The 144,179-nt window shown below is 40.5% G+C and overlaps 1 protein-coding gene across 1 annotated transcript; it reads left to right on the top strand.

The window, feature by feature from the left end:
* The first annotated feature begins 30,132 nt into the window (after positions 1 to 30,132).
* LOC126285178 (odorant receptor Or2-like) lies at positions 30,133 to 141,812 on the top strand. Its single transcript, XM_049984486.1, has 5 exons — positions 30,133 to 30,950; positions 121,589 to 121,688; positions 130,109 to 130,210; positions 135,378 to 135,533; positions 141,533 to 141,812. The coding sequence occupies exons 1-5, from the start codon at positions 30,133 to 30,135 to the stop codon at positions 141,587 to 141,589; spliced, it is 1,233 nt and encodes a 410-aa protein (XP_049840443.1). The 3' UTR covers positions 141,590 to 141,812.
* The last annotated feature ends 2,367 nt before the right edge of the window (positions 141,813 to 144,179 follow it).

Here is a 144,179-nt window from a genome sequence, read left to right as displayed (position 1 = left end):
CAGCACTCACTACCTCCCTGTTGCTATCATTGTCAGCTATTTCGCCACGATGGCTACCTCGAGTTGGTATTGAGGTTTTCCCGAAAATGCGTCTAACTTCATTCTCTAGGTTTCGTTTCAATTTGGAGACTTCATCTCTTAGTGCGTCGCTAAGCTCCACGTCCGGTTGTTGCTGTTGCTTATCCTCAATTCGATTAATGCGACTCTGCAATTCGGATAAGACATCCTTTCCTACTTTCGCGGTATTCTGTGTCGAGTCGCGAGTTTCCTTCGCAATATTCCTTGCCCCTTTGCTATCAGCTTCACTTCATTCGCTGTACTTTTAATTATAGATACCTACTTTTGTAGCTTTGCACCTAGGTTATTTACCTCCACTTTCATTTCACTCATCATTTTCGCGACCGCCTTCTCGGAGTTCGATAATTTTGTATGAAGATCGGCGTGAAGCGAGGTGTTGTCTTTTTTTATTTCTCCGGGCATTCCTTTCAAAATTTCTATAATTTTCTCTAGACATGACCCATTTTGAATTTCTGTCCCCTGTGTCCTACAATGAGCACCGTTTCCCGTGTTAACCATTCCGTGTCTAGAAACGTAATGTTTCCGGGCACCAGTCGGGTCGCTCCGGACTGAACCACTCGACTGGGGTCGGAAATAATTCGTTTCAGTGGCACTATGGCTCAGTGGGCTGTGTCCTCCATAATTATGGATTACGACATCAGCCTCCACATACCTCGGTTCCTCAGCGTCGCTGTCGGACTCGTAGACTCTACTACCCACTGGACTGAACCTATTCTTTTCATCACCTTCCGGCATCTGCATTTCACACTCGTCACTTTCGCTTGCAGTACCCTCGTGACTCTCACCCATTTTATCACTATTAGAGACGAGATTCTGCTCTGCTGTGGCCCTGGCTTTCGCTCTCGTCAACATGTGTACTTTGATGTGTATCGTACACTCGACAACTACATATATTTTAGTCTTAACAATAAAAAGGAACAAAATACCAAACACAAAACAAAATGCTAAACTGGGTATGAGCAGTGAACATAAATGCCACCAACTTATACTTGCTAATAGGATTGTCCCACAAATGGTTGTGCACTTACTGTTCAGCATTTGCTGAGTACAAGTAAAATTAGCACACACAACAAGAAGAACAACGCACTTGGAGCATAGAAGCAAAAAACGAAACAACAAAAAAAAAAACACAACTTATGCTACTTGTTTTACCCGTGATTATACTATCAAAATGATCAGACAAGTTGGAGCACAATGAAAAACAAAACTAAGATTTCTATTAACTGCATGTCAGGCAGTCCCCAAAATTACTAATCCTAGGCATGGGTCGGCCATATGTAACACCCCACCCGTTGCTTGTCCGGTTTTTGCATGTGTTCGCCCCTGAGAAACAACTTACAGAGAAATTGGGAGTGGAATTGTACGCAAAAAAGGATAACGCTAGATTTAAAAGTGGCCCTGTCACCCCTAATTAATCTGCGGTGGTAGTGTTGACGATAAATCAAACCTGTTTTTAATTCCTACCATGAACGATCACGAACACTTAGGGTGTTCAATGACATCGAACACAAACACAAAAATAAAATAAAGCGAAATGGTGAATTCAGGATCAACTACTGAAAGTAAAGGCTCTATTGAATCACAATTATTATAACCTTCAGTTCAATGATGAATAAAACACAATGAACAATTTACAAATCATCCTCCTGACTGGCGTTGGAAGTGAACTATGTTAAAATTGGTCCAAAACGCGATGCCTTATAACTTGGCCGACTGACTGACATCGACACAAAACGTAAAATACGAAGAACCACTACACTCCAAAGTACCGTGCAACCTCTGTGAAAACAGCAATTGCACGTGATCCAACTATTTAACGTTACTCTTAACACAGCCCGAAGCGGGAGCGATCTCTCCGTAATGTTCCTGTCGCAACAGCAGTCTCCGACGACGACGGCGCGGTTGTACGTTTGGCGTGTGGCGTCTCGGAAAGTACACTCCTACACTACTCGGACAACAGACCACTGTCCATAAACTTCTCTATTTCCAACGATCTTTCCGGCAGCAAAGAGCTGGCGCGGCTAACGTCCACTCAGAACGAAAGACCAAGACGGAAGACGACTTGGCAAACGTCCTCTCACTACGAGGGGCCAGAACGAAAGACCTTTACCGAGAGCGCAACAAGATTGCTCTTCACCTTTGTTTTCACCCATCAACTTTTACCGAGCAAATCACATCACTAGAAACTCTCAAAATACGCAGTTTGCCAGTGCCGACCAATGTACAGCCTGGGAACAGAACTCTTTTCCACCATTCTATTATTTCTACAAAATTTCACAAGAAAACTCCGCTCTCGCCGTCTGGGAAGAACCATAGCTGTGGGCAATAACACGTTTACTGGAAGTTTTCTCCCAAGAGACCACTCGAGATTTTCCCGGCAAGATTCCCCGTCGTAGAGAACACAGATTGTTACATTGAAAGTTTGTTATTCGGAACTCCTGGCCTGCTCCACTTAAGTTACTCGAAGGCGTAAAATTAGTGGGACATAGGCGAGAGCACGCACAGGAACGCCCGTCCACCCAGCCACTGCTCTGTTTTGGTAAACACTTGAACACTTGCAGCTGCGCGTCCTTCAGAGGTTGTTGACCGCTATGGCCTCTCTAAACGGATTACAGGAGTCCCCCAGTTCACCATTCATACCGTCAGGCTGTGACATTCGGCTGATAGGCGGGGAGGTAGCCGAACTTTGTCTCCCGTACTGACTTTCTGCAAAATCTTATAATAACAATATCGTGTAATTCTCGCATTCCAATGCGTTTCTACATAGATTTCCTATACCGTAGTTTAGAGTATTACTCCAACAAAACCTACAGTGTCACGTTAAATGGGCTCATGTAAGGTGCAACGCCGTCGCCACTTTACAATATCCATATGAGTGGTGTCTGTTCTTTCGGTCATATCCGAAAGAGCAAAAGAGCAGACACCATTTCTGAGTTTGATCCCGTTGCCACACATAAAATATGTTCAGAAAGGAGAAATTCCTATCTCTTCCACATTCAGGCAAGGAAATAATTCGTTGGCGACAAATGAATATGTGTAGTAAGGGCGGTATTCGAACAGCACTCTTCTGCTGAGCAACCACAAGCATTAAGCGTTTACGTCACGTCCGAATAGTGTATAAGCACAACTGCTCGCCTCTCTCCTCAGTCCAAAATCTTATTTGCCACACAGTACCAAAGTAGCGTTTCCTAGCCCTTTTTATTATTTTTTCTCGTCACATCATGTGAAGTCCTGCATGAAGTGAAACGAAGATTGCTCTACACTGAATGATCATACTAGAAATGGAGTCTCTTCTTTCAGTCATGTGTGAAAGAGCAGTCCCCACTAATACAGATGTGCATGCGCTGTGAAAGCTAGTATGTACATTGAGCGCGGAGCACTATTCACCCAATCTTGTGCAGGACTTTGCGTGATGCGACTAGCAAAAAGAGGGAAAAGGACTAGGGGACGCTACTTTGGTAGTATGCGGCAAATGGAAAGTTGGAATGAGGATGGAGGCACGCTTAGGTAGTCTTTGAAACTATATCAATCCACTGTGTCAAAGACGCGTAGATCGTTAACACATCTGCTTAGCAGGAATCATGGGTTCGAATCTCGGCCTTGGTACAGATTTCCATTTTTTGCGAATGCATTCCTTCTTTGCCTCTACATCGGAATTATTCCTTTTTGAAAATAAGTAACAAAGTGCATGGAAGACGCGAATTTTCTTACTTTACTGTTATATACAACAAAGAGTAAAAAATCTGTTGTCTTGCTGATTTTGTTTTCTCTTGCTTTGTTTTCTGCTTTTAAGGGCTAACAGAACACGAAGTACCTGAATTAGAAGAAACATTTAGTAATAATATGAAGTTTTCTTTTATGGTTAACGATTTTGCATTTAAATATACACTCCTGGAAATTGAAATAAGAACACCGTGAATTCATTGTCCCAGGAAGGGGAAACTTTATTGACACATTCCTGGGGTCAGATACATCACATGATCACATGGACAGAACCACAGGCACATAGACACAGGCAACAGAGCATGCACAATGTCGGCACTAGTACAGTGTATATCCACCTTTCGCAGCAATGCAGGCTGCTATTCTCCCATGGAGACGATCGTAGAGATGCTGGATGTAGTCCTGTGGAACGGCTTGCCATGCCATTTCCACCTGGCGCCTCAGTTGGACCAGCGTTCGTGCTGGACGTGCAGACCGCGTGAGACGACGCTTCATCCAGTCCAAAACATACTCAATGGGGGACAGATCCGGAGATCTTGCTGGCCAGGGTAGTTGACTTACACCTTCTAGAGCACGTTGGGTGGCACGGGATACATGCGGACGTGCATTGTCCTGTTGGAACAGCAAGTTCCCTTGACGGTCTAGGAATGGTAGAACGATGGGTTCGATGACGGTTTGGATGTATCGTGCACTATTCAGTGTCGCCTCGACGATCACCAGAGGTGTACGGCCAGTGTAGGAGATCGCTCCCCACACCATGATGCCGGGTGTTGGCCGTGTGTGCCTCGGTCGTATGCAGTCCTGATTGTGGCGCTCACCTGAACACCTTTACAAATTTTTCAGGCTGATTATAAACACCCTGTATTTGTTGCTATTTGGCAATATCTGTCTGTATGACCCAGTGAGTGGGTAATGTGACAAAGCAGGTGGATTATTTCCAGTTTTTATATTTTTCTTCTGCTAAAATTATAATTAATGTTTTACTGGAAATTTAGCGATATTTTCTACATTGTCATTTATGAAATATGTGCACAATGGCTAGAAATCCGAAATACAGTCCCAGGGCTAGTTCAGCTTTTATAGAATATGTGCACAGTGGCTAGAAATCTCAAATACAGTCCCAGGGATAGTTCAGCTTAACTTTATGTGATCTATTACCGTTACCCAATTATTGTGAACCCATTACTATAATCAGTCTGGCAAAAGTGTACTAGTTTCGAACTATCTATTATTTGTGTTATTTAAACTTGCATATCTGGTGACTTCTTGAAAATTAGATAAAAACACTGCAGAAATAAGGTGAGTATTCACACAGGCAGAGCTGTACACTTGACAGCAACATCTACAGTCACTTATTTTCGACGTAATTAACATCCTTAGATAAAATATTGTTACTGAAACGCAAGCTCATAATTATGGAAAGTAACGAGTAAAATTGCACTCAAATCGTTACTGTATCTGAAAGTTCACGTGCATTTATTCAGGAATGTAAATATTTATTCATAATTCGTGAAAATTTGGCAAAAAGCAGTGGTCAACCTCAGTTTTAAACTATTGTAATCTTCTAAAAGAGCCATGTTGGCAGCCATAAAAAGTTCGTCTGCAGTGAGTATTGTAATTAGGAAGATATCTACGTCCACAAATACGGGATAATGTACCGCAGACGATTTAGAATAGCTTATAACTCTGGAATTGTAGCGCGTGCTATCTAAATTTCGCGTCTGGGAGTTCACTCAGTGATTCAGTAGCTGTTTTTAATGATTGGCTGAAAACTTACTTTTCATCCATACTGTTCAGCTTCTATAATGGCTAGTGCACACTGTGACAACAGCATCAGTCTCTGTACTGTGTTACTCCCAATAGTTACATACAGTGCACCTCGTTTTCGTACCGATATAGCTGTTAATGTTAACTACAGTGACGTATTTGTTACGTTCAGTGACTGTGTTAACGATTTACTTGTTTCATGTGAACAACTTTGACTAATTACATTTTAGTTAAGTTAATACATCTGCACAATTTTATTGGATATTAGGAGCCTGCAGTATGTAATTGCTGATATATGTATGCATAAATAAATGAGACTTGGCTTGGCCGTAAGCAACGATTCTTTTCACATCCAAGTTCAGTTAAGGTGTGTGGACTGTAAATTTTGGTGTGGGCTACAATATTGGTAGTAGAGCGTTCACATCACCACCTTTTCAGGCTTTTCGATGGAGGCGCTGCTGTGAGGCTAGCCGTGGAGATAAAAACATAAAAGTTGCATCTAACATAATTTCTGTTTACCTCCGAAAATGCGTTCAGTATTAGGTACAATCAAAGACGACTGGGCTCCGTTTCCCAATACATAACACAGTAAAACTTTTTCATCATATGTCACGTTCGCTAATTTCTATAGACGATACATTCCAAAATTTTCAGGAGAAGCAAGATCCATTATGCAATTGTTAAAAGAACAGTAAAATGTCATTGGACTTAATATTTTGAGGAAGCAGTTAAACTGTAAAAGAAACTATGTACCACTGGCTCTGCTCTCATTTTTCCTATCTAAAGCAGGTAATTTTGTAGTTTATTAAGTCTTTAACATAGTGCAGCGCTTCAGCAACAGTGAATTGTTCAGAAATTAAGAAATTCAGCTTTCAGTTGAAAGGTAAAATTTTATTAGTTTACCTAGGTTTCGATGCCAATAATGGTAACTTCTTCAGAACCTATAAATTCACCCATACGGACATAAGTTACACATTTAAATACATCATCAATGTAAAGATTTCCCAATAAAGAAAATCGTGATACTTACAAAAATCTAATTATTTTGAGGGGCAAATGTTGGCCATGTCACAGAATAAAATTAAAACAGCATATAGAATCATAGTCGTAAGATTATTTCTGTCAAAACAAAAAAACATTAAGACTAATGTAGACGGAGCTACGTAAGCGGCAGGGAATCCAGGCGACGCGAGCAGTTCCGCGGCGAGGCTTAGCCAGCGGCCAAGCGCAGGCGCGAGCGACATACTGTCTCAAAATTACTTAGAGCAAACGTAAATTGTAACCCAATTGACACGGGAAGCAGTTCTACAAATGGACAAACCTACCTATTGGTACAGTACATTAAACAATTTACCTACAAAGTCAGGGCATGAAAATTCACATTCAAATGTTATACAGGGTGTTTATAATCAGCCTGAAAAATTTGTAAAGGTGTTCAGGGTACGTGGCGCTTAGAAGTAATTCTTAACAAAAAAATCGGTACGTTGCTTCTTTTCTGAGTTTATTAGCACTAAAGATAGGTAATTAGAATGTTTTGCCCGCCAGATACTATTAGTGTCAGTTGTTCTCATTGAGTGGATTACAGTGCACGAGACAGCTCGGCCTTAGCCTCTGGTTCGATCCTCCCTACCGTCCTATGTCCGACTTTTGTATCGGTCTCTTCTTTGGTTTAAAGAAACGAAACGAAGTACACGTTTGGCCACAACTTTTCTGGCCGGTCGCTTGAATCTGTGCACACAACCAGCTGATTGCACAATTAATTCGGAAACAATGTGACCTACCGAATTTATTTCTGAGCAGTTGTCTCTCAGTACAACCTACCCTGCACCACCCTTTTCAGAGTAATTATGACCACCATGTATAATCCACTGTCGAAACAAATATCTACAGAGTTTTCACATCGCACATTCAGATTCAAAATTATTTTGGTTACCGAAGCTAGCCATAAACCTAGAATACAAAGAAATACAATCTGATTTCGAAGTGTGATGCTACAGAAGAATGCTCAAGATTAGATGGGTAGGTCACACAACTAATGAGGAGGTATTGAATACAATTGGGGAGAAGAAGAGTTTGTGGCACAACTTCACTAAAAGAAGGGACATGTTCTGAGGCATCAAGGGATCACCAATTTAATACTGGAGGGCAGCGTGGAGGGTAAAAATCGTAGAGGGAGACCAAGAGATGGATACACTAAGCCGATTCAGAAGGGTGTAGGTTGCAGTAGGTACTGGGAGATGAAGAAGCTCGTACAGGATACAGTAACATGGAGAGGTGCATCAAAGCAGTCTCAGGAATGAAGACAACAACAACAACAAAAACAACAACAACCATTAAACAATTGTACTGCTATACCAAACCGTTAATACTGTCATAAATTTTTACATTTTGTGTTCTGTTTTACACCTTATTTTATCTTCATGAGTTTTACTGTCTCCCCAGTCAAACAACCATTGACGACACACGAAGTATCTCAACGGCTAATATATACGCATACAAAGCAACACCTTTTACCGTTACACAACTAGAGAATACTTTTAAAAAATATATTTCCTTGGCCTACAGCACCGGAATCGTCTATTTTCAGACTTATAACGATTTTTACATTACCGTGATTCTTTAGTTTCAATATTAGTTTATCTTCAATATTCATTCACACATGAACATACTGGACACGAAGTACACCATTTAAAATCTACATATACAGTGGTATTCACGTAGGACATAATACTCCTTTTAGTGCGTGAACGGGTGCAGATATTGAACCAGGTTTTCGGCAAATGACAGTATGCTAAGGTACACATACTTTGGTGCGTATTTTCTTTTCTTTTTTTTGTTTGAGTATTCTGTCTTCCGACTGGTTTGATGGGGCCCGGTATGAATTGCTCTCCTGCACGATTAATTCTTGTATCGATCGAGATACTAAAGTAAGTATGATTTTACTTTTTTAATACAATGATATACATTTTTAACGGCGTCCGAAAGCATTTGAATAAAAGAGTACAGTAATATAAGTATTTTTAGTTTTTTAGTTTAACCTCTTCGTAAAAGAATCTGACAAATACTCTAAAATTTAAAGGCAAGACGACCGGAGCCGGCTGTTGTGTTGTAAAGACGCTGTTGCCAGGCTACGTCACCTTATCAAGCATTTCGATTAATAACTTGTCTGCATTGCAAAACTGTAAGAAACTCTGTTGTCTATTGGCAGATCATTTCCACTTCAACATTTCTCGCATGCAGACATGTACACCAACGAAGAGAAGTCAAACCTGCTGCTTTTACACAGGGAATGTGAAATTCTGTCGAAACGTCTATGCTCATCGTCGCTGTCCGTCGCCCAAGGCACTAGGACGGATTTTGGGTCACTAGTGCGAAAGAGCAGCTTCGGCACCAAATGGAAGACAAACACGAATACTGCAACTGACAGACCACATGAAGAAGCTGTTCGGTCTACGAAGCTCATCAATCCGCGTGGTGAAAGAAGTCGCATTTTCAAGAAATGTGAGAACAGCCAGACTAATTCTTAACACATTGCATCGACATAGTTTCCACCCTTATAATCAAACACTAATTCAGGCACTCAGAGCACGTGATGTCAAGTAGAATTTTGGCAGTTTGTTCTGTAGCTCCTGGAACACTATGGTGTTCCAACGTGTTCCCTGTAACGACAAAGCAACCTTTTCAAACCACGGTAATGTAAATGAACGTAACATACACCACTGGTCAGCTGAAATACTCACATTCATCGTCATGTCCAACACCATTGGCTGTAGAGAATAAACTTATGATGCAGTATCAGAGGAAATTCCATTCTGGGACCATATGTCGTTATAGGGTTGTTAAACGGAAATTCGTATGGACACTTTCTTACGAAATAAAACTTGTTCTTCCAGAAAGGGACCACTGTATAAACGACAGTGTAAGTGGTTCCAACACGGAGGCCGATCGGTTAGCGCAACGCAGATACTGAATAAAAAGTTTCGTTAAATAACACAGAATGATGCGGTCAGGTCCCCTGATTTGACTTGTCTGGATTCCTTTCTATGGGGAGCACTGCAAGATACACTCCATCATGAAACCCCAACTACGCCAGAAGAAATGAGCCGTCGAATCGCCACAGCATACAATATGTAATATCCACGACTATATTTTATTCAGAATCATATTCGTGACAGCGACGTGAGTGGAAAGCGAATGAACATTCTCGTGATATTAATAAAAAGGACTTCATCGATAATAAAATAGTAAATAATTATTGCCAATGACATAATTTAGTATTCTGTAAGAAATTATATCTCAGACAATAGCCAAGGAAGAAGGTAATGAAAAACCTCCATTTTTTTGTTATCTATGATTCTTCTAGAATAATGCTTCTTCTTGATCGAACTGTTGTACTGACTGGATGTGACTGATCTCTCGTAACACAGATGTCTGTACAAAACTGTGTTATCTTCTTAGTTAACGTGTAAAAAATATTTACTATGTCTCTGAAATGAATTTTCTTTGTTTGGAATTTTATTTCATTATCATTCTCATCCTATATAAATATTAAGTTTTCTGATCGGCTACAAAGAAGCGCAGCCGTTAGTGCTATTGATCTACAATGCGGTTTATTGGTAAATGTTGAATAATAAGCGATTAACATTGAGAAATATTTTTAAATGTTAACGCGTGTAGTAAAGGAACAAATAAGATTGAATAATATATATTTTTTGTTAGTACTAAAACGGCGCCTGAAAGAGAATCGATAAATAATTGACTTATGTTGCCGCTTTCTTAGTGAAAATACTGTAGAGGTAGTTTTAAATATAATTTTTATACGGACATAAATGATGTTGGTCATAATTGCGGTAATAATTGTGTATTGGTGGCACAGAACCTACTCAGAGGTAACAAATTCCAGTTAGACTGTGAATAATCTTTAAATATAGTGGACTTCTAAGAATGCAAACAGCATCTTTTTCTTCCCTTTTTTTCTTTTCTTTTTTTTTTTTTTGAGTCATCGGTCTTCAGACTCGTTTGATGCAGCCTGCCGCGAATTCCTTTCCTGTGCTAACCTCTTCATCTCAGAGTAGCACATGCAAACTACGTCCGCAGTTATTTGCTGGATGTATTCCAAACTCTGTTGTCCTTTACACTTTTTGCCTTATTCAGCTCCCTCTAGAACCATGAAGTCAGTCCCTCATGCCTTAACAGATGTCCTATCATCCTATCCCTTCTCCTCATCAGTGTTTTCCACATATTCCTTTCGTCTCTGTTTCTGCACAGAACCTCCCCATTCCTTACCTTATCAGTCAACCTAATTTTCAACATTCGTCTGTAGTCTGTAGCACCATATCTCAAATGCTTCGATTCTCTTCTGTTCCGGTTTTCCGACAGCCCATGTTTCACTACCGTACAATGTTGTACTCCACACGTATATTTTCAGAAATTTCTTCCTGAAATTAAGGGCGATATTTGATAGTTGTAGACTTCTCTTGGCCAGGAATGTCCTTTTTGCCATTTCTAGTCTGCTTTTGATGTCCTCCTTGCTCCGTCCGTCACTCGTAATTTTACTGCCTAGGTAGCAGAATTCCTTAATTTCAACTACTTCGTGACCATCGATCCTGATATTAAGTTTCTCGCAGTTCTCATTTCTACTGCTTGTCATTACCTTCGTCCATCTTCGATTTACTCTCAATCTATACTCTGTACTCATTAGACTGTTCATTCCATTCAGCAGTTCATGTAATTCTTCTTCACTTTCACTCAAGATAGCAATGTCATCAGCGAATCATATCACTGATATCCTTTCACCTTGAATTTTAATTCCATTCTTGAACCTTTCCTTTATTTCCATCATTGCTTCCTTGATGTGCAGACTGAGCAGTGGGAAGCGGAAGGCCTCTTGGCTGTTGTTCATGTTGTATAGGGCGCATCTCTCCTTATAGCTTACTCGTACTTTTTTCAGAACCTCGAACATCTTGCACCATTTTACATTGTCGAACGTCTTTGCCAGGTCGACAAATCTATAGTCTTGCTTCCATTATTAGCCGTAACGTCAGAATTGCCTCTCTTGTGCCTTTACTCCTCCTAAAGCCAAACTGATCGTCATCTAGCGCATCCTCAATTGTCTTTTCCATTCTTCTGTGTATTATGCTTTTAAGCAACGTGGATGCATGAGCTGTTAAGCTGATTGTGTGATAACTCTCGCATTTGTCAGCTCTTGCTGTTTTCAGCATTGTGTGGATGATGTTTTCCGGAAGTCAGATGATATGTCGCCAGAGTCATACACTCTACACATAAACGTGAGTAGTCGTTTTGTTGCCACTTCCCCCAACGACTTTAGAAATTCTGAAGGAATGTTATCTATGCCTTTTGCCTTATTTGAGCTTTAATCCTCCAAAGCTCTTTTAAATTATGATTCGAATTCCGGGTTCCCTATCACTTCTAAACAGACTCCTGTTTCTCCTTCTATCACATCAGACAAATCTTTCCCCTCATAGAGGCTTTCAATGTATTATTTCCACCTGTCCGCTCTGTCTTCTGCATTTAACAGTGGACTTCCCGTTGCACTCTTAATGTTATCACCCTTGCTTTTATTGTCGCTGAAGGTCCTTTTGACTTTCCTGTGTCAGTCCTATCGACAATCATTTCTTTTTCGATTTCTTCACATTTTTCTTGCAGTGATTTCGTCTTAGTTTCCCTGTATTTCCTATTTATTTCCTATTTGTTTCTTCCACCTTCAGGGAATGTTTCACACCCCTAGAACCATAGAACCAGAGAGTACCCTGAACCTCTGTCCGCTCCTCCGCCCTCTTTGACGTGGCCGTTGACAGAATGAAGGTGACTTCTTATGGCGAAGCCTTCAGCCGCCAATTCTGATTATTAATCAAAATATAATCAGCGACGGGATTTGAAATCGGGACCGAAGACGTTTCGATTTGAAATCAAGGATGCTAACCCAAGACCACTGGTGCAAATTCACTACGGATTAGGTGATTTAAATTATCTGCCCATGTATGAAGCCTGGTTATTCCGTAACAATTTTTATGAAATATTCTGACAGTAAATAATAAATTAGGGTTGTGTGCCTGAGGTATTGGGTGACAAAACTGTTAATTTTTCTTAATGAAAAGTGTTGCCCCCTCGAATAACAGTAGTGGTAAATTCGATAGACGATGTGCAACTAGTACAGAAACTATAATGCAACAGCACCGAAAACTGCTAAAAAAATACTTTTGTTTAGTTCAGAGTATTTATCATGTATTTAGCTGCATTGGTAGTTATATATGATCACTTTTGTGCATGAACTTAGTGCCATTTACAATGCTTGACAGACAACATTGCTGCACGTTTCCAGGTTGAGATTTATTTAGCAAAATAACGATCTTTAGCCGGCAGAAGCAGTAATAAAATAAAACCTCATGTTACATCAATAGTACCGGTAAGTAACTGGCTTTGTTGTAGTTTTGCTGAAATAGCAACAATACTCTACGTCAAGCCACAAATACCACTTTATCCTATGTACTACTATCTGTTCGTCTATTTCTAGACTGGCAACAGCATGTGTGCCTCCCAGTCGATGGTAAACAATTTGAACACATGCTTATGTAAAGCGTAAAACAACATTTTGCATAGAACGTTATATTCATTTATTGCTTGTTTTCCTTTAGTTATGGATTTTCTTAGCTGAATGTTTTCTTCATTTACTCGTTTTTGTGAGGCACTGTTGCTGCTTTCCAGAATTTTCAGTTCAGTGTTGATGTTTGTTTTGCTGCAATTCATATTGTGGAGCGGCGTATGGGAAATAAATGTTTCGTGGAATGTCTTTCCCAACGATGCACCTATATGTGGGGCGGCGTATGGAATTTATTGTTATTGAAATGTTCCTATGATTTAATTAATGCTGTTGTTCGCCGTTCTCAACACTGGCTCTCTAACTACAATATTGGCAACCAGAAAGTGATTAGCAAAACATGAAGCCTGTAATTCGAATTCTTGGTGCCCACTTCAACTGAGAAATACACTTATAGCTACAGCTTGTAGCTCTGAGGAATTAGGAGATTGTCTGGGATTCATAATCAAAAAACGATTCTTTCAAAATGTTCACTATATCCTGAAAGTCACAGACCAAAAAGAATCCACACAATCCAACTACCAGAGCAGTTCAGAGACTAATGCGCTGATGCAACTATAACTGTACAAATTAAATGTTTAAGTGAATGCTCGTCATAATTTGATGATAATGTTCATCAAACGCCACGCTAAATAATGGTAGAATGTCTGTCCCGCGGCGGCACGTGAAAATACGACATACACGAACTGAAGATACATCATTAAAGTCATCCCAGAATTAACACTTCACTCGAAAACGATTTCATGGTTACGCGTATCCCGAGTAACTTATTACGGCATCCGAGGCTGTTTATAGCAATGATACCGACGTGACGCCACTCCCGGCACAGATGGTGCGCTGATCAGCATCTGGAGAGAACTGGGGCCTTACTTTCTTGCTCAGCGTTCTTATATATAATGCCGCGGTGCGGACGGCTAAGGGAACGCTTGATTAAATTCGCTGTCCCGACTAGCCGCTGGGCTAATAATGCACCACTTTAAGTTATTAAATAAATCATTGCTTCCTTTGCTGCTGGCCAATGAAGCTCTCAATTTAAATGTGCAAATCAGCACACAGGTAAGTAATCATAATAAAAGTCTGACGTAGCTAAGTCCAATATTTTGGGTGAGAGAATTAATTTAATTACACTATACGCAGTAGACGAGCTCTGAACTTGCCCTTTGGAGATACGCTATCGCTATAGTTTTATAGTTATTTAGTTGAAACTTCTCACATCATTATGATTATAGCGAATCTCCCTTCTACTTAAATTTAAACATCCTAGCTTTATTTATTCACCTACTTAATCGGTCTTGCTTCCTTAATTTTTAAGACAAAAACCAGAAAATTATAAATTAACAACAAAAATTTTAATTTGTGGGATCCAGAACATCGTTTCTTCTAAATTATTATGCAAACGGAATCTAAATATGAATTTTTAAGTTTCTAGCTGTTTTCTGTTGAGCCAATGATATTTACAGAAAAACGTCTAAATTTCGAAAATGGTTGAAGTTATTGAACTGATATTCAACACTTATTGGTTTACTATTGCTCCTGACATGCTAGAAACGTTTCAGGTTATTTACTTGATTTTTAAAGTATTGCGCAACATTTATGACGTCAGAGCTAGTTACAGCGGCACACAATGGAAAGACTGGTGTGAATTTTATACGGTGTGAGTGGGCTGCTTCCCTACAATATCCATATGGTGTTCAACGAATATAGAATGAGAGCTGTCACTTTTTAATACTCTTCTGTGTTCTCAGTATCTGGTATTTCTGCTTGTATGCCCTGTATCAACTGATTTGCAGACCTGACACGTCAGCTTGTAAATACGAGATGTGTTGTGTTTGACTTGCGCTTGTACTGTTTTCCCTTAGTTTTCTCTGTGTTGTGTGTCCTGTAGGATATTTTTAGCCTGTGTTTTTTGAGTGTGTTGCCTATACTGAGGGCTAATTTATTGTTATAAATCAGGGTGTACCATTTGCTTATTATTTTTGTTGGTTCATGCTTATGTGTGGTTGTGTGTGTATTATGCGTGTTTGCATGGTGTATATTTGTATTTTGTGTTTTTGTGTGCTGTGTGTCTGTGATTGTAATCTGGTAACAAGTTGTTTATGCTTGTGTGATAGGTGTCCCCTTTAACTTGTTTTTTAATTTTGTGATTCAATTTGTCCATAACTTTTATATCACATCTATTCTCTATAGATATATGTTTGAGTGTCAGTAATTCATTTTTGTAGTTATCTTCACTGAGTGGAGTTTTGTTCTGCATATACCGGAAACTGGCTACTTTGTGTGCAATGAAATAATTAGAGTTCCTAAGAACAGCTGTGCTGATGGTGCTCGTCTCTCCTGAATGTGGAGAACTGGTGTTGGTTGTTGCGTCGTTGTAGTTTCAGTTGAAGGAAATGGTTTCCATAAGTCCCACCTAATGCACCAGAATCTAGCATATGCAGTAGTTCCTTAAAGAAAAATTATAGCAGACCCTATACCTGTGTCGTAGAGGAAACAGGTCACCTTGCTACTTGTAACGACTGAGTCTAGGCTGGAGGCTCTACTTGGCAGTGTTTACACACCAGTAGCGGACAGTTTTAGTACATTCCTCGGACTGTTATGCGGAAGGTTTCAACGTCGATCTTAAGAAGCGCTTGTCATACCAAGAGCTACTGAATCCTGTTATGAAAGACTGCGGTTTCATTTAAAAAAAAAAAGGTTTTAATTTCTCGGTTGATTCCAGATTTCTGAGGATTATCCTTGCAAAACATTACGTGCTCCTCAGCATACTATCAACTGTACAATACCATGTTTCCATATCTTGAACCATTTATGGAATAAAAGAGGATTACGCCTTACGTGACTCACCTTGTATAGTTTCCTGTTTTTGGCTTCATCTAATCACACAGAAAAAATTACTTGGGCGTTTCAAGCAATATGATTCATAATTTTATGTAGTATTCAATTTTATCTAGTATTTCCGATAGAAAAATTAGTACATCGTAGTAAAACTATTCAAATACGAAATGGCTTAAAGCAGATTTTAAAGTAAGTTAGAAATAACAGATTTATACCCTTCCATTTTCTCAACTCAAAGAAACACAATCATCAGTACTACTCGTGGAGATACCTTTCCAAATCTTGCTGAATCTAAGGTCTTTTAATTTTGCCTGTTTTCAGATAAGCGAAAACGTAGCTCTTTGGATGTAAGATCTAAGTGATCTTGTACGGCCCTATGTACAGTAGCTGCCACAAGTTATTTATTTTCAGTAGAGATGAAGATTTTGAATCGATTTTAACAATTTAATGTTCTTGTACACTCCCTAACTTTTTGTGATAGGCGTTCTATCGACCTCTTGTCTGTTCAGTGAGTGCAATCCGAGTATTCTTTACCTAAGATTCCAGCAGTAATACTTCTTTTGGCAATTTTGGCTGTGGGTTTATATACTGGTTAACTTCTTTATTGTTCCTTAAGCGATCTCAGAGTGTATACATGGTTGTGTAATTTGGTAACTTGTTTACTATGTACTTACATGCTTCAGTGAATTCCACGCAACGAACATGTTGTGTACTTGCATAAGTTGATAAAAAAATGATTAAATTCTCTGAAGATACATTCTATTGGGTTTGTTTGAGGATAAAGTCTCGATAAAAATGTGTTAATGTCACCGTCCTGTTGCAAAAAATTTCAATTTTTTTCAAATAAAGTTTACAGTGTTACCAGTTAGGAATGTAACATGCTTGCCAACTGTCGGCATGTATTTCCTAAGAATTCATCTGATGATATCAAGTGCTGCTGTCGTCTTTATTGTAGATAGGTTAATGTATTTCAGGAAACTATCATAGAAACCTACCAAGTGCTTAACTCTTCCTCGCGCAGAAGGTACTGGTAGCAGCATTTCGTTGTAAGCTTTGTTCTCTGATATACCTGACAAGTTTTCAACAGCGTTCTCCATATCTCCACATGTTAAGAAAATAATAACAAAAGTTTAGTTTCCTTAGACATTTTGATTCATCATAATGCCCCAACCGTAATGTGTATGCCAATCTAAAGTGTTACTACTGTCAATGTTATGTCAGTAAATCAATACATTGTTTCAGATTTAGTAGTCTTGTATATCTTGTTTAGATGGATGTTCATGAGTAGTGTCTTGACTTCGTGTCATCTAGAACCGGCGTCCTGTAGCATGGCCCTGTTACCCAAACAGTATTGCGTATAATGTATGTCTTACATTAAGGGGATTTGGTAATAGGTAACATGTTGTGATAAGTAGATATGATTAGTGAGTCACGCTACATGCGACAAGGTATCCACTACGATATCATCCTTACATTTATGTGCATTAACTCAAAACTATGTTATTGAAGGAAAGCTGTCCATCTCGCAATTCGAGCATGAGGTAACCAGCTTGTTAATAAAAAGCTCCGCACCTGGCGATAGGCAAATATCTTAACGTGTCTGTCATCAATATAGTAGTTAATCTTCTTGAACGCTTATATTACAGCTAAATCTAGCAATTCAGTAGCCAAATATGCACACTAACATTCTGAAAGTCTTCTGCTTGCAAAACTAATCATGTTTACTTCAACCTTGTCGTTCATGACATGCATTTGAAACGGACGGGTTCCGAGTCCAGGGAAAGATGTATTTGTAGGAATACAGAAGTCTTAATTCAAGTCAAATGACTAAGATTTCGGAATTAACTAAGACATTCTTTATGCTGTCAAAGTCTGACTGATATTCGTCATGTTAACAATCTGACTCTGGCACAGAAAGGGGTGTGTTTTGCTGCCACTGAAGTCTTTGCTCATTTACCAAATAGCACTAAAAATCTGAGCGATAGCCAACCAGCACTTAAAAACAAATTAAAGGAATTTCTGATTCAGAACGCCTTATGCTAATTAGACGAATTTTTATATGTAAAGTAATAGCTCTAAAAAGATTGATTATATCATGTAAAGAAATTTTGTGGTAAACTGACACGATCCACATCATTATGAAATGTCGTATTCATGAACTATGGAAGAAGTATCAATGCAGTACAATGTAATGAAGAAACATGCCCATAGCAATGTGACAAGATTTCACTGTCACATTAGATATGTTACCAGGGTGGCCGTCTTGGGACCAAAAAAATTATTGCATAATGGAATTTAACTTTCATATAGATAATACTTTTACTTGTAATGGGCGAATATCTCAATTCTAAAAGGTATACTCTCTTTAAAATAAAAAAATAATGCTGCTTCTATACCTTAAGTGGTGGTGTGGTGTATTGCTTGCTCACAGATCCTATGATTTTTTTCATAAAGATCTTCTGATTTTCCTTTCATGGAATAGTCCTCCTTATTTCCATCGAACTATATTTCATTCATCGATACACCCAATGGATATGAAACATAAAGGAACAATGTGAAACGCTTACAAGTCATTTCACAACCTCAGCATGATATGTCCGACTCCCTCCGAAGTCAAAGATTAAATATTATTTCTTCCATATGATTACAAGAAAGGGGGGAGAATTAATTAATGAGGGGAAGGAATTTTCTTGACATGTGCCCAATCACTAATTCTAGGTCCGCTACTAATAAAGTGATGTGTCAGTGTGGAAATAAATGTAAGTATTTCATACCGCCCCCCCCCCACCCCCCCATGAACCATGGACCTTGCCGTTGGTGGGGATGCTTGCGTGCCTCAGCGATACAGATGGCCGTACTGTAGGTGCAACCACAACGGAGGGGTATCTGTTGAGAGGCCAGACAAACGTGTGGTTCCTGAAGAGGGGCAGCAGTCTTTTCAGTAGTTGTAGGGGCAACAGTCTGGATGACTGACTGATCTGGCCTTGTAACATTAATCAAAACGGCCTTGCTGTGCTGGTACTGCGAACGGCTGAAAGCAAGGGGAAACTACAGCAGTAATTTTTCCCGAGGGCATACAGCTTTACTATATGATTAAATGATGATGGCGTCCTCCTGGATAAAATATTCCGGAGGTAAAATAGTCCCCCATTCGGATCTCCGGGAGGGGACTACTCAAGAGGACGTCGTTATAAGGAGAAAGAAAACTGGCTTTCTACGGATCGGAGCGAGGAATGACAGATGCCTTAATCGGGCAGGTAGGTTAGAAAATTTAAAAAAGGGAAGTGGATAGGTTAAAGTTAGATATAGTGGGAATTAGTGAAGTTCGTTGGCAGGAGGAACAAGACTTCTGCTCAGGTGACTACAGGGTTATAAATACAAAATCAAATGGGGGTAATGCAGGAGTAGGTTTAATAATAAATAAAAAAATAGGAGTGCGGGCACGCTACTACAAACAGCATAGTGAAGGCATTATTGTGGCCAAGATAGACACAAAGTCCACGCCTACAACAGTAGTACCAGTTTATATGCCAACTAGCTTTGCAGAAGATGAAGAAATTGATGAAATGTATGATAAGGTAAAAGAAATTATTCAGGTAGTGAAGAGAGACGAAAAGTTATTAGTCATGGATGCCTGGAATTCGAGAGTAGGAAAAGGGAGAGAAGGAACATAGTAAGTGAATATGGATTGGGGGGAAGGAATGAAAGAGGAAGCTGTCAGGTAGAATTTTGCACACAGCATAACTTAATCATAGCTAACACTTGGTTCAAGACCGATAAAAGAAGGTTGTTTACATGGAAGAATCCTGTAGATACTAAAGGGTATCAGATAGTTTATATAATGATAAGACAGAGATATAGGAAAATTGTTTTAAATTGTAGGACATTTCCAGGGGTAGATGTGGACTCTGGCCACAATCTGTTGGTTATGAGCTGTAGATTAAAACTGAAGAAACTACAAAAAGGTACTAATTTAACGAGATGGGACCTGGATAAACTGAGTAAACCAGAGGTTGTAGAGAGCTTCTGGGAGAGCTTAAGGGAACAATTGACAGGAATGGGGGAAAGAAATACAGTAGAAAGAGAATGGGTAGCTCTGAGGGATGAAGGAGTGAAGGCAGCAGAGGATCAAGTGGGTAAAAAGGCGAGGGCTAATAGAAATCCTTGAGTAGCAGAAGAAATATTGAATTTAACAGATGAAAGGAGAAAATATAAAAATGCAGTAAATGAAGCAGGCAAAAAGGAATACAAACGTCTCAAAAATGAGATCGACAGGAAGTGCAAACTGGCTAAGCAGGGATGGCTAGAGGACAAATGTAAGGATGTAGAGGTTTATCTCACTAGGGGTAAGATAGGTACAGCCTACAGGAAAATTAAAGAGACCTCTGGAGAGAAGAGAATCACTTGCATGGATACCAAGAGCTCTGATGGAAACCAAGTTCTAAGCAAAGAAGGGAAAGCAGAAACGTGGAAGGAGTATGTAGAGGGTCTATATAAGGAAGATGTACTTGAGGAAATTATTATGGAAATGGAAGAGGATGCAGATGAAGACGAAATGGGAGGTAAGATACTGCGTGAAGAGTTTGACAGAGCACTGAAAGGCCTGAGTCGAAACAGGGCCTGGGAGTAGACAACATTCCATTAGAACTACCGCAGCCTTGGGAGAGCCAGTCATGACAAAACTCTACCATCTGGTGAGCAAGATGTATGACACAGGTGAAATACGCTCAGACTTCAAGAACAAAATAATAATTCCAATCCCAAAGAAAGCAGGTGTTGATAGATGTGAAAATTACCGAACTATCATTTTAATAAGTCACAGCTGCAAAATACTATCGCAAATCCTTTACAGACGAATGGAAAAACTGGTAGAAGCGGACCTCGGGGAAGATCAGTTTGGATTCCGTAGACATGTTGGAACACGTGAGGCAATACTAACCTTACGACTTATCTTAGAAGAAAGGTTGAGAAAAGGCAAACCTACGTTTCTAGCATTTGTAGGCTTAGAGAAAGCTTTTGACAATGTTGACTGGAATACTCTCTTTCAAATTCTAAAGATGGCAGGGGTAAAATACAGGGAGCGAAAGGCTATTTACAATTTGTACAGAAACCAGATGGCAGTTATAAGAGTCGAGATGCTTGAAAGGGAAGCAGTGGTTGGGAAGGGAGTGGGACAGGGTTGTAACCTCTCCCCAATGTTATTCAATCTGCATATTGAGCAAGCAGTAAAGGAAACAAAAGAAAAATTTGGAGTAGGTATTAAAATTCATGGAGAAGAAATGAGGTTCGCCGAAGACATTGTAATTCTGTCAGAGACAGCAAAGGACTTGGACGAGCAGTTGAACGAAATGGACTGTGTCTTGGAAGGAGGATATAAGATGAACATAAACAAAAGTAAAACGAGGATAATGGAATGTAGTCAAACTAAATCGGGTAATGCTGAGGAAATTAGATTAGGAAATGAGACACTTAAAGTAGTAAAGGAGTTTTGCTATTTGGGGAGCAAAATAACTGATGATGGTCGAAGTAGAGAGGATATAAAATGTAGACTGGCAATGGCAAGTTTAGATTTAAGTGCCAGGAAGTCGTTTTTGAAATTATTTGTGTGGAGTGTAGCCATGTATGGAAGTGAAACATGGACGATAAATAGTTTGGACAAGAAGAGAATAGAAGCTTTCGAAGTGTGGTGCTACAAAAGAATGCTCAAGATTAGATGGGTAAATCACATAACTAATGAGGAGGTACTGAACAGAATTAGGGAGAAGAGGAGTTTGTGGCACAACTTGACAGAGAGAAGGGACCGGATGCTAGGACATATTTTGAGGCATCAAGGGATCACAAATTTAGCATTGGAGGGCAGCGTGGAGGGTAAAAATCGTAGAGGGAGACCAAGAGATGAATACACTAAGCAGATTTAGAAGGATGTAGGTTCCAGTAAGTACTGGGAGATGAAGAAACTTGCACCGGATAGAATAACATGGAGAGCTCCATAAAACCAGTCTCAGGACTGAAGACCACAACAACAACATTTCATACCAGTACTAGTGTGGCCAAAAAATTGAAGAATAGTATCAGTAAATTCCTCTAAATTGGTCGGACTTCGAAAATTAACTTCTGGGAAAAAAGATAGAGTGTTTTCTTGTTCATGGAATATGCATTTATGGCCGCAGCAATGACTGACGTTGCGTTTCCGGTCCCTATTACAGCTCTGAAAAATTAATGCAAAAATAAATTTAGGACTGGAAACATTAATAGCACTACACCATGTTAATCATATTTCAGTCAAATGTAATTAATTTAAATAGTACAATGGCATAATTTTGAGCTATCCACGCAGACAGGTAAGGGGCCAAGAGCTAATTGCCACAGGAAGCAGTAAGCCGCGAGCATAAAATGTTTTCTGAGAGAAATATAAAGAAGAAATGCAGAGCTTATAATGCTTAATGTCCATACTATCTGATACTTTGGAAGGATGTGAATTTGTTTGTCTCAGATGTTTTAATGTCGTATTATAATTGTTCAGTTCTTAAATATGGCTATTTCTTTATCATGGTGTAATGACGCCGGCCGCTGTGAATATCTTTTCACCTCAGGGCACTACTTTTTGCTGCGTTCTCAATTATTTTTGTGAATAAACCAGCTCCCAACATTGCCGTGGAAGTTATTTCTGAGCTCTTAACACAAGACTTGTCATCCCGCCTTTTCTTCCAGTTACTTTTTGTCATATATTTATTCCCTTGCCTTGTATCTAATTACTCTATTTGATTTTCAGCATTCTTTTGTGTCGTCACATCTCAAACGCTTAGATTCTTTATACAAATTTTGCGCAGTACAGGGCTTACTTTGCACATTTTGAACTGAAAGTAAAGCACATACATGATACTAATACTTTCAGTGCCAGTATTGGTTCAAATGGCTCTGAGCACTATGGGACTTAACAGCAGTGGTCATCAGTCCCATAGAACTTAGAACTACTTAAACCTAACTAACCTAAGGACATCACACACATCCATGCCCGAGGCAGGATTCGAACCTGCGACCGTAGCAGTCACGCGGTTCCGGACTGAGCGCCTAATGCCAGTATTATTCACCTCTTAAATCGTGATTGCTTCATCCATCATTTCATTCCAAGTGTTAGAATATATTACTACGTCGGTCCCGTGATGTCAATTTATTGTTAAGTTTGTCACCAAGATGTATTCTTTGCTGCTCAGTACATTCCTTGTTTTACTATCAATCGATATTCTTTGCAAAATAGCCTGTTCATTACAATTCAAAGCTCCTGTAATTCTTCTCCGCATCAACAGATATATACGGGACAATCAAATACGAACCGAACAGCCAGCACAATGGGAACACGGAACGGTTCCATTCATAAGTAATAATCACACGCGTTAAGATATATATCTCACAGGGAGACGAGACAATCAGTTCCTGTTTCGTACAATACGGTCAGCCGATAACTGATCCACAACCATACCCACTTTTGCACTTCCTCGTCCGACCATCATGCCGCCAGAGATGTGAAAAACATGGCGAAAGACCCTGACTGTGAGTAAGGCGTTGCAGAGTTTCCCAACCAAATTGCTGCAACGTACTCTACGTCCGACCGGCAGTGTAGCGCCTGGCATTATTAGGCAGCAGACCGGAACTTTTACGAACAAATTTGGATTTCTTACACAGGGAGACGAGAGATTCTTCCACTGTTGGTTTCGCCGTCTCCTTCACGTTAGAAATAGTGGCGCCCTGCAGGACATAATGATGACCTCCTTCTATAGGGGCCTCTGCTCGTCGAAACTACCAAGTGACACGTGCCATAGACTGAAGACGTCCAGGTATGTTGCTGGACGGAATCATCATTCTGCACGATAACGCCTGCCCCAAAGCACAATCTGGATGATGCCTATGCTTGAGCGATTTGATTGGGAAACAGTGCAACATCATCCGTACAGCCCGGACCTTTCACCACATGATTTTGACATCTTTGTAGACCTGGAGGAAGACATACGTGGACGTGTTTCAATCGTACGAGGAAGTGTAAGAGTGGGTGTGGGTGTGAATGAGTCATTAGCCGACCGCGTTCTGTAAAGAGCGAGTATATCATCTCGTCTCCGTGTGCAATTAATATCGCAACGCATGAGTTGTCTACTAGCGTTCGGTTTTCAGTTAACTGCCCCTCGTAGTAATCTCTTCCCTCAAACACTTTGTTACTCTGAATTTTTCACAAAAATAAATCTTTTCCAAATATAAAAGAATCTCCGGCCGGTGTGGGCGTGCGTTTCTAGGCGTTTCAGTCCGGAACCGTGTGACCGCTACGGTCGCAGGTTCGAATCCTGCCTCGGGCATGGATGTGTGCGATGCCCTTAGGTTAGTTAGGTTTAAGTAGTTCTAGGTTCTAGGGGACCGATGACCACCGATGTTAAGTCCCATAGTGCTTAGAGCCATTTGAACCATTTTTTATAAAAGAATCGTAATTGACAGAAAAAATCTGTGGACCCGCTTCGATATCTTTGACCCAGAAGTCAGATTTTTACCCAATTAGCCAGAGAGCCGCTGCACCAAACACGGTAAAATATTAAATTTGTACACACAGTTTACCTAACAGTGTTTATAAGTGTATAATGATTTGGTTCTGTGACACAATGAATCTAAGGCTATTGCAGTGCCATTCACGAGGTGCTGATGAGTACAGCAGTAAGTGTTTTGCTGTCACCAAACCCATCAGGCTGTGAGGTAATGCAGATAATATTTCTGTATTGAGCACAAAAATAGGGATGCTTTTCATCCGATGTCATATGGCGTGCTCTTCATATTGTAGCATCCTGGGGTTAGGACGCTATGGCAGATGGTGTATCGAGCTCAGGTCGAGGTCAGGAAGAGGACGATGGTTGACAAGCCAAGAGATGTGTGTACACCAACTCGCAAGGTACATGCTTGTCTCAGGCCTGTTTATCGAAACAGAATTACAATTTTAAATATTTATTGTTCGTAAAAGTCAACACTTGACGCTTCAGCGTTCTGGCAGCCAGCGTGGACAGAGCTGGTCACAGCAAACATCAGTGGCCTATCGTATCGGCAGCAGCAACGTTATGTGGCAGGTCACTTCATCTGCATTAGCGATCAGACACGTCTGCACCAAATGAGACTTCACCTGGCTTCCAGAAGGTGACTGCCAGTTCACTCATGGTCCAGTCCTGGAATGCACACAGGCAAGGTGTCAGTCAGCTCTTCTCGGAATACAGGAAGTTATGCAGAGAGTTATGGTTACCTAATGTGGGGGGACAGAGAATGGCGCTCTCGAAGCAACAGTGGCGAGCGGCCGCAGTTTCACAACAACATGATAACAAATGACAATCAGCTCCAAGGTGCTGCTAGACACCACTTCAGAATTCGTTTTGGATGGTGATGGTGACGACCACAGGTCCCCACCAGTCTTCACTCAGTAGCTGGAATACAGAGAGGATATGTTGATTCGTAGAGAAGATCAAAGGCGATCAGAAAAGCAGAGAGTGGATTATAATAGGCCTCTGCTCTCGACACCTGCAAAATTAATAGAAGTGCACCCTAATTAGTACTCAAACAGGGCGAGTTTGTGTGGTCTGAGATGAGGTGGCAATGCATTTGATACTGGTTTTCCCATTTGGTCAGCTCTCTTCATAGATTTAGAATTTCAAAACTTCACCTTTTTGAAAGTCTATTCTGGTATCAGTAAACCGAATAATTAGTCTTTCATTCAACTTAAGTTTTCTCGCGATAATTTCTGGAGCCATCGTTGTCACGTTATCTCTGTCCCCATGAGTTTTCTATGCTACATTGCTGGATCAGATGCTTAGCTGATGCACAGTGTTGCAACAGATTCCTTGTTTACTGTTCATCCATCAGCAGTCCTTCCTCGCTAGCATTCTACCTGACTAATGACCAATGCTGTTCAGCCTGTGGTGTTACCAGGGAAGAGACCTGAAAATTTTCTTAATTCACCGAAGTATACTAATTGGCTGTTCCTCATTATGAGGGATTGTACACCAATACCAACACCAAAGTTCCACAGCCAAAATACCTGTCCGTAGTTTTAGCAAATCAGTTAGGCCTAACCAATTTATGAGGCTACAGTTCTTAAATTATAGAAAAGGACTATCGAATGACAACCATAATTCTTAATTAGACTTACTGGGAAAATGTGTGAAAGAAGGTGGAGCTCTAAAAGCAACATATGGGTGCAGACCAGTCTCTTAACCAGAATAAGAAGCAGACCAGGAGTTACTATACGAACAGAAGAACTTATTATCATGCAACAATTGCTAGAGATAACTTCTACTGCAGGGAAGGTAACAGAAAACATTAGAAACATTCTGTATCTGTTAATAAAATTGTACAAGTAGTTTCCCAGATAAATTAAAGAGACTCTTACAGCAAAGATTTGTAATAGTGATAACATCCTGGCAACAGTTATTTAGAGAACACAGAATGGGGATTGGAAAAATTATCATAACTGAATTACGCAAGCTCTGGAATTATGGCACATATAGACAAAATACAGTGCATCTAACCCTTATGGTGATGATCTGTCATGGATAGTATACTAACGAAATTCCGCTGTGTCGAACTGAAGATCTTGTTGTTTTGTGGAGGAATGGGATTAATTGGTGCATTGGACAGACAAATAGGAAAACAGGAAAAGCATGCTATAAATACTGAACAATCTTCATGGTCCTGATGTGGGTCAAACATGTGTGTCTATATGAGTGCACGGTGCGTGTAATGTCTTCACGTCGTTTGTTGCGTGTGTGTGTGTACGTATAACGTGCAGTAAGAGGAGTGAATTGTGAAGCAGGTGTATAAATTAATACCACGGCGTAATTTTTTTCTAATATTATTAACTATTCGTTTACTGGCTCCGCCGCTTCTCAGTCACGTACTTCCTCAAATGGAATCACGAAGCTAAGTGCACACGTTCCAGCTCTCCCACAAAGAAAAATTTCCTGATATAAGCGAGAACTGAACTTTCGTACCTCGCAGGGCATTCAGAGACGTTTGCCACTCAGATGAGAACGGGGCTTGTCTTTACAAGTAAATCCTAAGTCACCAAATATTGTGGGTAATAATATGTTTGTACCTACGGAAAATGAAATTTTGTAAATGTTTATCTGTTTGTATATAGATGACATGTGAAACATCACGATTTGTAGACGAATAAAGTATTCGACTATTATGATCGGTAAGATCTCTTCAAACTGAATAGTGAACAGAGGATCTTTCTCCCTCTTTGAGTGTTCATACAATCCGAAGCACATAATACACACATCAAAAAAAGGTTTGCTTCAGCTCGGTTCCTAGAGTTCCGGAACATAAACAGAAAACTGGAACAGAGACCAACATAGACATCATTTCCGCCCTTTTTACTGCTCATGAAAATAACTCATTACATGTTGCAGCACCATACAGTGAGACCTACAGAGGGTACAGATTGCTGTACACATTGGTACCTCTAACACACAATTGCACGTCCTCTTGCATTAATGCATGCCTGTATTCGACGTGGCGTACTATCTACAAGTTCGTCAAGGCATTGTTGGTCCAGGTTGTTCCCCCCCCCCCCCCCCCCCCCCTCAACGGTGATTTTGCGTAGATTCCTCAGAATGGTTGGTGGGTCACGTCGTCTATAGACAGTCCTTTTCAATCTACCCCGCCTGCCGGGGTGGCCGAGCGGTACTAGGCGCTACAGTCTGGAACCGTGGGACAGCTACAGTCGCAGATTCGAACACTGCCTCGGGCATGGATGTGTGTGATGGCTTTAGGTTTAAGTATTTCTGAGTTCTAGGGGACTGATGACCTCAGAAGTTAAGTCCCATAGTGCTCACAGCCACTGTACCCCAGGCATGTTTCGTAGGATTCTTGTCTGCAGAACATTGTGACCACTCTAGTCGAGAGATATCGTTATCCTGAAGGAAGTCATTCACAATATGTACACTATGGTGACGCGAATCGTTATTCATGAAGACGGATCCCTTGCCAATATGCTGCCGATATGGTTGCACTATCGGTCAGAGGATGGAATTCACGTATAGTACAGCCGTTACGGCGCCTTGGTGGTCATACGTCGGCCCCACATAATGCCACCCCCAAAACAGCAAGAGACCTCCATCTTGCTGCACTCGCTGAACAGTGTGTGTAAGACGTTCATCCTGACCAGATTGCCTCCAAACACGTCTCCGACGATTGTATCTTGAAGGCATTTGCGACACTCATCGGTGAAGGTAACTTGGTGCCAGTTCTGAGCAGTCCATTCGGCATGTTGTTAGGCCCATCTGTACCGCTCTGCATAGCGTCGTGGTTGCTAAGATGGACCTCGCCATGGACGTCAGGGTGAATCTGCGCATCATACAGCCTACTGTGCACAGTTTGAGTCGTAAGACGACGTCCTGTGGCTGCACCAGAAGCATTGTTGACGTTGCTGTCAGGGTTCCTCCGAGCCATAATCCGTAGGTAGCGGTCATCCACTGCAGCAGTAGCCCTTGGGTGGCCTGAGCGAGGCATGTCACAGTTCGTGTCTCTCTGCATCTCCTCCGTGTCCGAACAACTTCGCTTTGGTTCACTGTGAGACTCCTGACAGAACAATGCTGACGCGGTATTGACCGTCTAGGAATGGTTGAACTACAGACAACACGAACAGTGTACCTCCTTCCTGGTGGAATCGCTGGAACTGATTGGCTGTCGGACCTCCTCCGTCTAATTGAAATGGAAATGTCGTGTGGCTAGGGCCTCCCGTCTAGTGCAAGTCTTTCAAGTTGACGCCACTATGGTGACTTGCATGTCGATGGGGATGAAAGGATGATCATAAGTACAACACAACACGCAGTCCTTAAGCGGAGAAAATTTCCGACCCAGTGGAGAATCGAACCTGGGCCGTTAGGTATGACATTCCGTTGGGCTGTCCACTCATCTACCAGGGGCGGACCTCCGCCTAATAGGCACTGCTCACGTATGGTTGATTACATCTTTGGGCGGGTTTAGCGATATCTGTGAACAGTCCAAGGGACTGTATCTGTGATACAACATCCACAGTCAACGTCTGTCTTCAGGAGTTCTGGGAACCGGGGTAATGCAAAACGTTTTTTGATGTGTGTAGATTCTGAGTTCGCACAGACTTTGATACACTTCTTTTTCTGGCGCTTAAATCGTCTTCAGCATCACTTTTATATTTCTTACTGAGCACGAAATTTAGTAGGGTGTTAATGCAGAATACATCGCTTATGACAATGTGAATTTACATAATACATGCATGAGACATTAGTGAAAGTGTCGAATATGCTGTCACCAGTTTTGTAATAGTGATACCTGAGTCGTAAAAATGGAACTCAGCCGGATAAAACACATGAAGCGCGAAAAAATTCCGACACTGCACAGGGAGTTGCGTCAATAAATTGCCGGAAAGGACTCAATGATAATAAGTAAATGTACGCACCTAAAGAGCGTTTATTTGGAATTTGTTTGAGACCATTTATATCATTTCGGTTCAGTTTAACAAACGATCTTTTCGTGGAACACTTGTTGTTATCTCCGCAACACCTAGGCTTTAATCGCACATAAATAATTTTATCGCGAAATCGGAAAGCTGAATGATTAGATTTAGATTATTCATGCAGTAGTAGTGTAATTTACTGCGTAACAGCAAACGGATTTCACAAGAAAGCTCGCTATTCTTGTGAGCTACATTGCGAGAACTACATGCTCCTTTAGACAGAAGACGCTCATCGATCACTTTCGGTGACTCGAGCTGTTCCAACGGTCCGCTATCATATTTTATTTCTGTTGCAGTGCTACCTTTGTTTAAGTTATATAATCCAGTCTTGAGTATATGCAGTAGAATATCAATGAAACATCTACAAAATGCCGCAGCACTGAACGATTATTTAAAATCCATTATCAAGCACGCTCATTTATATAATACGAAGCTCCCGCAGTGCCAGTGGCTGCCAGATGCTCAACGCGCCACTGTACCTATCACTTGTTCATATGTCCTGACGCATTAGTATTACATTAGTCTTATTAGGAGGGCAAAGTCACCGGTCACAGAGTTTTAGTCCGCAGCTCAGCACTGATATTGAAACTAAATGGTGAGCGAAGAACAAGAGGATATGGGGCAGCCTCTGTCCTGGGTGGATAGCGGGAAGTCGGTCCTCAAACTGAACATCCGTCATCTATGGTTGTGTGGCGTGTGGCCATTGCCTGGCTCCTGGATATACGATGCGTACGGCGTTTTGGGCCTAGTATTAGGCTTCTGGAACGCGATAGAGAGTTCGCTGGCGCTCTACTCCTGCTGGGGAGACATGGAGGAGACGACGCTGTTGCTTACCAGTACCTTCACCATAGGCTGTGGCACCGTCAAGATGGTCTTCTTCCTGAGCAACCAAAGGCAGTACTACGTGCTCGCTAGACGCGTTGATGTGCTGGCATCCCTGCAGAACGAATTCTGCTCCGCGGACCCCGCATTGGCCGAAATCCAGCAGAGCGCTCAGAAGCGCGGCTACCGTCTAACCCTGGGAATGCTGCTCTTAATGTTCTCGCAGTACCCTGTGTGGTTCCCTATGCCGCTCATAGCGCATCCAGAGAAACGGCGCCTTCCGTTCGGCCAGCACTACTGGGACAACAACACCCACCACTACGCGCTCTCGTACGTGGTGCAGTGCGCAGCATCAGCGCGGAACACCCAGCTGAGTTTCAGTGTTGACCTGCTGTTCGTGTCCATCATGCTGCTCGTGAGCGCGCAGCTGCAGATTCTCACACTGCGTATCTGCCGTCTGAAAACGGAGAACTGCGAAGTAAAGTCAGAAGTTGGAGCGAAATATGTGAAAGGCACGCCGGGATATATCTGTGATAAAATGTACGAAAATTTGTGCCTTTGCATTGAAACTCATCAGAAAATTCTCAGGTACGTCAAATAAAGTGGATAACTTCTTTCGCACATATCAGGGTAAGCACTGTTAAGCTTGTCTATAGTACACACTATGATTAGTGCAATGTGAAACTCTATACCTCCAACGTTTCTTTGCGACACCAAGAATGACGACATATGAAGAACTGCTATTGCAATTTCCAGTCAAATTCTGAAAGAAATTGCGTTTCTTCAACAAATCTTAACTAACAATGAATTAAGAGAAGTAGGTAGTTGTGTTCTTCACTAAACGTAAGATTAAATTCAAGAATATTCTTGAAATATTGGTCCAGAGCTATTGTTCAGTTATGCAATGCGGATGTGCACAAGTATTCTGATTCTGTTATCTTCACTGGTACTTCCAATTATTTCTTGGTGTTTGAAAGGTGTAGCGTGACATTCAAAGGTAAACAGAATGCAAACGTCAACATGTACATTGCGTTTTGACTGCAATAAACACTTTGGAATTCTGAAAATGTCAGGGACAAAATACAAAGGTCGAAAATTTATGTACCTCTTGTACAGGAATCAGGCTGAAGTAACAAATTTTTAAGGACATAATAAAGAAAGCAATGGCTGAGAGACGAATCATTTCATTTGTATACATGACAAGCAAGATGACATCTAGTCAGGAAATCGGAAGTCAAAAAGAACAAACAATAAATTCTGGTCCATGCCATAACGCTATCGGAGAATGGAAAGGATTTGGAAGTCCAGCTGAAGGAAAAGGAATGGACAGTATCTTAAAAAAGGTTATAAAGTGAACATCATTGAAAGTTAAGTGAGCACTATGGAATGTGTTTAAGTCAGGAGATATTGGGGCACTTAGATGTGGAAATGAAGTACTTGTAAAGCAATTAACATGTTTTGCTATTATGATCGAAACAGATAAAACAACATCAGAAGTAAGGATGCAGATAAGCAACAAGAATAAAAGACATTCTCTAAATGTGATATATGCTAACATACAATATAAATTTCTTATTAGGAAGTCATTTCTGAAAATGTTTCTCTTAAGTGTAACGTTAATTGAAACTGAAATGTGGGCAAGCAAACAGTACAGACAATAAGAAGATAGAAGCGACGAATTGCGGCGCTACAGAAGAATGCTGAGAATTAGGTGTGCAGAAGGAGTAAATAACGACGAATAACAGAGTGGAATTGGGGAGAAAATAATTTATGATACAAAACTGGACTATTGACGCAGCTAAATAGTATTATTTCATGAACCTATGTCTTATTATCAATAAACTCGTGTCCTAGGATATTAGGAAACAGTTCTAACAGACTGAACACTTACGAGTCAGTGAAAGTTAAACTTTCGAGGAACAGAAAGGGCTATTTCATGAACAAATTTCATCATCTTCTCCTTCTTGAACGAAAGAGATTGTAATGTGTTCTGCAGAGAGCCAATAGAGGAAATTACATACTGGTTTCAAGAACATCATACCCTTTTTTTTAAAACTTCAATTTAAAATGATTACCTAAGAATGAAATCAGTCAATGGTAAAACCATCTTGTCATTTACAGGATTAATATTACACATTTAATATTAAACATCACTAAAACGTAATTACATCCTTTAGCATTCAGCAATAGTGACTTGACACATGCAGTAGCCAAAATGTCTTAATAATTATTAATATAACTTTGGTTAAGGAAATGCAAGTAAGTAATAACTCCACTTTGAATTATAAAAATTGGACTTACTTAGTGATTTTGAATAAGAAATTACTAACAACTGAAAACATAGTTATAACTATAATGACATGAATAAACCTCTTCACAGTTCATGCTGAATGTTCAATATATGTCAATATAAGTCAAAGGATACAGAAATCTTAGATGACGATTAATATGAGGCTTTGTTACAGTAATAAAGAAAGAGTTTCATACATCTCTATACATACATATACAGCTCTATAGAACACAAATAAAACAATTAACATACAAATAAATACGAAAGAGTAAATCATCACAGACTGCCTATCTCAACTGGGTTTTTAAGCTTAAGTAAGCGCACTCAACAATATAACCCTGGAATCAGCTTAATTTTTCATGGAACTCCTTGACATAATAGAAGGAGATCACACAGTTCATCAAATGAATACCAGATGTGATACAATATCCTTCTAAAATACTAACAAGATACTAACATCGTTATTAATGATGAATTAACCAATCCTTTAATGTCACAATACATGAAAATTATAAGCAAAGTTCATCAGGTACGAAGTTTGCACCAAGACTGAGACACATTTCTTACTTTCTCTGATAAGTTGCTAAACTTAATTTAAAAAAGGTAGCAATGAAGACAATTTTTTGTAGATTAAACCTTGTGATAACCTTTCACATAATACGTTTAGCATGAAATTCCGGCTGTTTTTTCCTAGGAACATTCCTACGTTTTCTTCTTCTGAGGATGGAGAGGCTGCCTTATAAGACATTAACATGACTCAGTTTTGTATCTTTAAGCAGTGACAAACACACAGTGGTGTGCTAACTTGTTTTCTTTTTTTACGTTATGATGCAAGAGGAGGTACACTATGTTATGGAAATATCATTAAATTTTCACGATGTCATTAGTTTTCTGTATCAGAGCTAAGTTTCAAATCTCACTAACATGTCCCTAACAATATAGGTGTATGGGTTCACCCAATGACACCATATTGCTTACCTATACACCAAAATTCAGCAAACACTTGTGCTGCGCTGATAAGTGGTCCAAGCACTAATAATGGACGAGTGTCATAGTGATCGTAGATTCATTGATGTCTTTGTGCTTCTTACCAGGGAAGTTCATTCTCTCATGGTGTCTAGTGCTGTTCTGATTGGTTAGCCTGTGCCCCCTGCATCAGTATTTCAAACCCCACGCACAGATGTTGGGAGCAAATAATCGATTTGACTTATAACTTCTTTATTTGATAATAAATTTCAATGTATTTATAATTCGAATAACACAATGAATGACTGACAATTTCAAATTATTAGGAATAAAACAAATAAAATAATAAACATTTATAATTAAACTAAAAAATGCAGGAAATATGTCTTATTACCATAATGAATAAATTCTTTGCGTGTATTATGGAATATCGTGTGGATGCACTTTGATTATGAGCATAAAACTATACAATACATGGAATAACATTTCATCCATATAACTTTGAATAAGACAATCTTCTCCAACAGAAATTTTATATTGTAATAAACACCATATACTGACAGTTGCTACTACAATCAACACTACTTTTCATCCAATCAACACTACTTTTCTGTGATACCTCTTGTTCTCGCTGAACCAGTATCCATAAAATATTGCCCCTAGAACGTCCACTTGTGAGTAAGGAAAAAAAAAAAGAATTTTAGCTAACAAGAACACAGCAAGTTGATTGCCCCTTTCTTCAGTTTACCTCAGTGTTCAAATGTGTACAAATTAGATACCTAATCATTTCTTCTTCTCCTCTTGCATGGCCTTCACAAAGACTATGGAGCATAATATTTGACCTGTAAGTGTAAAATATTTAAAATAAAATATTATTCAGAACAGATTAGATTAGATTAGATTAGAACATCACAAACAAACAAATAAATGAAATTAGCTTAAAATTAGACTTTCTCTCTTTCTCTTCTTGTGTCATTTCCCTTAGTTATTATTACAGCACCACTAAAATAGGTTCATCCTTGCCTTCCTCATCATTTCCAACTTCTCACAAGGCATCATTAACTACTTCTGAAAGCATCAAATATTGAAACCTACACATTTCCATATTGCGTTCCACAATCCACTCATCGTTCATACAAGATACAGTCTGGCACGATATTCACAACAAATAGATCCACCTCGAAGCATAAATCACATTTTAAAACTGCTCACCAACAAAATCAATATAATGACAAATGTCTCTTACATAAATGTAAAATGGTTCAAATGACTCTGAGCACTATGGGACTTAACATCTGAGGTCGTCTGCCCCTACTTAAACCTAACTAACCTAAGGACATCGCACACATCCATTCCCGAAGCAGGATTCGAACCTCCGACGTAGCGGTCGCGCGGTTCCAGACTAAAGCGCCTAGAACTGCCCGACCACAGTGACCGACACTTAAATGGAATCCACTTTACGTTTGTTAGGCATGGAACATTTTCATGTTACTCATGGGATGAAGTCAATGATATCTCTTACTTTTGAGTGTTAGCTTCAGTTGCGTTTTGAAGAACAATTGGCCTAACGATATACGGCCCACACATATGGGAAAGAATTTAGGTATCAACGAATGCCATTAACTCGATAGCCTGTCCTACTATATTAGCACTTTCTGTCCAGCCGTGAATTAGTTAACTGATCTCTTACGTTTGTGACTTTGAAGGAGCGAAAAATGTGTAAAGGGTAGTAAAGAGGAGATGACCATGAGAAAAAAATAGAATAATCAATGGCTAGATAACTAAAGAAGAGGTGAACTTGAGGCGAAAATAGAATAATCAAGGCCTGGAAACCGCTCTGTACGTCTGACCTTAGACTGTTAGAAGTTTGAGGCGAAAATAAAATAATCAAGGACTGGAAACCGCTCTACATGTCTGACCTTGGACTGTCAGATGTTTGAATGTAGTAATAAAGCTGTAAAAACTAAATGGCAAAGGCTCAGTCTAAATGTTGTGGAGCTCAGTGAGCTAGAATGGACAAAAGATAAGCAAATCTGGTCAGAGGAATATATGATAATGTCAACAGTAGGAGAAAATGGAGTAATGGGAGTAGGATTCCTTATGCAGAGGACAGTATGACGGAGAGTGGGTATTATGAACCGTTCAGTGATGGGATTCTTCTCATCAGATTCGACAGCGAAGTAACGACCACGATAGTTCAGTTACACAAGCCAAAGGCTCAAGGAGAAGATGAAGAGATACTGAAGGTTCATGAGAAAACTGAAGGGTTCAATATGTAAATAGAGATGAAAATTTAACAGTCATGGGGACTGGAATGTGGTCATAGGGGAAGAAATAGGAAAACGTGTTATGAGAGGGATATTATGGATAATAAATAATAAAAATAATAAATAAAAAGTGATACATTTCGAATAGAAATAGAGAATATTGTTGAAATACAAGAGGGTTTGTACTTGGGGAGTCCTAGAGACACAGGAAGATTCCAGCTGGATTACATCATGGTAATACAGAGATTCCGAGAACAGGCAGTGGACTGAATGGCCTACTGAGGTACATAAGTAGACCACAGTTTAGTAATGATGAAGAGTAGACTGCATAAGAGAAATGTCCAGAAGAATCAATGCTGAAGAAAGTGGGATACTGGAGTACTGGGAAATGATGAGACACATTTAAAGTTCCCTACACATAGGGAACTGCGATAAGAAATACCGGAGTAGGGAATTAAATTGAAATGGAGTGTATATCCCCAAAAGGACAGTTACATATTGGAGAGACAATTATTATTATTTATCTTAAGGCAACAAATATACAAATATTACAAAAATACCATACATCAACATTTAAAACAGCTATCCTGGATAAAAAAAACACAGATGACAACAGCTGTATATGGATGTCAATATCGTTAATGTATTATGCCACAACACGTGTTGTTGTCAGGAAATCTAAGAAATGGCCCTTTTCGGCATGTGCAGGACATGTAGATATAACATGAACTAACTGGATAAACAGACATAGGTACCAGGAAAGTAATCAACGATAACAGAAGAAATTCTTAAGATGATTGGCGAAATAAGGAAGTACAAAAATGTTAGTGAAAGGCAGGAAAACAGCAACACAGATATCTTAGAATGAAATAAATAGTGTGTATAGGGCAGGTAACGCGAAACAGGTGCAGGAATGATGTGAAGAAATCAAAGAAGGAATGACAGTCGGAAGGAGCGACTCAGCATACAAGAAAGTCAACATAGCCTTCTGTGGATATAAAAGCATGGGTGACAATATTATATGAAGTAGTAATTCCACTAATAAACACAGAGGAGAGAGTGGAATGGTAGAAAGAGCACATTCAATCCCATTATAGAGAGATGTCTTGTCTGATAACGTCATAGCAGAAGTAGTTTTGGTAGACATAGAGGACCGAGTATTATTGTCTGAAATCAAAAGAGTTATGGACGACTTAAGATCAAATAAGGTAGCAGATTAACAACATTCCATGGTAAGTACTGATATCAATGGTAGAAATGTCAACCAGACTGCTTTTCAAGTTCGTGTGTGGAATCTATGAGACTGGGTACGTACTATAAGACATTTGGAAAAATATCGTCCCCACAATTCAAAAGACAGCAGGGGAAACGCAGTGCTAAAAAAATCTTACAATTAGCTTATCATCTCATCGATCCAAAGATGCTGACAAGAATATTAAACCAGTGCTCTGGTAAATGACAATCAGTTTGGCTTCGTTGTGTTTTGAAGGAAGACTGAAGAAAAAAGGCGCACTCATAGGCTTTGTCGACCTACGAACGGTGTTCGATGGTGTAGGATGTTAAAGAAAAGAGTAAGTCTCAGGGAAAGATGGACCGTGCTTGGAACAAGAACAAATATTGAACAATAAGAACGGACAACCAAGAACGAGATGCTCGCATTAAAATGGATCTAAAATAAGAACAACCTTCAGTGTGTGCACCGAAGATGCAATGACGGAAACAAAAGAAAGTTCAAGAATTAAAGATTAAAAATGAAGCGGAAGGCTGTCGATTATAAGATTTGCTATTTATGTTGTTATTCTTAGTGAAATCGACGAAGGATTACAGGATCTGCAGACTGCAAGAAACACTCTGGTAAGTACATAATGTGGATAAGAGCAAGTCCCAGAAAGACAAAATTAATGTATTGTAGCAGTAATGAGAATTGCGAGAAACATAACGACAAATTGATAATCACAAATTAGAAACAAATAATGTAATAACCGACGACGGATACAGAAAAGTGGACATCAAAGTAAACGAGAACAGGCAAGATGGAATTTCTGTTCAAGAGAAGTCTCTTGATATCAATCATAGGACTTTATTTCAGGGCAAAATTGCTGTGAGTGTACGACTGGAACATAACATTGTATGGTAGTGAACCACGGACAGTGGTAACAGTGGAACAAAAGAGAATCGAAGTGTTTGCGACTGGGTGCTACAGAATATTGTTGAAAATTGGGCAGACTGACAAGATAAAGATTGATGAGGTTCTCCACAGAATCGGCGAAGAAACAGTCATTTGGAAAACGCTGACACGTGTATGGGACAGGATATGAAGACATTTGTTAAGACAGTAAGGAGTAGCCTCCATGGTATAGGGGGAGCTGTAGAGTATAAGAACTGAATACAGAGATTATAATACAAATAACTGAGGAGGTAGGATGCAACCGCTACCCTGAGATGACGAGAGAGAGATTCGAGGCGAGTAGTATCAAATCAGTTTTCTAACTAGAGGCTAGCACTGGGTGACGAGCAGTTTTACTAGCCAGGAGGTTTCAAGTGATCAGGGACGGAGAAGACTGTCGAAAGTAGAAGAAGCTACACTGAGGTCCGGGAGTGTGCAGTCGGGAGTCGAATGGAGTGGAGAGCGTAATGGAAATGAAAATCAGCAACGGTATGAATAATGTGACTTACGTTACATGACTACGCATAAAGTTTGGTATTTTTATTTACGTTTTTTCAAGTCTGTCGATCGGAAATCAATTTAACTTTTGAGATACCTGTGCTATAACTTGACAAAGAGATATAAGATTGTTTATTTGAAAGAACAAGAGGTTGTTGGCAATAGGAGAGCAAGCATTAGGCAACTGTTGATTGCAAAAAGGAAATGGACTATAGCAAAAGACGAATGGATAGGTTTGAGAGAAGAAATCGTGAACGTAGCATATGAAGAAGAAGGTGAAAAGAAAATACCTTGCAGAAATCTTTGGAAAACGCAAGAGATATTGAATTTGATTGATTAAAGCGGAAAATATAGGACTACAGAAAATGAAGCAGGCAAAAGAGGTTACAAAGGTCTAAAAACTGAAATTCGCAGAAAATGCGGAATGACTTAGGAGGAAAGGCTAGAGGAATAAGAGAAGGATGTAGATGTTTATGCTTTTTGAGAATAGAGTGGCAGCTGTATGAATATCAAGAGCTCAGACGAAAACTAGTAGTAATAAATAAGGCAAAGCTGAAAGGTGGTAGGAGTAATAAATGGATTATTGAAATGAAATGGAAGAGGGTATAGATGTTTGTGAGATTAGGAGAAATGATACTGCTAGAAGAATTTGTCAGAGTAGTGAAAGACACATAGTTAAATGAAGCCCATGGACTAGATGACATTCCGTCAGAACTATTAATACATCTGGAAGAGCCAGCCATGACAATACTATTCCAACTGCTGGGCAAATGTATAAGACTGGCGAAATACTCTCAAGAAGAAGGTAATTATTCGGATTCCTGAGAAAGCAGGTGCCTACCGGTGTAAATACTATCGAACTAAATGTTTACTAAGTCATGGTTGAAAAATACTAACATGAATACTTTATAAAATGTTGGTAAATTTGTAGAAGCCAACCTCAGTTAAGATCAGTTTGGATTGCAGTGAAGTACAGGAGGGCGCGGGGCAATACTAACCCTACGACTTCTCTTGGAAGATAGATTAAGGAAAGCCAAACTTACGAGTATGGCATTTGTAAACTTAAAGAAATCTGTAGACGTTGTTGTGTTGAATACACTCTTTTAAATTCAGAAGGCAACAGGGGTAATTACAGGGAGTGAAAGATTATTTACTATTTGTACAGATATCAGGCTGCAGTTAAAAGTGTCTTGGAGTGTGAAAAGGAAGTAGCGGTTGGGCATAGAGTGAGAGAGGGTTATCTGACCTCCACAGTTATCAACTGGTAAATAAAACCAAAGAAAAATTTGGAGAAGGAATTAAAGTTTAGGGGGATGAAATAAAAATTATGAGGTTTGATGGTGACATTTTAATTGGATCAGAGACAGCTAAGGATTTGTAAGAGCTGCTTAATGAAATGGAGAGTATATTGAAACGATATAAGACGAATATAAAAAAAGTGCAACAACGGTAATGGAATGAAGTCGAATGAAATCAAATGATGCTAAGAGAAGTGGATAAGGAACCTAAACACTAAAAGTGGTAGACGAGTTTTGCGATCTGCACGGTAAAATAAACAATGATGGCCAAAGAGTTTATGACGAACAGACACGTGTTAACATCGGATATATATTTAAGTATTAGGAAAAGCTCCTGAAGGTATGGCCTGGAGTGTAACCTTGTACTAAAATGGAACGTGAACTATAAACAATTTAGAAAAGAACAGAACAGAAGCTTTTGGAAGTTGGCACCATAGAACAGTACTGGAGATTAGAGGATATCTCACATACGCAATGACGTCGTTATGAACAGGATAGGCGAGAAAAGAAACGTGGGGCACAAGTTGATTAAAGGAAGGTTTCGTTTGGTACGACACGTCTCGAGCTATCAAGGGATCACCAGTTTAGTATTAGAGTGGAGTTTGAGAGGGGAGGGGGCAAAATTGTAGTGTCAGAGCAAGAGAATAATACTGTTAGCAGCTCGAAAAAGATGCAGGTTGCAGTAGTTTTTCAGAGACGAAGTGGTTGCAACAGGAGTGCTTAGCACGGAGAGCTGCACGAAACCTGGCTTCAGACCACAGCAATAACGAACTGTCTGGACATAAACGTAATAAGAGGGTATTCCGTTAATAAACAGCTATACTAAGTTTGAGTGTTGTAAATATTCTGAATGTAGTGTGATTACATAAGCCATAAAAAGTGTCCTGTATGAATTTGGATTTTGCAGATATTTTTTTTTAATATAGTGATAATTTTTTTGTTTTGTCGATGTGAAATAATCAATATCGTCTTGATGAATGATCGTGTCTAACACGGCCTGTAGGTAGCGGAAACAATAAATTTTCAGTATAACAGACATTATATTCCACTGCCTTTTTAAAAGTGAAATTTAAATTTATGTATAATCATATTAATAACGGTGAAAATTATATTTTTGATAATGATGTCACTGTTAGGGTTCTTGGTTCACATTTCTTGTCACTGATATTCATTTATGTCGTGGTATGTATTTACTGATATTCATTTATGTCATGTGGTATATATTTACAGCAAGGAGTGAAATATATTTGTGTTTTTTTTAGACAGTGGGTCTGATCATTAAAGCAAATATATGACAGTTCCAAATAATAATTACGTAAAGTAAAACGTATTGCTAAGACAGTGAAAATTAACACAAATGTTTAACTATAAAGGATAGCCACTAAAAGATTAGATTTCCTGACTATAAAAAATCTTGAATTTTTGAGTGTACCGTACATTATTTAATAAGAGAAAAAGTGTCAAAAGTACTTTATAAATTTATTTCAGATTTTTTGTGCTGTCAGCTATTATTTTAATATTCTGTAATTTTTTTCTGCATTACATTATGTATGACAACAATTCGATGAATGTTAAAATATGTTCAATATGCTCTTGTAGGCTTTAAGTGCTGAACATTTAATCTGTCTTTGCTAGAGGTTGTAAGCCATGAACTAAGGATTTTGAAGATTATTGAAGTGTGTTTGGTTAGGGTACATCTTCGTGAGAGAAAGTAACTATGGGTACAACTGTCTGAATGTGTGTATTACTGTTACTACTACTTTGTGCAAATTATAGAATTTACTTTTCATGTCAATCGTCGGTAAGTTAATTTCTTCACACAGTTAATGTTTGCATTTACCGTAATGAGTTTAGAAAGTTAAAAATTAAAACATTCTTCAAGCAAAGATAAATGTAATTTTCATCATGTCTACTTTTTGTCAGTATTTACTTTGCATAGAACTGGAAAGATAACATTTTGTTTCATGAAGTTGTAAAACTAATTTATGAAATTTATCTTTTCAAGTGACTTAATTGATGCGTAAAATTTGCTTGGAGGTGATGTCTTGCTGACTGTACAGAGAGGAGCCAGTTCAGTATGGTATTTACACAATTAGTCAAGACCAAGAGACCATGTGAAAATAAATTGGAATGTGGAATTCAGTAATAAGTTCGTAAGACGCTCCAAGGTGAGTCGTTTTCCCCGTGTGTGGCATGAGGTGACACGTGAGAGAGTTACTTAGGAGATACTGAATAATCCATGAAGGACCAGTCTATCGAAACAAAATGAAGCAACATTGGATTCGAGAAACGGAGAGTCGGAAGGCGAGTAGAATGGTTAGTTGAAGTGAAATTCGATAAAAGTGGAAGATAGCGTGAGTAATGAGTTTTACATGCTACTTTGCATAACTGTACATCAAGTATGATAATTTTGTTTACATTTGTTATGGCGGAACTACAGAACTAATGGCAAAATTTCTGTACTCTTTCCAGTAGTCCTCGAGTGTTTTAAAGGGTGGGTTTGTCCTTTAAATTTTATTGGATGACATGCCGCTTTTGGTGACTGCACGACTTTCTGCACACTTACCAGGGATCCTTGAGTTTTTTTACCCAACGTCTGATGATGCTCCTCTGAGAGGGAAACACATCACAAATTAAATATGTAAAAATCCACTTTACAACAGTGACCCCAAAGTCTTTATTGATAATTATATCTGAATAGCTTGATAAATCTCCAGTGTTATCGATATGGAATCATTAGTAAGAACATATTGAACGACCATATTCACTACTGTCTGCCAGTAGTGGAATAATTTTTTAGAATCTGTAGACATGGCAGTGAAATGCACAGTCTGAAGAATACATTCTGCAAAGTACTTGTGGAGCAGGAAATTCATAAAATTTTGTGTAACTTTAGTATTTTATTGCCTTTAAACTTGGGGAATTTGAATTTAGTGTTACTAGTTGTGTCAGTTGCAACAAATATGTTGGATTCTCTTTCGAAATGTGGAGGATAATACTTCCACAAAGTGTCATTTTCCTAAATGTTTGCTTATTGTCAATGGTGAGGGAAGTACATTGAATTTGGAGTGCCAGATGTTGGTATTTGGATGAGTGTTCTGTTTCCACTAAATGCTAAGTATTCCGTCACAACTTCTTGGGTGGTTCTTGATAGCCTTCTTTTCATTATTCAGAGCTAAACCATGTCACCTATGTCACCATGTCTCAACATAGATGAAGCTGGAACAGGGATACTTTCTCGAATCTTATCTGCTCAGAGATGATTTTTATAGAACCAGATATAGTGGTAAAGAGACTGAAACGCTTAGAACGTTGTTAACAATTTTGTCAAACCCATGAAAATAGGAGTCTGATATAATACAACAGAAGTATCAATAAAGTCTGCATTATTTTACAAACGCCTTAATACCATTTGCTGATGGGTCTGTTGCCTTATGGTACGACGAAACATTAATTATATTAATTACCCTTCGTTCATTACACTTTTCCAAACTACTGATCTGAGTTATTCACCAATGCCCAACATGACCTTTTCAGTAAGAACTATTGTAGACAGGGAACTTAAGTAATGCATCCACAACATACGTACTAGTAGTTCTTCTCAAATGCATGAGCAAGATAAATTGTACATAAATTCTACAGCGACAAAAATGTAAAATAAACTTCGAGTAGTTCTCATTACAGTACTGAACAAATCTACAGCAGCAAGTTCTTTCAATCTTGAAGGAGTAATAGTGTACAAGGATGCAGATGAGAAGCCATCAGCTATTTGACGTTCTGACAAGGTTTTCATCAAGTCAAGGCTTTTTGGATTGACTTCACGTTGTTTAACAAGTAACATGACTCATGAGATTTGAGAAAACTTTGGATTAAATCGTGCAAATCTCAAGAAACTATGCATTACCATCTTATTAATTGACTCCCCAGAAACGAATATAACTCTGTTCGAATTGGACATTCAAAACTGTGACTACGACAGTAAGATCCTGTTCGAAATTACAAAGTGTAAAAGCGGTCCATCAGAAGTTGAACACCAGCGCGCGCACATACACACACGCATACGCCCACATACACACACACACACACACACACACACACACACACACACACACACACACACACACACAAGCACAGACAAACTGTAGAATGTCTGCAATAGTAATTCTGCAATTATCTCCTGGCGAGAAGAGGCTTATCTTTACAACTAGAGATCGCACTGCTTTACAGCACGCTATCAATGACAGGAAACTGCAAGATACTAAATTTACAGTTCCTATTACTTGTCTCACTGACACTATCGCTGAAAACATCATATTTTAAATGTATACACTTCTTAGCCACTGTTTTGTAGCATCCCGACTATGTATGGGTATATTAGTTTGAGCTTGAACGATACGCTGCAGCAGCCCTGAGAGCAGGCTAGAGCAGGATATTGTTACTGTAATGATTCATAATATTGTGAGGCAGTTTCGCTTGTTGAAACAGTGACCCCAACACAAATGAAAAGACTCGTGCAGCAAAGGGCAAGGAAGATTTCCACACTGACAGTGGCAGTGACGTTTTAGGATACATGACTGGTAGTCCCACATATGCACAAGACTATTACTGCTGGACATTCTTTAACGAAATTACCCTTATTCTCACAGCCCTACCAGAGTGATGGGGCCACGGTCAGATGGGGATGCCACGTGGACCTGTTAATAGAAGTTATCAGTTGAAGGCCTCACTCTATGTCCCTCCCTGGGCTTAGAGCCATGTGCAACTGGCCATCTCAGGTCATCTCCAGCAACTTGGTCGACTACTTCCCAAGGCGCACAGGGTTGCACCTTTCACACACCATCCATCGTTCACTAGCGCCTGGTGGGCCTCACAGCACAGTGTGCATCCACTGCTGTGAAGCAGCCGCTCATTGCCCAGGGCGGTAGATGTCGTAGATGGTACGTCATCGTCGAATACACGACGCTGGTGTGGGTACTGTGGAGCCACATTACATACCGGGTACAGCAACACTGGAGTAAGCATGCCAGCATTGTGGGGTGTGCTGACAGTCATCCAATCAGAATTCAGCAGACAACTGATCACTGACCTTGTCTATCAAGCAGCCCAGACGCTTAACTAAAGAATTTGTTACATTTTCAGTTGCCTTTCTCTGCTATTCTATTGGGCTCCCATCTCGCCTCCCTCTCGCAACATCCGTAGTTTATAGGAACGTATTTTACACAAAAGCTCACTTAACAAGCGAATAGGCGAAATCTTACCTAGCAAGGGGATTGTGTGGAAGATGATATTTTTTTTTTTTTTTCCCACACAATCCCCTTTCTAGGTAAGATTTCCTATCAGATAGCCAATGTCTTCAAACGAAAAGGCATAAGCATATCCTTCACAACAGACAACAGGATCGGACAGAAATTACCCCACATCATCAGCACACAAAACCCTCTGTATCACACAGGCGTATACAAAATTAAATGTTTAGACTGTGACTGCTTCTACATAGGCCAGACAGGGAGATCATTTGAGATTAGGTTCAAAGAACACATGGCAGCACTAAAAAACAAAAAATACCACACATCAGCTATTGCCACCCACCTGCATGAAACAAAACACCATGTTAACAACACAAGTATCAGCATCCTACACATCCAACCAAAAGGCAGAAAACTAGACATCCTTGAAACACTCCAAATATACAAACATCAAACTAAACAACCTGAATGCATCTTAAATGACAAAAATGACAATATTTACAGTAGTATCATCTCCGTTTTCAACAACTGCCTACGTCATTAAAAATTGCTAAGCACACACACACACACACACACACACACACACACACACACACACACACACACACACACACACACACACACACACACACTAAGATTTACCACTAATATTTATTTATGTTACCATAACAGCCCTGAGTGTACAGGAGATTGACTTCATTTACAGATATACAATCACACCAACAGTTTGTACCCCTTGTCAGCTTGAAACTATGTATACAACTGCTGATACAAATGCACATCCATGTGCACTTTTTAAGCATTTACCAATGTATTACCATAACCTTTAGACAGTTAATACATGCAACAGACATAATCTTAAGATCCTTTGCCTTGTAAAGTTTGCTGGCATACAATCTCTCTCTCCACCCTCTCCCTCCCTCTCATGTTCTCTTTATATTCTTTCCCCTCTGCCTCCAGCCTTTCATATCTACCTATGAACCCCTATAAGAATGGTCAATTGTGTATTAATTTATTTTATTTTATCACTGTAGCCAATATGAGTATTGTACTTAAAGTTTCTAACACCTCACCTGATTGTATAAATGAGTATGAACTTTATGCTGTTTTAAGCTGTCAAAATCGTATTTACTTACTGCCTGAAGTATTTACTCCAACAAATGTATTCAACACCTCCAAATCATTCAAAAAAGTTTTCTGTAATAATGTTGTTAGGACGTATATTCTCTGGACTTTGTGAGAACATTTTCTCTTTTGCTGTACGATCCATGCACCTAATAGATTACGACGCCATATTTGTTTATACAATATAATAGTGTTCATGTGATGTGTTACGACTGTGAAAGGATCCTGTGACCACTGGAGGTACTTTATCTTACTTAATTTATGTTTACTGCTAGATACAAGTTCAATTTTTGTCAAAACAGACCAAGTTCTGAAATACTGTTTTGTTTTCTCCACTAGACAGTGTCACAACTTCCTCCAAATAAATCGTAACACAACACAAACACACAAATGCCATATTAACTGATGTATATCCACCTGATGATGGAGGTTTAAACCTTTGAAACGCGTCGTGGAAACAAATAAACAGTGACTGGTAACAGTAAACTTATTGTTTCATTTAATAGTATCCATATGCAATTCTTGCCTTCGTTTCGTTAGTAACCATTATGTGTAGTCTATGTAATGTTAACGCAGTTTGTTGAAAATGGAGACCGCTTTGTCCAGTCGTGCTCAAAAGTATGCGAGCGACCTGAATTTCATTTCGCCTGATTCGAATGCAACCCACATAGCGCAGCTGCCTAGCAGGTCCTCTTATCGCCCCGTGGTACAGTCGTTTGACTACTGAAAATGGTGCAACAAGTCGCCACTAGAAAACACTGCTCTGTATCGCAATAACTCAAGATATAAAGTCATACCAAGGTAATACAAATATCAGGAAACATCTTATCACAGATAAGACGGTCCTTAAGGCTTGTAAGCTCACATTTATTACAAAAAATGACATACCTTAAATATTACCAATCTCACTATTAAACCAGATAGATAATTCACGTAGTAAGTTCGTCGTATTCATAATTTCCTCTTCAAAGTAACATACCGTTCTTATTAATTATCACAAAATGACATTAAAAATCTAAGTAATTCACGAGCAACTAGTTGAGAAAATGTATGAACTTCAAATGATACGACGAACCGTCTCGTTCTGCATATGGATTCAACCCCAGGTCATGCAGACTAAGCAAAAACTACGTGACTGACGGAAATAAAATTGATCCCTGACTAGACATACAGAGAGTGTTATACCTCGATTTTAGACAGCATCAGTTAGCAAATATCAACTTTAAATTACGTAACGTAAACATTTTTAACGGACGCGAATTCTTACCCAGCATCTATTGTCCTTGTTAACGAACCACGAATGATGTTAAATATTGCTTCTTCACAAGTAACTTACTTGAAATACCTTGAGGTAAAGATTTTTGTTGGACAGGGATTAGAACTCCAGAATCTAATTGGATTGTCATCGGAGCACAATCAACTGTGACATATCGGATTTTCTCGGAAGTAGCTAGATATTTTAGCTGAAATGACGAGACGAAACATTATTTTTTTCTTCCCAGGACTAGAAGCCTGGCACCTATCGCTGTTATATTCTAGAGAAAACGAACGTTAAAAATGGGTTTCTAACACCAGCAACGGCATGTGAGCATGTTTGAACTAGAAATAATATGGCGAAGAGTTCTGTGCCGTCTAGGAATCGAACCCCACACATATCGTTGTTGATTGCGCACAAAGATACGTCAGCTACCAAATTTTTCTCCACCAGCAGCTCGGAATAACATCCTTGAACTTACAGTGAACTGACAAACAGTTCTGTGTCTCACTGGGACTCAAAAACGTCAGATATCATTAGACTTGACAACGAATGAAAATACATTAAAAATCAAAATCATTATCCACCAGCAGATAGGTGTTCTCATGCTACAGCTTGATGACACACAATGAAAGCTTTAGTGCAGGGCCAGGATTCGAACCCATTCACGATCAATACGTGGAGATGTTGAGGAATTGCAGTTTTGAACAAACAACAAACTGCAGTGGAGCTGTATTGCCACGAAGGGATCAAATTACGCTTTAAAGGCGGTATAAGTTGCATTCCCAGTTCAGAACCATTTTTATCGACGTACAGAAGCTCAAATAAAAGATGGAATAAGTGCCCTGTGACCCTATTTAGCGTTTGTTTCGTCACTAGAAATAAATAACTAGTATAAGAGAGGTTACTGTTGATAGAGTTTCTATGTGTCGCGACTCCTGACTTTATTGTGGTTAAACCTAACGTCTACTTGGTAGAGAAGGAATATCATGTTTAAGATAAATGTCAGACCATAATGCCATTATACCTTATTCACTTGGCGTAGCCAGTAGAGAACAGAATATATCTCTCCTTATCAAAAAGCAACAGCAGAAATTGGAATCGAGCTCAGACCATAAGTATATGAACCTAGAATCAATCCAAGCGACCACCAAATTCTTCTCTCTATCACTCATTTGTCTATCATAATAATGTTGCACCACACTGGATGAAAATTCTGATACACAGTCTCCCTGTAGTGGTTTGCAGCATGTTCAGTACATTCATTTACTTGGTTGACCGAATCGCCATGAACTATCTGCCTCGGCTACCCTTTGAATACAGTCGACTCTATTTTGTAATCACCAAAATAATATCACGTAGCTGACACCTACGCAGAACTGCCAACAGTGTAGGATGCAGTTATTAAAATAAGAAGTGTTCCTTTCGACTTGAGCTACTCTATTGCGCTATCTGTTTGTTGAAAACGTCGTGCAGTGCAAAATAAAAGCTGTAACTGTCTGTCTCTCAGATGTCTAGACCGGTCATATGCGTTACCTCACAGCACTGTGCAATGTGATTGTTGTAGCCGGTGATGCAGGCAATAATACCCAACTATTTCTACCGACTTAACACCATGACAACAGTCAAACGGGCGTCTAAGTGACTTTGATTATAATTCGTTAGCCTTCCTGCGACTTCGTTCTAATACCTCGTGGGAGCAGGCATAATATATTGCTTTTGGAACACCGAGCAATAATACAAAGATAGTAGATGGAAGGATACAAACAAATAATCAGAATCATGTGTGTGGATATAGTTCATCATTAGAAGACTGAACAAGAGGGAAACATTACGAATTATTCATAGTATTGAATAAGTGTGTGTAAATTTGAACTAATAATGCAAAAATTATGAACTTGAATAGCTTAGAATGAAAATCCTTTTGTTTACAGCAAAGGAAAACAATTGATTTTCTAAAACATTCTCTGCCATATACATCTCGAAACAGGTCACGTCGGCCAAGTCATGTGGATGAACTGACAGAGACGTTTAACGGAAGGCAGTAAGATCCCTGGGCTTTTGGTTTGGCAGTATTCGACATCCATTTCTAGGCGCAAGTAAATTAAGAAAGGTATTATTGCCTGCATCACCGGCTACAACAATCACATTGCACAGTGCTGTGAGGTAATGCATATGACCGGTCTAGACATCTGAGAGACAGACAGTTACAGCTTTTATTTTGCACTGCACGACGTTTTCAACAAACAGATAGCGCAATAGAGTAGCTCAAGTCGAAAGGAACACTTCTTATTTTAATAACTGCATCCTACACTGTTGGCAGTTCTGCGTAGGTGTCAGCTACGTGATTTTATTTTGGTGATTACAAAATAGAGTCGACTGTATTCAAAGGGTAGCCGAGGCAGATAGTTCATGGCGATTCGGTCAACCAAGTAAATGAATGTACTGAACATGCTGCAAACCACTACAGGGAGACTGTGTATCAGAATTTTCATCCAGTGTGGTGCAACATTATTATGATAGACAAATGAGTGATAGAGAGAAGAATTTGGTGGTCGCTTGGATTGATTCTAGGTTCATATACTTATGGTCTGAGCTCGATTCCAATTTCTGCTGTTGCTTTTTGATAAGGAGAGATATATTCTGTTCTCTACTGGCTACGCCAAGTGAATAAGGTATAATGGCATTATGGTCTGACATTTATCTTAAACATGATATTCCTTCTGTACCAAGTAGACGTTAGGTTTAACCACAATAAAGTCAGGAGTCGCGACACATAGAAACTCTATCAACAGTAACCTCTCTTATACTAGTTATTTATTTCTAGTGACGAAACAAACGCTAAATAGGGTCACAGGGCACTTATTCCATCTTTTATTTGAGCTTCTGTACGTCGATAAAAATGGTTCTGAACTGGGAATGCAACTTATACCGCCTTTAAAGCGTAATTTGATCCCTTCGTGGCAATACAGCTCCACTGCAGTTTGTTGTTTGTTCAAAACTGCAATTCCTCAACATCTCCACGTATTGATCGTGAATGGGTTCGAATCCTGGCCCTGCACTAAAGCTTTCATTGTGTGTCATCAAGCTGTAGCATGAGAACACCTATCTGCTGGTGGATAATGATTTTGATTTTTAATGTATTTTCATTCGTTGTCAAGTCTAATGATATCTGACGTTTTTGAGTCCCAGTGAGACACAGAACTGTTTGTCAGTTCACTGTAAGTTCAAGGATGTTATTCCGAGCTGCTGGTGGAGAAAAATTTGGTAGCTGACGTATCTTTGTGCGCAATCAACAACGATATGTGTGGGGTTCGATTCCTAGACGGCACAGAACTCTTCGCCATATTATTTCTAGTTCAAACATGCTCACATGCCGTTGCTGGTGTTAGAAACCCATTTTTAACGTTCGTTTTCTCTAGAATATAACAGCGATAGGTGCCAGGCTTCTAGTCCTGGGAAGAAAAAAATAATGTTTCGTCTCGTCATTTCAGCTAAAATATCTAGCTACTTCCGAGAAAATCCGATATGTCACAGTTGATTGTGCTCCGATGACAATCCAATTAGATTCTGGGGTTCTAATCCCTGTCCAACAAAAATCTTTACCTCAAGGTATTTCAAGTAAGTTACTTGTGAAGAAGCAATATTTAACATCATTCGTGGTTCGTTAACAAGGACAATAGATGCTGGGTAAGAATTCGCGTCCGTTAAAAATGTTTACGTTACGTAATTTAAAGTTGATATTTGCTAACTAATGCTGTCTAAAATCGAGGTATAACACTCTCTGTATGCCTAGTCAGGGATCACTTTTAGTTTCCGTCAGTCACGAAGTTTTTGCTTAGTCTGCATGACCTGGGGTTGAATCCATATGCAGTACGAGACGGTTCGTCGTATCATTTGAAGTTCATACATTTTCTAGCTGCTCGTGAATAACTTAGATTTTTAATGTCATTTTGTGTTAATTAATAAGTACGGTATGTTACTTTGAAGAGGAAATTATCAATACGGCGAACTTACTACGTGAATTATCTATCTGGTTTAATAGTGAGAGTGTTAATATTTCAGGTATGTCATTTATTGTAACAAATGTGAGCTTACAAGCCTCAAGGACCGTCTTACCTGTTATAAGATGTTCCCTGATATTTGCAGTATCTTGGTATTACTTTACATCTTGAGTTATTGCGATACAGAGCAGTCTTTTCTAGAGGTGACTTGTTGGAACCACTTTCAATAGTCAAACGACTGTGCCATGGGGCGATAAGAGGGCCTGCTAGACAGCTGCGCTATGTGGGTTGCATTCGAATCAGGCGAATTGCAATTCAGGTCGTTCGGATACCTTTGAGCACGACTGTACATCTACATACTGAGGCACCTGTAATTCACAAAAATCGCTGCAGAGGATTGGTGTAACTTTGTGAAACGCCCTGTAGTAGCTTACTGTAGTGGGATAGAGAGGGTGGGACTCAGCTGATCGCTCTGCGAGTTGTTGACCCACGAATGAGGGAATTGAAATACCAGAATCATCTGATATCTTCCGTCGTGCTTCTACCCTTCAGTCCCATTCCTTCCACACTGTTAACCCCCCCCCCCCCCCAGAACATAATTAAGCTGTCAGTAGTGCATTGCCGCACTTATACCGTAATCAGATTAGCATGGATGTAATTTTCAGTAGTTTATCCAGAAATGAAAAGACTTGATTAGGATGCATTAACACGGGGCGCTGTATCATATCAGGCTGGAGGCTAAGAAAACAACATACATTGCATTAGGACGTCGCAATTGTTTAAAAATGACTGTAATGTCGACCACATTTTAACCACACACTTTATGCGTAATTTTAGGGGTTATTCACATCGTATACATATCTGGAATAAATAGTGTCTCGCGCTGGAATACGTAACGATAACTTATGTTCCCGTTTTAGATACGAGAATCGTGTTTAACAAACTAATTGTTAATAAAAATGTTCCGAGTAATTAGAATACTACTAGTGTTTGAGGTGTCCGTTAAGTGAGAAAGGAGAATTAGCATTGACTGCAAGATCATCATACATGAAAAATAAACGATGAAGGAACGGAACTAGAAGACGATATTGGCCGTGAGCATTGCTAAAGGAACGTCGCCTATAATTATGGTGAGTTTAATCAGTGTAAGTTTGAAGTCCCGGGCAGCATGGTTTACGTACAACAAGCGACGGGCAGTGCAAACCGACACATACTTGTTTGATTGGTGGGAGAGAGCAACAGCAATGCTCCAGTAACTAAAGTACTAGACACACCTAATATGTCGTAAAATTGCAAACTTCAGTTTTCAGGAAAGAAGCAATGGACATTCTTGAAACTTAATCATACCTGCATTAATCCTAAAAATTTGAATTAGCGTTGTTCGAAGGGACAGAAATGATTCTCTTAAAACATTCGCGCTGTAAACGTGACATATTCTTATTATGTATTGCTATAAAAAGGCTGTAGATCAGACTTAGATACGACAGAAGTGAGATGTACCATAAACCGAATGTTGTGAGGCTTTAATTAAGGTAATTATATTCAGTTATAGTGAAAGAGGCTCAGATTCCATCTACCTTTTACACTGTCGTGACAAAAGCCATGGGATGGCGGTAGGACCACATACGCAAAGCGTAAATGGGCGGTGCATTAGCAGTACTGTCATTTGTACGTATGTGATTGATATGAAAAGGTATCCGATGCGATTATACCCGTACGACGAAAATTAACAGACTTTGAACGCGGGGTGGTGATTGGACCTGCACGCACGGGACATTCCATACCGGAGATTGTTAGGAAATTCAATATTCCGAGATCCGTACTGTCGAAAATGTGCCTGAAATACCATATTTCAGGAATTACCTCTCACCACGGACAACGCATAAGCATACGACCTTCACTTAACCACCGACTGCAGCAGCGTTTGCATAGAATTGTCAGTGCTAACTGACAAGCAACAATACGTAAAATAACTGCAGAAATCAGTGTGGGGCGTACGATGAACGTATCTGTTAGAGCAGTGTGGTGACATATGGCCTCCGGCAACTGACGAGCAACGCGAGTGCCTTTGCTAACAGCACGACATCGCCTGCAACGCCTCTTTTGGGCTCGTGTCCATTTCGGAAGCAACCTACACGACTGAGAACCTTGGCCAAGTCAGATGAGCTCCATTTTGGGTTACTGAGACCTAACGGTAGGGTTCGAGTGTGGCGCAGACCCCACCAACTTCTGGAGCCAAGTTGTTAACAGTTCACCATGCAAGTTGTTGGTGGCTCCACAATGGTGTGGGCTGCGTTTTTTTTTGCAATAGACTGGATCCTCTGGTCCAACTGAACGACTTAGAGACCATTTGCAGCCATTCATGGACTTCATATTCCCAAAAACGTTTGGAATTTTTATGGATGGCAGTGCGCCATGTCACTGGACTATAGTTTGGAGGAGATTCTGGGCAGTTAGAGCTAACGATTTGACCATCCAGATCGCCTGAGATGAATCCACCGAACATTTACGGGACGTAAACGAGAGGTCAGTTCGTGCACAAAACCCTACACCAGGAACTCTTTCGCAATTATGGACGGCTATAGAGGGAGCATGGCTCAATATTTCTGCAGGGACATCCAATGAGTTGTTGACTACATACAATGTCGAGTTGTTGCGCTACGCCGGGGAAAATGTGGTACAACACGATATTAGGAGGTATTCCACGACTTTTGTCACTTAAATGTATGCAGAGTCCGACAAGAACTTCATACAAATGTTGAAATATCCTGCGATAAGATGAAACTGAAGTTTGTTCACGTTATTCAATTGACCACAGAACTGTTATGATTGTCTGTTATTTCACAATCAATTCACTTTAAATAATAATTACTGGACGAATCTTTAACAATTATCGCAGGTTTCAGTAGTTACATTATGTTCAGACAGGCTGTCCATATATCCACCTCCAGTAGCTGATGATTCGTCTTCCAGGGCTCTCTAGTGCAATCTTCCGGAAGCTAAAATTACAGCTACATCAGTTAGATGTACCTGAAAATTATATAAATACCGATGTCGGTCATCCAAATGGCTTTTGGGTCTCTTTCGATCGGTATCTATAAGCATCATTCAGCAAACATTAAGCTCGAGTATTATAAGGTTCGTGAAGGAAACAAAACTTCGGCCAAAGAGTTACGGTGAGCTCATAATATATCATATTTATGAAATACATTGCCGTTATTGTTTAAACACTGACGGGGAAAGAAATTTCAACGCCAAGAAGGAGTTGTGACACATAAACAAAAGTTGGCAGGCGCATTTCTAAATCTGAGAGATGATGTCTATTTAGATATCATGCCAGTTGCATGAGACTGAGACTAGTAGCGTCACTATAAGGATGCAAATTAGGGTTGGTTTTCATACTCATTGTAACGGTTGTAACCGTTGGTCCAATTTGAGACTGGAGCTTGTGTGTTGATGTTGGTTAACAGTGCCTTAAAGCGACAAAGACTCCATTATCAGCACCTTACTGAGTTTCAGTGAGGTCGTGTAATCAGGGCTACTAGAAGCTGGATGTTCCGTCTGCAATACTGCAGCAAGATTTGGCACGAATTAAGCCACTGTACATGCCTGCTGGTAGCGGTAGTCTCCACAATGTACGGTCGCAAGAAGACCGGACTACGGACGGCCACGTGGCACAACCGAGAGAGATGACAATTGTATTATGAGTATGGTTCTGGCATCTCGTACTACATCTCCAACAGCAATTTGAAGCGCAGTTGACACCACAGCGACACAACGAACTGTGGCAAATTGGTTGCTTCAAGGACATAAACCGGTAACGTGCATTCCCCTGATCCCAAGCCACCGATATTTGCCACTTCAGTGGTGTCAAGCGAGAGCTCACTTGAGGCCAGGGTGTAGACCCGTTGTGTTTTATGATGAAAGCTTGTTCGGCGTTGTGGGCAGTAAAGGCCGTGTGTTGGTTAAGAGGAGTCCAGTTGAGGGTCTTCAGGAATATCCTGCGTGCTGTACACAAAGGACTTACATCTGTAGTTATCGTCCCGGATGGGATAACGTATGACTGCAGGAGCGCTCTCCTTGTTAACCTACGCACCCTGACTACAAATCTGTACGCCTAATCGGTGATTTGACCCGAATGATTAGTATTTCAGGGGGTGTTTTCCAACAGGATAACGCTTGTCCACATACCACTGTTGTAATGGAACGTGCTTTACAGAATGTCGACTTACTGCCTTGGCCTGCTCGATTGCCAGATCCGTCTCCAATCGAGCCCATATGGCGCATCATCGGACAATTTCAGGGTCATTCAGAAACTGCTTTAACCGTCCCTGTATTGACCGAACATGTGCGACAAGCATGGAAGTCCATCCCATAAACTGACATCCAGCAACTGTACAACACAATACATGCACGATTGCATGTTTGCATGCAACATTCTGGTGGTTACACCAGGTATTAATATACCGGCATTTCACATTTACAACGGTTTAACTCGCGCTTACATTAACCTGTTAACTTGCAACGTTAATTACTTAAATTTGTTACAGAGACCAAGTATTCTCGAAATTTCATTACTGTACGTAAATAAATTTTTGTCTTGTGACTTTTTCCGTATGTACAATATCTCGCAAACGGGGGAAAGCACGACGAAGTTCCCATTATTACATTCCTGTTGAGGAGCAGTTTATTGAGTAATTCTACCTAATTCCGAGCGCTTGCTGATTCTCAGGTGGTAAGTGGACGTCGAACCACCGTTCCGAAAATTATTGTACCACAAAAAAGTCACATGTCATGCTCATTCAAGCAAGGCGTCGGTCTCACCTCGCAGTAACTATCCGTAAGCCACGAATACACCATTATTTGCAGTGCACATACATGAGGATACAACTTGAAAGCTGCGTGTTAATGAACAATGTTCAATTTTCAATTAGATTTTAAATTATTTTGCGATCTAGTGTTTGCAAAACGCTTGCAAAGGTGACACGTGTGACAGCGTTGACTGTAAACAATTGCAAACTTTGTAGTGTTCTCTCTGAGTGTTTTTGGGTGGAAGCACGATCACGCGTCTTCGGACACTCCAACTGACTGGCGTTGAGTCAGTACGCAAGTACACGCTGTAGAAGCATTACATTTACTCTGGTTGCTGGCTCTGGCCGGCATAGACGTGTCTGTTCTCGGCGGAGAGTAAATGTGGCGTTGGAGGCTCGCAGTACTGGTAAGACAATTTTTATTGTTATTGCTCTTCTCCGTAGGCCCTAAGCATTCGCGAAGTGAATTCGTAAGGTGTTCATGAAGCATTTGTGCTACATGGTCTCTGAATTACACTGATTTAAGTAGCGAAGTTTGTCGCGAGCCGAAGTACGCTCGATATGTTACTAGGTCAGTGTCTTAAGAGGTATGTAGATACGACTCTTGGTACAGAATCCGAATACAACCCAAAGAGCAGATCAGTCACTCTTTCATTTGATTTAATTTACTATGTATTTTGTGTCTCGCATGGGCCTTGGTTCAAATATTGGGTGTAACAAGTTCACTTGTCACTTTTGTGTGTCTAAGATGGTATGTATAATTCTCCACTTACTTTTAGTTAATTACAAACCGTGTAAATAACATACTTTATTTCGTTTATACTTAGTTGTTCATTGATCTGATAAGAGCAGTATGATCGTAACTGTTATTCAACAGCCATTGCATGACTATGTGTTGAGAGATACTGTCTTATCCGCGATAAGTGAAATATTTGCTGGCTTAAGTGTAACAGTTCACCTTTCAGATAGCAACCCCCTTTGTAAATTACATCTTCCCTTTCTTTGCATGGGTCTTACAACTAATAATGAGAAATTCGACGTAGATGTTGCTCCGAGATATGCTGTACATGTGTCTGCCAGAAGTGTATCTATGTTGTAATTTACAACATATCACGAACAGTCATATTAGCATTAATTTCTAGCACATCTTAATGCACCATGGATATTAAGTCTCGCTAGGACCACAAAAAAGATTTTTCATGTTCACTGACGTTCAGTTATTCACAATAATCCTACTATTTCTTACACTGCACGACAATTCTGTATGCTGCTCACTTAACTTTCAGTTACTTCGTTAGTCAGAATGCGTTATTACTGAATGACACGGGCATTACCGGCACCTACAGAAGTTATTTCTTTCTTTTTACGTCAAGGTAAATTAGATTGACTTGGCTCTGGTAAAATGATGTTCATAAAGAGCTGACAACTTAGAAATTAGCTGACCCTGCAAAGATTTTAAACTGTGGCACTTCTGGCTGGTTTACTATTTACAATTACAGCTGCTCTGCTAATATTCCATTCTTCTAGCTAATATCTACAATGATCACTAATGTGGAACACAATTTCAGGCTTTCATTTCAGTGCTGCTCATTCTTCATGTATTTGCCTATTAGTGAAACAATAACTGTCAATCGGTCATTCAGTTACCACTGTTAACATTGTTAGTATATTATTCAAAGGATTTTGTTTTCACATTCATTATTAGTGCATTGTGCATTTTTACGCAATTTGGTCACATAAATGTGGCCACCGCCTGTTAGACGTTAACGCGCAATAATCACTCACAGACAGCAGTTGGCAGTACTGGCAATGGAGAGGGTGTCACACGAGTCGGGGTTACGCAGTAAACAGTGCAGTCATTGTCGTACTGCGCAAACGGAGCGATTTATGTGACGTCTTAAAGGTCACGATCACTGGCTTTCGGGCCACCGGTGGAAGCATGACTAAGTCTGAAAACAGCTGAAGTGCTGCCATTGTTAAACTACTCCATGCATGGAAAATGGCGCTATCCAAAATCGGCCCTGAGTCATCCGCGGTGCACCACGATCCATGGACGACTGCGGTTAACGACAGCTGTATATATTAGTAGGGGCGCATAGATGTGCCACTGTCGATCAACTGACGACACATATAAACCAAGGAACTACCACAACGTCTCCTCAACGACCGTTCAGCGAAGGCTGGTCCATCCACCAATGGAGACCGCTGTTAATCGGCACGAAGACGGGAATTTGTGTGTGTGAAATCTTATGGGACTTACATGCTAAGGTCATCAGCTCCTAAGCTTACACACTACTTAACCTAAATTGTCCTAAGGACAAACACACACCCATGCCCGAGGGGGGACTCGAACCTCCGCCGGGAACAGCCGCACAGGACGGGAATTTGCACGCCAGTATCGCAACTGTACCTTCAGTGAGTGGCGACTGGTGGCCTTCTCATATGAATCAAGTCTTGTGCTCCATCGGATACATGGCCGTTGGCATGAAGGAGGTGAAGGAAGCAAAGACCCTGCTACAATCGTCTGAAGGACCCTGGCCGAAGGCGGGAATGTTATGGCCTGGGAATGATTTCGAGGCATTCCTTGGGTGATATCGTCATTCTAGAAGACACAATGGATCAATACAATTACGCATCTATCATTGGGGACTAATCATATATTCGCGTTTCCGACAGCTGTTCACATTAATGAAATGGACAGAGAATGTGGAAGACAGCACTTTATTTCGATTACAAGTTGCATAACACCTTACTTATATGAGCGTGGACAGTTCTTATTATAAGAAATGCAGAGATTACACGTTACGTTAACTGCTTATTTTAAGGTTTATCTGCCTAGCGGATTTCCTAAATTATTCCTGTTTGTTATCAGTGTAATAGAGTTCTGTAAAGTATGATACTTGTGTTATTAATTAGGTAAATCCAAATTAAATAGCTTTCACTTGGGAATATTGAGAACTATTTAACGTGAGTGGGGACCCGGTAGTCTACTGCTTTTAAATTATTTGAATTTTTCTCAAGTGAATAATTAATAATAATTTTTATAGTAACTAAAGTAATGCATTGTTAATAATTTTGTGCATGTGTGAACGGTTAGCAGGTTTTGTAGTTACCCTGACGTGATTTTACATGATGCTAAATTAATGTGGCAACTAAATTTTCTGTGGTAAGTGTTGCACTATTTGAAAATAAATTTACTCTTCGAAAATAAACGTTGGTGTTTTGTTTTGTGTCATCAATCTTCTGACTGGATTGATGCAGCTCGCCACGAGTGTCTCTCCTGTTCTAAGCCCTTCATATCAGGATAGCACTTTCAATCTGTCCTCAATTGTCTGCTGAATGTGTTTAAATCTCTGATTTCTTTTACAGTTTTTAGCCTCTGTACCTCACCCTAGTATCATGGAAGTATTTCCGTGATTTCTTAACACATGTCCCAACATCTTGTCCGTTCTTCTTGTCAGTGTTTTCCATGTATTACTTTTCTCACCTATTCTCCGATAAACCTCCTCATTCCTTACCTCACCGGTCCAACAAATTTTCTACATTCTTTTGTAGCATAACTTCTCAAATGCTTCAAATGTATTCTTTTCCAGTTTCACCATACAGCGCTGTGCGCCAGATGTATCTTCTCAAAAAGTTCTTCCTCAAATTAAAGCCAGTGTTTCATACTAGTAAAGTTTTCATCGGCAGGAATGCCCTTTTTGCCAGTGCTAGTCTGCATTGTATGTCATCCTTCTTCCGTCTAGTGCGTGCTATTTTGCGGGCTAGGTAGCAGAACTCCTTAACATCGTAATTCGTGATCACCAAACCTGACGTTAAGTTTCCCGTTGTTCTTATTTTCGTTGCTTTTCATTACTTTTGTCTTTTTTCGATTTACTATCAGTCCATAAATTCCACTCATTAGATTGTTGATTCCATTCAGCATACCATGTAAACGTTCTTCACAATCATTCAGGATAGTAATGTCATCGGCAAATCTTATCATTGATGTTGTTTCACCTCGAATTTTTATTCTACTCGAACTTTTCTTTTATTTCCATCTTTGCTCCTTCGATATACAGATTGAAAACTAGGGGCGAAAGACTTCAGCCCTGTCTTACACCATTTTTAATCCCAACATCTCGTGCTTGGTCATCTCCTCTCATTATGTCTTTGCACATATCGGATTTTACTCGTCTTCTCCCTATACCTCATTTTTTCTCATAATTACTAACATCATGCACAATTTTACGTTTTCGAAAGCTTCTTCCAGGTCAGAAAAACCTATGAACATGTCTTGCTTCCATTATGAACTGCAACGTCAGAAATGCCTCTCTGGCGAAATATCTTTCTGGTGCCTTACCTTGTCAAAAGCTAAATTGATCGTCATGTAACACATCCTCAATTTTCGTTTCCATTCTTCTTTTTAGTATTATTGTTGTCAACAACTTGCTTGAATTATCTGCAAAGCTGATTGTGTGATATTTATCGCACTTGTCAGCTCTCGCAATCTACGGCATTAAATGGATATTTTTCCGGACGTCGAATGGTATAACGCCACTCTCATACATTCTATACACCAAAGTGAATATTCGTTTTTTTGCCGTTTCCATCGATGATTTTGAAAGATATGATGTAATCTTATCTATACCTTCTTCCGTATTCGATCTGAAGTCTTCAAAACCTCTTTTAAATTCTGATTCTAAAACGGGATTCCCGATCTCTTCTGTATCGACTACTGTTTCTTCTTTATCACGTCATCAGAAAGTGTTCGCCCTCACAGAGGCCTTTAACGTACTCTTTCCGCCTATCCGCTCTCTCCTCCGCATTTAACAGTGGAATTTCTATTCCACGCTTAATGTTATTATGCTTGTTTTTAATTTCACCGAAGGCTGTTCTGTTTTTTCTATACACTGAGTCCGTCCTTGCGGCGGTCATTTCTTTTCTATTTATGCACTTCCTATTTATTTTATTCCTAAGTGACTTGTGTATCTCTATTCCTGAATTTCGCCGATTTCTTTTCTAGATCCTTCTTTCATCGATCAACTGAAATATTTCTTCTCTTACCCATGGTTTCTTCGCAGTTACCTTCTTTCTATCTACGTCTTTCTTTCCAACTTTTGTGACTGCCCTTATTAGAGATGTCAATTCCTCTTCAGTTGATATGACTACTGCGCTATTCCTTGAAGCTGTATCTATAGCCTCAGAGAACTTCACGCGGCCGGCCGGAGTGCCTGATCGGTTCTAGTGGCTACAGTCTGGAACCGCGAGACCGCTGCGGTCACAGGTTCGAATCCTGCCTCGGGCATAGATGTGTGTGATGTCCTTAGGTTAGTTAGGTTTAAGTAGTTCTAGGGGACTGATGAGCACAGAAGTTAAGTCCCATAGTGCTCAGAGCCAACTTCACGCGTGTCTCTTCATGCCTTAGGACTTCCGTATCCCACTTCGTTCCGACTGATTTTTCCTGTCTGGTCTCCTAAAATTCAGCCTACTCTTCATCACTGCTAAACTGCGATCTCGGTTTGTACCTGCTCATGGGGCACGCCTTAAAATCTAGTAACTGATTTCGGAGACTTCCTGTATCTCCTGGCGTTTGCAATTATACCCCATTCTCTTGTGTTTCATGAACAAAGAGTATTCGCTGTTACTGTCTGAAATTTATTGGAAAACTCAATTAATCTCCCTCTTATTCATAGCACCAAGCCCATATTGTGCCGTAAGGGTGGAGGAATGGAAGAGGATGAGGAATGATCATCGGCATGAGAATGCAGAGGAAATGTAAACCAATGCATTAAAAACACAAGGTGTGTATCCACAGGGGTTGTGACCTGCAATAGAAAAGGTGTGTGATGATCTATTCACTGGTAAGAGATACTGGAATAGTCCATTATTAGGATCACCAGGAGGGGACTGTCAAAGGGGAAGTGACGATCAGAAAAACAGGAGTCGGGATTGGAATGTCAGAAGTTTCAAGGTAGTGAAGCTAGAAAATCTGAAAAGGAAAACAGAGAGGCTCAATATGATACAGTGTGGTCAGTGAAGTGAAACAGAAAAATGAAATAACGACAGTTAAATCTAGGGCAATATCACCAGAAGCAAAAATGGTATAACTGGCCTAGGATTCGTTATGTGTGGTAAGGTGGGGCATCACTGTGAACAACAGCTCAGTGATAGGATTGTTCTCGTCGGAATCGAGAGCAAACCAACACCGACAACGCTAGTTCAGGTATACATGCCGACGTCGCAGATTCACGATGAAGAGATAGAGAAAGAGTATTAGGATATTGAACAGGTAATTCAGTTCGTAAAGCAAGAGGAAACTCTGATACTCACGGGGGACAGGAGTGCAATTTTAGAGGAAGGAGTAGAAGAAAGGGTGGGAGAACATGGGCTCTGGACAAAGACTAGATGGGTTCCATAATAAGTTTCAGCCAGTAATAGCGAATGCTCTGTTCAAAATCAGAAGAGACTTAGGTATACTTGGAAAAGGCTGGGAGGTACAGAAAAATTCCAGTTACATTACATCATGGTCAGGCAGATATTCTGAAATTAGGTCCTGGATGATGAGGTGTACTCAGTGGCAGATAGAAACGCAGAACACAATTTAGTAATGACGAAGCGTAGGCTGTCTAAGAGTTAGCAAGAATCGATGCACAATAAGTACTACAGCTTGGAGAGAGAAGGATGGAGATATCTAAGGCCTTAGATACTGCGATAAGGAACAGCTCAGTAGTCAGTTGTTGAAGAAGAATGGACACCTCTGGAAAGGACGATCATAGAAGTTGGAAAGTAAAACAGAGGTGCAAAGAGGGTAACTGCGAAGACACCATGAATAACAGAAGAAATCCTTCAGTCGATCGATGAAAGAAGGAAGTGGAAAAATTTTCAAGGAAATTCAGGAACACAAAGAAACAAAGACGAAATGTAGTGTAGCTGAGGCTAAATGGCTGCAGGAAAATTAAAATAATAATAATCAAGTCCTATGCTTCTTTACAGAGCGTAGGCGAGCGATGCCGGAGACTTGCACCGATGTACTACGCAAGTTCCTAATGGAGGTGGTTTGCCGTTGCCTTCCTCCGACCGTAATAGGAATGAATGATGACACAGCAACACCCAATCTTTGGGGCAGGTGAAAATCCGTGACCCCGCCGGGAGTCGAATCCGGGGCCCCGTACTCGGGAAGTGAGAAAGCTCCCGCGAGACCACGAACGGCGGACAGGAAAATTATGCAGAAATCAAAAAAGGAATCGACGTCGGAATGGCTAATCATATAGAAAAGGGAAAACTGCCTTCGATGAAATGAAAAGCAAGGGTGTTAACATTATGGTTTCAATGGGCATTCCATCATTAAATGCAGAGGGGAGAGCGGATAGGTTGAAAGAGTACATTGAAATTTTGGAAATTTATGGTGGGGTCTTATGGGACCAAACTGCTGAGGTCATCGGGCACTAAACTTACTCACTACTTAATCTAACTTAAGGCTAAGAACAACACACACTCATGCCCTGTGACAGGGGAGGGGGGGGGGGGGAGGGGGAGCCGCGTTGACCGCGACAAGGCGCCTAAGACCGCGCAGCTACCCGGCGCGACAGAGTACATTTTAAAACGCTGTGTGAGGAAGAAGACATGTCTGATGTTATAGAAGAAGAAACAAGAGTCAATATAGAAGATACTGGCGATCCAATACTAGAATCAGAATTTAAAAGACCTTTGGAAGACTTCAGGTCATTTAAGGCAAGGGACAGATCACAGTCTACCAGAATTTCTAAAATTATTGTAGTAAGCGGCAACGAAACGACAGCTGACGTTGCTGTGTAGAATGTAAGCGTCTGGCGATATACCACCTGACTCTCGGAATAATATCATCCATCTAATTCCGAAGACTGCTGGAGCTGACAAATGCGAGAACTATCGCACAATAAGCCTAACAGCTGATGCATCAAAATTTGCTGAGAAGGATGATATATAGAAGAAAGAAATGAAAAAAGAGGATGTGTTACATGACGATCAGTTTTTCATTAATAAAAGTAAAGGTGTCAGAGAGATAATTCTGTTGTTGAGGTAGATAATGGAAGCGAAACTAAAGAAAAATCAAGACGCATTCATAGGTTTTTTCGGCCTGGAAAAAGTGTTCGACTATGTCAGTTGATACAAGACGTTAAAAATTCTGAGGAGAAGAGACGAGGGACGGGTAATATACAACATGTAAAAGAGCGAAGACCAGGTAATAAGAGTGGAAGACCAAGAATGAACTCCTATGATTCAATAGGCTGTAAGATATGGATGAAGTCTTTCGTCGTTATTGTTCAATCTATACATCGAAGAGGCAATTTTGGAAGGCAAGGAAGTTTCAGGAAAGGCTGTGAAATCGTATGTAAAAAGATATCAGTGATAAGATTAGATGATGACATTGCAACCCTCAATGAAACTGAAGAAAAATTACAGGATTTATTGAGTCGAATGAACAGTCTAATGAGTACGTAATATGGATTCAGAACAAGTTGAACGAAGAGAAAGGTATTGAGATGTAGCAGAAATGAGAACAGCATGAAACGTAAGGAGGAAGTAGACTAAGGTAAAGAATTCTTCTACCTAGGCAGCATAATAAGCAATGACGGAGGGAACAAGGAGTAAATCGAAAGCAGAATAGCGCTGGCAGAAAGGGAATACATGCCCAAGAGAACTCTACTTGTAGCAAACATAAGCCTTAATTTAACGAAGACATTTCTTAGAATGTACGTTTGGAGTACAGCATTGTGTGGGAGTGAAATATGGACTTTGGAAAAACCGCAAAAGCAAAGAAAATGAAGGATTTGGGATGCGATCCTACAGAAGTATGTTGAAAATAAGGTGGACTGATAAGGAATATGGAGGTTCCTCGAAAAATCGGTGAGGAAAGGAATATATAGATAACACTGAAAAGGGGGGGAGGGGATGGGGTGATAGGACATCTGTTAAGCCATCAAGGAATGACTTCCATGGTACTAGAGAGAGCTATAGAAGGTAAAACTGAAGAGAGAGATCGAAGTACAGCCAGCAAATGATTGAGGATATAGGTCGATTCAAAAATAAATAAATAAATAAGCTTTTTTCTACGCCTTTCCCTATAACCGCATTTCACCCTCCTCATGACTATTAAAATTTCATATTGCTTGAAGTACTGAATTACATGTTCAGTATCCTCATATACTTTTTCTATATTTTCGTCTTCGGCTTGCGACATTGGCGTGTATACCTGAACTAGGGTTGTCGGTGACGGCTTGCCGTCGCTTCTGATGAGAACGACCCTGTGAACTGTTCACAGTAATGCGATTGAATGTCCAAAAACAGGCTGCAGTAAGGTAATATATTTTTTAAATATTTTACGCTACAGGCAAGTTTCGGCTTGTTGTCATTACCTAGCGACCAGCGAAAGTACCATTTGTAAGATTATCTATTGGTAAATCGTGGATGTTTTATGTTTTACAGCTGCATTGGTACTTACATGTAGTTTCATGTGACGACCACACTGCATCTGTAGTAATTTTTTTCTGTAATGTCTTGGTAAGAGAATTACCTTTCCTTGTAGTTATGAAACGTAAACTATGGTTTTGTCCAATATTTTGACAGTTCGATTTCGATACTTCTTTACTATGATGCCATATGTTTACAAAGTTTATAGAGCTTACCAGAGATGTTGTTATATTTTGTTGTTCTTATTCTGCTTTACATTTTTCTATGTTCCGTGTAAACTAACCGGTGATTTAAGACTACACTGGACAAGGATCCTTGCTTGCACAGACAACTTAACTAGTGGAGTGAGTCAAGTACTCTGGCCCTAAAATGTGGATAACGCAATATGAATTGATCTGACGCTGAGCAGACTTTGATTGACCAAGTCTACTGAAGTTTGTCCTCATAAGTGCAGCTGAGAGCAAGTTTCGATTGAGATCTGTACACCATGACAATGCCTGAGGGGCAGTATGTTACCCGGTGTACTTTGTGCGGCGATGGAACTTGTAGTTGGAAAGATGTGTGCGGCGGAGGTGAGGCCTTGAGGGGACACCTGTGAATCGATCGCGGCGCTGAAAGAAAGGCAAGATCTCACGGTCTCGCGAGCAGGCAGACAAATCGCATTTTTCTCTCTGCCAGCGTCCTGAAATCACGGTAGATTTCACTATGTGACACACCCGTTCGCTGGTTGTACTACGGACCAGTCTGGCTCACTCATACGACAGAGCGCACAAGGGTACCAAACGTCAAGACTGGTAAACAAAAAACGAATAAATGTGCCCTCGGCAAACGAGTAGTATGAGACGTTTGATGTCACACTGTCGGTACAGTAAGAACTTCACCACAGGCGCCCCAGTCTAATCTACCCCCTACTGAAGTCACTCTCGGGACGGGTCCCAAGTACGAACCACATATGCCAGAGCTTCGACCAGAAGTGCCTCCAGAAAGAAAAAAAAAAAAAAAGAAAAAAAAAACGCTTTCCCTCAAAGTGCACGAACGACACCATCTTCACACAGTCTTGAGATATCACAGATTTCTAGATGCGCTAAATCTCCCCTTCCGCACGGTAGTACAAACGCATGTCAAACCAGTGCAAGAGTTAGGAAACCTGCGTCTCTGGAAAAAAAAGAACCCGCCAATTAGTGGCTTTTTTAAGTTTTCGCAGACGGGGAAGATACTTTTTCCTGAAGTCGTGTCTCTTCCCACGGCAATAAGCGAACAGATACAATCTCAAAGGTCTTTATCTAAATTGTCTGTGCCTCAGAGCTTGTTGGTCCTAGTTATGAGGTCTACTAAAGATTCTATCTCTACTCGTTTCTGAGATGCCAGAGTGTTCATATACAACATAGGCAGTCGGTGTAGTGGTTCACTGGCCTACTTGCACTATCAGTGGCATTGCCAACCGTGTAGGTGATGGGGAGAAAGACATGGGTGAAACCAGAGTTAAAATATAGTCCAGTATCACTAGTGAAACTGAATTTAAAAGACAAATGCAACAGATAAAATGTGATTTAAATTCGTTAGCCTCCCAACAGGTCACGGCGGTTATAAATATGCCGTGACCATATACCGGATCTGTGAAATGTTACACAGATGATGGAAGATATCACCCATTAAATTTTTTGGCTGTGTGTATGGTTGCTTTTGTTCACGGAATGTCGGATGAAGTGAAAATAAAATACGTTAAACGGCATTTGGAGAGAGACGCACAGTCTTGGGCAAATGTTAAATGTAGTTCGTGCGAATCGTACGAAGAGTTCGAAAAGTGTTTTTTGATCAAATTTTGGAGCGATGGAAAACAGACGCGGATCCAAAATGAATTCTTAAACGGGCCGAGCTACAGGTACGGTAATGGGACGATGAGAGGTTTTTGCAAGCACGAACTTGGCAAACTTATGAAAAATCTGTTTGGGGTTTTAACGGAAACCACCACGTTAAATAGGCGATTAGCCGAACATTTGCAGTGGGATCTTGTCCATATTCCACGTGATTCCGAGGACGAATTTCTAGAATGTGTAGAAAAATTAGAGAGGGCTTTGAAGTTCAAACCTCAGAGCAAACCAGGTGGTAGTTATCAAAATGGGAATCCAAATAATCACCACCAAAATAATAATCGTGAGACAAAGCAAAGGAATTCTCGGGAAGATAGTAGCTGGAATGATCAGAGAGAGAACCAACAGTAGTGATAACTTCCGTGAACGGGACCCAAGTAAAGAACGCAGATTTGACGGGAGAGATTCGCGCGAAGTGCAATCGCGTATGAACCGGTCGGAAAACTGATGTTCGCTACATCTCAGGTCTGGAGATGGCGGTCTGAACAGGCGATGAAAAGGACCGGAGATAATGTTAATGGTAGAAATGTTGATAGGTTTGGAGAAAGGCAACAAATATGTAATATGGAGTATGTTAAAGAAGAAGGCTATTTAAGTAGCTCTTTCAATAAAAACGGGTGCGAACCGTAGAAGCATAGATTTCTGGGAGATTTAAGTAAAAGTAATGGGAATAAATTTGCGGGAAACGATGTTAGTTACGAATGGGTAATAAATGAGTGGGTGAATGGAGATGAATGGAAAGGTCAGTGGTTCAAAAATAAGTTAAAGAGGAGATGAATTTTGTGAGAGCAAATTGTGTGGAGAGTTCTGAAGAGGTATTAGCAAATAGTAGCAATTGCAGTGACGAAGGCGTCTTAGTAGCAGGTACGAGTATTAGTGAGTTGGCAAAAAGCGTTGATGTTAGTAAAGGCGGCGTTGCTTTGGCCTCGCCAGCTGCAAGTTAGGGTGATTGTGTTTCGGCGGAAAGCGTCAATGTTATTAAGGGAGGCTCAGCAATGGTCTCGCCTGCAGTTGAAGTTAAAAATATATCTGCAGAGGAAGATGGTTTCTGTGTAAAGAAAGAGAGTAATGGTTATTTCTGTAATGATGTACTGATACTTCGGATGAGGTAATCTACGCGTTCCTACTCACATATGAAGGCAAAATGAAACTTATTGATGAATGTGAGACTGTATATAAAGTAGGATCGGCGGTTAATCTGGATGAAAAGTGTGTAGAAATGGTAGTGTGTGCTGCTTTTTGTCCGATCACAGCGTAATGTAGCGTCTGGAAGTTCCAAAAATGTAAAACAAGGTAGCACCTATTTGTGTAATGTAGCGGGAGAAGATAAAGTTGTGTACGACTCACGTAAAGTTAATTTGACGACGGACGAAAGTAAGGTTTCTGATGTGAATTTTTGTAGTGATTTAAATGGTGTATTAGCAGGTAGGGTTGCTGAGATGAATATTTGTGGTGATGATGCTTTAGGCATCTATGTATTATTTAATGAAGGTAAAGTGTTTAACAGTGAATTGGTGTGTAATTTTGTTGAAGCTGGAAGTGTCGATATTTTGGAGGGGAAAAACAGTAAAGTGGTGCATCCTGTGGGTAGTGAATCGGCGAAATGTGTGGAAGAACCAACAGAAAATTCAGAGAGGGCTGAAGCAAATAGTGTGGGTGAGGATAGTTCGTGTAATGAAGTTCGTAAGGATTTGTTTATGAAGGAGGAGTGTGATTCTATTGACATTGATAGGCGTTGGTATGGTAGAACGCTACAGTCGTTGCTCCCGCATACGTGGAAATGAGAGAAGTTTAAAATTGCTGATGGTATATAGAGGAGGGCAGAAGTGAAAAGCTGTTCTAATTTGTAATTAGTGGTAGTAATTTTGGAGGGATAATTTTGTATTTTTATTTGGGCATTCATTAGTAATTTGTTAGTTTATAGTGGCACTGTACTTGTTCAAAAGGGGAAGGTTTAGGAACTGAGAGTGCGTGGAGGTCAGTGACCTCGTGGATTTAAGTAAAATATGTATTGATTTATGCTTGGTATAGGAGTGTGGGAAAGAAGTTAGTGGTCAATTTGAAGGGTATTACAATTGTAATTGTATGTGCATGCATTTTGTGGTGCGTGGAGGTAGGAAGGATTTATTAAAGTCAACTAAATAGAACTTGTGGGAATTTGAGCTTCCTGTGATTCAGTCGTGCGCCTTGTAACTTAGTTTCTAAAGTATCGTTTACTGCTGGAGGTAATCTTTAGCGAGGATACTGGTTGGTTTTGGGAAATGGTTTGTTGAGGGGTTTCTAATTTTGGTTTTCGTTGTATACGGACTGGTCACGATAAACGGTGGAACTCGGAAGTCAGAGGCAGACACGATTTCTGCGAGGCACTTTGTCAAAAGACTGATGTGAGTTGATTAATACTTCGCGAGAAAATCCGTGTGAGCGTGTGTAGTGTGACGAAAAAAAAAATTATGCAAGAAGGCGCCTTAGCGCTGTGTGAGTGGCACAAGCAGTGCTTACAAAATCGCACATAAGGAAAAGTGCATCTAAAAATTATATTTCTTGATGTTTGAAAATTTCTCGGCGTACTGATTGTTCCACAAAAACACGGGAGAACTGCCGTATGTCAGTGACATCGTGCCACAAGTCTTATATTTCTTGTCCACAAAATTATTTATGTGTAAGTGAAATGCAGGCATTTCTTTAATATGCCATTTCGTTCATAATTGGTGTTAGTTTAAGTTTATTTCGAAATTCATGCTTGCTTATGCATAACTTAAATGCAGGCATTTAATTAATATGCCATTTTATTGATAATTTGTAGTAGTTTAAGTTCATTTCAAAATTCATGCTGCTCCCACACCACTGCAGAAATTGTGTAAACACTATTGGCCTGGCGTTTTAATCACTTAATGCTACGGAACTTCCGGCCTGTTGATTATTTGTTGATAATTGTAATTTCGGATCTTGTGCCTCTAAACTGAAGGGATCTGAAAATCAAAGTGCTCGCCCTTTGATAGTGTCAGTGCAAACTTAGAATTGTGAGTTTGTTGAAAACGGAAAGATTTTTTACAAGTCTTCAAAGATGGCTCAGTGTAACCTTACTGTTTTTCAGAGAATGAACATTTATTTAAACGTCTATTTTACTGTTGAAAAGTTGCTTAAATCTTGGAGAAATATTTTAATTTCATTTTCAGAAGTTGCCTCAGGATTGTTATCTGTTTTAAACAACCCATTAAAGATGGTTAAGATCAATTAAAATTAGGAAAAATGTTCTTATCTATCCTTCAAGAATGGCTATTTGAATTTTACTTTTTTGTGGGTATTGATTTAAATTAAACTTCAACGTTGTGTGTTTGCTCTGATCTGGGGTAGCTGTAACCCTAAATCTGGAAAACCTGTTAGTTAGCAGAGAATAATGTATTAATTGCCGTTTGCCCTCTGGTGTGTTTAGATCACCTCAAGCTATTGGTGTACCATTACTGTAGTTATTCCGAACGTTTCGCAGCACCATCTCGACTAAGAGGACCAACACGCGGTCGCTGTCATACATTGTGGAAAAATTTTCTTCTACCTAAATCCTAAGAAAACTTACGAAATTTGCGTGCATCTTTATTTTCAGGTATCTCAAACTGCTTAGTCTTATTGCGGTGGAAAATGTTGAGTGTCTTTAGATATCTAGTCAAATTTCACTTTACTTAAAATTTCTATGAACATCCGTTTAGAGTTCGTTTTGCTAGACAGATTGCCGAGGCTGCCTGTAAAGTCGTATTTTGCTTAGTTGCTTCAATTTAAATCTTTGCTTTAATTAAATCCTGTATACATTTTGTTCTGAATCTTGGTTGTATTACTCAGTTCGCCGAGATTGTCTCTGAAACGATAAGTTGCTTAATTGTTGTATGCTTGCTGCCAGTCTATTCTGTCTCGCCAAGTAAAAGGAAAAAATATGTTATTGTTGTGTCCTCGTCCTTGGTTTGCTCCTTCCACTCCAGCAGCTTGTGTCTTGCTGTCCTCCCATAATAGTCGTCACATAGATACAGGAACAAATTGCAAACAATTCTAGAGTTCTAGAAGGCTTTAAACAGGCATCTGAAGATTCACAGGTCAGTTCGGAAACTAAATCCCAGAAAATAGTGAGGAAGTACAAAAATTGTCAAGATCGTGGATAAATTAATCATTGTTGTTGCTCAGTTAGCTATTAAAAAAAGTTCAAATGCCACAGCATGTTTGGGTGATTTTGTTAAAATTCAAAGAGGCTCACATTGAGCTCAAGAGAAGGAGATGAGAGTCAGGTCAAGAGCTGCACGTAAGAGTATCTTGACTTTAAGTAAGAGTAGGTGAAGATGTTGCTGAAGGCTATTGGTATGTTAGAGGTCATGTGGCTGCCGAAGACGTCGATTCATGTAATTGAGGTGAGTTGAATCCTTAAACTCATTAAGAAAGCAGACAGACTCGTTGCACTACATGTCATGTCAATCGTGAGACTATGCATCATGAAGGGATGCCTGGATCTGATAATAATAATATCTTAGCATTTCTCAAATTTAACTTTAGGTAGTATGCTTGGTTAGAACAGCTTGACTTTCTATTTCCTTCCATTACGTCTGTTGGTGACAGAATTGACTTCGTGTGTTGTTATTTACAATGCAAACTTGCCATGTATATGTTTATATTTGTTCGAAACTGCTAGTCGTTTGATGAATTGCGCCACTTGCATATTGGTCTGATGTATCTCAAGGAAGTGTCAAACATGGTATCTTTGTGATGCAAAATTTATTCACCCTTGTTTTACAAATCCTGCTTATTTCGTTGAAAGTATGTTACCAACACAGACCTGCTAAATTAATTCGCGGTTTTCTTATGAAATCTCGTTCTCGTTTAGGTCAAATCATTCTTGCTGGCCGGCCGCGGTGGTCTCGCGGTTCTAGGCGAGCAGTCCGGAACCGTGCGAGTGCTACGGTCGCAGGTTCGAATCCTGCCTCGGGCATGGATGTGTGTGATGTCCTTAAGTTAGTTAGGTTTAAGTAGTTCTAAGTTCTAGTTGACTGATGACCACAGCAGTTGAGTCCCATAGTGCTCAGAGCCATTTGAACCATTTTTTAGCCATTCTTGCTGGTCATTGCAAAGGTGACATATAAGGTTTTTAAAGCTCATTCCAAGAACTGGGATATGATCGTTGCATCAGTGACAATCAGTTTGCGTATCCAGATCCCCTCGCTTCTAAACTGATACTGTTATGCTCAGCTTAGTCGTGAGTCCGTAGAGGGTGGTATATGTGACGTACCGTATAACTGTGAGTGGAAGTCGGACCTTCCTTGATCGGCCTTGGTGGGTCGTGTTGTCGGATTTCCTCCTATCTGTGGGCGGTACTGCTCTCGTAAATGTCGTCCCGTGCATATTCTTCATTGGCGCATTGGATGTCTCTGTCGGTGGAAGCTAATTATTTGAAATTGCTGTCGATCAACTTTGGGGTATCTATTTACTCGAAATTAACATTCAGAATGCCGTAATATCACTTTCATTCCTATTAGATTAATAATGAAACACTCACGTCACAAACTACTCGTAGGCGAGAGCATGGCTACAATCGAACGAGACAGGAGTGCCGACTTTGGCGCGCAGTCCGTATCGCTTTTTAGTTTCTTTACAGATCGTGGATTTCCGATCAAGTTCGTACTTACTAAAATAAGCATTTGTTAATGAACGGGTGTGAATTTTAACGAGGCAAAATTATATTAAATAGTTTTAAACATCCAGAGGCTCCTCCTAGTATTCATGTTGTCATAAATGACTTTAATTATTAAATATAAATAAACAAAATAGGTGACTTTGGCGCCAAGATGGCGGTACTTCCCGTCATGTATATTTCCCAGGCTGACGCTTGTTGCTACGGTCCAGCGCCGAGCCCCACACCAGTACGCGCGACATATGGTCGCTTCGTCACGTAGCCAGCCAGCGTGGGAAATACTCTCCGACTCAACGGCCGGCTACGGACTACAGCACATCCTATCGTGAATACATCAGAGAGAAGCAATAATTTATTAAAACTGGTAAAAATGTCTTCCTCACGTAAGAGGCACCTTACATAGTGAAACGGAAATTGTAATTGTGGGTGACATGTTTTCCACTAAGATACATAACGTAAGGAAAGGTGGAGTTACTGGGAGACATGCCCTGATTGTAACGAGAGTAATAATTTCAGAAGAGATAGAAAGGTTTGGAAGAATGGAATGTCTGGTCAAGTGCCTGGCAATAGAGGCAATGGCAGTAAATGATGATAGGAAGATAGAAATTGAAGTCCACAGATTGTGGAAGTGCGATCAGGTGATGTACATCATGTGGCGCGCAAGGAGTCTGAGCTCCCCTGTATTCTCTCCAGTCTACACACAGAGAGCAAAACCGGATCAAGTACAAAAAAGGCGAAATTTTAACAGTAAATTGTCGAAGTATTCATAACTATATCCCTGAACTTCTTGTCCTCCAGGAATGTTGTCATACTCAGATTGTTCTGGGAATCGAGAACTGGCTGCACAAGAAGCAGAAAACTCTGAAGTATTTAACTAGTCTTGGAAAGTATATCTGAAAGACTTGTTAGGCCTCAAAGGAGGGCGAGTGTTGATTGCAGTCGACAAAACTATTGCCGTATTGAGGCCGAATTTGACTGCGACTGTAAAATTTTATGGACACGCAAAAGAGATCTATGTGAAATCAAGTTCATTTGGGCGCTTTTAAGTGCCACTTGATTCCGGTGTCACGGTTTTAGAGTCATTCAAACGAATTCTTCGCTCAATAACACAAATAATAAACCAAAGATCTAAACAACGGAAATACTCAGATCATTCAGTATTATTTTATGTCGACTTTAACATGACGAATATAGACCGGAAAGTCGTTGCGTGGGGTTCGGAAAGGCAGTCTTGTAAAGTACTGTTGAATACGTTTCCCATCAACTCTCTTCAGAAGTCGTTTCGAGAGACCACACGCGATAGATGTATTTAGGCCTTTTAACTACATACTGCCCCGACCTTATCGACGCTGTCAGTATAAAGACATGGATTAGTGATCACGGTGTCGCCATAGCAACGACGATTACTTAAAAGTTAATAAATCAATCAAGATGGCTGAGAGAGCATTTTTGTTCTAGAAAGAGCAGATAAGGAAGTCAGTAGTCCACTTAAACGATGAATGGACACCTTTTACTTTCAGTATGACAGACGTGCGTGCAGTCTAACACACTGCTTTGCGGCGAGAAAGCATGCCGGTCCCCGGCACGAATCCACCTGGCGGATTAGTGTCGAGGTCCGGTGTGCCGGCCAGTCTGTTGATGGTTTTTTATGTGGTTTTCCATTTGCCTCGGCGAATGCGGGTTGGTTCCCTTACTCCGCCTCAGTTACACACTATGTCGACGACTGCTGTTCAAACACGTTCTCCACGTACGCGTACATAATAATTACTCTATAAGGCAAACACTGAGACTACACTCATCTGGTGTGAGACGTTCCCGAAAGGGGGAGGGGGGGGGGGGGGCAGAGGGGTGAGTGGACTGCCGTTGCCTGTTGAGGGGTTGTGAACCACTGAGGGCTGCGGCGGCGACGAAGCCTCTCCGTCGTTTCTAGGTCCCCAGTTCCATGCAGTACAATACAATGACAGAGGTAGAGGAATTACGGGCAAAATTTGAAATGATTTTAAGTCGCGCTCTGAAGACGTCTTAGTCGTATAGTTACATTACCGATAGAAAAGACCCACCCTGGTTTAATAATAAAATCCGTAAATATCAAAGGATGCAGAGATTGTTGCACTGTCAATTCAAAAATGAACGCACCATTGTCGATGCAACAATATCGATGCAACAACGTTTACCATTATATCTTAGCCAGTGGCCTTGCTGAGAACCTGAGAGAATATTGAACATACGTAAAATGAAGGCTTCCATTCAATCACTCGTGAACCAGTGTTTGATGGCAACAGAAGACAGCAAAGAACGGATTAACTCGTCTACGTATGTGTAACGTTACATCAGGTATGAACTGTGAAATTACTGACTAGCGGCGATATGTTCTATCAGTAGCAAATTTTCACCTGCAGGCACCGGCGAGCTGATACCCAACTGGTTCTGCAGAGATGCGATATTTTCCCGATCAGTCCTGTATCACGTCTTGAAAGATGGGTTTTGGTTCGTTTGCGAGTGATCCAGCAACAACGTGTCGCTGGTGGTTACGTTTTGGTTTTTCCATTCCCTGTACCTGTGATCACGGAATAGCGCGTCATGCGGGAGGAACTGGTCAGGGAGTATCGCTTATGTTCCGTCGGTTTGTGGTTTTCACAATCAACCGCAAAGGAATAAGCATCATTGGCGTAGAGAAGCAACCGAATTCGTTCAAAGCGCGGAAGTCGCTAAGCGAGATGGAATTTCATTTCGGTTTTACAGAGAATACTCTTGGCCATTGGCCTGCTTGTACGAGGATTGGAACTGAAATAGTGGCAACTATTTATACACAACCGATACCAAAAGAGTTAAATGTTAGCACCTGTTACTATCCTTCAAAGTAGTCACCAGCGTTGTGTAGAACCGGGTGCCAGCGATGTGGAAGGCGTAGTATACCGTTAGCAGAGCCTGTCCTTTTGATGGTGCGAATGGAGCGGTCTACTGCCTGTCGAATCTCTGGAACAGTTCTGAAGCGAATGCCACTAAGTGGTTCCTTCATATTTGGAATTAAATTAAAGTCAGAAGGACTTAAGTCCGAGGGGTATGGTGGATGGTACAGTACTTCCCAGTCCCATCGACTGTACAGAGCAGCCACAGCTTGCACTGTACGCGACCTCGCATTGCCGTGCAAAATGAGGGGTGGGCTGCGCAGAAAGTGTCGCCGCTTGTTTGGCAAAGCTGGTCGCAGGTGATGCTCCAAAAACGAACAGTTATACTGTGCATTGACGGTCTGCCGTGGAGGAACGTAATGCGTTAGGATAACACCATCACACTCATACACGAGAATGACCATAACTTTAGGCCGCTCCATTCGCACCATCAACGGAACAGGCTCTGCTAATGGTATACAACGCCTTCCACGCCGCTGGCAACGGGTTCTATGCAACGATGGTGGCTACTTTGAAGGACATTAACAGGTGAAAACATGCAACTCTCTGGTATCGGTTGTGAATAAATAGTTGTCACTATTTAAGTTCCAACCCTCGTATTTTTCTCTAATCTCTCGCGCAGAGCAGAGTCCCAAGCGATTACGCATACGCGCGGGTGACTGCAGTATATAGGAAACGTATAAAAATTGACCCACGCAATTATGGACCAATATCCATAAAATCAGTTTGCAGCAGAGTATTTGAACAAATTTTGAGTTCGAATGTAATGTCTCGGAGACAGAAAAGATTCTGTCTGCACTGTAAGAACGGACTTCGAAAGCATCGCTCGTGTGAAAATCAATGTGTTTTTTTCATGTGACATCCTTCGCAACATGGATGAAGTACAACATTCAAATTTCATTTTTCGAGAATTCCGAAAAGTGTTTGACACAATGCCCCACTGCAGGCTGTTCACGCAGGTCTGAACATACTGATTAGGTTCCCAGACAAGTGAGTGCCTCGAAGACTTCTTAAGTAATAGAACCCACGATGTTATCATCGATGGCGAGTATTCAGGAGTCCCCAGGAAAACATGTCCGGCCTGCTCTTGTTCTCTATACACATGAATGATCTCACTGAAACGGTGAGCAAAATTATGGGTGTTTCCTTATGACACTGTAATTTAAGGAATGGTGTTGTCATTGAGGCACTGAAGGAAGATGAACGGCAGCTTGCAGAAAAATGTAAGTAAATGCAGATGAGTAAGTAATACAATCATCAAATATGCGAATACTGGTAGTGGGCTCCTTGACACAGTCATAGAGATAAAATATCTAGGAACAATGTTGCAGTGCTATGTGAAGTGAACCGAGCGGATCAGGTTGGTAATAGGGAAGGAAAATGGTCGACTTTGTATTATTCGGGGAATTTTGGTAAAGTGTAGCGCTTCTATAAAGGCGATAGCGTAAGATGGTTCAAATGGCTCTGAGCACTATAGGACTTAGCACCATAGGTTATCAGTCCCTTAGAACTACTTAAACCTAACTAACCTAAGGACATCACACACATCTAAGCCAAACGCAGGATTCGAACCTGCGACCGTAGCAGTCGCGCGGTTCCAATGTGAAGCGCCTAGAACCGCTCGGCCACCGCGGCCGGCGCGATAGCGTAAATAACACTAGCGCAACCAAATTGTGAGTATTGCTTGAGTTTTTGGGATCGCCACCAGGTCAGAGTGAAGCAAACCATAGAAGCAGTTTAGAGGCTGAATGCTAGATTTCTTACCAGTAGCTTCGATTAACACGCAAGTATTACACAATTGCAGAGATGCGTTGTACACCCAAATGAGAATCCCTAGAGGGAAGGTGACGTTCTCTTCGATTAGCGATATTGAGAAAAGGTAGAGAGCTGTCATTTTAAGCTTACTGCGAAACGTTTCCACTGCCACCAACTGATATTTCACGTAAGGACAACGAAAATAAAATAAGATGTATTAGGGCTCATGCGGACGCATATAGCAAATCGTCTTTCCGTCAATCTATTTGTGGGTGGAAAAGGAAAGGAAATGACAAGTACTAGTATGTGGTACTCTCCGCCAAGCACCGTACGGTGGCTTACGAAATTAAGCGTGAAGATATGTAAGCAGAGTCTACAGCCAAGGGAATGACATCTGCTATCAGTAGATGTTCTGGATGTAACAGAGAGGAAGAACGAAAACTGTGAACAATTGAGTTCGTAGGGCTTAATGGCATGACGGAATTTTTGCTTAACGCGACATGGAAGTGTTAAGTCGTTGGTGGATTCAGCGGTGAAAACAGCTACGTCTGGAGTTACATTCTTTGGTGTTTTCGATAAGATAGTCCAGGGCTCTGTGTTTAATCAGTTGCCATTTCAGAGATTTGATGGGTTAGGTTAATGGCCTATTCTTCCATTACACTGCTTCAAGGTACAGGGGCAACTGTCAGAAAAAGTGTGTTTAGCGGCAATCACGTACTGAGTCTATGTGTAAAGTTTAAATGTTGTCTATAGAACCTGTGATTGTGCCAAGGATGGTCACTGAAGCGATTTTAGGGCGTCGATTTTTTGATGATGCACCAAGCAGTAATGGGCTGGCGTAGTAATTTGTAAGAGTAATAAAGTTACCTGGGAGCTGATTTTTGATGAGTTTTCTGTTAAGGAAAAGAATTCAAGTCACTGTCTAAAGTTTCTCATGAGATGTGAATTGCCTTTTGAGTTGAAGGTCGCTGTGAGTGTCAATAGTGTTCAGCATTTCTATTACTAGGACTGTACATTACATGAAACATAGAGTTGTGTTGACTGTTTTGAGAAGCCAGAGAAAATAACAAAAGGATTGTTCGACATATTTTAAAATCATTCTTTAATGTTTTCAGGGCATCCATGAACGATCAGAGGCTATTCTTATCAATTAAAATGTTAAGGAGCGTAGGAAGCTTTCAGTCAAGTCTTACCCCGTATCATTACTTTTCCATCAGAGAGCAGACATTGAGTGCTTTCTTCACTTCACAGAATAATTCAGTACTGACTGTTTCGAAGAAGGTGATATTATTAAATTGGTCCTGGATCTTCAACAGTTAAATACTGTGATTGTACTTGAGGTTGATAGAGAATGGATGAGATTCTGTAAAGATTTCATGGGATTATATCTGTCACACATTGACTTTGAAGGGTGTTATTGGCAAATTGGGTTGCTTCCTTGTAGTGGAGAGTATATAGCATTTATGTGTTATGACTCTTGGTATCAACTGCGAAAGTTCCTTCTGGTAGGAATGTTAGGTTAGCTGAATTAACAATATCCTGCTGGGTAATTTCTGGGTTGAACATAACGCTGTTTTGAATATATTGTTGAATGCGTTTAAAGATTATGGCGCAACAGTTAACAGAGAAAATGCAGAACTTGGTCAATGACAGGTGATATTTTAGGACTTGTTGCGACTGCATCAGGGACTTCATCTGATCCAGACAAAATTGGGCTCACTCATGATTTTCCTGTTCCCACATGATTATACAAATAGCTTTTTTCTGAGATTATAAACTTATTAATTACTTTTACAGTTGTAAACGTTGGATTCGCCACACCTGTGAGCGATAAAGGGTGAAAATACTCCACGGGACTGGGTTGTCACAAACATTTTTAAGCCGATCTTGAAACTCGGTCTTCAAATTTGAAGCACAACGTGCCGTGTAACGCCATCCCACTGTTTTTGCCAGGTGAGCGATCGTTATTTTACAGAGTTGGAAAATTTCGCTGTTTTAGGCACTCAAATTCTGTTGTTATCTGTTTGGTCAGGTGACTAAGATCTATATGCGCCACATCTTTGATGAGTGCAAAATGAACTCATTGCAATTTAGCCAAATGAGCACTGTGCTTGTAGCAGTTCAATTATAGAGTTGTTTACATTGAGAGTGAAACACTGTTATAAGTAGATATATGTAAACATCAGTATTACTGGCTCCTGATTTGAGCAAAACCGAGGGAGATTCTCCCTAAGTGCCGGTCAGCGGCCTGAAGATGGCATAGTAAAATGCTGAAATAGGTTGCCAAATAAAATAAGGTTGACAATTGACGGCTGAAACGTATTTAATTTGGTATTGTCTATCAAACAGCCCGGTCTCGCAAATATCTCTCTAAAGATGGACATACAGGAATTAGTGTATAAAGGTTTTCTCCAAAATTCCTTAAAGTATTTCTTCTAGCAATTACATACACTAAATAAAATGAAAGACAAAAATCTTAAGTGCACTACTTTCCACCGAAACTTGAACTGACAATGTCTCTGCGTCACATGACATTTGGATAACCACTCAGCCAACTACAAGCTTGCAGTAGGAGATTTCTCTCATTAAGGTATTGGTCGCTGAATCCCGTATTGCAACGTTTAAGATAGGAACAGTTCGTAATTACGTCATGAATGTCCAAAAATTAAATTTTCTGTCTCACTGTCTCATTTTATATATGGATTATGTAGCTCGAGCTTTCGAAGCGGAAAGCGAATGGCAAGTGCATGTAGCAGGACAATTCAGCACTACACTGAGAAGTAAACGCGCTTTTGCAGAGTTGTCAAATATTTCCAACGATGTTGGAAAATTTTAGTGGTGCTAGGCGTAGCGCTACAGCGATAACTGATATATTCCTTGTGCTCGTCTTATACGCGCTTTCAGAGTTAAGTTGTGCATGTGTTTTGTTTTTATGCTGTATGATCTCTTGATAGTTTCTAACATTGCCTTTTACGCTGTTATTAGTATTTAAGACATTCCGTTAGATTTAGTGCGGTATTCCCAAAATTTGAGGTATTCGGGAATGGAAGGGTGGTGTTAGCACTAGCGTTATGCAATTTCAGTGCAGAGACAGTATCGCTCTTGTAGCGTATTGCACGTGAAACACTCAAGTATATAACCTTCCATCATGCTCACACTTTCCCCTAAAGTAAAGACGAATAAAATACATATTTGTTTTGTCACGAAAGTTTATTTCAAGGGAACAAAAAGTAACTGAAAATCAGCCATGTCCCAGACGCCACAAAACTGTAAGATATCAAATACTTCGTATCTCTAAATTAACTGTGTTTACTAACTAGCATCTTCATCGCCGCTGTAACGTTCCCCTAAATAAGAATCCAAAACCGTGTTACAGATGGTTCCTTCGAATCTTTGCAGGGAATTGTTCTGTGTCTTGTTTCTTGGTATTAGTAAAGCCGACTACTATGCCTGCTCCAACGCGGTACTGAATGATGGTTGCCAGAAGCTTAGGAATTGTATTCGAAATCGAATGTCACAAATGAAACAAGCAATTGATCAATCGGAATTTCCATGTAAATTCACGTAATTTTGTAAATGAAAGCGACAGGAAATGCTAATTTATCCATTGTCATAACTCTTTCGAACAACAGCAGAATATATCAGACTTGCCGTTAAAACACTGTAAACAGCAGCTGCCAAGCGTAAACTGTGGTCATAGCCACAAATTCACATTTCGTGGCAATGTTAGAATCCAGATTACATATCCGTTTGTTGAGTAAAATACGTCGATGCCAATTTATCTTCGCCGCGGTGCTAAATCAACAGAAATTGTTGCAGATTTGCACCTTGATCACTGAACTCCTGTTGCCGTATTTTCTTATCGGGTTTTCCCTAGTACCCTCAACACAAGTCACCGAGGTAGATGCGTGTATTATGTGGGACGGAATGTCCGACATTACATTCTTTCAGATCCACTGATCAAGTACATGAGTAACCGTAAAGTATAGGAAAGCTCTAGTAAGTGAGCAAACAACAATCATAATAGTAATACTGAAAAAATGATGTTGGCCTTAAGAAGAAGGTTGGAGACGAATACAAATTTTTTTTTTAAAAGCTGATCGTTCAGTTGCCGCAATGAAACTACTTTTTTAGTACCTTTTATACTGCATTTCGTTCCGCCTGTTTGCAGATACAAAGGAAAACACTTATGCGATACACATTGGTAGTGCAATAAGACCTGAACCATCAACTACCCGTGTCTCAGATCACGAGAGGAGCATGTCCTCACATAGCTAACATAGCACTGTTGCCTCCTGTTCTCTGCCATTCCTCTGCTGGTAGCCATCGCATACAGTTCACATCATGGAGTACAAAAACAGCTGTAATTTAAGCGTGTAAATCTTCCCAGGGTGATTTTAGCTCAGTAACCGCAAAGCAGGTGACTTCGGCAATTCCTACCAGGTTCCCAGGAGACAAATGACCTGAAGGGTTCTTAATATTCTTTACTCATTTTCTTTTTGACGGAACAGAAACTAAAGGAGTAGCGAAAGGAACTGACAATTTTTTGCAACACATTGGAACTCATCCGAAAACCAGCTATCGTTGTAGAAAGTGCGTAGTTCACAACAATGCGTATAAAACACTGCTACAGTAATCGCTCCCTCATTACCGTAATCAAAACTGGGGTAGGTAGCTCGCAATGTGAAAAGTAAGACTGGGAGTACCTTACGCGTGAAATTACCTACTTGGCCTAGAAAATTTTTAATTAAACAACTCATTGTGTTGTTTTAAGCTGAAATCACTCACAATATTTCATCGAGATTACAAGAAAAAGGCAAACGAATCCAGTAGATAAATCGGTCCCATGCGTGCAAATGTCTGTACAACAGAGTTGCCCTTCAATGCCTATGATGTTGAAAAGTTTTGACTATGGTAGTCGCAAGAAGAGTAAGCTTCGTAGCTCGAATCCTGCCTGTCTGGATCTGGACATCCAATCGAGATCGACACACTGTTCTTCCCAAATTTCAAATACACGCTGTGGTTGGGTGCCTAAAAAGAGTGGGAACTGATTATCCCATTGGTGATGTTTCCATTTCTGTAACTTGTATCATGATTAATGTCTAGCCATGGCTAATGTTTATGTCATTAAATGACAGCAGGAAAGTTGACAAATAGATAATGAAAAAACTTCCTAGCACTCAAATTCCAATTTAGCATTTTTGTGTTTTTCAGACAAGCTTCTGTTGTTGTTTTGCCAGTGAACATTATATATCTTCCTTACCTATGCCTCCATCGATTATTTTGCTGTCCACATAGCAAAACACGACCACAGATTTAAATGTCTCATTTCCTACGTAATACCCTCAGCATCGCGCGAATTAATTAGACTACAGTTCATTACCAACATATTTATGTTAATACACTAAAACAACGAATAGTATCACCTACACTTCATGTTTGCTGTATGGGCACTCAGGAGTATATGAAAACTCAATCGAAAAGTATATTGCGATGGAAGTTTTAAATTTTTAGTACACTTATAAATAAATAAACAAAATAATAATAAGACCAACGGTTTTACCATCTTGAGCATGCGCAGGGTTTGACGCTCTGCACCACTGTTACGATGGCTCAGATTAATGAGAATTTACTTCCTATGGACGAAAAGGTACGGTGGTACCTAAAACTCATACTATTCATACGGGGACTACTATCGATGTGTAATTGTTAGAATGTCTGGCTTCACTACGGGGTGTTCCATTTGTGACCGACGCTAATTTTAATATCAGCTCGTCTCCTGAAGACATCTTGAATGATTTCAAACTTCTCTCATGAATTCCTGGTTCGTTGTTTTCGTACAGCGCTACTTTGTCAGTCAGAAAATGCAGATAAGCACAAATCTTTTCACTGCTTTAGAGCATCAAATCATTTTAGGTGCAAGTAGCTCCTTCCGGAACCTCTAAAATAAAGAACGGCAATTTCCGATGAAGGACCTCACTTGAGAAAGCCCCAGAATAAAAGATGGAGTGTACTAACAACGTATGTCTGGAGACAGACTGCATGCATGACGCATACGCAACTCCATGCCTGTGGTAACGATTAAAATGGGTTCTGGCATCTAGCGTCAGGCGATGCTGCAAAATCGTAACTCAGTTCATAGTAACACAAGTTTTATGTACAATTGGCCATATTTATTTGTATGCTTTGCGAAAAATTTATTTACATATAAAGGTTTCTCGATTTTGATAAAGTCTTGCAAGATGTCTTTTTTTCTAAGAATTTAGCGTCGAGTAAAGCAGATTTTATTTTTCCCTTTGCATGTATGAACTAATAGTCTGTTTTTGGGCAGGCGAATGACCTTACCAGAGCCAAGATAAACTACTATCTTTCACCTCCTGGTGACTGCCCAGTGTTCATTTTTCAGCCAAAAGGAGGATTTCTACGTTAGTTATCACGTCACTTGTTGTGTGGGGCCGTGTCCACTGGACGTTGTCTTTCATTGCATCACTCAAATAATAAGTCAATTGTTTTACTAAATGCATAGGTGAGACACGAAACACATTGAAAAGAAGAGAGTACCGTTTTTTGTTTACATGTTTTGCTCATTAGATTCACTTTCTTTGATAAATCAAAAAATTGCTTCCATATGGAAAGTAATGCTCCTCAGAAGGCAGAGAATGTGTGGAACACCAAATAAAAGCACTCAAGAGGATTGGAAAGATAATCAGGGAAATGAGGATGACACACTGATAGGCGAAAGCGTCGGTACCCATTATTTCTAGTGGAATAGATGATAAATGCGTCTTGGGCAATATATGCGCCATACTGGTCAACAGTTGCCACACACTGACTGAACTTTTCAGTGTCCTGAAAATGGTATAACTTTTGCAAAGGGACCGAAGGAAGCCGGAATTTACATTCGGAGGCAGCCTTGGACTATCAATACACGTACGGAATGGCTCCCGTGTCAGATTAGCCCTGTAACGATTTTGGCTAGTGAAGCCCTTGTTTTGTTGTTAATGCACTACCCATCATCCATAATTTTGTATGATTGCTCAGAAGCGCAGGAAAATTGATAACGCTAAATAGCTTGATTGAATCTACTGACAAATGACTTAGGACCAGATACTCTCTGCATTTGACCATACATTAGCTACACTCTTTGCCTCGGGTGTTAACGACGTCGTAAACTCTGCCCACGTCTTTTCAGTGTGATTGAGTTCTGGCATCCTCGACACAAAAGGAAAAAGTGTCACTCTTCGCTGGCGTTGAGTCAGTTTGGTCATCTCTGATCTACTTGTACATCTACATGGATACTCTGCAAATCACATTTAAGTGCCTGGCAGAGGACTCATCAAACCACCTTCACAATTCTCTATTATTCCAATCTCGTATAGTGCGCGGAAAAAACGAACACCTATATCTTTCCGTATGTGCTCTAATTTCCCTTATTTTATCGTGGTGATCGTTCCGCCGTATGTAGGTCGGTGTCAACAAAATATTTTCGCATTCGAAGGAGAAACTTGTCGTTTGGAATTTCGTGGAAAAAATTCCGTCGCAACGAAAAACGCCTTTCTTTTAATGATGTCCAGCCCAAGTCCTGTGCCATTTCAATGATACTCTCTCCAATATTTCGCTATAGTACAGAACGTCCTGCACTTTTTGAATTCTTTCGATGTACTTCGTCGTCCTATATCGTAAGGATCCCACACCGTGTAGCAGTGTTCTAAAAGAGGACGGACAAGCGTAGTGTAGGCAGTCTCCTTAGCAGATCTGTTACATTTTCTTAGTGTCCTGCCAATAAAATGCAGCCTTTGGTTATCCTTCCTCACAACATTTTCTATGTGTTCTTCCCAAGTTAAGTTGTTCGTAATTGTAATTCCTAGTTATTTAATTGAATTTACGACCATTAGATTTGACTGATTTATCCTGTAACCGAAGTTTAACGACTTCCTTTTAGCACTCAAGTGGATGATCTCACACTTTTCATTACTTAGGTTCAACTGCCACTTTTCGCACCATTCAGATATCTTTTCTAAATCGCTTTGCAGTTTGTTTAGATCTTTTGATCACTTTATTAGTCGATAAACGACAGCGTCCTCTGCAAACAACCGAAGACGGCTGTTTTACTAAATGACTTTCCGTACATTACTGCCAACTGTGACTTCTATGACAGGAAATCACAAATCCAGTCACATAACTGAGACGATATTCCATACACACGCAATTTAATTACAAGCCGCCAGAGTGGTACAGTTTCAAAATACGGAATCGATCTGAAATCCCTTCTCAGTAGCGCTCAACACTTCATGCGAGTAAAGAGCTAGTCGTGTTTCACAGGAACGATGTTTTTTAAACTCATGTTGACTGTGTGTCTATGGAAAATTTTCTTCGAGGTAATTCATAATTTTCTAACACAATATATGTTCCAAAATCCTGCTGCATACCAACGTTAATGAGATGGGCCTGTATTTTAGTGGATTATTCCTAATACCTTTCTACAATATTGGTGTGAACTACGCAATTTTCCAGTCTTTGGGTACGGATCTTTCGTCGAGCGAACCGTTGTATACGATTGTTAAGTATGGAGCTAATGAATCAGCCTACTCTGGAAGGAACCTAATTGGTATACAGTCTGGATCAGAAGAATTGCTTTTATTAAGTGATTTAAGTTGCTTTTCTACTCCGAGAATATTTACTTCTACGTTATTCATCTTGGCAGCTGTTCTTGATTCGAATTCTGGAATTTAGCAACTCTGTTTTGGCAGCACTGTCTTCAATAGTATCTCCATTGCTATCGCGCAGAGAAGGCAATGATTGTTTCTTGCCGCTAACATACTTCACATACAACCAGAATCTCTTTGGATTTTCTGCCAGGTTTTGAGACAAAGTTTCGTTGTGGAAACTGTCATAAGCATCTCACATTGAAGTCCAGGCTAAATTTCGAGCTTCTGTATAAGATCACCAACCTTGGGGATTTTAGTCTGTTTAAGTTTGGCATGTTCGTTTCATTGTTTCTGCAACAGTGTTCTGAACCGTTTTGTGTAACAAGGAGGATCAGCTCCGTCGTTTGTTAATTTATTTGGTATAAATCTCTAAACTGCTGTCGATACTATTTCTTTGAATTCAAGTCACATCTGGTCCACAATTGTATTATTAATTTGGTAGGAGTGGAGATTGTCTCTCAGGAAGGCGTCAAGTGAATTTTTATCTGCTTTCTTGAATAGGTATGTAAGGTGGCAGAATAAATGAAGGTCATTTTCACATCTTACGTAAGAGTTTTGTACAGCGTAACGGAAATGTGAATATGATACCTAACTTACTTCAACATTAATGAGCAGATTTGCCTGTAAGTATGTAATGTAAAAGGGATGACTCAATCAACGGTATCAACACACACCTCCTATATAATGCATGTCAGTGAGCACAAGGTGAAACAAACAGCGGGAGGAAATGTTTTATGTGGAAGCGAGCGTGGGCAGAAGCAGAGGCCACACCATGGGAGGCGCCATGAAGAGCTCTTAGAGGGATTCTTGCGGTGGCAGTCGGTGACCGGACAGGTGACGCGTTCTGGAGAGCAAGTAACGGGCCACCAGAAGTAGAAGAAAAAGATACTTTAGAAAACTGCCTTTCGGAATTCCAAATGGATTCTAACAAAACCAGTGATGAAGTTTATCACGTGAACAATAAGTCTAAGCGCAAACTGAGACTAGTATAGCAAGTGTGACGTCACACGAGACTACAGCGTGACACGCACGTTCCGCACAAGTCGTGCGGGTCCAGCGCATATTGCGACGCGTGCTCCATACTTCGCACGCGCCGACGGGCGACGCCCTGCGCTGACAGAAACGAAGCGCGCGCACCCTCTTTATCTTTCTCGAACGATTTTACAGAAACGGTTCACTGAAAATATTTGATTTTTGCCTTACATGTAGCGTTATACGTCAGCTCCGTGACGAAGTGCCCAACATCTCGCTAAAGGCCAGTCTTACTGCGATGTACACATTTTAGTAAGACACTATGCAAAACTCAAAAAGTTTGCAACGAAAATTAGGGGTCACTATGATTTTGCGTTTGGTGCGTATTACACCAAATGTTGCTCCATATGAAATTTAGCTAACATGTTGAATTTTTGTTTAGCCTTGCGAGGAGTGTCTATCTGCCTCCGGTCTCGAGATGTCTACACTTGTATCGCGCTCACTTCCGATCTCACGCCCGTGAGAATGAAATACTCGCAACATCTCTCATATCTCATAAACTGCTCGAGACATCGAAAGGAAAGTTTAGCGAATGATAGCACACAAGGAGGTAAGTGTTTTGCCAGTTCTTAAACACACGGAACTTTCTTATCCATGGCGATATATCAGTACTTATACTTCCCTTTTTATTTATTTCACTCCAGTGACTAATTTTTGAAGCGTTATCGACAGCTAGCGAACAAAGAGCTTCCTGACATGAAAATAAACATGAAATTTCTTCTGTTACTCCAAACGACGCTGGGAGGTTTTTCGGAAGCTATTAAGCTCTGTGTTTGCCAATTACTTGTTTAATGAGGCACTCCGTTTCGGAATTCTGTCGCAATAGCTGCTGTGAGATGAGTTTGACAAATTACACTGTGGCAAAGGAAGTACAATTAAAGCAGTCATCAAGAGAAATGTGGCCGTTACTCACAAACGGTGATGCTTCATCGAATGAGAAAAGGTTAACAACTAACACAAAAATAGATGGCCAGTTCTGTTGAAAGTTTGGTGGAACCCCCGCAGCCCATCGTATTTTTAACACTGAGTGACTGGAATAGAAACTTACCAAAGGATTTTATTCCTTCTCTTGATCTGAGTAGTATTAAAATAATGACGAGCATTGCGTCAGGCGGAATAATACGCACATGATGTGGTGTCACCGCCAGACACCACACTTGCTAGGTGGTAGCCTTTAAATCGGCCGCGGTCCGGTAGTATACGTCGGACCCGCGTGTCGCCACTATCAGTGATTGCAGACCGAGCGCCGCCACACGGCAGGTCTAGTCTAGAGGGACTCCCCAGCACTCGCCCCAGTTGTACAGCCGACTTTGCTAACGATGGCTCACTGACTAAATACGCTCTCATTTTCCGAGACGATAGATAGCATAGCCTTCAGCTACGTCATTTGGTAAGACCTAGCAAGGCGCCATTATCAATTACTATTGATATTGTGAACTATGCACCCTCAAGAGCGACGTCCGTCATTAAAGGATTAAAGTTAAGTATTTCACCAGCTACGTCCGTTTTTCTAAATTCTAGTTTCCTTGTCCTGTTCCAGACATCACGCCAGCCTGCGTGAGCTAAAACTCGTGCCTTTCGGCCTCATCAAGTAACACGGTGATGGCTCTCCTGCCAACCACAACACATGACAGATACTGGTTACTTACCTACGGGTTGCCAAACTGACAACGTGTGATCACGAATAAAATAGTTGTTATTGAGGAAAATAAACAATTGATCTGTCTCACAACACAATTGTCAGTGTATTGTCAGCAGCAGAGGATAATGCGCGCGACAGGAATGCACAAGCTAGCCATGTGTGCCTTGTGAGTTGGAGATCGAAAAACATTGCCATGAAAGTAGATCTGCCTTTGTCAGCAGTACATTTCAACAAATTAAATATATCTAATCATGACACTCTTTTATTGTATTCCTACTTTCGTATTAATACCGACCATTTCCTTTATTTGTTCAAATGGTTCAAATGGCTCTGAGCACTATGGGACTTGACATCTATGGTCATCAGTCCCCTAGAACTTAGAACTACTTAAACCTAACTAACCTAAGGACAGCACACAACACCCAATCATCACGAGGCCCTTCATTTGTGTAGCCTGTTGTATAATTAGTTCATTAATGCTGATAATGTGCATGCAACAATTGAAATGCTTTTTCTCATCACGGCGAACTAATTAAACCATTGTTATTTGTGTGCCGGCCGCGGTGGTCTCGCGGTTCTAGGCGCGCAGTCCGGAACCGTGCCACTGCTACCGTCGCAGGTTCGAATCCTGCCTCGGGGATGGATGTGTGTGTATGTCCTTAGGTTAGTTTGGTTTAAGTAGTTCTAAGTTCTAGGGGACTGATGACCACAGCAGTTGAGTCCCATAGTGCTCAGAGCCATTTGAACCATTTTTTTGTTATTTGTGTCTGCTTTTCGACTGTTTCTAGCTCGCAGTGGAAATGTGATGTTCACATGCAAGTATTACAGTGTGTCGTATTACATTATTACATCCATATCCAAGTAATCACAGTGAGACTTCGATACGCCTTTTACCAGAACAGAAAGGTAACACCTGTGGAGATCATCCCTTTCCAAATTTTTGTAACAGGTCCTACAGGTACGCCAGCATACTAGGTCGTGAGAAGATAACCCTGTTTTACTTGGCTGCCTTGCTTCTTAATCACATGATCTTATAATATATCTCGCTTCCTCATTCTCTACCCCCCGTCCCTTCTTGCGATCTGAAAACATCGCGGAGGCATACGATACCATTCCAGTGGGCAGTGACTCACCAGTTACTGAAGTATGCATTTTATTGACAGAATAAAAAGAAAACCAAAACAAAATAAAACAGATATAAATAACAGAAAAGTATAATATACTAACGAAGAAAGCTGGAGCGTTTAAATGGCGAAAAACGAAACACTACCCAAAGGCAAAAAAATTTAGCATACGGTAAGGCAAAATTTATCGTATGGGCAATACTACCACTGCTCATATGCGCCGTTCCGACGTGAGCATACGGCCGGGCCACTTTTCCGCTCCCCGCTTCAATTTTCCCATGGTGCTAGCGAGGCATGTGCGACGTTCGGCGCGAGAAACTGTGCCACAACCACAACGCCGCCCGACCTGGCGCAGACGCGCGTCGCGTCCCAGTCGTGTCGCGTCGCAAATTGCGCGGTCGCATTTGAACCTGTGACGTTTCAAAAACGCGCGCTGAGCTGCGCTGCGTCGCGCCACACGCGCTATACGCTTCTGAATTTGCGCCTAGCCTAAATGGTACACATGTGATGTGTGCATGTAACTTTTAGGTATCTGGAGCGGGCACAGAACGTCCGATTGGCGGAAACGAGCTAGGAATGAGTAAAGTGCCGAGATTTCGACGCAGTTTAGTGGTAGGGCTCTTGTGGTTAGCAGAGTGAGTTTCCACAAAAATAAGAGGAACGCTGCTATTGGTAGAAGAAAGCTGTGGTATGGAGCGTGAAAGAATCCAGGTGGAGAAACAGTTCGGTAACAAGAAAGACAAGAGAGAAATATCTGAGGACTCTTCTCTCAACTGGTGTCAAGTGCAGAATGGAGCGCATAACACTCTGTACGACGCAGATGAGAAATTTGTGTCAACACTGCATTCACTGTGGCAGACATTCAGCTAGATATTAGATGAAGCATCGTTGATATACAACTGTGGAGAAACGAACCAGCGAATTAGTTAATTGTTCTTGCGAGGACTGAGAGGGCATACCAATATGCATGCTGCTCCAGCCACGCGCGTGCATATCGCTGTGTTCCAAGACTAGGGATCAGTACATGTTTTCTCACACGACGAGGAACATTCGGAAAGTGTCTGCTGAAAAATCAGCAGAGACTTAATTAGATTTTATAGGTATTTCAGTGAGTGAGAGCAACCACACAGAAAACAGCTCATCGCAGCTAAGGTAAATACCGCGATCAGAGGCGTAAACTCGTTCATTCACCAGCTTGCGTCCACTGTAAACTCGAGCGACCTTGGGTAATCTTTTGCTCAACTTGTCACAAAACTAACGATCCTCCGTACACTTGATTATTATCATTGGAGTATGGCTCTGAGCACTATGGGACTCAACTGCTGTGGTCAAGAGACCCCTAGAACTTAGAACTACTTAAACCTAATTAACCTAAGGACATCACACACATCCATGCCCGAGGCAGGATTCGAACCTGCGACCGTAGCAGTCGCACGGTTCCGGACTGCGCGCCTAGAACCGCGAGACCACCGCGGCCGGCGTAAACTGTGTAAATGCATGTATTTCTGTGATAAGATTGCAACATTAAACCAAAACTGTTTACAACTTACATACTTGTTGTTCTGACTTCCAAACCTTACAGGTATATTTTTCGTTTATTTTTGGAGGGTTTCGGGGAAACAGTTGTTTGTTTCTGAGAGGTCAAGTGTGTTTACACAACCGTTCACTATTCGCTCGGACTCATGAACTAACTGCTCGAAATACTTTTCAGAGACTGCATTTAGCACAATTTCGGATGATGTTTTATGTGTATCTCCGGAATCAAACATATGGAGGGTACATTAAAGTCATCACCAACTATAATTGTATGAGTCGGGTATGTGTTTTAAGTCAAACTCAAAAAAAAAAAAAAAAAAAAAAAGCTCTGAGCACTATGGGACTTAACATCAGTCATCACGAGGCAGAGAAAATCCCTGACCCCGCCGGGAATCTAACGCGGGAACCCGGGCGTGGGAAGCGAGAACGCTACCGCACGACCACGAGATGCGGACTACTACGACATTCATGTGTTCAGTAATCTCTGTATCCGTTTTTATGCTCGTTGTTAACTCAGGATTGTTTGTTTCTGAGAGGTCAAGTGTGTTTACACAACCGTTCACTATTCGCTCGGACTCATGAACTAACTGCTCGAAATACTTTTCAGAGACTGCATTTAGCACAATTTCGGATGATGTTTTATGTGTATCTCCGGAATCAAACATATGGAGGGTACATTAAAGTCATCACCAACTATAATTGTATGAGTCGGGTATGTGTTTTAAGTCAAACTCAAAAAAAAAAAAAAAAAAAAAAAAAGCTCTGAGCACTATGGGACTTAACATCAGTCATCACGAGGCAGAGAAAATCCCTGACCCCGCCGGGAATCTAACGCGGGAACCCGGGCGTGGGAAGCGAGAACGCTACCGCACGACCACGAGATGCGGACTACTACGACATTCATGTGTTCAGTAATCCCTGTATCCGTTTTTATGCTCGTTGTTAACTCAGGATTGTTTGTTTCTGAGAGGTCAAGTGTGTTTACACAACCGTTCACTATTCGCTCGGACTCATGAACTAACTGCTCGAAATACTTTTCAGAGACTGCATTTAGCACAATTTCGGATGATGTTTTATGTGTATCTCCGGAATCAAACATATGGAGGGTACATTAAAGTCATCACCAACTATAATTGTATGAGTCGGGTATGTGTTTTAAGTCAAACTCAAGTTTTCTTTGAACCTTTCAGCAACAGTATCATCTGAACTGGGGGGTCGGTAAAAGGATCGTATTACTTTGTTCCGCTGTGAATAAGGCTATGGTCATGTAGAGAATGTACTATCTTCAGTTCGGAAATATCAAATTTCTCACAAATAATATGAATTGTCCATTTCTATACCAAGAAAAACTTGGACTGCAGCAATGACTGTGTAGTCTGAGCTTGAAGTTTAAAAGTCTTATCAGGAAGAGGGATTTAAGATTCTATTCAACTTTGACGTGTACAGTAAAAAAAAAAAAAAAAAAAAAAACCACGCTCGCAGCTGAGGACATGCGGGTGGTGGGCAGAGTACTGAATAAAGGGTGATGTAGTTTAATATGCGAGGTAATTCACAGAGGTAGGCCTTCGTTCAGGATACCTGTGTATCGCCCTCGGAAAGTAAAGGAGGTTAGTTTAGCATCTATTAAAATGGTGTCGGCTTTTGTTGCCATCAAAATACTTTAGTTTGCTTTACTGAAGTCAGTGGAGAAGTCCCCCGAGATAACGTTAGACACGGCTGTAAAGGGTAATCTGCTTCGCTTGTTCGAAGCGACAGTCTCTTTTCTCTCTTTCCGCTCAGAAATATACAATAAATGAACAGATATAATTTTATGGGGAGATATTCTCTGCGGCCTTTACACGTTCATGCTATCTGAATTGCTGCATTTACCGAAGGTGACCCCGGCTGCCTCCGTCACCTCCCCAAACTTCAGGTCAACACGTCACTGCAACCCGGTACTCGTGGCAAACGCCTGCAGTTGTGATACACGACTGATTTCATAATGATTTCTCCTTCGTGCGGGACCACCGCCATGTAGAATTGTTTGAAAGAAGCAGTCACCATTTCAATGTAAATCGTTCATTTATTTTACAAAATCATAATTTCGTCTTTATCGACATTCCTAAGTCGTTGTTGAATTGTTAAAAACTATCTGACTTTCTGTGAAATTTCGTCATCGAAAAACATTCTGTTCTTGCAGAACAACTGTCTTACCCTGTAGTACGATAACTGATCTGTAAGAACGGAAATATGTTGTTTCAGCGATGACATATCACAGACAGGTCAGATATATTTTAACATTATAGAGTGCACTAGGGAATGATTATAGATCAGAAATCATGATTTAGTAAAATAATTGAACAATTTACAGTCAAAAGTCGGAAATTTATTTTTTAAAAATGATTTCAGAACGTTATTGCAATAATTATCCTGTTGACTTTAGTGCCAACTGAACGTCTCTGTAGGGAGGTACCTTTCATGCAGTGTTCATGATGCAAGAGCAGTTAATTTTTCCAATGTTCCTATCACGGCTAACATTATAAAATGTTTAAAACGTATCAATAAATATATTTCTAGGCACCTATGGCACTATGAGAGCAACTGTATTGTATCTCTTCGTCAACTATTTTGTAACCAACGTAATGAAGACTGTTGTAAGCTGTTGTCAAAATGAAAACAGAGGAAAAACAGAGAAAAAGAGAAACAGAAAACAAATCTCCCTAGGGACTGGAATGTAACCCTCGCCCCACAGCGTACCATCCTAGAACCATTGTGATACGACTATCTCACCATACTAATGAATCGGGAAACCATCTAGCACACTTTCCGAGGACGCCATCTCCTGATGGATTGCCCAACAGAATGAATTGCTTCCGAATGGGATACTTGCCACCCCCGACTACATCTCTGTTTCGCCCAATTTCCGATCAAATATTCCGACCTCGAGTACTTCACTTGTCTGACTGGCCGGTAGAAACGATCAAGAACGGCCTGGGATTTGCCGAGACCGATCTCTCCGGATTTGTTTGACCATGCCAGGACGTTACTAAATACATTCATGAAACGTAAAACTTTTAACAAAGCTGCTAAGGTTCAGTGACCGTGTCAGAATTATATTAGAACAAATAAGCCCTCGGTAACAAATATTAAGTAAAAATTGACCAGGTTTCGACGCTACTATGAGCGTCGTCTTCAGAATTAGACTAACTGTTCTAAAACATATTAGGTATATAATACATTAATAAAATTAAAGTTTGTACTGACTGGGAATGATGCAGTACTTACAACGCACATATTAAAAAAGATCGACGCCGGAAAGGTTACGTCATGAATAGTTGTGACATGGCGAGCCGCTAAGGGCTGCTCGTACTGTGAACAAGGGTTGCAACAAGACTGAGGTGTTGCTACGAGCGCCATCTAGTATCCGCAGAAATTGTGATTCAGCGGGGAGTCACTAAGTTTTTTGGTATGGCAAATTATTTCAGGAGGTTCGTTCTGAATTTTGCGGCCTTAGCTGCCCCTATGAATCAGCTTCGTAAAAAAGGAGTTAAATTTACTTGGGGTCCCACCCAGTAGGCGGCCTTCGAACAGATCAAAACGCCATCGCTAATATACCGGTGCTTGCGGTGCCTGATATTGATAAGTCTTTTATAGTTCAGACGGACGCGTCGAGTGCGGGTGTGTCAGCCGTCTTATTACAAGAGTGGCAAGGTCAGCGGCAAACTTTGGCCTATGCCTCGTGCCGTTTGAGTGATGCTGAGGCAAAATAGTTTACGAATGCGTTAGAAAAATTCCGGTTTCACCTTGAGCACAAACCCTTTTTGATGGAAACGCATAACCAAGCCTTAAGTTGGGTTTTAGCTAGGCCACGCAAGACCGGTCAAATCGTCCGTTGGGCCATGAGAATCTCGGCCTTTAAATTTGGGGTTAAGCATATCAGAGTTTCTGAGAATGTGGCGGCTGATGCTCTCAGCCGTGATGTTTGACCCACTATCTGATGGTTCGGAGGAGCAGCATCAGGTTCCACTTCTTGGTCAACTTCTGGTTTTGAGGGAGGTACCTCAGTTCCTTAGTAATCTTGAAGAAAACCAGGAAAGAAATGAGGAATTATGTCCCATCAAGCACCGGATTAGGTCACATGAGGTTATTGGAAATTACAGCTTGAAGCAAGGTATCCTAGCAGTGGGCCGAGTGCGCCACCATCGAATTTGCCTGCCACGAACATTATTCCAGCCAATATTTCAGTATATTCAATATTCTTCGGTAGGAGGTCACTTAGGGACATATAAAACGATTCACAAAATTAAGCGATATATGACTTGGCTTCATCTGGAGCGCGACATTAAGAAGGTAGTAGCCGTTTGTCATATGTGTCGCCCTGCGAAACCTAGTAACGTCCTACAGCAAGGTCTGTTGTCTTCGGAACGTGAAAATTATCGCAACCTAAAATCAGCTGTAATAATTTACCATCAAGTTAAACCGAGTAAGTGGGATACTAACTTGCCATGGATTAATTTTGCGTTTTACGATGCGGTTCATGAGGCTCTGGAGACTACTCCGGCCTCTCTCTTAATGGCCTATCCTTTCAATTGGCCTTTGTCTAACTTATGGCGCATCCAAGACTTACTTCCTGAGCGGGTATCAACGGGGTAAATTAGAAGAGACTTGAATCAGGCTCATCGCAATATAGCGGCTGCCCATGGTCGTCAAGCAGTGCGGTACTAACGCAATAGGCGTCCTTATCAGGGAAAACCGGGGGATCAAGTCTATATTAAGAATGTTCAGGGCGAGGAAGGATAGGGGGCCGAGTAGGGAAGTTCACACCCCGCTTTATAGGTCCATGAACGGTGCTCCGTGTGTTAGTCAGACATGATCAGACCGGTAGGGAATATCGAGTCCATTTGAGCCAGGTGAAGTCTCTCTGAGTTCGGGCGCCTGTTCTAGTTTGAGGGGAAGATATTGAGCCGTGGTAAAAACTGCTGTTTTGAAGAGCGAGCCGCACCGCGTAGTCTGAAGCAGTCGCCCTCCGTTTCTGGCGGTGGCGCCGCTGTGGCAATCACAGCTTTGGTGTCTGCCTCTAGTGGGAAAGGGGAAAGGTTACCTGTTCACGTGGATTTAAGGGGGCGATTTGAGCTCGCCAGGGTGTCGGTCTGGGTCAGCTCTCGTCCCCAGCTCGCTAGTCTGTCTCTTGTCCGCATTTGTTAGGCAGTTAGTGTCTGTCTGTCGTTCGGATCAACCTTTAAATCCGGCAAAATGAGAGTGTTTCCACTCCGCCAGAAAGAGAACTCAGCGATTGGTCGCCCGGTCGGGGCTTAGTTCCTGCATCTGACTCTGCGCGTTAGGCCGCCAGTCTGCTGGAGTTTGCTCAGGCAATGGTCATTGGCGGTTGGATCGATCGGTTGGTCGGTCGCGCACTAAGACACAAGATGACTTGTCTGCCGTGAGCGTCGTGAGTCCAGTGGGCCGCGGCGTAAAGCGAGGGGTAGTGACATCGCGGTCGACACGAGAGCAACAGGAGTCAACCCACGACATCAGTCTGGTCGGTGCGAGCTGCAACCCCGTGAGACGGGAGGTCGGCGCGCCTTCCTGCGTCCGTTGATGCGGCTAGCAGCGGACGATTCGGGAGAGCGATTTGGGGGGTGCTGCACCAGGTCTTCTCGAGAAATGGCAGTTTATTAGAAGTGATTAGTGATATGTTGTTTGATTTAGTCTAGCTAAATTCTACTTGTTTTCTTGGTGAGGTCACCAGCCGTTTTGCTTTGGGATCGTCTCACCATTCTTCTCCGTTTACCCACCTGCGGGATGGTGGTTGTTTATAAATTGGGTGGTCCGTGCTTCCCTTGAGGGTAGGGGCGGGTTAGAGCAACCTACAATTCGGGTTGTTCGGTAATCTCCATATCAATCTACCAATCGTTAGTAGCTGCCTCTGTCATGTTTGTCGGATTTGGTGTGGTAACGAATTTATTGCTTGGAGTGTAACGGCCTAATACCTGAAATATGTTTTGATCTTTGGAAACTTTGATATTGTTGACTATGATTTTGAGAGGCTGTATCTGTGTACTGTAGAGCATCTTATCTATTATATAAGAACGTAGGCTTCCGCGGCCGGTGTCATAGTGATTAAAATTCTTCTGGGTAATATGCCGCGTCATTTCTAAAAAACTAACAACAATAATAAATTAAAACCGACGTTTCGGCCGAATTGCAACGGCCTTCCTCAGGGCACGACTGGTTTTGCATGGGGTAGGTGCACGAGTACTGGCGAAAGAATCGTGGATGCGAGAACGCAAAATTCGGGAGGCGATCGAAATTATTAAGCAGCCTGACAACATCAACAGGGAAGACGGCTACAAACTCCCAGCGTCCTGGCTGCCGGCCATCCCAGTCCAACGGGCCGCGAGCGGCCGCGGGGCAGAAGCTACACGGGACACGGACGTATCTACATAAACAGCTGTAGAGCAACTGTCAGTCCACTTCCGCGCACAACAGGAGGAAAACTTGCCGACCAGAAGCGGAACGCTGATTGGCGGTCAGCTACCAATCGTTGACGACATGGATATCCACGAATAGCCCCTTTCCTTCCATCTTCCCTTACGTCATGACTAGCCAATCATTTTAGAGGGCCAATTAAAATTCTACAACCGTGACGTCAGACATCGATAGTCTGTAATAAATAGTAGCACCTACCCCATGCAAAACCAGTCGTGCCCTGAGGAAGGCCGTTGCAATTCGGCCGAAACGTCGGTTTTAATTTATTATTGTTGTTAGTTTTTTAGAAATGACGCGGCATATTACCCAGAAGAATTTTAATCACTATCTTATCTATTGTTTGGCTAACCTTGTAGAATTGTACATACGATTCCATTTCATGGGCTGTTATTTAAATGATGATTTTAGTATGTCAAGTTGCCACCCTTTCACCGTAAGACTTTTCTTAGAAGTTGAAATCGAGTTTCACCGTCTCCTACCTTCCGAACTTTACAGAAGCTCTCCTGCAGGAGATACTGGGAGACGTGAAGGTGTGAGGATGGGGCGTGAGTCGTCCTTGGGTAACTCAGATGGTAGAGCACTTGCCCGCGAAAGGCAAAAGTCCCGAGTTCGAGTCTTGGTGGGGCACACAGTTTTAATCGACAAGGAAGTTTCATATCAGCGCACACTCCACTGCAGAGTGAAAATCTCATTCTGGAATGTTGATCATATCTGGGGTACCTTGCAGCATGCTATTCAGATCTCCATCCCCTCGTACTCTTACGGATTTATGGACACCCCTGCAGGATTAATGGTCTCAATTCCTTCCAGCACTACTTCAGACGTTAGTAGAGTCCACGCCACGTCTCGTTGCGGCACATCTGCGTGCTCGCGGCGGCCCTACACGATATTAGGCAGGTGTACCAGTTTCTTTGCTTCTTCAATGTATAACGTGTAAATCAGTACTTTTTCTTAAATTAAACTTCCTTGGCCATTGATTTAATGATTACTGTATAGTCGTAACTGTCAGTCCTCAGCCACTACATGATATCGTGTTGCAAGTCTGTCTTAATACAGATAACGGTTGCATTTTCTGACTTCAGTGTAATGTTTACACATCTTCATTTACATTTACACTATTACTCTGTACTGCAGACTTAAGTGCGTAGCAGTCTGGCAGAGGGTTCTTCGATTTGTCTTCAGATTATTTATCTACCGTTCCATTCTGTAAAAATGCGAAGAGAATAATGAACGCCAGTTTTTCCTATACGATATCTGACTTATTTTATTACGATGATCATTCCTCTATGCAGGTTAGCGACATAAAAAATTTTCACACAGAGAGGAGAGAGTTGGTGATATAATTATGTGAGAAGACCCCGCCGCCGCAACGAAAAACCCCTTTGTTTTAATGACTTCGACAGGAAATCCTGTATCATGTCCATGACAATCTCTCAACTATTCGTCAGTAATACAAAACGTGCTGCCCGTCTTTGAACTTTCTAGGTGTACTCCATTAATTCTATCTGGTAGGGACCCCATACAGCACAGCAACATTCTAGTAGAGGGCGGACTAGCAAAGTTAAGTAGTCGCTTTAGTAGACCAGTTGCATCATCTGATTGTTCTGACAATAAATTGCTGTCTTTGATTTGCTTTGCCCACAACTTTATCCATGTGATCATTTCAGTTTACATTTCTCGTAATTGTCAGTCCTATGATTAGACAGCGTTTAAATTTGTATGATTTATCATGTAACCGAAATACAACGGATTGGATGACCTAAAATTTTTCCTTATACAGACACAGTTGCCACTTTTCGCACCATACAGATGTCTCTTTTAACCTATTTTGCAATAACTTGATGCTGTGATGACTTTACTATATGCTGAGAGACAGATTAATCTGTAAACAATCATAGAGGAGTGTCCAAAGTGTGTTCTAAATCGTTTACCTAATTTTGAAGAAACGGAGGGTCTGTAGCACTACAATGAGGAACGCCCGGAAATCACACTGCTGCCGATTTTTTCTCTTTTTATTATTGAAATCTGTTATAACTCTAAAGCAGAAAACAGAAAATTTGTGATTGTATTTTTAAATATATAAAGATATAATACATATACACCTCTCTCTCTGTCTCTCTCTCTCTCTCTTCTTCTTCTCTCTCTCTCTCAAGCTGTAAAACAAAAATCGTAATAGGCCTATTGTTACATTCCTAAATCCTCAACTTTCCTGTTAGTGTTTTAAAACGAACTGTTTTGCTCATTGATTTTCTGTCGATTACTACGTACTATGACTTTATGGCATAAAATAAGGATACAGTAACACATCTGATGCCTCAGAACATCTCCTACCAACCGATCCCTTCTTCTGGTCAAGTTGTGCCACAAACTTCTCTTCTCCCCAATCCTATTCAATACTTCCTCATTAGTTATGTGTTCCACCCATCTAATCTTCAGCATTCTTCTGTAGCACCACATTTCGAAAGCTTCAATTCTCTTCTTGTCCAAACTATTTGTCGTCCATGTTTCACTTCCATACATGGCTACTCTCCATACACGCCGGCCGCGGTGGTCTCGCGGTTCTAGGCGCGCAGTCCGGAACCGTGCGACTGCTACGGTCGCAGGTTCGAATCCTGCCTCGGGCATGGATGTGTTTGATGTTCTTAGGTTAGTTAGGTTTAAGTGGTTCTAAGTTAAAGGGGACTAATGACCATAGCAGTTAAGTCCCATAGTGCTCAGAGCCATTCTTTTTACACTCCATACAAATACTTTCAGAAATGACTTCATGACACTTGAATCTATACTCGATGTTAACAAATTTATCTTCTTCAGAAACGCTTTCCTAGCCATTGCCAGTCTACATTTTATATCCGCTCTACTTCGACCATCATAAGTTATTTTTCTCCCCAAATAGCAAAACTCCTTTACTACTTTAAGTGTCTCGTTTCCTAATCTAATTCCGTCAGCATCACCCGATTTAATTTGACTACATTCCATTATCCTCGTTTTGCTTTTGTTGTTCGTCTTATATCCTCCTTTCAAGACACTATCCACTCCGTTCAACTGCTCTTCCAAGTCCGTTCCTGTCTCTGACAGAATTACAATGTCATCGGCGAACCTCAAAAATTTTATTTCTTCTCCATGGATTTTAATACCGACTCCGAATTTTTCTTTTGTTTCCTTCACTGCTTGCTCTATATACAGATTGAATAACATCGGGGAGAGGCTACAACTCTGTCTCACTCCCTTCCCAACCACAGCTTCCCTTTCATGTCCCTTGAGTCTTGTAACTGCCATCTGGTTTCTGTACAAATTGTAAATAGCCTTTCGTTCCCTGTATTTTACCCCTGCCACCTTCATAATTTGAAAGGGAGTATTCCAGTCAACGTTATCAAAACCTTTCTGTAAGTCTACAACTGCTAGAAACGTAGGTTTGCCCTTCCTTAATCTCGCTTCTAAGATAAGTCGTAGGGTCAGCATTGCATCACGTGTTCCAACATTTCTACCGAATCCAAACTGATCTTCGCCGAGGTCGGCTTCTACTAGTTTTTCCATTTGTCTGTAAAGAATTCGTGTTAGTATTTTGCAGCTGTGACTTACTAAACTGATAGTTCGGTAATTTTCACATCTGTCAGAATTATTATATTCTTCTTGAAGTCTGAGGGAATTTCGCCTGTCTCATACATCTTGCTCACCAGATGGTAGAGTTTTATCAGGACTGGTTTTCCCAAGGCTGTCAGTAGTTCCGATGGAATGTTGTCTACTCAGGGGGCCTTGTTTCGACTCAGCTCTTTCAGTGCTCTGTCAAACTCTTCACGTAGTATCGTATCTCCCATTTCATCTTCATCTACATCCTCTTTCATTTCCATAATATTGTCCTCAGTTACATCGCCCTTGTATAGACCCTCTATACACTCCTTCCACGTTTCTGCTTTCCGTTCTTTGCTTACAACTGGGTTTCCATCTGAGCTCTACATTTCCACTATATCTAACTTTAACCTATCCATTTCCCTTTTAAAATTTTCTAACCTACCTGCCCGATTAGGGGATCTGACATTCCACGCTCCGATCCGAAGAACGCCAGTTTTCTTTCTCGTGATAACGGCATCCTCTTGAGTATTCCCCTCCCGGAGATCCGAATGGGGGACTATTTTACCTCCGGAATATTTTACCCAAGAGGACGCCATCATTTAATTATATAGTAAATCTGCATGCCCTCGGGGAAAAATTACGGCCGTAGTTTCCCCTTGCTTTCAGCCGTTCGCAGTACCAGCACAGCAAGGCCGTTTTGGTTATTGTTACAAGGCTAGATCAGTGAATCATCCAGACTGTTACCCTTGCAACTACTGAAAAGGCTGCTGCCCCTCTTCAGGAACCACACGTTTGTCTGGCCTCTCAACAGATACCCCTCCGTTGTGGTTGCACCTACGGTACGGCTATCTGTATCGCTGAGGCACGGAAGCCTCCTCACCAACGGCAAGGTCCATGGTTCATGGGGGTATCTACAAACATGAAATCAATTTGATATTCGTTGTCGATAACACTCATTACGTCCTGCGAATAAAATGTCAGCTGTGCTTCACAAGAACGATATTTTCTTGATGCCTACTGACTATGTGTCAATTGACCGTTTTCATATAAGTAATTCATAATGCCGTATAACATTGCAGTCTTTGCTCGGATCTTTTGTCGACCAAGCGATTGTTATTACTGGTAGGTATGGGGCAACTGTATTAGTATTTCCTGCAAGGAACCAATTAGTATATTAACCTGATGGGATGACTTGCCTTTATTAAGTGATTTAACCGAGGATTTCTACTCTACGTTTCTCATGTTGCGTATGATCTTGATTCGAATTCTAGAGTATTTACTTCGCCTTCTTTCGTGAAAGAGTTTTGGAAAAATAGGTTTGGTAACTGCGATTTAGTGATGCTGCCATCGGTGCTGTTGCCACCGGAATTGCGTTGTTTGGCTATTGATTGTGTCTTCCCGATGGTGTACATTACATACGATCATAATCTTTTCCGATTTTCCGTCAGATTTAGAGACAGTGCTTTTCGTTGTGAAAGCTATTAGAAGCGTCTCACATTGAAATCCACGCTAAGATTCGCGTGTCAGTAACACATCGAGATCTTGGAAATTTTGTGTTCTTTTAAGTGGGCATGTTTTTTTGTTGCCTCTGAAACAGTGTTCTGACCCGTTTTGTGTACCATGGTGGACCAGTACCTTATTTTATAAATTTTTTCGGTGTAAATCTCTTAGTCTTCGTGTCTCACATAGCAGCCTTAGCTACTCCCGTTCTTAATAGAGGCTGACAATTATTGAACTATATGAAAAAAACTTAAAGTAGCTACAAACTACGGAGTGCACACGCATGTAAACATCACTACATATATTGAGATTTGGGTTACGACATGTTCGATATGCCAGCCATCCTTGACGATAATATGGTGCAGACGAATAGCGAAATTCTGTATATGGCCCGCTGAATTGTCCGAACACCGATACTGTCGATGACCTCCTGAATGGGTGTTTTCAGCTCAGCAACGGTTTTGGGATTATTTCTGTACACTTTATCTTTAATATAGCTCCACAAAAAGGACGCGCATTTGCTCAGGTCTGGAGAATATGGCGGTCAATCGAGACCCAGGGATGTGGCCTCTGTGTACCAAAGAGCTAAAATGTGGTCTCCAAAAGCTCCTCCGGGACATCACTGTCATGCTTCGACGGGGTCGAGCTCCATCTTGTATGAACCACATCTTATCGAAACCAGGATCACTTTGGATAATGGGGATCAAATCATCTTCCAGAACCTACAAGTATAGTTCGGTTCTTCCTGTGTCTTCAAGGAACATCGCACCGATTATTCCCGTACCGGATATTGCATACCACACTGTTACTCGTTGAGGATGAAGACAGTACTCGATCGCGAAATTGGGATTCTCAGTCCCCTAAATGAGCCAATTTTGCTTAATAACGAACCCATCCAAATGGAAGTGGGCTTCGTCACTAAAACAAAGCATACAGCGCATACTAATTCCCATCATTCCAAGCGGCCAACCGTGCGGTTTGAAAGTCCTAGCCCGAAAAGTTCTGAATTTATGATCATTTTGTCTCACATATTTCCATAAGTGGCATCCTGTATGTCTCTTACAGATAATAATGAGTCAGAGGTAGTGCTCCTAGAGACTGTGCAGATGTGTCTCCAGGAGGTAAACCTATCTAGTCACTCGCAGCCGTTCGTCAGAAGAATGATCTTATAGTGCACCTTTATGAACTATACTCTATCAACCTGTTATCTTATGAATGTACTTTAATGTTCGCTGACGTTCAGTTACTTACACTAAGCCTGCTCTTTCTTATTTTGTGCGTTTATTGGGAGTGTATGCTGCTTCATTAGTCAAATTACATTTGTTAATGAAGTACGTGCGCCATTACTGGGACAAGCCTAAAGTTTTTCAGATCAGGGCAAGTAAGATTTACTTGGTACACGTAAAACTTTTTTCTGAAAAATAGGCTGACCTATGTCGTTCTTAACTTGGTCAAATCATCTCTCGGCACAGTAATTTCCTCAGCAGTCCCATGGAATGTAAAATAGTAACTATTAACTACATATACACTGATGAGTGTAAATCGTATATTATGTCCACTGCTCACTGCGAAACAGAATAGCGCCCAGTGATGTTACGGACTCAGGATGGGTAAGGAAAGTATACTGTGTCTTTTCCCAAGAAAAAAGTTAAACATAATTCCAAGAAAACATACAAAAAACCTTGGCTAACTAAGGGAATACGAATATCTTGCAACTGTAAAAGAGAACTGTATCTAACAGCAAGAGGGAGTATTGACCCCGAAATTGTTCAATATTATTGTGTGGTACTAAGAAAAGTTATTAAAAAGTCCAGAAGCATGCGTATCATGTCTGAGATCAATAACTCTGATAATAAAATTAAAGCAATTTGGAATATTATTGAAAGGGAAACAGGGCAAACAAGAGCACAGGAGTACTTTAGTGCACAAAACTGAATGACAAGTGTACTAACAAACAATCAGAAATAGAAAATATTTTCAATAATCATTTTTTAAATGTTGTGGAGAAAGTAGGATCTAGATTTTCACTAGAAGAGGCAAGGCTTCTAATAGAAGAGGCCATACCTGTGCAGTTTGAAGCAACAGTATTTCCACCAACTTCTCCCTCTGAAATCAGTAAAATAATAAACTCACTGAAAAGTAAAAGCTCTTACGGAATTGAAGGCATTTCCAGCAAGGTACTTAAGGTTTGTTCCCCACAGATAAGTAGGATTCTCAGCCACGTATATGTAATAGCTCTTTGGAGCAGGGTGTTTTCCCTGATAGACTGAAATATGCCATTGTAAAACCATTGCATAAAAAGGATGTCAACAACTATCGCCCAATCTCTCTTCAGGCAGCTCCATCAAAAAATTTTGAGAAAGTAATGTATTCAAGAATAGCCTCCCCTATTTGTAAAAATAAAGTACTAACAAAATGTCAGTTTGGTTTTCAGAAAGGATTTTCAACAGAAAATGCTATATACGCTTTCACTGATCAAATATTAAATTCTCTGAATAATTGGAAATCACCCATTGGTATTTTTTTTGATCTCTCAAAGGTCTTTGATTGTGTAAATCATGGAATTCTTTTAGATAAGCTAGATCATTATGGTTTGAGGGGGCCAGTGCACAAATGGTTTAATTCATACTTAACTGGAAGAATGCAAGAAGTTAAAATATGTGGTTCATGGAATGTTAAAACAACAGCTGATTCCTCAAACTGGGGGGCTATCAAGTATGGGGTCTTGATATACATTAATGACTCACCATTCCAAATTGATGAAGATGCAAAGTTAGTTCTTTTTGCTGATGATACAAGTATACTAATAACATCCAAATACCAAGAACTAAGTGATGTAACTGTAAATGATGTTTTAACAAAATTATTAAGTGGTTCTCAGCGAACGGACTCTCTTTACATTTTGATAAAACACAGTATATACAGCTCCGTACAGTAAATGGCACAACTCCAGTAATAAACATAGACTTTGAACAGAAGTCTGTAGGTAAGGTAGAATTTACAAATTTTTTAGGTGTGTCCATTGATGAGAGGTTAAACTGGAAGCAACACATTGATGGTCTGCTGAAACATCTGAGTTCAGCTACGTATGCTATTTAGGTTATTGCAAATTTTGGTGATAAGAATCTCAGTAAATTAGCTTATTATGCCTACTTTTATTCACTGTTTTCGTATGGCATCATATTATGGGGTAATTCATTGTTGAGTAGAAAAGTACACACTGCTAAAAAACGTGTAATCAGAATAATTACTGGAGCCCACCCACGATCATCCTGCAGACATCTATTTAAGAATCTAGGGATCCTCACAGTAACCTCGCAGTATATATATTCACTTATGAAATTTGTTGTTAATAAACAACCCAGTTCAAAAGTAATAGCAGTGTGCATAGCTATAACACCAGGAGAAAGGAGGATCTTCACTATGCACGGTTAAATTTGACTTTGGCACAGAAAGGGGTAAATTATGCTGCCACAAAAGTCTTTGGTCACCTACCAAACAGCATACAAAGCCTGACAGATGGCCAACCAACACTTAAAAATAAATTTAAAGAATTTCTAGATGACAACTCCTTCTACTCATTGGCTGAATTTTTAGATATAAATTACAGGAGTGAAAAAAAACCCTTAAACATTAGTGTCATGCAATATTTTGTGTAATGTAATATCTTGTACAGACATATTTTATGAACCTGACATCATTACGAAGTGTCGTATTCATGATCTATGGAACAAGTATTAATCTAATCTAACCTTTCCTGAATAAAAAGAAAATAATATGGTGAATATTGTGAACTATAACCATACTGAACTGAACTCTTTTCCTGTCTTAAACTGCGTATGTGTCTGTGTTTTAAACATATTCCATGCATGTGGTGTAATTGTGGAAACGCTATCTGGAAAGTATGAGTCGACAAAACTGTCTGAGACTGTATAATTGTACCTGAATTAACATATACCAAAGAAGTTAGACAATGTACAACTTTGTGCTAAATAAACTGTCCTATGAAACCCTGTATTGTACAATGCAGTGGATTACTGCAATGTCTGCCGTCAGTGTTCGTGATTATCCAATTCCAACACAAAAATCTAACAGAATAAAAATACTTCACGAAATTACTAAACGAATTTTGTAGGAATAAATAAACTAAAACGTTTCCCAAAAATGCCCTATAATTCTGCGTAAGCTACTGGCTAAATAAAATTCTAAACGTTAAATAACACACATACAAATATAACATGGCATAGAAACCAAAATACAAACTGATCTTTACCTAAACTGAAAATCATAACTTTGAAATGCAACAAGTGACAGTGTCGTAACTATAATTTAAAGTGTCACAAACAAATTTATGTGATTTACTTGAGACAAAGGAAACTCGATACTGCTCGAAAGTCATATACGCCGCGGCAACAAACCAAGTAAAAGGGACGAAAGCCTTGCACAATGCAATACCAGGACACAGACCTATTATAAGAAAGCCATGTTTTAGCCTCAATCACAGTGTTATACGTAGCACACTGCGGTGAAAAACTTTTAAAATCAAATTTTGGTAAGGAGACGTTGGAGAATATTGCTTTTTGCCATTTGGTGAAAGAGAGACTAGCATTGAAAAACTGTTACGTACATATAGACTATTGAAGACGACTGACTGCCCAGTGCACAGTAAAAAGTATGACACATGGAATGAAAATAAAGAGCTCGCATAACATTTCTTGAATACTAAAAATAAACTATAAACCTTACATTACACCCCTCCCCTCTCTAGCAGTCAGAATTCAGCAGGATGTTAGTTGCAAATAGGAATAAACATACAACAAGCTCTAACATAAAATGTTATGCAAAAGACACAAAATAAAAATTACATTGAAATTCTGAACAGAAGTAGGAGTTGAATGACTTTGAGGAATTAGAAATAATTATTACATTTACGATATTTAATAAAGTAGTAACGAAATTAGACATTTGAATACATATGTTACGTGTACATTAGTATGACCTAATAAACAAATATCTGAGTAAAAAAGAGAAAGATAATATGAAATGTATTTGACAAGTGAAATTAAGGACATGTTTCTGCTCAGGGAGCATCCGTGAGCGTTCTGTAAATATGTAGAATGAGTAAGACACGTTATCTATCTCAGTTTGACCAAGGGCAGGTTGTGATAGCCTGGAGGCTCGGCACGAGTATCCCGAGTGTTCGAGGAATACTGTAGTGTGTGTCTTCAACACACTGCGAAACCAAGAGAAAACCTCGTCCAGACGTCGTTGGGTTCGGTGGCCACCTCTCATTACAGGTTGTGGACGTCGTAGACTATGTAGATCCATAAAACAGCACAGGTGGCGAACTGTGGCTGAACTGACATCAGACTTTAATGTAGAGTAGAGCGCAAATGTGTAATGTGTCTGAACACACAATTTACCGAACACTCTTAACGATGGACCTCCGCAGCCGACTACTTATGCATGTGCCAATGGCCACACTACGACATCGCCAACTGCCACCAAAATGGTCATGGCACTGGACGTTTGCGCAGTGGCAGAACGTTGCCTGATCTCATAAATCGCGATACTTTCTTCATGGTGCCAATGGGAGGCTGCGAATCCAACGTCTTCCAGGGTAGCAGCTCCTTGACACCTCTACTGCAGAAAGGAGACAAGCTCCATTATGGTCTGGGGAACATTCATGTAGGCATCAATGGATCCTGTGGAGCTCATATAAGACACCATGATGGGCAAGGTGTAATGTACACTGGTTCCAGATCACATACACCATTTCTCAAAGTTCATGTTTCCCGAAGGCAGTGGCATTTTTAACAAGATAATCCGCTATAACACAAGGCCACGAGTGCGGTAGAGTGGTTCGAGAAACACAGCGGCAAGTGAAGTGACAATTGATGTGCTGACCCCGAAACTCGCTAGATCTGAGCCCAAACGATCATATCTGGGATGTGAATGCGGCGTCAGAGCTCATCATCCTCATCCTAGAAATTTCCGGGAAATAGAGTCACTTGTGTGTGGAGATGTTATTTCGCCTCCCTTCAGCATCTCATTGCTTCCATGACACATGACCCGTCAACACCGAAGGTGGAGATACCGGCTAGTAGTTAGGTGGTCATAATTTTCTGGATGATCAGTGTACGTACATAAGCAGATATATAACCAATTTCCATTTTAAAACATAGTAGACAATCAAAAATTTAAGACATTAATCATTCACAAGTTGCTAATGAAAAGCTACACATGTACTGTAATCATGACAGTAGTAGCGAGTTATGATATTCCTAATAATGGCAAAGAAACAACATTTGAAGTCTTACAAAGCAAATGACAAATGATAATATGAACAGCAGTAGACAACAAAATAATTACACATTCACAACTAAGGTAAGATAGAGGGAAAAAGAAATATTATTTATGTGCACACACCCAGGGTAATTTACCCAACTACGCACGAAACACATGTAAGGACAGAATCAATGTTAACTACAAAGACATGTGAGGACAGGAAACCAATTAACTACGAGCACATATGAGAACATGGATAAACCACTAACTAAAGAAAAATTATTGACTGCTTTTGGAGTATTAACTGCAAGAAAAATTTGGCTAGAACATCATTATACACCAGCGAGTCACAAAAAGAAATCTTAAAATATCCTATACTAAGAAGAAAAATAGCAAAAAGATTAATACAGTACACCAAGATAACCTAATGTATCTGTCACACAATATAATGAATATAGTTTTGTTGCCTCACCTTCAGCATTTTTGTTTAAACAGAAGCAGAATGCAAATGAAGAAGGGTTTAGATAACGTTAACAGTAATGGAAACCATAAGCAAATAAAGTAACCAATATTTTCTGTCAGTGCGCTACCTTTATGATTTCTTATTTCTTTATATAGTCTTGATCATCATCCTCCTCCATAACTTCATACACGTTTGGTATCATATACATTTGACAACTACAAAATACAATTTACCTTCTTCCCTTGCTTCCTCTGTCGACATTCATCTTCTTATTTCTTCAAACAACGTCTTTAATTCATTACCAGATTTCTCCATTATTAATACACCATAGCACCACACATATTATTCATTAACCTCTATATAATTCTTCTCGCGTCTTCAAAATGACCACTATCACAAATAGCTAGAAAAGATAAATACAAACTATCAATATTTAGTGATTTTATCTTACATGTTCAAAACGGCCAGCATTACAACACAGCTGGAGAACCAATTTACATACCATCCATCCATCAAATATTCAATTTCTCAGGCATCCTAAGTACAATGGAAGTTAACTTTTTCAAAATTTGTCTTCCTCCAGGTTTAGAGCTTCACGTTGACACATGCAATAGCTTACCTAAATCCATTATGTCACTAAATTTGATTTTCATGAAATACTGTTGGTCTTAACAGGCTGAAAATAATGTTATTATAATTAAATATCTTTGTATGACGTCATCTTATAATATCAGAAGGTAAACTATGCCACAACAGAAAAAAATAAATTACACTTTAAAAGAGAATAGGTTAAAAGTGAACAGGTTCTTTATCTTCTATGTTTTCTGTGCGTCACGCAAGTCTTACGTTTCCATTTCACAAGTTACTTCCATCATGGAAGTCAAACTATTCCTTTCAGTGCAGAATTCCTTAAAATACATCCTTTAACTTTCTTTGTAGTTATATATATCTTTAACAAAGACATTAAATCACTTAATTAAAAAAAGTCTTCTGGTCCAGACACTATACCAATCAGGTACCTTTCGGAGTATGCTGATGCATTAGTTCCATACTTAACAATCATATACAATCATCCTTCGACGGAAGATCCGTACCCAAGGACTGAAAAGTTGCACTGGTCACACCAATATTCAAGAAAGGTAGTAGCTGTAATCCGCTAAATTAAAAGCACACATCGTTAACGTCAATATGCAGCAAGATTTTAGAACATAATTTGTGCTCGAATATTATGAATTACGTCGAAGAAAACGGTCTATTCACACACAGTCAACATGAGTTTAGAATACATCGTTCCTGTGAAACACAACTAGCCATTTATTCACATGACGAGTTGAGTGGTATTAACAAGGGGTTTCAGACAGATTCCGTATTTCTGGATTTCCGGAAGGCTTTTGACACTATAGCACTCGTGCGGCTCGTAGTGAAATTGCGTGCTTATGGAATATCGTCTCAGTTATGTGACTGGGTTTGTGATTTCCTGTCACAAAGGTCACAGTTCGTAGTAATTGACGGAAAGTCATCGAGTAAAACAGAAGTAATTTCTGGCGTTCCCCAAGGTAGTGCCCTTTGCTGTTCCTTATCTATATAAACGACTTGGGAGACAATCTGAGCACCCGTCTTCGGTTCATTGCAGATCACGCTTTCGTTTATCGACTAATAGAGTCATCAGATCAAAACAAACTGCAAAACGATTTAGAAAATGTATCTGAATGGTGCGAAAATTGGCAGTTAACCCTAAATAACGAAAAGTGTGAGGTCGTCCGCATGAGTGCTAAAAGGAACTCGTTAAACTTCGGTTACACTATAAATCAGTCCAATCTAAAAGCTGTAAATTCAACTAAATACCTTGGTATTACAATTACGAACAACTGAAATTGGAAGGAACACATAGAAATTGTTTTGAGGAAGGCTAATCAAAGACTGCGTTTTATTGGAAGGACACTTAGAAAATGCAACAGACCTACTAAGGAGACTACCTACACTACGCTTGACCGTCCTCTCTTAGAATACTGCTGCGCGGTGTGGGATCCTTACCAGATAGGACTGACGGAGTATATCGAAAAAGTTCAAAGAAAGGCAGCGCGTTTTGTACTATCGAAAAATATGGGAGTGTCATAGAAATGATACAGGATTTGGGCTGGAAATCATTAAAAGAACGGCGTTTTTCGTTGCGACTGAATATTCTCACGAAATTCTAATCACCAGCTTTCTACTCCGAATGTGAAAATATATTGTTGATACCGACGCACATAGGGAGGAACGATCACCGCGATAAAATAAGGGAAATCAGAACTCATCCGAAAAGGTATATGTGTTCATTTCTTCTGCGCGCTATACGAGATTGGAATAATAGATGAACCCTCTGCCAGGCACTTCAGTGTTATTTGCAGAGTATCCATGTCGATGAAGATGTAGGTGTAGATTTCAATTCATATTAACGTACCAATGATAAAACACCAATTCTTTACACTGCAACACAACACATGTGGCTAGGAACACACATAGGAATTTCTATTACACGATTTAAAAGGAAAATAGAGAGGAGTTTGCAAAAAAACAGCTACGTACAAATATGTAAAACTAAAAATGTCCATCCACTCTTCACAACAGTTCTTTTTTTCTTATTTGATGGAAATTTCGAAACACATTGACTGTTCTAACCGTCAAGAAACGCTTGTAAATGGATTTAGTCGTATGCTCTTTGTAGCATCGCAGCAGGCGTCCTGACTGTGACATAAATTTTGATCCCAATAATGCGCGCCTATGTGCCATTCGTCTGTATGTTTATTTGAATTGTCTGCATAGGAATGACTAAGTACAGTAAGTTTCCTTTCGATGTATGTGAGCTTGTCGCGTACAGTGTATACTCCTCGTTTCTGCTATTGGTTGACGCTCAGAGAAGCAACTGAAAATTGTTTAAAAACTTCTTATTTTTTTACTTCCGAAAAATAAATCGATAATTTATCATCTGAAACACAGTTTGCATTGGTTGACACGTTAGTCACTCCTGTAATCAGTTAGCTGACTATTTCAGGAATGGTACATAGATATTCTTTCTCTGTCTTGGGTTGTAGTTTCAATTCTCGTATTTGTACATCCGTTTTACGAATGGTAGCGTCGAGTTTTCATTTTGTTGTTTTACTGTAGTGAACGCAGCACTAACACTGAAGTGTTTATCCTGACTAGTATCTTCTGTTTATAGTGAAGCTGATTTGTTCAGTATTTATTTATTTTTATTTTTCTAATCCTGGCTCGTTCTGTTGACGCCGTTCTTTCTGAAAATTACTGAGTCTAGTCTCTGAATTATTTATTATTGCCTGGAAATCTAATATCTTGCCTAATGTGAGCCAACAGATTCTTTTAATTCGACAATGAATTACTTTAAACCTGCATGTCTGTAGTATTTTTGGAAATTTCAGTCACGTTATTAATTTGTGGAAATTTTTGGTGTAGGTTCCTCGTTTTCAATTTCCATTTTCTCTCTCGTCGAAAACTGGGCATGATGTTGCCAACTGTAATGTTAATTCGTAACAATAGTGAAATACAAAGAAAAAGATTCGTATTACTCACGAAAAAGGTGAAAGGGTCACTCACAGACTATTCATTAAACAGATAAATTGTCGCAGATAATCAATAATTAACAAGAACCCTTTGTATATCAAGTAGAAAGCGATAAATTCTGCACTACAAAGACCTCAATCTACACACGTACTGATAATATTCTTCTCGGGTATGCAGCAGGATCATAACGTCTTCATGACACAATATTTCCGCGGTCCAACTGGCCGCCATCTTCAGGTGAGAGTGCTGGTGCACGATCTCGCCGGCGAGATCGTGCACCAGCACTCTCACCTGAAGATGGCGGCCAGTTGGACCGCGGAAATATTGTGTCATGAAGACGTTATGATCCGGCTGCATACCCGAGAAGAATATTATCAATTATTACGCCGGGAAAGCATTCGTAGTTACACACGTACTGTTCACCAGAACAACGAAAATATCAAGCAAATAAAAATCAAATTCTCACAAAATATCACAAATCAGGAAAATACAATACATGTAAAAAAATACAATTTCTTGTACTAAAGTTATCGAGCAAAGCACCATATTGACAGGTTGTTATGTAAAATATTTGTTATAGTTTCACTGTCGAGACAGTATTGTTACCTGACTGAAAATAAGTGAACGTTTCTAAAACCACACATCCAGGCTGGTTTGACAAGTGCAAATTATGTACTGAATATTGTAAACTATAACTGTACAAAACTGAATTGGTTCTTATGTTAAATTTTGTGAATGTCTGGGTTACAATCATGGACAATACGATGGTGTAATTACAGAAACCCTATCTGATAATTATGAGTCACCAAAACTTTCACAAACTGTATAGCTGAGTCAGAATTAATACTTAACAAACTATTCAGAGAACTTAAGAACTCTGTGTTAAATAATCTGTGCCGAGGCGCTCTGTATTGTGCAGTGTAGTGGACTGTGTTGCATTGTGTGATATCACAGTAAGCGACCAACAGTTACAACACAGAAAACTAACAGAAAAAATGCCTCATTAAATTACAAGAATAAGTAAACAAAAATATTTCCCAAACAAGTCTCAGTGCTTTTAGGATAGTAACTGGCTAAACGAAATTCCAAATACTGGTGTAGTGGCAACACCGTTTAGGATAGTGGAAGTTAGTTTTATGCGATATTTGGAGCACGAGTTTCAAACAGGTGTAAGGCGGACTGCAGTAAGTTACGCATACCAGCAGTTACGAAGGCCAATAGAGTCCACAGGGTGTAAAACTGCCAGAGAGACCTCACACAGCAGTTCCCATGGCGCAAGTCACAGGCAGAAGAGGGCCACTGGCTAACCTAAGTGTTATGTGTACACGCCGCGAAGCAGTGCGTTTGCAAAACAAAGGCGTGCAGCCGAGTATAAATATGTGTTGTTTTCTAACGAGAGGCATTCAAGTGTGGCAGCTCTACTGGACGGCGAGGCGTGTCACACCATCGGACTAGTGGCCGAGCGGTTCTAGGCACTTCAGTCCGGAACCGCGCAACTGCTACTGTCGCAGGTTCGAAACCTGCCTCGGGCATGGATATGTGTGATGTCCTTAGGTTAGTTAGGTTCTAGGGGACTGATGACCTCAGATGTTAAGTCCCATAGTGATCAGAGCCATTCGAACCATTTTCGAACCGGCGGGCTACACGCAGCAGCAGATGGGGCGCCAGTGTCCCAGTCCATGGCAGGTCGTTGGTTCGACCCTCTGAGGCCAATGTGGGGTCCGCAGTCAGCCAGGCGGGCCACTCCTTGGCTCACTACCGCGGGCAGTCGTCTCAGCTCCCGACACACGGCAGAGGCTTCCAAGGCGAGGGCCGCAGATTCGGACTCCTGATGGTGGGCACTTGTGTGGCGCCGCGACTCGGGCCACGCTGGCGAGAACGCGTGCTCTGGGCATCGTGCGGTTGTCAGTCAGCTGGCCGCGCTTTGGCTCCCGACGAAGCAGCATGGAAACATCGAGGACAGTGGCCGCTGAGTCGGCTGCTGGCGCAACCACACTGACGTAATCGGAACTCTTCAGCTGGTGTAAAAGGCCGGCACGACACAGTGTTGCACTGCACAGGTTGCTGGGGTACTTCCTCAGCATTACAGGGCCTTGTGATGCAGACCTAGGTGAATGGAGCGCTGTAGTGGAAACAAATAAATCATTTGGAAAGTTCTCGACGAGTTTTAATACTGCACCTCTTGGTATACCACCCACTGCATTTGGTGTCAACACGCTACATTTGGCGTCTGATACCACAACAGCTAGTTAAAACACACTCAGATGTAACACTAAGCCATAAGAATAAGTCTGTCTGCATAAAAAATTGAACAGAAACTTATCTTTACCTCCAACAATTTTGAAATGCAACACATGACAGTGAATGATGTAAATAAGCAAAAATGTTTCCCAGAAAAAAGCACCGATTTTTTCTGTGTAAGCAACGGAATGAATAAAATTACACACCCAATGGTAACAATGTGCTGTAGTAGTAAGACTGTCTGGAAAGAAAACCTCGTGCAGAGGAATGAGAGGACATGCTGCAGTTCTAAGCAAGTCATTCTTTAGTTTTAGCCACAGTGTTCCAAAGAGTGCAGTGATTCGACACACATTTTCAAAACAAAATTTCTCTGATGAAACGGTGGAGGATATTGCATTTACTATATGATTTGCAAGAAACTAACTTTCAACAACTGTATTGAAACTCTCATATATTCTTTAACCATCATAGTCACATTTTCAAAACTTACTGCTTGTTACAGATATTACTCTGCTACGAAATTAATTATAGAAGTGGTAAACAAGTAGTAAATCTGTAACATCTCACTGAGAACTATGTGAACAGATAACTTTACGTATTGATATCTGACCAATGAAACTAACTAATCTGAAGAAATAAACAAACACTCCACTAAAACTTTCCTTTCTTTGTAGTGTCCGAGCGGTTCTAGGCACTACAGTCTGGAACCTCGCGACCGCTGCAGTCACATGTTCGAATGCTGCCTCGGGCATGGATGTGTGTGATGTCCTTAGGTTACTTAGGTTTAAGTAATTGTAAGTCTAGAGGACTGATGACCTCAGCAGTTAAGTCCCGTAGTGCTCAAAGTCATATGAACTATTTGAACCTTTCCCTTTTTCAGATGCATCTTAAATTACACACAAGAAAACATCACAACAGCTATAACTCATCACACATATCAGATTAATGTTTACCTAATCAAGTTTCCCAAATTGAACATTTCTCTACGTTTGTCTCTATATTCTGCAACTATTCCCAGGTTGCTCAGGAGTGTTACCAACATCTAAGTCGCTTAGTTCTCACTAAATGCTGCACCAAGGAAAATGCCGTTGACAACCACAAATCACAGTGCTAAGACATAGAGCGACTGTGGAGTAACATATCCGCTATTGCATTCTACTGCTTGAAAAATGTCCAGAGTACCAATATGAAGTAGACTGACGCGACAAAAGTCATAGGGTAGCGATATGGACTTATAAAGATGGTGTTAGTATCTCGCACACAAGATATAATAAGTCAGAACATTGGCACAGTTGTTATTTACACTTAGGTTATTTATGTTGAAAGGCATGGCACTAATTAACAGACATTAAAAGAGGATTGGCAGTTTGAGGTAGATGCATGGGATATTCCATTTCGAAAATCGTTTGGAAATTCAGTATTCCATGATCCACAGTATCAACGATGGGCCGATAATACTACATTTAAAGCATCTCCTCTCACCACGGACAAGTGATATGACCATCACATAACGACCGAGAGCAGCAGCGTTTGTGTAGAACTGTAAGTGCTACCAGACAAGCAACACTGCGTGAAATAATTGCGGAAATCAATGTGGCATGTACAACAAATGTATGCGTTACGACAGTGCAGCAATGGGCTGTGGAAGCAAGCGACCAGTGCGAGTGCCTTTGCTAACTGCAAGACGTCGCCATTAGCACCCCTCCAGGGCTCATGACAATATCGGTAGAACCCTAGACGACAAGAAAACCGTGACCCCCCTCAGATGAGTCACGATTTGAGATGGGGAGAGCCGATGGTAGCTACCGAGTGTAGAGTAGATCCCACTGAGCCATGGGCCTCAGTGGTCACCAAGGGACTGTGGTGGCTCCATAATCGTGTGGGCTGTGTTCACGTGGAACGGCATTGGTCCTCTGGTCCAACTAAACCGATCATTGCATGGTAATGGTTATGTTCGACTACCTGAAGACCATTTACAATCATTCATGGACTTCATGTTCCCAAACGACGATAGAATTTTTATGGATGATAATGAGCCATGTCACGGGGGAATGTTGCTCACGATTAGTTGGACACTTCGAATTAAGTATTTGGTCACCCAGATCGCCCTTCGTGCTACATAATGGATAGGTCACTTCGCGTACAAAACCCATCACTGGAAACACTTAGGAGCAGTTGCAGAAGTTTAATGGCTCAGTATCTCCGCAGGGGAGACGGGAGATTCAACGAATTAATGAGACCATGCCACGTCGGGTTGCTGCACTACCCCAGATCGACACAGTATTAGGAGGTATACCATGATTTTTTACTTTCGTCACCTCAGTATATAACACATCAAATGAAGAAATAGAGTTCACAGCAAATTTCTTAGGAAATAAAACTGAAACCTTACAAGGTAAGTGGGGCAGAGGCGAATGGGAAATTATTTCAGCGATACGACAGTGGTCGCGAATGGGAAATACACTGACATAGGCGACTTCAACAAACAGGGATGGTAGTGTCCCAGCGCCTGGGAATCAGCAGCTCAGACGTTGCGAAGCTGTTTGCTTGCTCGCTTGCTACTTTTGTGAGCATCGATGGAAAGCAGTTGCAAGATGGTGAATCTGCGAATAGGCAACGATCTGTTGAACTTCCACAATACACTAGGGAACACTGACGTCGGAGTATTACCCACTGTGTAAATAACGATAGGCGGCGAACTGGGGGTACCTAACGATAGCGGACAGAGGCGTTGCAGGGGCATGTGTTTTGGAGCATCCCGGTTGCACACATTGCTCAAAATGTGGCTCTGGGCCGGAAGTCCCTAAGGGTTCCCATTTTGACACAGACATCGTCGGCTACGACCATAGAGATAGTCGAGTTTGGACGTGGACTATCAGAAAAACGTTACTTGGTCGAATGAACTTCTTATTGCACCAAGTCGACGCTAATATCTGATCTGTTGAACTTGGATTTTTGAATCGTGAATCACGCCATGGACGCAGGGTGGTGGGAGGAGTATTACTCTATGGAAGACTTATATCTAGACCTCCAAATGACAAGTCGTACACGGTCAAGGCACATTTACAGCCATGGATTATGTGAACCTTATCCCAAATGATTTGCATCCCGATAGTGACAGAATTTTCCAACAGCATAACTTTCCGCCCCAGAAGGTCAGGCTAGTGCTGCAGTATTTTGAGGAAAATGATACTTTGGTTACTTAATTCGTTTGGTCTGAACCTAGTAGAACAGATATGATACAGCTGTCGTGAGTAGCTCTACACCAACAAACCACGAGGCACATACACAGAGTGAATCATCTAAAATTTACAAAGCAAATGGAAAAGGCTATCAACGTGCAGTTATCACAGAATATATTGGTAATCTGGGTCTCGCATTGTTAGCCACTTATCAGAGTGTAATATTACTTTGAAGGTGTATTTTTTGTGCTAACAAGGTCTTATTTATGTGGAACAATGCCTATTGACATACCAAACTAAAAGTAGAGTAAAATAGAATGCCGGTGATGTGTGCTGTAGGATTCTAGAGCCAGTCGTCTATGAGATACCTTATTTAGAAAAGTTCCCATATCTACATTTGGACAATACGTGTGGTGACACGCACTAAAGAAAAGCGCCAGTACTTACACTAGTAATTTTGATAGTGACTAGTAAAGAAGCAGTTGACTATCACAAGTTGTGTTCAAAATTACCACTGGCAGCGGCAATACACGATTCCAGCCTGGTATGGAACGACTGATGGACACGTGATAGCATTTCAGCGGAGATGTCCGAACAGGTTGCCGTAACATCGTTGAATATAACTGAGTGTAGTTGATATATCCTTATAGACAGTGTTTTACCACAGAAGAATGTCTGCATGCGTCATATACGGGGAATTGGCTGGCCAAGATAGAGGTCCTCTGCGTTAAGTCCAGCGATTTGGAAAACATTCGTGAAGACATGCTGTAGTACATCGTACACTATGGGGCGGACACCCGTCATGTTTGTACCACAGGTACAAGTGAGAGGAATGTCTTCTAACACCTGTGGAAGATAGTCTGCTAGAATGCTCCGATACTTGGCATGTTCATTGTTCCATCTGCGAAAAACGGGTCTATGAGCTGATGGTTCACTGTTCCACATTACACGTTTACGCGTCATGGACACTGGCGTTGCATTTCACGAAGCCATCAGGGATTCTCAATAGACCGATAGTGCACCTTTCGGCGATTGACTTGGCTATGATTGGTAAATGTGACTTCATCACTAAAGAAGATACATGGTATATCTGGAGTATCCTGTCTTAAAGCCCCTGTACAGAAGTTGACACGATTCCCATAATTGTTCCGATGCAACGTATTAGGGAAGAGATGTGACAGGGATGAAACCTGTGTCGATGGAGATTCGTAGGACTCTTTAGTGACCCATTCCACTTCCTCGTGCGACTGCAGGGAGTTAACGTGCGTATCAACTCCAACAGAAACTTCTCTATCGTCACTTGTTTCATTCTTTTAAACTGTCTAGGTTTTACACGACCATTTTCATGAAACTGGTTGAAAAGGTTAAACAACTGCCAAAGTAGTTGACGTCTATTAGTGTACCAAGCGACACACATTATACAAGAACGAACAGCATGGTTCTTACACTCTCCATACACCATGCGCATGTAGACTTCTTCTGCATTGGTAAATCTCATCATCCACTGATGCCCTATCACTTGAAGTGCCATCACACACTAACTGTTACACACTGCCTAACTGACTAGCTAAAATGTGAATGTTTGCACAAAAAGTTCATTTCGTAAGTATTACACAATCTGTTTATTGGCTGACACTATGAGCCCTTGACTATCAATCCATTCTGTGAAAACAACACATCAATTGCACTTTCCATTTCCACAATTTTTGCTGTACGACTTTTAATTGATTCACCTTGTATACAGGAACTTGGTGATTTGTGCGAAGATATATAGAGCCACATTTCCCTGTAAACACACCAAGCATTTTTCGAATCCACATGACACAGAGCCGCTAATGAAATTCGTTTCTATAGTGGTAAAAGGGGAAAGAGCGGGGGGGACATTCGGATGATAGCAAGAACAACACTGTAGAGCTTTAGTAAGCATAGGAGACAAGAAAATACTATATCCGGTAATAAATCCTTGAGAATATTGTTCATTATCGATACTTGCCATACGTATCTCCAATCCTGTAGTTAAAAAGAGTAGCCCTGTAAGAATAAGTTTAACAAGAACATTATGAACATAACAGGAAATTAAATTTTGGTGTATTGTCTAGTGCACAGTGTTGGAGAAGCATTCTTAACATAAACTATAGTAACGGTAATAGAAAAAATTAAAAATGGTAATTGGATTTTTTAAGACACATATTTTGGTTAATGGTATATTACAGTCTACAGTTGTAACACTGAAATCTTAGTAGTAGTTCATTCCAATATCCTCAACTCCACAATTACTTTTAGTTTTAAAAGCAAACTACTTTTGCTTCAGTTTATGTCTAACAGAATAAAAGCTGCTTTCTTCTTTTACAGGTTCGTCAAGGAGTTGGAGACCACAATGAGTTACGTCGTAATCACACAATTCGGTTGTAGCGTCATCGTTGTGTGTGTGGCATTATTTCAAGCAACATACGTAAGATAACTTTACTTCTTAGAAATCCATATCAATATTGTTGTCAGTGAGTAATACATTCGTGTAACAGTAGACCATACACTATTTTCGACGACATTCTGTCCTCAATAGCGCACTGCTGTACATATGGCCTTGAAAATCATAAAATAACGTGCTCATACCATTTTTAAAGTAGCCTTGAATCTAGTAAGTATATCTATGGGGGCTCAAACCAGTTAAATGTATAAAATGCATAAGTTGTTATAGGTAGCCTACATTCCAGGTATACCAATAATTTTTAATGTTTGACAGCCAAATGGTGATAGATGGCAGGTAATTTACAAAACGAAAACTGAGGATGGTGCGGAACTTAAATACAAAGTTGTGAGATGGTGGGACATTTAAAAATCAAAGATGACTGAAGGCAGAAAATTAAAAAACCAAAAATAACGGATAGTGTGATTCTTGATAATCCACGATAGCGGATAACTGGAGATTTAAATATCCAAGAGAATAGTGGGTGTGAAAGTCTCCTTGCCATTCAGAGTTAATATATCGTGTAGATGACGTCACTTTCTACTTTCCAAGCAAGTTCGTTACAGTGTACTGCTGGCAGTGATGGAGACTGACTTCTGGGTTGCTTTTCTAATGTCTGCATATATGCAACGAGAAAACATTAATCAAAACGTTTAAACTGGTTGCGATCGCTAACTTTTACGCAAGATGTTTATGGTGAATTACTTATTTCGAGAGGTATTATATGGAGGTCAAATTCATGAATAGCAAAATTTTCTTCTGGTACCTGGTTCACGATTATCATGCATATGTTCAGGAAATCCATTAATTGCACGTTTCTAAACGGGCAGCTCAATTAGAAACGAAGGTTTGTCCAAATTATGTACTACTTCAATAAAGTTTTTTGTTTCCTACTTGCGGCTATACGATTGTTAGTGACAATTACAACGGGGGATATGGGGTTCTCTTTTAGATGTAACGGAAGTTCTTCATCTGTGTGTTTTCTCAGCCGTAATATAACTTTAGGATAAGATAGGTCATTGACTTAATTAGTCCTGAGTATTTTATATTTTTTCTCAATGATGCAAAGCCTACTAAGCATTATCTTTCCTAACATACATTGCACAGTCATGTGGGCATTTGCTTAGTAGCGCACCACACAGACTCGCAGTTAATTTCACGTCTACCTGCTGCTTAATTATTTATTATATGCTCTCAGGCAAAGCAGATCAGAAATTACGTTGCGCCGGTAATGGTATGAGTTTAGGGCAATGACGAAAAGTTGTTTGGTATGTTCTTGGAACAGTGACCATTTATTTATTCATGTATACTTACCACCAACTACACATAGGCTTAAAGTGTGAGAATTAATTTTATGAAGTCTTCAATGTCGAAGGTGTGTTGAAACTGGGACGAAACCCTAGAGACAATGGCTTGTTAGGAAAGTGGATACACGTAAGGAAGTTTGCTACAGTTGATATGGATAAAACAGAACAGTAACATTTTTATTCGTTGAGAAACAGTAACCGTTGTAGAATAACAAGCGTTGCAGATTTTTCAGAATTAATTTTAAGAAGCGAAGAAAGTGCTGACATTAAAAAAATCTGAACTACATATTTACCTGTTTATCAGTAATTATATTTTTATTAAAGAGGAACGTGATAAGAACACAAGTAATATGATGAAGATATTAACGACGACCAGTGCCTTGTTATCCCTTCTTAATCAAAACACAAACCCTCCAAATCAAATGCACAGTATTTTAGTACGACACATAAAGGGTTTAGCATTATTAATAACAGTTCTGTAGTATCTCTTACAGAAATCACTCCGAATTCCCTTCGGTAGTTTTTCAGGTAGGGATCTGTTACTTAGGCTGTCCACACCAATAAGAAGCCGTGTCCATTACCATGCCCATTATGCACATGAACAGGACTTTGCTGAGCAGTTAATAGTTTATGTTGTAACGTTTCTTTTATAAAAATAAACTTTCTAATATTACATTGACTGAATGTCTGATTTGTGGAATGAGTACTCAGCTCGAATTATCATGTAGCGTGTTGTAACTGCAAGTGATGTACCTACACTGTGTTATTGTTAACAAATCTTTACATGAACTGATTAGATAATGCAACACCCAATAGCAAAAAATAAATACAGACACTGCAAAATACATTCAGCCCCTTAGGCACTGAATCATCTGGCCCTGTTGAAACTCTTAACTTCGGTCCCTGTGCACATAACAAATAAATAAAATTGTCTTACCTCTAAAGCAGTAACGTTGAAACGCAATTATTCTGGTCTCTCACAAAAAAATTACAGGCTCAGCAGTGTGCAATGCTGCCCATAATATTTGCCATGCACATGAAATTCCTTTGGCTCATAAACGAGAACATTTAAGAAAATCCCACTTCTTTACAAAATATATGACCTGGACAGAGAGGTGGTACTGATTATGGTGAATTACTAACACTGAGTTCTTTTTAGCACAATTATATTAAGTTTGGTTTTTCAAAGACAACTGAAAGTTACTCACAATTAATTCATAAACAATGAGATGTAAACAACAAGTATTATCTGTTCTCAATAAACCAGTATAAATGCAAATCATGAAATTACATATAGCTCTGTTAACAAATCTTAGAATAAGAAATCATAGAAGCATTACAAAAGTGAAATATCTAGCTAGCCTTTTCATCAAATTAGTTTACGTCCAGTCTGTGGTTACTCAACAATTACTAATTATCAGCCAACTCATCTATAATAACGTCTTGGCAAAGACAAAAATCATAATTATTTAACATCTTTACCTTGCTTGTATGAAGTTTTCTGCTTCCATGTTCAACAATACTGGTATACATAAATTAATCCAACACTTGGTGGCTGCACTCACCACACACCTAAAACTGCCTACTCCATCGTCTTTCCCTCACAGACAGCTAACTACGACTGTGTGCCAAGTGCTCTCTCACTCCAACATTACAAACCTGAGACCTAAAACAGCATCTTCGGCTCTGCGGTCGTGCACAATCAGCGCTCTGCATTATCGAACCTATCAGAGACATTCTAGTTTCATTTTAATTTACATAAATATTCCTATCGTATTCTAATGCCACCTACAGGTTGTGCCTCAAGAGACCCCTTTCACAACACGACAGACACATAATCAACGTAATCTGAAAATAAGTTTATTTTTATAGAAGAATATTACAATGTTAGACATTTAACACCAATATTCACTTTAACTTTAAAGCCCACATACGTGTACATACATGCATGTACTAAGCTCTTACATTCTCTGGTGATTATTTGTAATATTGGTGCTATAATTCTGAATATACACTCCTGGAAATGGAAAAAAGAACACATTGACACCGGTGTGTCAGACCCACCATACTTGCTCCGGACTCTGCGAGAGGGCTGTACAAGCAATGGTCACACGCACGACACAGCGGACACACCAGGAACCGCGGTGTTGGCCGTCGAATGGCGCTAACTGCGCAGCATTTGTGCACCGCCGCCGTCAGTGTCAGCCAGTTTGCCGTGGCATACGGAGCTCCATCGCAGTCTTTAACACTGGTAGCATGCCGCAACAGCGTGGACGTGAACCGTATGTGCAGTTGACGGACTTTGAGCGAGGGCGTATAGTGGGCATGCGGGAGGCCGGGTGGACGTACCGCCGAATTGCTCAACACGTGGGGCGTGAGGTCTCCACAGTACATCGATGTTGTCGCCAGTGGTCGGCGGAAGGTGCACGTGCCCGTCGACCTGGGACCGGACCGCAGCGACGCACGGATGCATGCCAAGACCGTAGGATCCTACGCAGTGCCGTAGGGGACCGCACCGCCACTTCCCAGCAAATTAGGGACACTGTTGCTCCTGGGGTATCGGCGAGGACCATTCGCAACCGTCTCCATGAAGCTGGGCTACGGTCCCGCACACCGTTAGGCTGTCTTCCGCTCACGCCCCAACATCGTGCAGCCCGCCTCCAGTGGTGTCGCGACAGGCGTGAATGGAGGGACGAATGGAGACGTGTCGTCTTCAGCGATGAGAGTCGCTTCTGCCTTGGTGCCAATGATGGTCGTATGCGTGTTTGGCGCCGTGCAGGTGAGCGCCACAATCAGAACTGCATACGACCGAGGCACACAGGGCCAACACTCGGCATCATGGTGTGGGTTGCGATCACCTACACTGGCCGTACACCTCTGGTGATCGTCGAGGGGACACTGAATAGTGCACGGTACATCCAAACCGTCATCGAACCCATCGTTCTACCATTCCTAGACCGGCAAGGGAACTTGCTGTTCCAACAGGACAATGCACGTCCGCATGTATCCCGTGCCACCCAAAGTGCTCTAGAAGGTGTAAGTCAACTACCCTGGCCAGCAAGATCTCCTGATCTGTCCCCCATTGAGCATGTTTGGGACTGGATGAAACGTCGTCTCACGCGGTCTGCACATCCAGCACGAACGCTGGTCCAACTGAGGCGCCAGGTGGAAATGGCATGGCAAGCCGTTCCACAGGACTACATCCGGCATCTCTACAATCGTCTCCATGGGAGAATAGCAGCCTGCATTGCTGCGAAAGGTGGATATACACTGTACTAGTGCCGACATTGTGCATGCTCTGTTGCCTGTGTCTATGCGCCCGTGGTTCTGTCAGTGTGATCATGTGATGTGTCTGACCCCAGGAATGTGTCAATAAAGTTTCCCCTTCCTGGGACAATGAATTCACGGTGTTCTTATTTCAATTTCCAGGAGTGTAGATATGTAAAATAATTATTTGCAGTTTTCGAATCATTAGAATTACTGGTATGTACCTTTCGCAGAGCTCTTTCAATTGGAATCCTCTCTTATCAATTTGTCACTGTAGCTTTTTCAGCAGCAATTTTTGTAAACTACAAGCCGTGGTTTATGAATGTCGGAGTTCGTCTTCATTACACATAATTTCCTTATCATGTAAATTACTGTATGGCTTACAGTGTTTCAATAGCTGTACGTATCTTAATAAAATCGAACAGATGGTGAATTGCATGTGGTGGTCCAGATTTACATACTATAAAAATATATCTTTAATCTAACCATCAAAGAGTTCGTGATGACGAAACAAAATTACTATAGTCTAAGAAATATATTTATACTTATCATAGACTTTACAAGAAACAAAGGGTTCAGATTCTGGAAATCACTTGTACACTCCCGACCAGCATCTTCCAGTTGTGAACGTCGTCCTAATCTTCTTCTTCTTCTTCTTCTTCTTCTTCTTCTTCTTCTTCTTCTCCCTCTTCTTTCTCACAAAGGTTATCACCACCATTATTATCATTATCCTCACAGCACTAATCCTCTTCTTCTTCTATGCCTCCACCCACTAATCTCATAAATATATTGGCTTTAACATCATCGTCTTGGTTCGTCTTCTTTCAAAGCAGTTAATCCAGTCTCTGAGAAACAGGTCTGATTGGTTGTCAAGTACATAAATCTTGAGTCGGCTTTCCAAATACTCCCTAGCTTTAGGTGATTTAATATGGTGGGCACATTTCCTTCAGTTCCTCAGGCCCTATTCATTTTCACACTTTAGGCTGATTTGCAAAGTGCCAAAAGCTATTTTAAAAATTCAGGAACCCTTCGAATCGATACACTTTCAGCAAGGCTTGATCACCATTTTCAAATTTCCTGCAGACCTTTTTCTATCTATTTGAAACTTAAAATCATAAAACTGGGTACCATAATGTTGGTAATGGTCAATATAGAATTATGATCAATGGAGACTAATAATCAGGGTAGGGTGATGTTCAATTGGTAAGACGGCAATGGAGAACTAATCGGTCCCGAATTACGGTCAGTTTGTAGGGTGAGTGTCATTAGCCTATGTGTTTCAAACAGCATGATGTACAACATAAAGTGCCTCTACCAACAATAGAAGAGACGTGATCAGATGTACGGTGATGATTAACAGGAATATTAGTGCCTTCCAGTGTAGATGTATCTTTCATCCCACGTCACTAAGACGATTACGCCAATTTTCATAAAGCCACATGAGAATCCCAGAGTTTCAGATGCAAATAGGGAGCATTATGATAGATACAGGGATTAGTGACACATGGTCGTTGTTGCGAGACTGAACACCATTATAATCCAAACTTACCAAAAATAGACTCAAAATGCCTCTATTAAAAAGCGTGGTTAAAATTGTGCTTCATGTATACTTAAGACACCGTCTCCATTTTCAACTGAGGCTTGAATTGAAAGACATAGTTTCGACTGTTGCTGACAGATTTATACCCAATAATTTAATAAGAGACGCTACCAATTTCACATTGTACAAGAAAACAAAAAAAGAAAAGTTAAATCCTCTCCATTGGCGGAGTTTTACAGAAACTGGAGATTTAGCTCAGACTTCATTGCAAAGTTGGTTTAAGAGTTTTCACAACGTAATTCTGTTTAGAAATCTAACAGAAAGTGCAAAGAGACTGGTCGTACTTAGAATACACCAGTGGCAGGGGACAATCAATACCTTATCCCCATAATAGCGATGGTAGTTTTAACATAGACGGTCCCACTAAAGCTGAGTTAATATGTGATTTTCCGAAAGTGCTTCACCAAAGTGCAAAGTGGACTAAGTAAGTATTCCAGACTTCTATTAAAGAATTGCAGCCAACGAGAGTAACTTAGAAGCAAAAATCCTTGGTGTAGTGAAACATATGAGATCAATAAACGCAAGTCTTCCTGTCGATATGGTACACCAATTAGAAACCTCTGAGCATATGCACACCTAGTCCTCGACAAAAGGTCCATCATTATAGACTGGAAAGTTTCACGAATCATATCATTACTTAAGAAAGGGAGTCGGAGTAATTCACTGTAGTATTGACCAATATCACTGACATCGATTTGCAATATCTTTTTGCAATTTCTGAATTACCTCGACTGAAACGATCTGTTGGCACGTGGATGGTAAAGATTAAAAAGCAACGTTTGTGTGCAAGAGAGCTAGTTCTTTATTCTCATTAAGTAATGAGTGCTATCGGCAGGTGATCTCAATTTGATTCTGTATTTCTAGATTTCTAGAAGGTTTCTAATACCGTACCTCAGAAGCGGCTTGTAATCTAATTGCAGGCTTATGGCGTATCTTGTCAGTTGTGCGACTTGATTCGTCATTTCGTGTCAGAAACGGCGCAGTTCGTAGTAATGACGGAAAGTGTTTGTGTAGAACACAAAAAACAAGAAATTAAGGTCATCTGTTGATCATATATCTCAGGAACCGCTTTAGATCGTTTGCAGATGGTGCTATCATTTACCGTCTAGTAAAGTCATTAGAAGATGAAAACCATTCAAAAGTGTGACTAGAAGTCTGCATCTTGTGAAAAGTGGTAGTTAACTCTTAGTAATGATGTCGTCCACCTGATTATTAAAAGAAACCTGTTAAATTTTGTTTATACGATAAGCCATATAAACCTAAAAAGTATCAGTTCAACTAAATACCTAGGGATTACAATTGAAACCTACCAAAAACGGAAGATCACATAGATAATGCTGGGTTTTAATGGCAGAACACTAGAGAATGCTACTGATCCACTAAAGAGACTGCCTTCACTACGCTCGCCCTCTTCTAGATTGCTGAAGAGCGGTTTCAGAAGTTTACCCTCTAGGATTGACCAAGGACACCGGAAAACTTCGAAGGCAGCTCGTTTTGAACGATCGCGAAATTGGGCATAAAGTGTCGGGAATGTGATACGCGATTTGGAATGGCAATCATTAAATCAAAGACGTTTATAGTAGCAGCGACGTGTTTTCTCGAAATATCAGTCACCATCTTTCTTCTGCGAGCACCAATACATTTTGCCGACACCCACTTGGGTAGGATGAAATGATAATCTTAATAAAATATTACAAATCAGGGGCTAGAAGTAAAGGTTTATGTGGTTGGTTTCTCTGCACGCTGTTAGAATTAGACAGTATAGAAGTACTGCGAAAGTAGTTCGATGAACCCTTTGCCAGTCACTGAAGTGTGAGTTGTAGATTATTCATGCAGATGTACAAGTAGATATAAACCTACAAGGTTCTCCGCTAAATTGGGGAAAGAAGCAATTTATAAAAATTCGTATCTGGAAGAAGGGACAGAAAGATATGACCTGTAATATCCATGAGATTAGAATGAACAGCAGAATACAGTTGTAGGGGAAGACAAAAGTATATGTGGCTAATAATTGACACGAGATGAAATTGCTACGAAGTAGAGCAAATAATTCCGAAGCCTAATAAAATAAGAGGAAGAAAATGCATAAATTATAAGGGGAACTATATCTGACATATTCATTATTAACTACTACTAAGAAATTATTAATCGTCCGTTATTGGCACTATTTTGCATATCGTTACACAGTTGCTTCAGTTTTTCAATTTTTCTAATACGACTTTCTCTTTCAGGGTACAGACTTCACTGGAGTGCTGAAATGCGCGTTTTACCTTCCACTGCCCGGCGGCCAAGTATACATGTATTGTTGGGCAGCACACAATATAACCGAGCAAGTGAGTAGGCGGTGGACATTAGGGAATGACAACCCAAAACCATCAAAATCCATTTTGTTAAAGACCTTAATTATTTTGAATCATCATTCACAAATTCTCTATGTGAGACATTCATATAAATTGTGCACCAATTTAGTTCCTTGAAAAACTGCCTTTGAACAGATATATGAGAAGTGGTCCAAGTGTCTGTCCTGAAGCTCATTTGATTGTTGTTACCTACTCGCCAGAATATGTGAAAGATGGCACTGTTTGGTTTCTTTCACGAAACACAGCACAGATTTTCTCGAGCAGCTCAGTTGTAGAAGTAGTTCGGGTAATTAAGTTTTCACATGCCTCCTTTTATCCTCCCCCCTTCCCCCTGCCCCCCCCCCCCGTCCAAGCCATGCAAAACACCAAATTGAGAGATCACGCTTGGTGAATAAAGGGCCCGTCTGAACCAATCAAATATTTCCAACCTATAAAGTTAGATGTGCTCACGCACTAACACAGAAGTGTTCTTGGGCTGCATCAGGTGGCCACCAACAGCAATCTTAGTATGCCCAACAGCTCTGCAAGTAGGGTGCGCAGCACGGGATTGTAAGCTACTACACTCTGAATGTGGCGGAAATGATTGAAGTCCTAGACAAGTATCCCCGACACTTATAGCACACATTTTGTGGAAATCTTTGCTGGTCAGGTGTTAGAAAGCCGCATGTGCGTCTAGAGCAGTCCTTCAGTAGTCAGTGTAAGGTCTGTGGCAGTTTCTTCCAGCTCCTTCTACTCTGTTCGAGAATGGAACGTCAGCAGAAAAACTCCTGGAAAATTCCAATATTTCCGTTCCTTTAAATCTCTTGTCATAATCACTTCGTGAGATGTACACTCCTGGAAATTGAAATAAGAACACCGTGAATTCATTGTCCCAGGAAGGGGAAACTTTATTGACACATTCCTGGGGTCAGATACATCACATGATCACACTGACAGAATCACAGGCACATAGACACAGGCAACAGAGCATGCACAATGTCGGCACTAGTACAGTGTATATCCACCTTTCGCAGCAATGCAGGCTGCTATTCTCCCATGGAGACGATCGTAGAGATGTTGGATGTAGTCCTGTGGAACGGCTTGAAATGCCATTTCCACCTGGCGCCTCAGTTGGACCAGCGTTCGTGCTGGACGTGCAGACCGCGTGAGACGACGTTTCATCCAGTCCCAAACATGCTCAATGGGGGACAGATCCGGAGATCTTCCTGGCCAGGGTAGTTGACTTACACCTTCTAGAGCATGTTGGGTGGCACGGGATACATGCGGACGTGCATTGTCCTGTTGGAACAGCAAGTTCCCTTGCCGGTCTAGGAATGGTAGAACGATGGGTTCGATGACGGTTTGGATGTACCGTGCACTATTCAGTGTCCCCTCGACGATCACCAGAGGTGTACGGCCAGGGTAGGAGATCGCTCCCCACACCATGATGCCGGGTGTTGGCCCTGTGTGCCTCGGTCGTATGCAGTCCTGATTGTGGCGCTCACCTGCACGGCGCCAAACACGCATACGACCATCATTGGCACCAAGGCAGAAGCGACTCTCATCGCTGAAGACGACACGTCTCCATTCGTCCCTCCATTCACGCCTGTCGCGACACCACTGGAGGTGGGCTGCACGATGTTGGGGCGTGAGCGGAAGACGGCCTAACGGTGTGCGGGACCGTAGCCCAGCTTCATGGAGACGGTTGCGAATGGTCCTCGCCGATACCCCAGGAGCAACAGTGTCCCTAATATGCTGGGAAGTGGCGGTGCGGTCCCCTACGGCACTGCGTAGGATCCTACGGTCTTGGCGTGCATCCGTGCGTCGCTGCGGTCCGGTCCCAGGTCGACGGGCACGTGCACCTTCCGCCGACCACTGGCGACAACATCGATGTACTGTGGAGACCTCACGCCCCACGTGTTGAGCAATTCGGCGGTACATCCACCCGGCCTCCCGCATGCCCACTATACGCCCTCCCTCAAAGTCCGTCAACTGCACATACGGTTCACGTCCACGCTGTCGCGGCATGCTACCAGTGTTAAAGACTGCGATGGAGCTCCGTATGCCACGGCAAACAGGCTGACACTGACGGCGGCGGTGCACAAATGCTGCGCAGCTAGCGCCATTCGACAGCCAACACCGCGGTTCCTGGTGTGTCCGCTGTGTCGTGCGTGTGATCATTGCTTGTACAGCCCTCTCGCAGTGCCCGGAGCAAGTATGGTGGGTCTGACACACCGGTGTCAATGTGTTCTTTTTTCCATTTCCAGGAGTGTGTATGGGAGGCTGGAATACGTTTACTAGGAACGTAGGCTCTTGGAAATTTTACAGAGAATCTCTACGTTTGGATCTTTCCCATCTCCTTTATTAATGACACCTGCTAACGACATCAAATACGTCGCCGTCGAGTTCAGAAGGTAAGCAAGTACAAGACGTTTGCTTTACGCACTGTTTACTTATGTATCGCTAAAAACAAGATAGTCAACGATATAATGCACGCATAGGCATAAAGTGCCCAGGACGACATTATACAGCATCGCTGATCTTCCACATCTTCCCTACCGTGGTCGACCTACACAGGGACGACCATGTATACCAGGTTGGTAATCTGTTCTATCTGTGGTAACGAGAACGACAGTGCGTTTCCCTCTCTTCGTGGTTCTTCCACTTATCATCTCTTCCATATGTGTCGGGGACCTACATCCTCTTGAAGAAGTTCGGTATCTCTAATCCGGATCTTCAGTGATTACCCAGTGTCCTTGAGTTGATGGAAGGGTCGAAGGGGCAATAAGTACTCTTTGCTCCACCGCTTCCAAAAGTCGTCGGTTATCTTGTGCTGCGTTACCAAATCTGTTGTTTTTTGTCGTTGAGGGCACTTGGGTAAGATGGGGAGTCTCCCTTCAACGAGAAAGTAAGCTGGGCAAAGCATCTAATCCTCAGTTTCTCTGATTGGCCTTGAATAATTCATTGTGGCTTCTATGTAAAGAAATACGTTTTACAGGCCTACCTCGCCCATCCTGCAACCGCCCAGTACCTTACAGATGCAACGTTTAACTGTGCGAACCATCCGCTACAACCATCCTCCCTCCCCACCCCCACCCCCCCAACCGCTCGTGGCGCTATGAACTTCCCTATAACATATACGCTGTTGTGCGAGGAATTGTCGTATCTTGTTACCAGAGATAGCGGTCCATATTTCCGTTATCTCTTGGTTAGCTGCAGGGAAAGTTGGTGTGTTATCACTATACATATTATGCGAAATACCACGCCGACCTATAAACATTGAAGCGGTCTTTTTTCGAGATAGTTGTTAATACCTGATTTACCACTCTAGTTACAGAACAGGTGATTAATAGGATATACAGTTTCTAGTGATGGCTAATTTTGAGTTTAGGGTCGCCGTGAAATCAGTTACAGGGAATCCAAACGGCTTCAGAGATTTCACTCTATCGGCTGATAATGGTGCTTACATCTGTTGACCAGCGATGTTGCGTGCAATTTTACAGAGAAGACAACAACAGAAGACCGTTTTGATCACACTTCAGGCGTATAGTATCCAAAACGATTCTGTTAGTAGTAAAAGAACCATTCATACTCGTAAATGGTGTAGATAGATGTGTGTGCACATGATCAGAAGTTTGTTGAAGTGATGGTTTCTTTCAGAAGAATAGGACTTGCTTCCACGGAAGCGTCGGTGTACTGCAGGCGGCCTCCTAAACCTAATAAATCATCATCTAAGTATGTACTGAAACATTTTATCTTGGATGTAGTAAGACGTGGAATACCTTTGCCCTTTGCTTAGAGCGATTATTTCCGCGGTGAAACACTCATACTGCACAGTTTTAGTGCAATAAAGACGGGATTCTTCTATTTTCGCTGCAGTGAATTCTTCGCAAGAGTCCGCTTTCTAAGGAGCTTTCGTTTGAAGAGGAGGACATAAGCAGCGATTTGTACAGTTTCCAGTAAGAGCTGAATCTCTTTATGTCTATGACTGACTCTGGAGACTGAATGAGTAAGGCCTGAGGCGATTAATCAAGCTTCAATAAAATTTTAGGTGAAATAGATGCGTCATAATTGTTCGTGCATAAATTAGGAAGTTGTTATAGTGGTCCGTTCCAGCAGATGCCCTAAATTCTCAAGATCTGAGATGTGGATCCTCTTGAATTCAAACCCACTGGGTTGACTTTGTCCGGACAGTATCTCCACTGAGACGGTGTTGCTCACAGTATATCCCTTTGGCTGTAATTGTCTCTGAAATGTTTAAGGTGATTTGTCGCAGACTCACTGAGGAACTGAGAATGTGTCTCCTCCAGAGTTCCGAGTCCTCTCTAGAATCGTTACTAGATAGATATATCTTCCTTCTATCTTCCAAAAGGCGGATAATTGTTCCAAATTAGTCCCCCCACTTTGGGAGTGTCAGTTTTGTTTATATCTGTAAAGAGTAACTCATCATATAATGCCAATAGGCTGCTTTCCGGTTCAGTTTCTGCAGCAAAGTCGTCCATGTACCTGTTCTGATGCAGCATGTGCACGGAACTGTGACTGATAAATGTCTCCTAGTTCAGGAGTGATGCAGAAAGCAGAAACTGACTGGAGGCCGAAAATAAGACGTAAAATCGTTAAATTGTCCTTTGCATTGCATTTATATGACTTTAACATTGTTTGTAGTTCTTGTAACAGAAGAATCTAGTATGACTTCTCCCCCCCCCCTCCCCACACACTCGCACACATTGTAACATAGCCATAATAAGCAAATTACCAGATGTTGAAAGTGCCTGCGCTCGTAGGTAGCACAACGCGCCTACTACACGTGCACCGTGGCGCTCGGGGGCCGCAGGACAGTTGCGACACCTGAGGATGGGCTTATATGAGCCCAAAACCGGTCGTGGTAATAAAAGAAATTTACAACAGAAGCAGTATTTTCTACCTCTGCATGTTCTCCCAAAGGGATTGCCTGTAATAAAGAAATTGTTGGAGGATTAAACCTCCGTAACGTGTTGTGGATACAAATAAACATTGCCTGGTGGCAGTGAGCTTGTTATTTCATTCGAGGAAGATTTCATTCCAGGAAGCAATAATTTTTTTTCTTTTTTCTTCAGCGTTAGTGGTATTTTCTCGACACTGCAATAAGAAAAAAAAATCTGAAGTGTTTCGCTGTCCACAGGCGCAGGAAGTGGCGCTGTCAGCTTACAGCTGTTCCTGGTTGGAGGCGAGTGCTCGTTTCAAACGCTCACTCAGGATCCTGATAAGCCGCGCCCAGAAACCACTAGTTCTCACCGCTGGGCACCTCTACTCCATCAACAGGGAAGTCTTCGTCTCGGTCAGTATTATGATCCCTTTGCGATCTCACTACATTTTAGTTAATTTCACCGTGTTATTATTACTTATGTAATGTGGTAAGCCATCGCACATCACACAAGACCACTCCCCTAGTACAGTCTGAAGAATTAAATCTAACATTTACGTTTCTATTGAAGGACAAGACTGGTGGAATTTAGCCCGGATTACCCAACTTCAATTATGTAAATAATAAAAATATGTGAAAAGCTCTCGGTGGTTCTTTTCTTATAATTACAAGCGCAGATAGCCAGAAGGAACAGTGTAACGTTTCGCTGAAACATCTCTGATCATCTATTTTGAGCTCCTTCTGAGAAACCAGTTCTACGACTTCCTCATAGTAATCTGAGAAACACATGAACTCCTTAGAAGTTTAGTCCCCAACATTACTCTGAATATTTAATTAAAACGTAACACTCAAAATTCTGATAATTACAATAACACAGGGACAAGACTTATCAATAAAAAAAGCAAATGTTGGACAATAACCTCAATGAAATTGCAGAATCCGTCTCAAAGTTTTCATAAATCTTAATAGGATTAAGATTCTATTTGAAACTGTGAATACTATAACGACTGGAGAAAAATATTACATACGGTCTTGCACTTTACAAAAAACTTGCTTTGGTAAGTTTAATTAGTAGAGAAGGAAAACTAACTTTAGTTACCCATTGTACGTATGTGTGTTATCAGGCGTTTTATTCTTTGGGATGGGAGTTAAGTTCATGTACAGGATACGAAAAAGTAACATGAAACTGGAAAACGATACAAAAAGCCATAAAGTATGTGAAGCGGTATCGGGTGGACATCCGTGGAAAGGCAAAACTATAATACATTGTTCCTAAAGACGGGGAGTTGCCTTTTACAGTAGTTGAATGGGCAGCAGTCTGGATGCATCACTGATTAGTCCTTTTAATATTAACCAACATTGCCTTTTTACGTTGAAACAGTGAACAGGTAAAAGGGAGCGGATACAGAAGGTGTTATATTTTATGTTGAAATGTAGCTGTGTTGCATGGTTTAATGGTGTTGGCATATTCTTGGGTAAAATAATACACAATGAAAAAGAAACCTTTAGGATCTCTGGGGCGGCGCGGGATTAGCCGAGCGGTCTTAGGGCGCTGCAGTCATGGGCTGTGCGGCTGGTCCCGGCGGATGTTCGAGTCCTCCCTCGGGCATGGGTGTGTGTGTTTGTCCTTAGGATAATTTAGGTCAAGTAGTGTGTAAGCTTCGGGACTGATGACTTAGCAGTTAAGTTCGATAAAATTTCTCACACATTTGAACATTTCTGATCTCTGAGTGAGGACTAATCAACAGAACTATGTCATCAATAAATGAAAACTAATTTGTACGTGTCCTTCATGGAAAGTTAGATACCTCAAATGAGGTACTAAATTTAAATATCAAAACGAATTTGACGAATTATGATGCGATGGCAGGAAAAAAAAGGAATTCGTGTCAGGTGAGTCCATATTCTTCATAAAAGTCACCTGCGGATAATACAGGAGTCGGTCTAATAATGAAAAAGAAACTAGCAATTACTAATTATGTTACTATGAGTACCATAATGAACACAGTATCGAAGGCAACATTGACGCAGTGCCACTATTTTATATGCCTTTAAGCACTTCTGATGAATTGTGTGTGGAGTAAGTACATTAAGGACGCAAAATACCCACAGAGCTTTGACAACGGTATTGGAAAAATGTTGAGAATGCAAAGGCTGTTGCACTCTCTCTTCAGGAGAGAACGCGGAAATGACGAGAGGCAAAAGGTAGTAAAAATTCGTGCACCTATAAAAAGATCGATGCACGACACCGGCTACCACTGCCGAGAACCCGAGAAAATTCTGGTCCTACATAAAATCATTAAGTGGGTCTAAAGCTTCTATTCAGTCACCCGTTGACCACTCTGGTGTGGCAGTAGAAAACTCCAAAAGTTAGGACGAGGTATTAAATTTAGCATTTAAGAAATCGTTCACGCAGGAGAATCGTACAAACGTACTATCATTTGACCATTACACATACTACCGTATGGAATACGTAGTAATACACGTCTCTGGTTTAGAGACACAACTGTTGAAAGCAAATATATCGTCAGGTCCTGTTGGCATCCTAGGTCGGTTTTACAAGGAGTATTCTACTGCATTGGTCCCTTACTTAGCTTGAACGTATCGCGAATAATTCGCCCAGCACAAAGTCCCGACCGACCGGAAAGAAGAGCATGTGACTCCTATGCATAAGAACGGTAAAAGAACGAACTCGTTTGTTGATGATGCTGTGCTGTATGAGAATGTGCATTCGTTGAGTGACTGTGGGAGGACACAAAATGACTTAAATAAATTTTCTAGTTTTTGTGATGAATTTCAGCCAGTTCTAAAGTAGAAAACTGGATGTTATCGTAGATGAGTAGGAAAATCAAACTCAAATAATTCGAGCTGAGAATTAGTAGTGTGCTGTTGACACAGCTTAACGTGGTAAATCAGCATGAAACTGAATGAGCATGTAGGGACTGCTGCAGAAATGGCGAGAGTACTTTAGGAAAGTGTGGTTCATCTACAGAGGGGACGGCATACACGACACTTGTGCGACTCGTTGTTGAGAACTGATCGAGCATTTGCGATCCGCACCAGCTCGGATTAGGCCTTGGACTTAGAAGACCACAATGGAATCAACACTACCATCGTAATTTCACAAGTACCATAATCTGACACGAACGTAAAATGCTGCGCCAGGCACTTACAGTCGTAAATTGTAGTGCACCTGTGTAAAGTGTGCTTCTGTTTCGAGGAGTAAGTCGTCGTTCACTCTATCCATACAACCTCTTCCATAAAAAGGTCACACATAATACTCTTCTCCAGAGAGAGGCTCCTTTTTACGCTTCAACGTATTGCAACTGATTTACAGTTCCCCATGGTGTTGAAACAAATGACTTCCACGCTAGATGGATGCCATTATTCATTTGCGAGCACACCGCTCACACATTCCGCCTTTTACCGTGGAACGTCTACAATCTTCTACTACGCAGCAACTATACCCACCCCTCTTTAAACTTCTTCCCCCTCCCACCAATGATTTTTCTGTTGAGTTCCGATCGATTTTCTCATAGAGTATCCCTTACTAAACAAATACAGATAAAATTCATGCACATACATATTGTAGTGAGTGGATGCCAAGACATATGTAGTTTCACATACTAGAGTTTACGTTACAATAAGAAATGTCAAATTCTATGGTGTCATGGGCAGTGCTGCAAAATGGTTCAAGTCATACCTCGCTAACGGGAAACAAAGGCTGTCAGTGCAAGGGACTAGTGAATTAAGTCATCAGTCATCATCAGAATGGGAAGAAATTACATGTGGTGTCCCACAAGGATCCATCTTAGGCCCATTGCTTTTTCTTGTGTACATTAATGATCTCTCATCAGTTACACTGCCAGAAGCAGAGTTCGTTTTGTTTGCAGATGACACAAGTATTGCAATAAATAGCATGTCGAGTGTAGTTCTAGAAAGATCTGCTAATGATATTTTCATGGATATTAATAAATGGCTTAAAGTCAACTCACTGACATTAAACTTCAGAAAGACTCACTGTATGCAATTCAGAACCTGTAAGAGGTTTCCACCCAGCATATAAATGAAGTACGAAGAAGAGCAGATAGAAGAGGTTGACAGTCTTAAATTCCTGGGATTACAACTTCATAATAAATTCAGTTGGAAGGAGCACACCACAGAACTGCAGAAACGCCTTAACAAATCTGTATTTGCAATTCGAGTGTAGCAGACATAGGCGGCATAAAAGTGAAAAAGCTTGCATAATTTGCCTATTTTCATTCCATAATGTCATATGGTATAATAGGTATAATATTTTGGGATAACTCTTCAAGTCAAACTAATGTTTTCAGAGTCCAAAAGCGTGTAATACGTATTATTTCCGGAGTAAACTCATGGACGTCTTGTAGAAACCTCTTCAATACTGCATGTACAGCGCCTCTTTGTGCACAATATGCGGTTCAACAGAACCCCAAATTCGACATTTCTCTGTATCCACTTCTCCATGTAGTGTAAAACGTGTCTCGTCCCATCATATAATGTTGCCTAGCAACATGTCATCAACTTAGATTTGTGTTACAAGCCCAAGAGTAAACTCAGAACGAAGATGTCGCTCATGAGGTTCAAGTGCTGCATCGTCTGGATGTTTACGGGTACCAGCGTAATGTAGACCACAAAACTTACCGTACTGTTAACCATGCATTCGATAATTCTTGTGACACTGCGCGAGCACAGGCACTACCCGGGAGACGTGCCGCATGGTCAGTTACAGCAACTTTGTCAATAATTTCCAACAAGATAGGACGCCTTCATCTTCCAAGTGTAACATCAAGTTCGCAGGTGTTTTCGAATTTCATTATCATTTAAACCTTTTAATTGTATCACGCCTTTCCTCAGAACCATCAGTAAGTGGTATTCTCTCAATGCAGCACTGTAATTGCTGGCGTTCACAGAAAATAGTTTCACTAACGGGACATGATCTCTATTCTCGTTATGGAGCGCCAAATAACAACTGGATGTCATACCGTCATAAAAACAGTGTTCAGCGTCCGATTTCCACCTTGTAGCCAAAACTGGAATCAATTATTTTCCACCATAAATAGGTTCCTCACTGACACGTTAGCATTACTACCAAGTTCTGCTGCCATACAAGAATTGCAGACTACACTGGAACTACGTCAGAAGTAGCACTTTAATTAGATCTACCTGGTAAAAACAGATCTTTAAAGTTTTTGATAAAAATGTTATTATCTTTTACTGTTACTTGATAGTGGAGTATGCGACAGATTTTTGGATCTGAATGGAAACTGTATCGAGACTCGTGCTACCAGTTCCGCTATCCGATCATGCTCCTATTACCTTTCTAATACGCCATCGGCTATGTATTAGCTGCAAAATGCCAGTATTTGCGCCCAAGGCCTTGTGTGGTTTCCATTTTCTGTTGGCTCGGATCTCATATATAAAATGACTTCAGGTTCTCTATTTGGTCGTAAATGCTTAGAAATGTCTGCGTTTCCTTCGATCGCAATGTATGAAGTTCTATCGTTAAAATGTATTCAGTGCTTCAAACTAAATAAGCCTCTGAAGCGCTTTTCGCGTCTAGTGATCCTGAAATCATACTATTAAGCCAGATAGTCCACACCACCCAAATGAGTATGAACAGGCGCTTGAAAAAGGATGTATTTTGCCCAAGTTCTGAATTCGTGTGCCACATACAACTCTATAGTGAAAAGTAATTACATAAGGAACCGAGATATCGGACATGTCTCTCTCAAGCTTATGGGTGAAAGACAACGATCTCGTACAAACAAAACCAGTGGTTTAGTTTCCAGGCTGATATAAGGAACCTAAACTCCACAACAGAAAAAAAACGATCGAATTTTCTGCAAACATGCACAGTTAACTAACGTAAACACTTAACATAGGTAACAGGAATGTTTAATACTGCTGTTAGTTTTGTAATCAGCGCAGAATAGTATTAGAAACGCATTATTCTTGAACGCTGTACATACGAGTGTGATTGGGGGTACGAAGTGCTTGTTGTTGATGAAATTTCTTACGCGATAAAAGAACATATACTAATTTTGATGCCAAATAGTTCTTCGCCTGTTACTGAGTACTTTCCGTGTCTAGCATTACTCATCCCTCCATCACCAAGCCCCAATAAACTGTTCAAAAAGTCTTCCAATGCACGTGATGTACGTTGTAAATCCTTGGCTGACAGTCTCCCATGACAGGGATTTGTTAATATTTTCAATTCTCTCTGCTTCATATTAATTCTAAATGGCCGTAGTTTTAATACAGAAAGAACTCTGTTACAAGGTCTTTGACGTGTGTGACAGTAACCTGAAAGTTTACAAATTGTGTGAACGTAGATTTATACAAGCCATGGAATATATTTTGTAATTTCATAATCTATATTTCTCTTCCAGCTGGTGAATGCATCCTACTCATACTATGCATTGTTGGGTCATATGAAGAAGCACTAGGCCAACATTCCTTGGAGCTGAATCGTCAATGAATAATGATTTGCGCAGGTCTTATTAGTTTTTAAGCCACACTGAAATTCCGAAACCACATACACAAGTCATGATACTAGCTTAAATTAAAGGTGTAGTAAACAGAAGAAAAGTCTTGACTGTTAATCCAATATTAAATAAACGATATTAAAAAATTGATTAACACAGTACTTGCACTCTCAACTAATAGGTAAACCCAACAATATGCACTGCAGCATTTCCTGGGAAATGTGCAAAAATTAAAGGATGTATTTTCTTCCAATAAAGTTATTAGAAAACAACTATTTACATAGAAAATAAACAAAATATTTCTTTCTTCTAATTAGTTTCTTTTGTTGGATTTATTTCAATGTAAGTGTTACGTTTCTATCTTGAAACAGGTGTTTCTGTTTCTATAAACTAAAATAACTTAGTGTGAATCTATACTTACAATGATAACCCTACTTAAGATGTTGAAACAGGAAGAAATCCACATCAGCAGATAAAGAAAGTATTGCAATTACTTATTCTGACAATCTCCCATGACAGGGATTTCATCATTTCAATAACATAAAAATAATTGGTTACTGTATTTATAGATACGAAATGGGTACTTGGAATGATAATGTATTAAACTGCCTAAATCTCTAATACTGAAATGTTGACTATTGAATATATAACAAAAATTACAGCTTTTAAATCAAATCTTTTTAAACACTTCAGTGTTGTGATATATTTTGATTCATTTGTAGTTTAACTTGGTTTTATTCCTAATTAACTTGATTTACATCCACAACTAAACAAAAGTATGATTTTTTACATTTTATTTGCATCTGTAATTTTGTAGACACCAAACTAATTGCTCATAAATTTTTTGTAATAAAACATTCGGCGCCAGTACTTGACACAAATGATTTTATTCACTTAATGTAATTAATGTGTGAAATTAATTTAGGATATCTAAATATATGCACATATACTCATGTACTATTCACAAACTGTTAAAATAAAGAGATCAGTACATTTTATTTAGCCACTAAAAGTATTGTATTGGAATGTGCACTAGCTCCTACAACCATACTTCTGCAGTGATCTCTGCTGCACTCATATATTGGAACTGACTTTGAAATTTCATAGGAAGTGTATGAATTGCCCAAAATATTAAAATTACATTATTTTAATTTATTATAAGCAAATGAAACAGTGTGTTCATTCATGGAATGTGATCCTTTTCAATGAGATAGAAAATATTAAATTTTGCATATTGGGAATGATAATATGTGTAGCACTTCTTCATAAAGTCCAATAATGTATAATTTGGTCATATGGATAAGGGTATGGAATGATTTATAAGCTTTTAATAGTAATTTACATTCCTGTTGATAGCTAACCGGCATTTCATTAATACCATGTATTGTAGATGAATGGTAAGGTTCCATTGAAATAATGTAGAACACATTACTTTTGAGAATGCGAATGAAGCATATTGTGCCCGTGGTTATGAGTTGGCCACTAATAGATTACTAAAGAATGTAGTGGTTTAAAATTAATAGAAGAAACATATTAGCTTTTTACATTACCTATAGAAATCATGATTATACTTAAATGTAACAATAAAAATTTATAGTTTATAATCCTAACCCTTCTCGATAGGATATCATAGATGTTATTAATACTTGTGTCGATATTTTGAATGACAACCCTAGATTTTTTAAGCATTTTCCACTATGGAGTAAACTCACTCCCAAAAAATTATGGACAATTCAAACAGCCAGGACTACTTTGAGAAACATATTACAACACTTTGTTTTACAGTACGTATAATCGTATTTCCAAATTAGAAACTCATTTACAAGACACACAAATTATTCTGGAAGAGCTGTATCAGATTAGATTTAAAACTGGAGACCATCTGACAGAGACTTTTTTCTGTTGGACTAATGATCATAGATTTTTGTGGTTGTATACTGAACAACTATCAGACCTATTTCAATTTCCACATACTGAAATGTAGTTCGTTTCTTCTAGTGCTGTAGATGTGAACATTGACATTCCTAACGAATTGTGATGGATAAAGAATGTTGAATTTTTAACCATTTGAACTGTTGCCTATATGATGATGATGTTACTCATTCACGTTACTCGTCATTTATGTGCAATAAATACTTTCTTTCTAAGTGAAAATACGTTAATTTTCTCGATATGTTGATTTGTTTGATTTTAAATTTTTGCAACGAACGAAGATTTCTACACTGTGTTAGAGATTCTCATTGGCAATTTCCTTCCAGTTCCAAGTTTCATTAATATGCTGACAGAAAACTATATGACAGTCAGCCCTATTTGCAATTTGACGACTGCCAGTGCATTTCCAACTTACAAATATCTTGGGAGCCGGCACTGGTCAATTTGAAAGTTGGTCATGATATTTCAGCAAAATTTACTTGTTACCATTTCCAGATGGATCCCAATGACTGCTGCTCATTTCACGTCAGGTCAGGTCCGGTGAGGTCAGCCATCGCCGATATCCTCCGCCACAGCAGACACCCAAAAGTTTTACAAATTCTCTTCTATTATTAAAGTG

Source organism: Schistocerca gregaria, chromosome 8, assembly GCF_023897955.1.
Source record: "Schistocerca gregaria isolate iqSchGreg1 chromosome 8, iqSchGreg1.2, whole genome shotgun sequence".
NCBI classification, from domain to species: domain Eukaryota; kingdom Metazoa; phylum Arthropoda; class Insecta; order Orthoptera; family Acrididae; genus Schistocerca; species Schistocerca gregaria.
This window is presented reverse-complemented; position numbering and strand designations above follow the sequence as displayed.

What these genes read in the sequence shown, in the direction of transcription:
- LOC126285178 (XM_049984486.1), top strand. Translation starts at nt 30,133, where the DNA reads ATGGTGAGCGAAGAACAAGAGGATATGGGGCAGCCTCTGTCCTGGGTG. An exon ending in CATTATTTCAAGCAACATAC is followed by an intron (nt 121,689 to 130,108) that starts GTAAGATAACTT and finishes TTTCTCTTTCAG; the next exon opens with GGTACAGACTTCACTGGAGT. An exon ending in CACACAATATAACCGAGCAA is followed by an intron (nt 130,211 to 135,377) that starts GTGAGTAGGCGG and finishes CGCTGTCCACAG; the next exon opens with GCGCAGGAAGTGGCGCTGTC.